We start from the raw sequence: 144,179 nt of genomic DNA, 5'->3' as shown, positions 1-144,179 counted from the left end.
GTCTGGAAGTTTTGCTTGTACCCACACATTTATACTCAGGATCATATATGTCCTTAAATCCATCTTTCCTATAGAATCTTTTCACTACGCAAACCCAGTTCTAAAGAACTTAAAAGTTCTTTTATCCAGTTTTGTGAATGTTGAATAGGGAATTTTGCTTTTTGTTGCAGTCAGCTGTTACCATCTTCAGTCAGAGGGGCTGACTCAAATAATTAAAATGAAGAATTCATTGTTCAACATTCACAAAACTAAAGTTACTATAAAATAAATGTAAATAATTAAACTTTCACGAGATCTTGAGGATAAGTCTGTAGCACTTATTTTTCTGAAGTTAGTGAAGCTTAAACTGCATAAAGACTTTTAGGACATGCTACACACACACACACACACACGCACCCTTTGACAAACCAATCTGGTATTTTCAAATCTACGAATAAAGTGTTTTCTCATTTTACTCCAATCTTCCATCTTTTGTTTTGACCCTACTTCTTCCTACTCTACCTAAAATACAGACAGTCCCTGACTAGGGGACATCAATTTTCTAACATGTGCACAAATCCCTGTCCTAGTCAGTTTGGGCTGCCGTAACAAAACACCATAGACTGGGTGCTTAAACAACAAACACGTATTTCTCATAGCCCTGGAGGCTGGGAAGTCCGAAATGAAGGCAACAGCAGATTCTGTGTCTGGTGAGACCTACTTCCTGGTTCGTCAACAGCTGTCTTCTCCCAGCAACCCTGCAGAAAAAGTGGGTGAGAGAGCTCTGTGAGGTCTCTTCTATAAGAGCATTAATTCCATTCATGAAGGCTCCACTGTTGTGACCTAATCACCTCCCAAAGGCCCCATCTCCTAATACTATGATATCATATTGGCCTTAGGGTTTCAACATATGAGTTTGGTAGGACACAAATATTCTGTCCATAACACTACCCAAAGGCTGTGCTAAGTCCTCTGGTGGCACGGTGGGACCCAGGAATGTCAAAGCCTTAGAGAAGAATCGAGTCTTGAGCAGCCTTACCTGATTATCCTTGTGGGCCCTGTAAATATCATCTTTTCTTAAGTGTGCCTTGCCACAAAGGTTGAGAAGCTCTGCTCTATATAATCATCCCCATAAATGTTTGAAAATCAACTACCTGCCATGCTTTTTTTCAGGCTCCTCTTGTCAGGTTTAAATAATCCCAGTATTTCCCTCCCCTCTTCCTACATCTTCCTTTCTAAACTCTTTATCTTCATGATAGCTGTTCTCTGAACTGTCTCCTAATTTCTCATGTCTTTCTTAAACTGTGATGCCCTTTATTTGACACCCATGGCCTAGCACAGTTACTTGATCTCCTGTGAAAGGGTTAGACAGCCTTCAAACCCACAGAGTCTTCTTTCAATTATGCAGGAACAGGTAACCTACCCTGAGGATAAAATCTGCCAAGAGGCACCACTTCCTCCTGACCTTGATATGCAGCCTCAGCCAAGTTTTCATTTAATAAATATTTCCTGCTGGAAACTAGGAGACACCAGTACCTGTAAGTCGCAGGCTCTGTCCTTAAGGACCTCATGGTGCAGTTTTAGGGGCAAGCCCTACACAGGTCAAGAGTTACATAACCGCACAGGAGAGGTCCCCCATGGCATTTGTGAATTGGCAAGTGATCTCTGGAATAGATCAGAGAAGGGACAGATGCTATGGGTGATAACTGCTCAGACATTTTATGCTCCTTAGGAAGGTATCCCTGCATGCCTCTCCAATTTTCTGATACAAATTAACGATCCTTGGAGAAGATGGTTATAGAAGAGCTTTTCTCTTTTAAAAGGGCACATGTTGGCTAGATATTCTTACATACATGTGTGTGCCTTGCGTGTAAAACTTACAAGAAGTTTCAATAAAAAGGCTTTTCCCAAAATGTTAATAAGATTCCTTTTCAGAGCCTGGTAGAGCTCCTTCAAAATTGAAAGAAACAAAGGACTAAATGTACAGCACTTTTCTTTGCTTTTTTTTTTCTTTTTGTACCAACCACAAATAAACTCCATTGGTATTTAGTAGCAGAAGTTCACAGCACTTATCCTTCCTAGACTAACATCAATGATAAATTATAAATTTATTTGTCTAATTTATAAAACATTTTGCTTTCAGCGATCTCAGTGCATTTTCACAAACATCCTGTGATGTAAACAGTACAGGTATTATTGTGCCCATTTTATCAGTAAATAAAACTGAAGTTCAGAGACGGAAAGAAACTTCCTTAGATTTGGTTCAGCAAGTAAGTAGTAGAGCCCTGCCTACTAAATTCCCCACATTCTCCATGCTACTATTTTAAACAATATAAATAAGTGACTTCTTAAAAAGTATGCCCTGGTACTAAAATTAAAGTGGTTATGTGATTGAGAATATTCACTTTATCCATTAAGTGAGGCCAAATTTGGGAAGTAAAGAAAAGCTATTTTTGGCATCCTATCACCTCTTAGGTAACTTTTCCTTTTCATTCTTAGCACCAGTATCTTGGTAAGTTTTCTCTATTGCCCTCTTAAAACCTACTTTCAAGAACTCTATTACATATGATTCTCAGTAAGGTATAAATGAATAATAAAAGCTTAAAATGTCATCCCTCCCAGGAACACATGTCACACATTTTACATATATCTAACCCCAGAGCCTTGTAATAAAGCTCTCACCAGAGCATTTCAGGCAGCCATCCTGAGGTGGCAGTGGTGGCTTTCAGTAGAGTGAGAGCTTCTCCTCTCCGCCCAATGACATCTTCCCAGTTGACCTTCATCACTACACAGAAGTCTGGTTCCAGATTTCAGGCTGCACATGGTTAGATTATCCCCAAGAAAGAGTATTTTCCAAAAGCTCTACTAGAATAGTACGCTGCCTATTGGAGGAGACTCAGTAGGGATAAGTTGTTCGTCTAGGATTGTCACATGTCCTCAGTGCTCTCGCTCACATCCTGGCCACGGTCCCAGGGATGAGCCACGTAGAGGGAGCTTTTTTTAGGTTACCAAAGAGCCTGAAGAACAACAGATTCTAGAGTAGAATCCTTTAAAACTGAACTGAACACTGCCGCTTTAAGATGTTCTTCGTTCATACACACACCACACTTTCATTGAACTCTACCATGTAGTATTTCTAGTAGAAATATCAAGAAAATAAGGCATTGCCTCTGCCCTCAGGCAGGTCATAGTTCAGTAAGTAAGGCCTGCAAACAAGTATAATAAAGTGATATGAACTATAAAAGAAGTAGGAATAAGAACACAATGAAAATACAGATGAAAGAGCAATTAATTCTTCCGCCAGGAGGGAGATGAGAGAGAGGCAGGGAAAATTTCAGACGTGGTGCCAACTGAGATGGGCCTTGTGAGGTCACCTCCTCCTCCTCTCCGTCCTTGCCCTGGCCATCTTCCTGTTCCTCACCCCCTTCCTCCTCACCCTCCTTTGCTTCTTTCTTTAGACTTTAATTTTTAGAGCAGTTTAAGGTTCACAACAAAACTGAGCAGAAAACACAGAGCTTCCATATGCCATCTGACCCCCCCCAACACCCCTCCACACACACACACAACCTCTCCCACTATCAACATCCAGCACCAGGACTTCCCTGGTGGTGCAGTGGTTACGCCTGCCAATGCAGGGGACATGGGTTCGATCCCTGGACCAAGAAGACCCTACATGCCACGGAGCAGCTAAGCCTGTGCACCACAACTACTGAGGCAGTGCTCTAGAGCCTGTGAGCCACAACTACTGAGCCCGCAAGCCATAACTACTGGAGCCCACACACCTAGAGCCCGTGCTCTGCAACAAGAGAAGCCACTGCAATGAGAAGCCCATGCACCGCAACCAAGGGTAGCCCCCGCTCACTGCAACTAGAGAAAGCCTGAGCGCAGCAAAGAAGACCCAACACAGCAGAAAGGAAGGAAAGGAAAGGAAAGGAAAGGAAAGGAAAGGAAAGGAAAGGAAAGGAAAGAAGGGAGGGAGGGAAGGAGGGAGAGAGGGAGGAAGGAAATTAAAAAAAAATGCAGCACCAGAGTGGGACATTTGTTACAATCATACCTACATGGACACATCATTATCACCCAGAGCCCATAGTTTACGTGAGTTAGACAAGTGTATAGTGACATGTCTCCACCATTGTAGTATCACACAGAGTAGTTTCACTGCCCTGGAAATCCTCTGTGCTCTGCCTCTTCACTGCATCCTCCACCCTAACCCCTGGCAACCACCAATCTTTTTACTGTCTCCAGTGTTTTGCCTTTTCCAGAATGTCATATAGTTGAAATGATACAGTGTGTAGGTAGCCTTTTCAGATTGGCTTCTTTCACTTAGTGATATGCATTTAAGGTTCCTGCATGTATTTTCATGGCTTAATAGCTCATTTTTTCAGTGCTGAATAAATACTATTCAGTTGTCTGGATGTACCACAGTTGATTTATCCATTCACCTTAGACATCTTCTTGCTTCCCAGTTTTGGCACCTATGAATAAAGCTCCTATAAACTCTTTTTCTTAAAAAAACACGTTGTTGAGGCATAATTCACATACCATATAATTCACCCATTAAAAGTGTACAGTTCAATGACTTTTAGTATATTCACAATGTTGTGCATCCATCACTACAATCAATTTGGGAACATTTTCATCACTCTAGAAAAGAAACTCTGTTCCCCCTAGCCTTCACCCTTCAATCTCATCACTCTCCCCAGCCCTAGCTTACCACAAATCGACTTTCTCTATAGATTTGTCAATTCCAGACATGCATATAAATGGAATTATACAATATGTGGCCTTTTATATCTGGCTTCTTTCACTTAGCATAATGTTTTCAAGGTTAGTCCATGTTGTTCCATGTATCAGCACTTCACTTCTTTTCATGGCAAGTAATATTTCATTTTATGGATATACCACATTTTGCTTATACACTGATCAGCTGATGAACATTTGGTTTGTTTCCACTTTCAGCTATTTTGAATAAAGCTGCTAGGAACATCTGTGTACACATTTTGCTGCAGACATATGTTTTCATTTCTTGCTTATTCATTTTTGCAATAACTTAAAGTCACACTTTGTCTAAGTTTGTTGTTTTCTGAGATTTGGGTAATATAACCATATCAGACTCCCTGTGAAATGAAAGCTTTGGAGTCTAAATGCAGTTTTTGTCAAATGTCTGGGTGCATCAATTTGCCCTCCTGCCAACACTCTCAAAATTAGCCCTTGAGTCAGCAGGAATGATGGTGATGCATAATGCTTAACATTTAAAAGTAATGAACACCTTATGTTCTCAAGTTCCTATTCTTAGAAAATCAGAGGAGGGTGTGGGAAGAGAAAGTGCAATCCAGCCAAAGTGAACATGAGCAAACCTATTACATATATAAAAGTGCATGTGTGGTCACACTAAAGCATTGGGCATGTGTCTGAGGATGAGAGTAGCCAAAAAAATGAGGCTGAGAAAGAAGGGGACTCAACTGTGAATGACTTTGAATGACAGTTTAAGAAGCCTGAACTCTGGACCAAGGGAGTGGGAAGCTAAGGTTTTCATAACCAGAAGAATGGCATTCCCAGATCTCTGTTTTGGAAAGATGACTGGCAGGGTGACTGAGAGTTAGGGGGAAACATGCAAATTATATGACATAGGACTCTTTCTCTTGCAGATGATAGAAAACCTAATGAATTCTAGCTTGAGCAAAATTTTTAATTTATTGGCTTCTATTTCTCTATAACACAGGAGCAGATTCAGTTTCTGACTTGCTACCTCTTGGTTCTGCTTTCTTGGTGTTGACTCATTCTCAAGCCACTTCTCTTATAGTCCCAAGGTGGCATCCAGCCAGGAAAAACAGAATTGTTGTCCCAGTTTCTCAACCAAAGTCCCAACATTCAAGTGACTGGGACCAGCTCAGGTCATAAGAACACCCATGAAATAATTACTGGGAACCAGAGAATACTACTGGCCTAGTCTAGGTCAGTGCTACTCAAAGTGTGGTCCGTGGACCAATGCCTGTTTCCACATGTTTGTTACCATCTACAACAAGATAGGTTTAGACAATCAGCCATAAAAATAAACGAAATTGAGTTCTTTGTAGTGAGGTGGGTGGACCTAGAGTCTGTCATACGGAGTGAAGTAAGTCAGAAAAACAAATACCATATGCTAACACATAGATATGGAATCTAAACAAACAAAAATGGTTCTGAAGAACCTAGGGGCAGGACAGGAATAAAGACACAGAGAATGGACTTGAGGACACGGGGAGGGGGAAGGGTAAGCTGGAATGAAGTGAGAGAGTGGCATGGACATATATACACCACCAAATGTAAAACAGAGAGCTAGTGGGAAACAGCCGCATAGCACAGGGAGATCGGCTCGGTGCTTTGCGGCCACCTAGAGGGTTGGGATAGGGAGGGTGGGAGGGAGATGCCAGAGGCAGGAGATATGGGGATATATGTATATGTATAGCTGATTCACTTTGTTATACAGCAGAAACTAACACGCCATTGTAAAGCAATTATACTCCAATAAAGATGTTAAAAAAAAAAGGTAAGTATAGAAACTGAGGATGGTTAGAAACTTGTACTGCAATTTGAGAGAGTCATTAAATTTAATAATAAAAACTGAGGCTTATATTTTGTATGTCATAGTTCGTGTGTCATTTTTCCAGTGATTCATTTTTACTATATTATATACAAGTACCAGTCCACAGTGGATGGGGGTGTGGGAGATGAAGCAAACTGGTCCTTCACCACAGATAGTCTGAGAAACCGTGGTCTCATATACATGGTCCACTGTGAAGCCTGCGGGTGAATCAACATTCTGGAAGCACACAGGGAGACTTTGGGGAGCTCTTCTCCCCTCGCCATGAAAGAAGGCAAAAATAAATGTCCACTATAATCGGGATCTTAGTTGGAGAGAGGAAGGACATTCGCAGACTTACTTTAGCTCTCTTATTTTCTCAAGCTTTTGTCCACGTTGATCTGCCCTTATTCAGAGTCCCTAGTAAGAATTTACTCTGCATAAGCTTTGGATATGGCCAGTTTAATAGGCTAAACATTACATGGGCATTCACCTGCCTTGCCCATTAAAACTTGTATTACTAGAATCAAAGCATTTGAATGGCTCTCTTAAGCCATTAAGAGAAAAACAACTTTGAGCTAGACTAACACAAGGTAATTACTAAGCTGAGCGAAATTCCTCTGCCATGCTCTTGGCACTGAGGTATGGAAACTCTACAGCCCTATAAGAAGTCTGAAGGAAAAAAAGGTTTTATACAAATTTCAGGGGTCTAAGTTTCTCATTAAAAGTACATTTTAGAAAGTTGTTTTAAGTTAACTTGCTAGGGCAGTTGTACGGCAAGCAGACGGATGTAGCAATTTGTCAAACTGCAGCTTTCATCTCTCTTTTAAAATAATATGGAAACAATAAAAACACAATTAAAACTAAAATTAAAAAAGCATAATCTGAAAGAGTATTTTGATTTTTTTCTAATTAAAGCTCTGCAATTAAAGTTTTGCTGGAGAACAACCTGTGTTTTTCATCTCACAAAGGGCTAATAAATGCACCGAATTTGAGATGTCTGCTAAAACTCAGAGCTGGAAGTGACCTTGGAGAACCTTCTAGTCTGGCCTTCTCATTTTACAAATTGGAAACTGAGGCCAGAGCAGGTTTATTTCTTTTTTCCTTAATCCTTTCTTTCATGTGTGTGCATGTGTGTGTTTTCTCTTGGTGTCTGCACATAATTTAGTCACTCAATATAGGACTTTCTTCTTTCCAGTATGAAGACAAGGACTCAACAAACACCAAAGTTTATGCAGTACTACCTCGAAATCTGCAATTTTTGCCTAAGTGAACTTCACAAACCATTGAGATAGTAATGCATTTTTGTGAAAACCAACTGGAAATACAGCATGTGCCTTCATGCCTTCTGCAATAAAATAAGCTGAATGTAACTTCAATATTCTTTGGTGACCCCAGCTTAGTCTAATAAACAGCTGTGATACTGCAGAGGAGCAGGTGTAGGCGGTCTGGGACATGGACACAAATGTGCATTGTCTCCAGCAGTGCCCCACAAACCTGCTATCATTTTAAAAATCCATCACCTGTATTTTAGGAGTTTACCTCTTTTTCATAAAAACACAACAATTGTTTGCCAAATGTACATATGCAGTGCAAAACTGACCTATGACAGAACTGCCTTTAGCAGGTCACGGGGCTACCCTAAAGAGTTAATGTAGTTTGGATCACTTTTATCCCCTCAGGGGGTGAGGGAACGACAGGAAGGAAATGGAATATAACAAATAATATAAGATTTGGTGGGTACTTAATTTGTGCCCCAAACTTTCACTCATTTCATTTCTTAACTATCTTGTGAGAGAAGAAATAGTTCTCTCACTCACAGATAACAAGACTGAGCCCCAGAAAGATTAAATAACTTGCCCAAGGCCATAAGTGCTAAAAAGTGAAAAAGTAAGGATTTGAACCAAGCTTGCTTTGGTCCCAGACGTGCATCTTCAGTCCACACACTACTGTCTCAGAGAGTAGAGTCACTGCGTCTTGATCACTGACTTCATTTTAACATGCCAGGAGCTATATTTTGCTGTATAACAAACCACCCAAAAAATTAGTGGCTTAAAACAATGAACATTTTATTTGCTCATAATTCTGCAATCTGGGTTGGGCTTGGCTGGGTGACCCTTCTGTTGATCTTACTGATGGCTACTCACGTGGATTCATCCAGCTGGCAGGTCAGCAGGGGCCTGGGCTTGACTGAGACACTGGGATGGCCAGGCTTGTCTCTCAGGGCCTCTCCCTCTTATGTGGCTTTTCTGACAGCCTCTCCACATAGCTGTAGCAGGCTAACCGAATTCTTATAAAGCAGATCATGGCTCTGAAGAGAACAAAAGCAGAACTTCTTAAGGCTTGGAACAAGAACTGATAGAGCATGACTCTGCCACTTCCAGTTAATTAAAATAAGTCATACTCCCAACTCAGGTTCTAAGAAAGAGGACTACACAGAGGCAAATACTGGGAGATCACGGGGGGCCAACAAGGTAACAGTGGTCGCTATACTCTTCTTGAACTGTGGCACAATCAACTGTAAAAGTTGCTGTTTCTTCTATACCTTCCATTTTTCTTATGTGCAGTTTTTCACTCTTTTCCTGTTTGTTTCTCCACTTTCTCCTACCATTTCTTAGCTTTTCTGCGTTGTAACTGGCCTTCCCTAGGCAGCCACAAATAAAGGATGCCTACCTCCTTCAGAGCAGTGAACTGACCAATCGCATCTTGTCAACCCTATTCTTCAGGTCATCAGTCTTTGTTAAAGTGTTCTACTGACAGAGGTTGCTTTGTCTAGGTTTTTGTTTCATCTTGTTTTGCTTTATAAACTGCGTTCAAAGCTGGAAGTCTAATGTAAAGGAAATAGGACATTACTGCCTCAAGAAGCAACTTAAGTGAGTACATTTAAAAGCTTCACCCTTATAAATAAAATTTAGAATCTATCATACTCCTCTTCAGTTTTACCTGCAAGAAGGCAAGATGTCCAGTTCAATGGCGAAGGCAAGAAATCAATGTTTATCATGTTTTACATGCTTTAACTTCCTTTAGCAGTCATTCACCAGGGCAGAGAAGGAAGAGAGGCCTGTAGGAATCAGATAACTTCCAGCATTACAATTCTAGTTCACAGCAGGTTGCTTCTTACACGTAGCTAAAATGAGATCCGATTAAATTTCCATTGAATCATTCAACCTGTCTGATCACTGCTTTCTGCTGTCAGGAGAGTTTCAAGAGTACTAAGAATTAGGGCCAGGAGAACTTGCTGTACAGATACCACAAGCATGAAGAGGGCAAAGGAAATAAGAGAAAAGAATTGTAAACACCCAAGGTGAAAATTCTTGCAGAAGGGGATCATGGGTTTCCATTTGAAATACTGACGAATTCAAATGAAAGTTAAAAGTTGAAACGTGAATTACCCTTCAAGTGTTTCCAAATCCATTCACTGACAATGTTGATCATTGTGTCTTTTATTCTGCACCCTGAGGCCAGTCACTGGATCCTTGATTGTTGCATTACATCTCCACCAGACATTTAGGTGCAAAAATGAAAGGGGATTAAATTTAATTTGGCTATGAATTGCTCAAGTGAAGGAGGCAACTGAGATAAAATGTCTTTGTTACTATTTTAGACTAATTCATTGACTCTAATCTGTGTTCTGTCGTCACAAACATCAAAAGTTGATTGAAAATGGGTGTAAATTCATACATAAATAATACACAAACTCATGACAACCCTCATAATGATTTACAAAGTCCAATAAATATTCTAAGAAAATTTGGAGAATCTGACTAGATTCTGATGTTCTCAGGAAGAAAAAATTGATAAGTTTATCAAAGAAATTTTTGAATGAAGAATATGAACGGCAGCCACACTAGATATTTAAGTACAGCATAAAGCTGAGCTGGAGGGAGTGGTGCCCACCAGCACCAGTGTCCACATGGTGGGGAGAGCGCCAACGGTGGCTGCCGCCAGTTGACTCTGTCCCCAGGGTGAACAGCAGTCGTCACCATCCCTCACCCCATGCCTCTCTGGGAAACTCTCCAAGACCAGTAAGCATTTTTTGTGAGAAGTCTCTTTTAAAACTGCTTTTGCTATATCCCATAAATTTTGGCATCAACATGTCTCATGGTCTGCCTGAAGGACAGGGCCTGGATCTGACCCCATCTCTTCATCCCAACCTCCAATTCTCCCCCTGGACCAGCCTTCACCACCCTCAGCCTCAAGTCACCTGTCATGGTCTCCCACACGAGCTCCACGCTTTTTACCCTTTTGCCCACATGTTAGCTTCTGCCCTTTTATATGGAAAATAAACACTCTATGGTGAAAAAAAATAAGGCTATGATAATTAAAATAAGACACTACAGAAAGAAGGAAAAATATAAAGATATAGAACACACACTGGACAGTCCAGAATTGATTTTTTTCCATACAAGAATTGGCTAGGAAACAAAAGTGACATCACCAGAAAGGAAGAACTATTCATTAACTTGTGCAGGAATAACTGGGTAGGAATTTAAGGGAAATAAAATTAATTTAGACCCATCTTTCATAGTGTATAACAAAATAAATCCCAGATATATTAAAAAGTTAAATATTTTTAAAACATCTTTTCCAAATGCCTGCTCCAACAAGGTATTAGATCTGTGAATTTAAAACCAAGGATGACTTCCTAAGCTTAAAATCCTTTTAAGAAATCATAAAACAAAAGGCCAACTGTTCAGACTACATAAAATTTGAAACTTCTATTTGTAAAAAAAAAAAAAAGAGTAGCAAAACCAACTTTTTAAAAAGAACAACAGCAGATTGAGAAAATGCATTATTTTACTATTAGAGCAAAAGAAAACATTTTCACATTTATTTTTGATTTTTAAAAAAAATGTTTGTTTATCTTTGGCTGCGTTGGGTCTCCATTGCTGCGTGCGGGCTTTTCTTTAGTTGCGGCGAGTGGGGGCTACTCTTCATTGTGGTACATGGGCTTCTCATTGTAGTGGCTTCTCTTGTTGCAGAGCACAGGCTCTAGGCGTGCGGGCTTCATTAGTTGCAGCACGCAGGCTCAGCAGTTGTGGCTCGCGGGCTCTAGAGTACAAGCTCAGCAGTTATGACACACGGGCTTAGTTGCTCCGTGGCATGTGGGATCTTCCTGGACCAGGGCTCGAGCCCATGTACCCTGCATTGGCAGGTGGATTCTTAAACACTGTGCCACCAGGGAAGTCCCAGAAGTTCATCTTCTTTAGCAATTTATTTTCATATATGGAAAGGAAAAGAAAAATGGTTAAAAAAACCTCTAGGTCCTTACTGCATAGTTAATTCATGAAACCCTGCTGCGCCTTACTGTACTCCTTGCTCCACAGTATTCCAGTCATTTTATTTTCACATTGTCTGAAGACAAGTGTATTTATGGAGCAGACTACTTGAAATAGGAACTGTCCACTAAACCTTGAAAACGTAGTCGCTGCGTCTATAGCTGACTTACCATTCTGGTGCTCTCTCTCAACCCTGAAGCTCTTAGAAGAGACCTTTTATCCACTTTATAAGTATCAGGCCCAACATGACATATAAGCATTTCACAAAATAGTTTGAATTTTGGAATAATTTTGATTCAAATACTTGGATGCAGAGATGGAGAAATGAAGGAGGCAAGAAGGTATTATTCCTCTGTTCAGCCCCTTGCACTAGGTTTGTGTCCCAAGGAAAGAGGAGCATCTCTGTGTTTCTACATGGAGCATGGCCCTAAGGAGAGTGAAAGGCGCACAGGGCTGCCCTGCCATCTTCAGGGTGTGAACCACTCTTCCAGGTTTCCTGGCAGACTAGAAAATATGGCTCTTTCATGGAGGGCACACAGCAGTGTCAGTGTGACAGAGCCATCCTCGGATACCTTAGCTGACACCTGACATTCCAGTGGCTGCCAAAGTGGAAGAACAAATGGAACATGTTTTTGAAACCCATGCAAACACCTCTGAGGATGCTCAGTGTGTGTGTACTTAGGGACCAAAATGCTACAACAAGACAGAACTATAAACCAGGAAATTTTTGCTTGATACCATTTCTCGAACTCTATTTACGCCCACAAATAGGTGAAACCCAAGGCAATTCAGGTCACACTGACAGATGCATTTGGCCAAGTTGGTACGTTGAATACCAACCGTTGAGTTTCTTGACCTCATCTGAACAGTTCTCTGATGTGTGTGGTCAAAGGAAGGTCACGGATCTCAGGAAAGCATCTCCCTACCACACCTGCTCTGTCTCTGTGTTCTTTGTTCCTGTAAGTCCCCAGTTTACTGCCATCTCGTGCCCCCGCTCTCCTTGCTGGCACAGGCTTTTTTGAATATGATGTGTCTCTTTCCTGGCTCATTCTTTGGCATTTCACTGAAACACCTGCTATCAGACCTCAGGAATAGGGAGAGTTATTTTTTGCCTGGTCAGGAATGAGCATTTGGTGGGAGTCATTTCTTTAGTGTGCAGTGCTCTGAACCCAGTGCTTTGGGTGTGGAGGTCCAAGGCATTTCCTTGGGGAATCTGGTCAGCTTCCTGGTATAGAAGACTTAAGTTAGCCACAATCCTTAAAGCAGTCCTATGAGAACATATAAAATACACTTCTATGTTAGAAATGTCCTAGCATTTTTGGAATTAGGTACTTTTGAGTGTTTTTATTCCATAGACATCACGGATGCCATATCTCAATTGCATTTCAATTACTGACTTATACTTCCGCAGTATAAACTTTGTAACTTCTTGACCACGAACTAGGCTGAGCACTGAGCTTGCTTCCATTCTTCCCCTCCCTCCCTCCCCCTTTCCCCTTCCTTCTTCACTCTTTCCCTCCTCTCCTTCCTCCTTCCTTCTTTCCTCCCTCCCTCCCTCCCTCCATCTCCCTCCTTCTCCTTCCTTCTCTCTCTCTCTCTCTCTCTCTCTCTTTCCCTCTCTGGCTTGGGTGATTGTTGATGCCATTCAGAAACAGAGAAGATGATCTGTTCAGTTTCTAATATGTCAAATTTGAATTATCTAAACAGGTAGAGATATCCTCTACCCAGTTATGTCATACATAGTAGAAACTTTATAAACACCTGTGATTAAATATATTTGGGGTCCAGTTCTGGAGCTCAGCAGAGAGGGCAGCCTGAAGATGTAAGTAGGGGTCTTCAACATACAGGGTGGACGACATGGGCGTCTTGGGTTTAGAAGATGTCCCTTGGGGAATCTGCACAATGGGAGAGTGAAGGACAAAGCTCTGGGGAAACAGACCAGGGGCCGGCAGAGGACCTGAGAAAGAGCAGTTAGAGAAAAGTGAAGATAACCAGGAAAGAGAGAGGTAATGGAAACTGAGGGAAGAGAAGATGCAAGAGAGGCTGTGTGACAAAGAAGAAAAGGCCTGCAGTGCCCTGAATCCTGCAGCCCCCAACCCTGGCACCTGGGGGCAGGGAGCAATCACTATATAGTCACAAAGTTTGTGGCTTTTTATAGAGAGGAAGGACTCATTCAGAACCAGAATGAGCAACATTGCCCCCTTTAAACATTATTTTTCATTAATAAACCTCCACAGAATTAACAGTATTTTATTTTTAAAAAATTTGTCTCTTCTTTTTTTTTTTAACCATTATTCATCATCTCTTTGATTACTTGCTCAAACCCAGTACACGTGTATAGGGGTATCAGAATTGAGAAGTGAGGGAAACCACTTTATTAACAAGAGAAGAGTGCTTATTCATATAGTTCCTTTAGTCCTCAGTCTTATAATGTCTACTCATTTTCAGATAAATTTCCCCCCTTTCCTTTAATGAAGTTATGTCATAGACCTGTAACACAGATTCTTTGCTTAAATGTAAAAACATTTAAAAATAAATGTGTACTCCCTTCACTCATTTCTCCTACCACCCCACCCCCTGCCTCTGGCAATCACTAATCTGTTTCCTGTATCTGAGCTTGTTTTGTGTTTTGTTTGTTTGTTTTAGGGTCCACATATAAGAGAGGTCAAATGGTATTTGTCATTCTCTTTCTGACTTATTTCACTTGGCATCATGCTGTCCACCCATGTTGTTGCAAATGGCAAGATTTTTTTTTTTTTTTTTGTGGTACGGGGGCCTCTCACCGTTGTGGCCTCTCCCGTTGCAGACCACAGGCTCCGGATGCACAGGCCCAGCAGCCGTGGCCCACGGGCCCAGCCGCTCTGCGGCATGTGGGATCTTCCCGGACCGGGGCACGAACCCATGTCCCCTGCATCGGCAGGCAGACTCTCAACCACTTCACCACCAGGGAAGCCCAAGATTTCATTCTTTTTATGGCTGAGTAATATTCCATCGTGTGTGTATGTGTGTGTGTGTATATATATAATGTATATAAAATTCTTCATTCATTCATCCATTGATAGACACTTCTGTTGTTTCCATATCTTGGCTATTGTAAAATAATGCTGTAGTGAATATGGGGGTGCATATGTATTTTTGAGTTAGTGTTTTTGTTTTCTTTGGATAAATACCCAGAAGTAGAATTACTGGGTCATATGGTAGTTATAGTTTTCATTTTTTGCAGAACCTCCATAATGTTTTCCACAGTGGCTGCACCAGTCTATATTCTTACCAACAGTGCACAAGGGTTCCCTTTTCTCCACATCCTCACCAATACTTGTTATTTCTTGGCTTGTTGATAATAGCCATCCTAACAGGTGTGAAGTGATATCACATTGTGGTTTTGATTTGCGTTTCCCTGACGACTAATGATGTTGACCTCCTTTTAGATTACTGATTCAGTCTTCTTACTAGTAATTGGTCTGTTCCTATTTTCTACTTAATCATGATTCTCTCTTCATAGTTGTATATTTCTTGGAATTTTTATTTCTTCTAGGTTGTCCAATTTCTTGGTGTATAATTTTTCATAGTAGTCTCTTATGATCCTTTGTATTTATGTTGTACCATTTGTGATATTTCCTCTTCTACTTCTGTTTTATTTATTTGAGTCCTCCCTTTTTTTCTTGGTAACTCTAGCTAAAGACTTGTCAATTTTGTTTATCGTTTCAAAGAACCAGCTCTAAGTTTCACTGAACTTCTGTATTGTCTTTTTGGTCTCTGTTTCTGCTGTAATCTTTGTGATTTCCTTACTTCTACTAACTTTGAGCTTCATTTGTTCTTCTTTTTCTACTTCCTTGAAGTGTAAAGTTTCTTGAGGTAGGTATTTATTGTTATGAACTTCTCTCTTACAACTGCTTTTACTGCATCCCCCAAATTTTGGCATATTTCCATTTTTGCTTGTCTCGAGGTATTTTTAAATTTCTCTCTTGATTTCTTCTTTGACCCATTGGTTGTTTTGTTCTTTTTTTCCCATGTTCACTCTTGTTTTAATTATATACAGCAGAGACCCTGACATTCAGAGTACCAAAAAAATCCCGTAACTACTGTTCCTACCCAATAGATATTTAACATATGATGCTTATTGAGAACCTACTGTGTACATGGGGCTCTGCTAAGTACGGGAGGGGTTGGTTACAAAGAAGTATAAGGCTTGCTCTCTGCCCTCAAAGAACTTACAACAAAAGGCTGATGAACTAAGGGACACGTGGGCAGGCAATATACAAGGTGTGATACATGTACAGGAAGGTGAGGCCGCTGTGATGTGATGGAGTTTGAAATCCAGACTTTGCTGCTTATTAGCTGTGTCAGCTTGAAAAGTTACTGAACCCCTCTGAGCTTCACTTTCCTCATTTGTAAAACGGACTACGAAGCCTACCTCGAAAGCTTATCATGATGTAAGGAGCTAAGGCACATGGAAATCTTAAGGTGTCGTTATTATGGTTTCTCTGTGCTAGATACTCAAGAACGGCTCCTGGATCTGTGGGATTTGGGTTTGGCTTTGAAGAATGGATAGGACTGAGAAAGCAGAGAGTTAGGGAAGGAAGCCATTCACCCAGAGCTCTCCGTAGGCAACAGCGTGACCTAAGTCGTGTTTGTCTTCCCGCTCTAGTATTTCATTACCACATCCTTACCCGAAAACCCCCTTTTCAGGATCCTGTTTTGCAGAGACACGTTGCTGCCACGACCGGAAACTTTCCTATGCGCCCCCCTCAGAGTCAGTCCCTCTGTGCCTTCCAAGGAAGCTGCTGTCTCGTCCAATAAGCCAGACAAAGTGGCAGTAGGTCTCAATTTACTGATCTGTACAGTGGGGGTAACATTACCTCCCTTCCCTTCCTTAAGGTTTACTGTGAGAAGCAAATGATATCACTGATGTGGAAGCACTTTGTAATTGTGAGCTTCTAACTCCACAGGATGTCGTTAGGATGACAAACTCGGCTGCTGATTGAATCCAATTCGACGCTACGTGGAAAGATAGGCCTGACACAATATCTGGTCTGTAGGCTCTTTCTTGAGAAATGTCAAAAGGTATATATGATTAAATCAAAAGAGTGAAAAGAGATCATCTTTAAGGTCTGTTGTTCTCTCTTAGGGGAAAGTTTTTAACGTTTAAAAATCTAGAATCCATGACGTGTGCTTTGTAATCAACCCCCCAAAATGACCGTTGAGAGAAACGGGGTTCAGTCAGGCCAAGCAGGAGGGAGGAGAAGCACCTTGCCTGCTGCGGGTGTTGGGGGAGAGACCTGTGGACTGATGGAGTCTGGTAGCACTTGCCCGACATCTCAGCTGGTGGCCTCCTCTCTCACTAGCACTAGGCTAGTTTTCGCAACTCTAAAAAGAGCCGATTTTTACAAGCGTTTCCCAGTAGGTGGATTTTTTAGTTGTCCTTCTCTTTTCTGTCTGTAATGCTGTCTCCTTTGGGCAGTTTCCCCAGCACCTCCACTGGGTTTTATGACTGGATGGACATTGAGACTTTTATTCCTGTGGGTGTTGGGTTTCATTTTTATTCCTAAACCTTTATGGTCTTCTGGTCCCTTGCAGGCTGAAGCATAAGGAGGGGCTGATTTTCCTAAAGCAGAGGCCGGTGGAGGCTCTTTGGGCTGAGCAGGAACTGGAGCTGAAGCGGGAGGCGGAGCCGGAGCCCCGACCCATTGGTGTTTTAGTAGCATGTTGTTTAATCGCCACATAGTTTTGAATTTTCCAGCTTCCTTCATGTAATTAATTTTGGTTTCATACCATTGTACCTGGAAAAAAGGTACTTGATATGATTCCAGTCCTCTTAAATTTATTAAGACGTGTTTTGGGGGTGCTTCCCTGGTGGCACAGTGGTTGAGAATCTGCCTGCCAATGCAGGGGACACGGGTTCGAGCCCTGCTCTGGGAAGATCCCATATGCCGCGGAGCAACTAGGCCCGTGAGCCACAACTACCGAGCCTGCGTGTCTGGAGCCTGTGCTCTGCAACAAGAGGGGCCGCGACAGTGAGAGGCCTGTGCACCGCGATGAAGAGTGGGCCCTGCTCGCCGCAACTAGAGAAAGCCCTCGCACAGAAACGAAGACCCAACACAGCCAAAAATAAATAAATAAATAAATAAAATAAAATAAATAAATTAAAAAAGACTTGTTTTTTGGCCTAACATATTCTCTATCCTGGAAAATGTTTCATGTGTACTTGAGAAGAGTGTGTATTTGTGTTGCTTTTGTATGGAATTTTCTATATATACCTGTTAAGTTCATTTGGTCTAATGTGTCATTTAAGGCTGATGTTCCCTTATCGATTTTCTGTGTGAATGATCTATCCATTGATGTAAGTGGGGTTTTAAAATTCCCTACTATGGTATTGCTGTCTGTTTCTCTCTTTAGGTCTGTTAATGTTTGCTTTATATATTTAAGTGCTTCTGTGTTGGGTGCATATATATTTACATATGTTATATCCTCTTGTTGGAGTGACTCCTTTATCGTTATAAAACTCCCCTCCACTCCGCCTTATGACACACCTGGCTCTCCTTTGTGGAAGCCAGAGGGCCCCCAGGAAAGCAGACCAGATGATACCTCAAGCTGGTCTCAAAGAAGTAGAAGTTTGATCGGGGTTTTTCATTGTCCCAGGATCCTCCCTTATAATCCTGTCCCAGGTCCAGTTCTCTCCCAGGACATTGACTACCCACATTCCAGATGGGGATAAAGAGGAAATTGTCAAGAAGGATGGTTCTTATCAGCTGGCCACTGTCACTTTCACCCCTTATTTGGAGATGCTTATCCTGTTGTTCTTCTCCTATTACCTCCATTTCATTAAGGCTTTTTTTTTTTTTCCTGAGGTTTTATCTTGTTCTTTCATTTGGAACATACACCTCTGTTTCTTCATTTTCTTGACCCTCTGTTTTGGTTTCTGTACAGTAGATGAAACAATCGCCTCTCTCAGCCTTGAAGGAGTGGCCTTGTGTAGGAGATGAAGCTTGTTGTTCAACCCTGCCCCAATGCTTTTTTGTCTCTCAAACCTTTGTGCTTACGCAAGCAGCCCATTACATTTTTAATAACTCCCAGTAATTGAGAATGTGCCAAGACCTGTCAGCATCCCTAATGGGAGGATCTCAGCCCCTAGATTCAGGCTGTTTAGAAGCCAGACCCTCAGGCAGTGGCTTTTTAAAGTATGAAAACGTACACAGATACATGTTTTGTAGGACCATAAGTGTAAGCTCTGCTGGCCAGGTGACCTGGCAGTCACAAAAATCAGGGCTCCAAACAAGTATATAAGCTCTTTCTGGGAGATACTGGTGAACTGGAACGAGGCAGAGGGAGAGTGCCAAGATGGCATCCACAGCCTGCATTCCTCATTCCGTAATTACGGAGAGCAGCTCCGTAATCCACTACATGTGTGCTGAACCTGAAGCCTGCCCCTCAGGCTGGAGCTCCAGGATAAGCCAAGCAGCCTCCTTCACAGATGACTGGGGTATGTGCATCAGTCTGCCTCCGGCTCAGTCCCTGGGCTGGCAGCCTGCCAAGAACCATCTCTCTGATTTGCTACAATCCCGTAGGATCCACAAATGCAAGTCCCCCTGTCCACCAGAGCCAGGCAATCAAGGGGCATCCCCTAGGCAGCAACTGCAAAAACTGGGGCGCCAGATACAAAAACCAAGGCAGTAGCCAAGTGTAAAGCTTCCTTCCAGGAGACACCGGCTCTCTGGAGGGCAGCAGAGGGAGAGCATGAAGACAGTGCCTGCCCACCAAGGCCTCTGAAAAGGATTACAGTCAACCCCTAGATGTGTGTTTAATTAGAAGCTTGCCCCTCAGGCCACAGCCATGATGATAAGCTAATAGGTCTTCTTCACAGAAAGATAGGCTTCTGGGTCTGTTGCCTCTTGCTGTGCCCCGGGGGTGGTAGCTGCTGAAGAATTCTTTCTCCTTTGGTTGTGTGAGACCCACAAGTGTAAGCGCCACTGCCTGCCAGAGCCAGGTGATGGAGATGTGTACTCTGGCATCAGCTGCAAAAATTGGGGTATGAGCTCCTTTCTGGGTGACACTGATTTTTACAGTCCCAGGGGACCAGGAATGCAAGCTCCACTTGCCTCCAGAGCTAGGTGGTCAAGAGGTATCCCCCGCCCCAGGTGGCAGCCACAGAGATCTGGGCACCAGGCACATGGAAAGAGCTCCTTCTGGGAGAAGATACTGGTGCTCTGGAGCACAGCAAAGGGAGAGTGCGAAGATGGCCCCACCAGTCTCCATCCCTGGAGACTGTTCCAGCAGGCTTCTAGAGGTGTGTGTTAAATTAGATGCCTGCCCCTCAGGTCAACACTAATATAAGCAGGTGAGCCTCCTTCACGTTAAATCAGGGCTTGATTGGCTGCCTCTGAACTGGGCCCGGGGGCGCGTACATCTGAGCACAGGGCCGCTTTAAGAGCTGGCTCTCAGATAGCTACAGCTCTGCGTCTGAAGATGTGAGCCCTGTTGGTTTTCCAAGTTAGGGCTTTTGGGGGCTCGTCTCTCAGGTGCAGGTCCTAAAAGGTGAGGTGTCCAATGTGGGGTTCAAACTCTTTCCTTCTTGGGGAGAAGCTCCGGGTTTTGAGTTTTCTCCTGGTTGTGGCTCACTGGGGTGAGCTGGGGGTGGCGTTTATATCGAGATTGTATGCCCGTTTCCATGTGGTTTCCTTCTTGTTTGCCAGATGTGTGGTGGTCATTCAGCCGGACTTGGACTTTAGGTTTTCTTTCTTTCTTTCTTTCTTTTTTTTTTGCGGTACACGGGCCTCTCACTGTTGTGGCCTCTCCCGTTGCGGAGCACAGGCTCCGGACGCGCAGGCTCAGCGGCCATGGCTCATGGGCCCAGCCGCTCCGCGGCATGTGGGATCCTCCCTCGCCGGGGCACAAACCCGCGTCCCCCGCATCGGCACGCGGACTCTCAACTGCGCCACCAGGGAAGCCCTAGGTTTTCTTAAGAGAAAAAGTTTCCGTATGTAGCTGTAGACTCTGTGTCTGTGGGAGGAGGTGAGTTCAGGATTTTCTTATGTTGCCATCTTGAACCGGAACTTTTCTAGACTGAATTTTAAACACTCTTCAAATCATGCGACAGCTTGCTGCCTACAGGTTTTTAGAGAAAGTCATAGGAAACGAACTTTTTTTTTTTTTTGCGGTACGCGGGCCTCTCACTGCCGCGGCTTCGCCGCCGCGGAGCACAGTCTCCGGACGCGCAGGCTCAGCGGCCATGGCTCACGGGCCCAGCCGCTCCGCGGCATGGGGGATCCTCCCGGACCGGGGCACAAACCCACGTCCTCTGCATCGGCAGGCGAACTCCCAACCACTGCGCCACCAGGGAAGCCCATGAAAGGAACTTTTTAAGTAGTATCAATGCTAAAAGAATTATCCTGGCGGCGTAAAACATTGTGAAGGTTTTCCAAAGTGCTCCTTGACACAGTAGGGCCTCCATGATTGAGATTTGAACTCCTGTGATCTGCTTAATACTGACAAGGTTATTCTAAGGGCTTTGTGCTCTCAAACATGAGCAGCATGTTATTACCCTCGATTTCAACGGAACTTCTGAAATGCCAAGAGTTTGCCTGCTGTTCCTAAGCTCGGAGAAATATAATCTGGTCCAGCAGGTCGGAGGACCTTACGTTTGGATGTGGCCCACCGTGAATGTGAAATGCTAAGTCTTCATAGCCAGATCATTTGAAATGGCCTTTCAGTTCTTAATTAGTAGATGCTTTCTCTACCACTGACTACCTGGGAGTGACGTGAAGGAGAATTTGCCTAGTTTGCAGGGGGGCGCCTGGGAGAGCCATTATCACTCACAGTGTGTTAGAAATGAAAGATTGAAGAAAAGCTGATTAAAGCCCCAGCAGCTGCCTTCACAAATGAACTTCAGGAGAAAAAGCAGTTTAGTGTAAACGTGGCAAGTCTTCATATTGGAGCTTGATGAAATTAAAGGCAATGCCAGGTAATATAAACCACTGTTGAATCTTTCTTTTATTAAAACTGGGTTAAAACAAGGAGTAGAAATTTGTCAGGTGCAGTAATTACTTTGGTACTTTACTGATGAAAGCTCTCTTGGGCAAAGCCCTCCTCATCTCTTTTCCATTTCCTCCTAAGTTAGACTTTCAGCTGCTAGAAGAGAATAAATATGAGCTAAGAAGAGGGTAACTTCAAAGCCTATCCATTTATGCATTAAATATTTCTAAGGGTAATACTGGTGATGTTTTCCCTCACTCAGTTGCCCTGAATTACTACCTTGAGAAAATTTCTAGATTATTTGGTCAATTATATTCTTAGGGGAACAGAGAAACATACATGTTGGTGACCATAGAAACAGGAAAAAAAAACTCTGATGAGACAACATCTGTTGCATGTGAAAATACTATAACCCAGCTGTTGCGGCTAAAGCAGGAGATGGAAGAAGGATACTGGGGCAGTAATAGTGGGATAAAAGAAACTGATAAAGAAGAGAAAAGTCTGTGAGGTCCTTGCTTGTAGTGTGGTCTTTGAAGCAGCATAAATGTCACCTGGAAGAAATCACCTGTTAGAAATGCAGAATCTCAGGCCTTACCCCAGAATACTGAGTCAGAGTCTGCCTTTTAACGTGATCTGCAGGTGATTCATATGAACATTCCAGTTTAAAAAACTCTTGATCTATGGGCAGCCCTATAGATGCCCATCTAAGTGCTATCAAAGCCAGGGAGACCTATACAATTCAGAGGATATCCACAGCTTCTCAGAAGGCATTTGCAGAGGGCATGCCAGTGGAAGGAATTACACATTCAGTGCTGGTGAAGATAGCAACAAATAGCTAGAGAAATAGAAATTCACAGGAAATCTTTAATTTTTAAAATTTTATTTAAGTGTAGTTGACTTACAATGTTGTGTTAATTTCTGCTGTACAGCAGTGACTCAGTTATACATATATCTATTCTTTTCCATTATGGTTTATCACAGGATTTTTTAAAATAAATTTTATTTTATTTAGTTTTTTTTAAATTTTTGGCTGCATTGAGTCTTCGTTGCTGTGTGCGGGCTTTCTCTAGTTGTGGTGAGCAGGGGCTACTCTTTGTTGCGGTGCATGGGCTTCTCATTGTGGTGGCTTGTTGTGGAGCACAGGCTCTAGGCACACAGGCTCAGTAGTTCTGGCTCGCGGGCTCTAGAGCACAGGCTCAGAAGTTGTGGTGCACGGGCTTAGTTGCCCCGCGGCATGTGGGATCTTCCTGGACCAGGGCTCGAACCCATGTCCCCTGCATTGAATCCCCCAGGCGGATTCTTAACCACTGTGCCACCGGGGAAGTCCCTATCACAGGATATAGAATATAGTTCCCTGTGCTATACAGTAGGACCTTGTTGTTTATCCATTCTGTATATACTAGTTTGTACCTGCTAATCCTAAACTCTCAATACTTCCCTCCCCTAACTCCACTCCCCTTTGGCAACCACAAGTCTGTTCTCTGTCTGTGAGTCTCTGTTTCATAGATATGTTCATTTGTGTCATGGACAAGAAATTTTTAGAGTTAAGGCAAGAAAGCTCTCTGATTTAAGGACTGAAATGGTGCAGTAGTAGAAAGGAGTTAAAACTCTTTGCAGTATATTTACTTGCTATGAAAAAAGGCACCGAATGATCCAAACAAGGGCAGCATGGCTGAGTGTGAGACGTGGAGCTACTGGAAGCAGAAGGGACACTCAGCACCAGGCAGCAAGACAGGGGTGTGGTCCAGGATAAAGATCTGCTTCTAATCAATTTTTGCTCATAGCTTTTGTAGTGAGGTGGAGTTAACAATAAACCCAGACCATGGTCATCCACGTTAATTCTTAGTAATTTACTGCATATCCATATCTATTCCCATGTGCACTTAAATTAACTCTTGAATAAACTCTACATAATTTGTTCGTAAATAGGTTTTGTTTCTTCACAAGTGTGGGTTCATTTCCCAGCTTTTATCTGCCGTGTGACTTTGACCACCTGTATCTTAGCCTCACTTGCCTGTTTCTTCAGCTTTAAAATGGGGATAACAGTAGTACTCACCTCAGAGGTTTGTTTGAGAGTTAAATGAATTAGTACATGTTATTTGCTTAAAAGAGCACCTGACATCTAGTTAGGGCTTAATAATTATTAGTTGTGATTATTATAAAGTTTTGAAATAAAAGTATCCATTCAGATACTTAAGGAGAGGCAGCTGAACCAGGAGGATTTAACCAGCACTGGCAATCACTCTGCTAGGACAGGTCACCTCAGTTAGACATACTATTTTTAGATGCTCCAGACCTTAAGTATGGATAATAACACAAAAATCAGATAGGATTTTGAGTAGTCATAACTTAAATGTATTCTTATATACCTAAGGAATGAACTCCCTGGAAATGGAAAATCCATTACTTACCTTTGCTTCCAGAAATCTCTTTCATTTTCTTGGGTCCTTTCTATCCTTACTCATAGAAAGTACATGGAAGGCCAAGTCCATACCAGTAGTTCTTGGATAAATAGTGATAGCTGAAGTATTGTGGCTGAATTTCACTCCTTTAAAAATTGACTGAGGAATTGAACTTAATTTGTAGCTGTATTATGCATCTTGATCCATGTGACAGGAATGCTAGAAAATGATGTAGTGAAATTGTAAAATGTTTAGGATCAGCTGGATCTCATTAAGAATGAGCTATTTGTGCTTAAAACCTACTTGAGTGAAAAAATGTTTTTCTCAAGTACTTTGCAGTAGTTTTTCACGTGCATTTGGAAGATTTTCCTCTTCCTGCTCCTTCTGCTTTCTTGAGGGGCATTTCTGCAAGGAAATGTCATTATAAACACCATTTGTCATAGGTGATGGCAAGAATCTCCAAAAGCAATGCATTTGAATAGCTCTCCTTGAAGAGGCAGGACAGTGATGGAAAGTAAATAAGTTTGACCCATGTTATAGACCGGATATCTGACAACTTTTCCTTCTGGTCGTGGTTCTGCTCTGACGTTGCTGTCAGCCCCCTTCTCGAAGCCTCTGTGTCCCATCTATGAAATCTGAACTAAAATATAAAATCACATATTCAACCAACTTAAAATTCTAGGCCTCTGTGATTAGGACCCTACACAAAGGAATTATGAAAAGCATTTCTAACCGATTAGTTAAATTTCCCCTGGTTTAGGAGAATTGGGGTCAGGGACCAACACGAGACTACCCTGGGGAGACATGCAGGTCTTTTCCTGAATATACTTTACTTGGGTAAATGTAATTTCTGAGAATAATTTCTTTTCTTGATTTTTTTCCTTCGGTCTGGGGCCATGTTGGTCAGCCTTTTTTTTTTTTTTTTTTTTTTTTGCGGTACGCGGGCCTCTCACTCTTGTGGCCTCTCCCGTTGCAGAGCACAGGCTCCGGACGCACAGGCTCAGCGACCATGGCTCACGGGCCTAGCCGCTCCGCGGCATGTGGGATCTTCCCGGACCGGGGCACGAACCAGTGTCCCCTGCATCGGCAGGCAGACTGTGCCGCTAGGGAAGCCCGGTCAGCCTTTTCGTAATATGAATTTTTATTTTCAAAATGGACTTTCTCACATCTCTCTCTGTACTACTGAAGCTGTTGACAATCTATACAAAACCAGGAGAAAGAGGTCTTTGGGACGCTAATGCATTACACTGTCTCTTTGCCCAGGTGGCCCAGGTTTGGTGAGGAGGACATGGCAAAGATGCAAGGAAGTCCTGAGCCAGCAGGGATTACTGTAATTGAATTCCTGGGCAGCCCCTTGCTGCCTTCCAGCCCAGGCACACGTCTTTGCCTTTTATCTATCTTCTGGCTTCCATAAATAATCCGCAAAGTGGACAGTTGGCGGCCAGAAAATCAATTGGCCCTTATATCTTCTCTAATTAATTTCTCATTGCCAAGCATTCACAAGGCATTTGTAGGGAATAAACTAACTCTTCTACCTGTTACGGTGCTTTTGATAGATGACAAGACATAGGTAGATTCAGGGTGGAACAAACAGGTAAAGTTCTATACCTGAGTACACTCTATCTGGACTTCCTTTTATCTTGTGTAACTGTAGAGGACGATGTTTTCCCAAATACCATATTATTAATATAAATAATAATTAATTTAAATATGTTATCTTTTTTTAACTCTACTTTTTTAAAACTACATTTGTGTTGTGTGACAGAAACTGTGGGTATTATAAGTAAATAGAAAATAGGGATGACAAAATGAAAAGTAAACTCATAAAGTACATGAACATTCCTAAGGCTTTGAAACATGCCTGTGAGGAGACCAGCAGACACATATATTGGGTGCTCAAGAAATATTTAATGGATGAATGGAATTTTCCAAAACAGTTATTTGTATTTCTTCCCACCGTCAGCTTAGGAGATAACCTATTTGTTTTATACTTGCCAATGTTGTTCAATTCTTTTCCTTTTTTTTAACAATCTAAGTGATATATTCTTACTACACACCTATGAGAATGGCTAAAATTAAAATATTAAAAATACCAAATGCTGGTGAGAATGTAGAGCAACAGGAACTGTCATCCATTGCTGGTGAGAATGCAAAATTGTACAGCAACACTAGAAAACGGCTTGACAGTTTCATATAAAGGTAAACAGATACTTATCATAAGACTCTGCAAGCACACTCCTAGGTATTTGCCCAAGAGGAATGAAGATTCGTGTTGATATAAAAACTCTACACAAATGCTTAGAGTAGCTCTGTTCATAATCACCCTAAACTAGAAACAGCCTAAATGTGGGCTTCAGTGGGCAAGTGAATAAACAGACTGCTGCATTCATGTGATGGAATTCTACTCAGCAGTATAAAGAACAAATTTTTGATGCACATAACAACTTGGATAATCTCAAAGGCACTATGCTGAGTGAAAGAAGCTAACCTCAAAAGACTACATAGAGCATGATTTTCTCAAGGAATCAGAACTACAGTTGACCCTTGAATAATATGGGAATTAGGAATGCCAACCCCCCACAAGTCAAAAATCAGAATATGACTTTAGAGTTAGCCTTCCTCATCCACGGTTTTGCATTGGCAGATTCAACCAACCTTGGATCGTGTAGTACTGTAGAATTTACCATTGAAACAAAAGTCCTATATAAGTGGACCTGCGCCATTCAAACCCATGTTGTTCAAGGGTCATCCGTATAGTGATGGGGAGTAGGTCAGTGGTTGCTAGGGGTTTGAGGCCAGGAGAGTGTGTGACTATAAAGTGAGAGCAATGGGGAGTTTTTTTGGGTGTAATGAAACTGCTCTGTATCCTGACTGTGCTGATGGTTACATGAACCCATACATGTGCTATAATTTATAAAAGTGTACCTCAAAAATGAGCCAATTTTATGGTATCATAATTTTTTTAACAAAATTTTTAATTAATTAATTGATTTATTTTTGCTGTGTTGGGTCTTCGTTTCTGTGCGAGGGCTTTCTCTAGTTGTGGCAAGCGGGGGCTACTTTTCATCGCGGTGCACGGGCCTCTCACTATCGCGGCCTCTCCTGTTGGGGAGCACAGGCTCCAGACGCGCAGGCTCAGTAGTTGTGGCTCACGGGCCTAGTTGCTCCGCGGCATGTGGGATCCTCCCAGACCAGGGCTCGAACCCGTGTCCCCTGCATTAGCAGGCAGATTCTCAACCACTGTGCCACCAGGGAAGCCCCGGTATGATAAGTTTTAAAACAAAGTGAAAAAAATATACATTCTTATTGAAGACTATTAAACAATAGGAAGCGTAAAAGTAAAATGGAGTCTTCACTCCTCACCTCCCTAACTCATACCAGGATGTGTATCCTTTCAGAGCTATCTATGCTGTTCTGACAGGCTGAGAGTTGCTGGGAAAGACATCAACTCAGGAGCCACATGGCCTTGATTTGTCCCAGCCCCACCACTTAATTGTAGCTTTGTGACTTTGGGCAAGTTACTTAACCTCTCTGTTTCTCATGTTTCTCTTTCTTATGTACAAAATGGTGCTTATAGCTTGTTTACATAACAAGCACTGTAAGCATTTGCCATTTTTACTATAGGAACATACGACATGCACACGTAAAATCGGTTTGTATTTGTATCGTTTTGACATCTTTTGTTCATTTGACATTACATAATTAATATCTTTCCATGTCAGTATATAAAGATCTTCCCTACTTCTGGGAATTCCAAAGGCTGCATAGTAGTAGTCTATTATATATATATGAATTAAAATATATTTAATATTACATATTATTTATAAATATATATTTAATACATTCATATTAAATTTAATATTATATATCCTATTTATAATATAATATATTTAATAATGTTCTTATTGATGAAGGCACCCTTTTTAACTTAAATTGGTTTTTTATTTTTGAAAAATTTTCTCTACCAATCGGATCCCAATGTGCTCGCAATCTTCCAGGATTTGTTCACAGTTCATAGTTCTCTGCTGGTACCCTTTTCTCCCTTCTCATCCTCTTCTTCCCCTTTCTCCTTCTTTTAAAAATCTTTTCCATAAGTTCCGTGGGCTTTTCGGGAGGCATTGGACGTGATGTGTGTCTTCAGTCCGTCATCTTGAATCAGAAGCTCTTACCCTCCTAACATCCTTTCTTAAACCCATGCTATGAGTCAGGGGAAGTATTGAGGCAGAAGATTGCAGTGCTTAGGGAGAAAACTGAACTTAAGCTGGGAAATTTGAGTGTGAATTCTGCTTAGCCATCCATTAGCTGGCTGAAGGTGGGCATTCACTTCACATTCTCTGGTTCTCAGTTTCAACTGTAAAATGATATGCTTAGACTAGATGAACTCTAAAATTCTGTTACCGGGCTTCCCTGGTGGCGCAGTGGTTGAGAGTCTGCCTGCCGATGCAGGGGACGCGGGTTCGTGCCCCGGTCTGGGAAGATCCCACATGCCGCGGAGCAGCTGGGCCCGTGAGACATGGCCGCTGAGCCTGCGCGTCCGGAGCCTGTGCTCCGCAACGGGAGAGGCCACAACACTGAGAGGCCCGCATACCGCAATAAAATAATAATAATAATAAAATAAAATTCTGTTACCTCCACTTACAAAATGGTGACACTAAGGCTCACAGAAATGATTTGCCAGTGGTCATCCAGGAAGTGAGATGTAGACTTGAGTCTTGAACACGTGTCTTAGGATTTCAAATCACAGGTGCACCAAGCCAACCTGAGCAATGCCACCTCAAGAACTGAGAGTGAAGGGGACACATCTCTCTGAGAGCCATTTCCTACCATGTGTGGACGTGGGCACGTGTGCCCCCACACAGAGGCTGTCCCAGGAGGTCGCCTCGTGGCTCTTATACGCCTGCCCTCCAGTGGACAGAGCTGTGTTCTAGAACGTTGCCTGCTCCTCCTCTCGTGGGGCGGGGGCGGGGGTGTAGCTCGGCTTTGGCCCAGCACTGAGAAGCAGCCCTGTACAGATGGTGGTGCGGCTGCGTGCACAGTGGTCGGGCCTCCCAGCACTGGAGAGCATGGCTGAGCTGGTTCCGAACTCGCTCTGACAACATTCCTCTCCTGGCAGCCATGTAATCTCTCCTCCAGCCTTGTGCAAGCAAATGGCTTTGCAGCGGCTCCCCTCAGTCCTGGTGTAAGCAAGGTACAAGCATCAGGGCTGTGCCTTTGTATACATTTCCCTTATTTGGATCTTTCCACAAGGCCTTCCCTAGATGTCAATTTCCTCCTTCCTTTCCATGGATTTTCCTTTGGGTTGTATGAACACGGTTTTTCTTTTTAGTCAATATTAGGATGACTTTTAAAAATTTGCAGCAAAACCCCTAACTCCTCTAAACACACAAACAAACAAGCCAACAGAAAATCAAACCAGCAAACAGACGCATCCTACAAATCCATTAAAAGTGCTTCTTCAACACAATCTCATCAGCCTCTAGTTAGGGGACGGTGTACTTGTTTCTTACACGGTTTAAGAATTGAGTGCTCGTCTGTCGCCCCACACCTTTAGCTTCTTTGGAACATGAGCTTCTGGAGTTCTGATCTGTCACTTCATTCTTTCTGGCCGCCTCCTTCCTTCTCCTTTACCTGGTTCTGTCCATTCCCTGAGTCTCATGCAATTATACCATCTGGCCGACCTTTTGGTTACTCCAGACCAGCTGTTCTGAACTCTGGCTGCACGTTAGAATCACTTGGGGGTTGAATTTGTCTTTGTTGGATTCTAGGTGTGCATATATTTAAACATACCTTAAGTGACCTGTACATAGAGGGGGTAAGAAATGGATAACATCTGTTAAATGGGATCAACTCCTTCCTTTTTCTACCTACCTAATCTAGCTTCTTTCTCTTTTGGTGATCCTCAGAGAGAAAATAGGGGGTTCCCTTGGGCGGTTGTTGGCTTTCAAGCCTTTGATCTGACAATGCATTCATAACTCTCTGGGAGTGTGGTACCCACCCTACAGGCTTATAGTCACTCTTAGAGGTCACAGGATGAACACGAGGTACAGCGTGATTTTTCGCTTGCTTTATAATTTTCTCTATATCACTCTTTCATTCATAGTTTAGAAACAGTAGATGAATTATGTAGGCTTTTTAGACTCCTCAATAAAAGGAGAAGGGGAAAGGGAGCTCTAGGTTGAAGAAATTTGCATAGAAAGAAAGTATGCCCCAGTCACTGCACATTTCAAGATATGTGATATCAGTATTTGAAATGTTTTTGAGTCTGGTTCTTTTTAAAATACTTAGGGGCATCCTGGCTGTAAAGACACAAGGCCTTTTGCACAGGTTGTATGTTTAAGCTCATGGGAAGAGAGTCATAAAGCACATCTTCCATATCCACCTTCTGTTGGGTATTGAGAAAACTCTTTTCTCTTCATCTAAGCACCTGTGTTGAATTTGGTAGCTGTGGTGTTTGGACTGATTCAGCAGTAATTACTCTCCAGGCTAATTATGAGCTCTGTTGTCATTTTGCTAGATGTAATTAAACTGCATAGCTGGAGAAAGTTGGGGAACTCTGGTTTCCAAGAAAACTCTTCCCTGTAACTTGGCAAGGAGCTCAAGAGTGTCAACATAATCAGCCAATTAAATATAAGCTGGAAGCCCGATGTCCTTCAGGATGAGTTTCCATGAAGACAAGTGTATGTTCACAAGAGGCACCTGCTGTTTTACTGCTGCCTTTTTGGAAAGAGCTTGGAGTATTCTAGAGGTTTTCTCTCATTAATCCTCTTGATAGCTTTATTAAACAGGAAGCAGAGCAAACATTTTAGTCCCTTTCAAACAGATGAGATGATTAACATCGTGATGGTCAACTGTCTTGTCAAAGAGCATAGTGACCACGGGTCAGAAGAAATTTCAGTAATGTATTTCCTTTAAAAATGTGATGATTGTCTACATAGATTTCTATAGCAACCATCAAATACATGATTATACTAGCATAAAGATATGAATTGGTGAATAAATTCTTTAAGTCTTTTGGGGCCAAGGTTCTGTTCCATTTTTTAGTCTAGGGTAAGGAGATACCCTAACAAACATGGGTGTTGCTGAATCACACTGGCCTTGGCCTTGCTCAGAAGGGCCACTTTGAAGAGATGAGGAAGAAGGTGCATCTGGTCCGTCTTTCCATAAAAATCAGCCCTGGTAACCTGTTTGGCAAATAAGTTGCAGGCTTCCAATGCCTGACATAGGTAGAAAGACATATCGTACTTTGTTATTTTAAACAGGTTTTAATGCTTTACTCTATCTCTGAGCAGACTCTTTGCCTTGGTGTGCACAGAATACATGGTCAAGGAGAAAGCATTTAAAGCATGGGACAGCTACTCTCGTTGCTGTGTTTCCAAAAGCATGTGTGGGTGTGTACATGGGCTCCACCAGTGATACTCAAGAACTCAGGATGATTTGGGGAGGTACATTGACTCATATAGGTAGAGTTTTATACTGTTGGATATTTTTCATAGTTTTATTTATGGCAAGGGATTTCCATTTGAAAGAGTAAGGAATAAGAATGTCCTGTTGAAAATAAATTTATCTAAGTAAAACTGTGACCCATATAATTGTTAAATAAATAATGATATGGGTAATGTGTGGGTAGAGGCACAATTATGAAGGTGGCACTCGAATGACTAAGGTTTAGGTCACAGGGGCCTCTATCCGTTCTCTCCTACTCCTGGTAAGAGATTTACCTTCTTGATTCCTTTGCCTCTACAGTAATTCCACTTTGTTAAAGATGGGTCAGATAAGAAAACTAATGTGTTGTACCATTAAGTCACAAATATGTATTCCGTTGCTATTGCAATAATGAAAAGATAAGGAAAACCACACTTAAACTCTGCCTTGAGTCTCCGAATTAATTTTAGTGCCCAGTCATTTGACTAACAAAAGTATGGGTCTTACAAACATATGACTTAGTGCCTATAATAACCACAGATTATGATTATTCCCTGAGAGTGTTTCTTCTTTCCCTGCTCTGCTGAAAACAAACAGCCATAGTAAAAACTCGGTTTCTTCCTAACCATGGACAAACTAAATGGCAAGAGATCCAGGCTTTGCATATTGACTTTGGCTTTGGAAAAATAAGGGAAACTCTAAAGGACAATATGCCAGTCCACATTTCCTGACACACACAACACGGATAATCTCACTTACCTTGTGCTAAGTGAAAGAAGCCAAACTCAAAATGTTACATACTTGTTGATTACATTTATATGACTTTCTGGACAAAGTCAAACTATGGGGACAGAAAACTTATTAGTGATTGTCAGGGGGCTACAGGTTGACTTCCAAGGGGCAGGGAAAAATTTTCAGGATGCTGGAACTATTCTCTCTCTTCATTATGGTGGAGGTTGTAAGACTATATCCATTTGTCAAAACTCTTAGAACTGTACGCTAGAAAGGGTGAATTTTACTGGCTGTAAATTATACCTCAATAAACCTGACCGAAGAACAAATAAATGTTCTTAGTGTTCCATAAGAAGAATTACAAGTAAAATATGAAATAATAGTCAAAGCAAAACGAAAAGCCACAAATACCTGCAAATCATTTCTTGAGGGTGGAGAAAATCAGTCTCAAATTTCAAATTGATTTACCTTGATAGACAGCCTCTTAATCTGTATGTCTAGAGTGAAAATATCAAGTGTATCCTTTTATACAAACTGTTTCCATTCAATCTTTTTTTTTGTTCACGACTAGATTCATTTCAGCCCTACTGCTCCTCATAGTTTGAACAATTTATCATGGCAAAGCGTGCTTTCTCTGGTCGGGTATTATATTAGTACATCGCTGTCAATGATTGCCCTGTAGCAGTTTTTTTCATATAAAACACACTCTACCTTTGGTACAATTAGGGAATGCCTAAGAGTGGAAATGATGGAGAAATTAGGAACATATAAACTTTTGGAGATAACGTACTCCGAATTAGTTCGGAATGGCCAACTTTTAAAATAGTGTGATCAGGTACAGATAAGGTTTGTAGCCCCTCTTACCTTGCATGTCCCCCTGTCCCCATGCTCATGAGATTGTATGGAAAATTTTGGCTCCCCTGGGTGTCTTCAGTCTGTGAGTTCCTTAGGAGCAAGAGACATATTCATTTTTGTATCCTATTTCCTAGCACAGTGCTTGTAGGAACTAAAAATTGCTTCTGAATGAATAAGTGAAAACTTATGGCTTTCTAATGATCTTAAATGAATCATTACCATGTAAAAACGGACTTTTGCAAGGAGTTGGGCAAGTGACATGAATTCTGACATGCCAAGATGGACACATGAGGCCATATGTCTGTGATACTGTAGGTGTAGCTTTTCTTGGAGGCATGTGGCTGGACTTGAAGTCTTCTTGAAACTTGTTCTAGTTGCTGGTTGGTTAAAGTAAGAACTACTCAAAGCTTTTAATGCATTCATTAAAATTTGTTTAAAGTAGTATAATAATGAAAATTAAGTCATTTAGGAAAAAAATGATGCATTTTTAAAGGTTCCTCTGCCTTGCAAATATAATGAATTATCAAAGGTTACACATATTTTATAGACACTGTTTTCTTTCTTTTTCTTTTTTTTTTTTTTTGCAGTATGCGGGCCTCTCACTGTTGTGGCCTCTCCCGTTGCGGAGCACAGGCTCCGGACGCGCAAGCTCAGTGGCCATGGCTCACGGGCCCAGCCGCTCCGCGGCATGTGGGATCTTCCCGGACCGGGACACGAACCCGTGTCCCCTGCACCGGCAGGCGGACTCCCAACCACTGCGCCACCAGGGAAGCCCTAGACACTGTTTTTATAGGACTAATTGACTTTCTTTTGAAGCACTGGTATATTGTTGCCAATTCAGATCATTCCATAGTTCAAATAAGAGGTCCCTTTTCCTCATGGCTTTTTAGGGAAGTCTTTTAAAGTAATACATGAAAATCTGATTAATATATAATCTAGTTTTCATAATTGTATCTGTTGTGATTCAAGGACTGATTTAAGATTTCTATTTCATTTTATTTTTCTTCTTTTGTGGCAATCACAGACAGTTAGCCATGTTCACCTTCTGATACCTATGACACAATTTTCATATCACAGAAGGCAGAACTCACCTTACCAAGCCCTCAGGATTGTTTACTGATTATAGACTCAGTTAATTCTTCTCAAACAGTGCAAACAGTCAAGGTCAGCTCCTTTTTGTTGATTTGTTTCCAAGAGGCCTCGTAGGATACTGCCCACCTCTGTAGCTCCATTTCACAATTGATCTTGGCTGTGTTTCCCTTCACACATTGTATTTATCATCATTTCACTTATCCCAGACTTACTAATCAATACATCAATTAACAAATATTTGCTGAGTTCTTTTTGTGGTGGCACATGATATTTATCTTGCCCAGGAGACATTGCCTTTCCTATGGTAACTACATTTAGGTTTCCCTTTGGGGCGTCTCTCCCTACATCTCTCAGTCATGTGCTTTGGAAGCAGCAGAGCTCCAGCAGTGGGCACATGACTCAGACTGGCCAATCAGTGTAGCCCATTTCTCTGGCCCCAGTGAATTGTGTGGTGATGGGCACACGACATGAAACAGTCCATTAGGAATGAATTCCATGACTTTGGACTAAAACTGTTGGGAAGAGAAGCTGTCTTTCTCCCAGGGTTACTAACCAGGTGCAGTATTTCTGGGGCTATCTTTAATCCCACTATTAGAGGATCTTTGAAGAAGGAAGCCAATATAGAGAAAACCAGACCCAAGGAATGGAGAAAGAAATTCTTATGTCCCTTTAAAAAGCCTGATCCGGGCTTCCCTGGTGGCGTAGTGGTTGAGAGTCTGCCTGCCGATGCAGGGGACATGGGTTCGTGCCCCGGTCTGGGAGGATTCCACATGCCGCGGAGCGGCTGGGCCCGTGAGCCATGGCCACTGAGCCCGTGCGTCCGGAGCCTGTGCTCCGCAACGGGAGAGGCCACAACAGTGAGAGGCCCGCGTAGCAAAAAAACAAAAAACAAAAAAGCCTGATCCAACTGTGTCTGAAGCTGATATCAGGCTACACGTGTACCTTAGAACATACACAATTTCTGTCCTTCACTAAAAAGGACTACTGATTAAAATACTCACATGTGCAAAGATTCTGAAAAATACAAATTTCTGGTTTCCAAGGGTTTACAATAGATCAGAAAGAATAAAATAGAATCATATCAAGTTAGCATTACTCTTCAAAAGTATGCTATTTTTTCTCTCTATCCCTGAAATTATTCAGGATTGTTTGCATATATTCCTTTCTTCAGAGATAGATTGCAGAGAAGAGAGCCTGGTCTTCTATTCACCTCCTTTTTCTTAATATCTAGCAAAGTGCTTGTACATGGAAAATAGTCGATAAATTTTTATTGAATTTACCTGAAAAGACAACTAATGGTACTCAGGGATTTATGGTAAATGCCAAATGAGTAGTTTAGATCATGACATCCTATTTTATTTTAAATCACATTTTTTGTCCTCTGGGCCAGGTCTTCATTCAGATTGCTACCACTAGATAATTTGTGTTTTGTTTTGCTTTCTTGAGCAAAGCCATGGCTCAATACTAGACAGAGGCAGCTTTGTGGGGATAGAAGAAGGGGAATTGAGAAAGCCTCCAGGGATTTATGTTTTACAAGGAATATGCTCCATTATCAAAATAATGTTAAATTATCTTGTTCACTTAACTTTAAATTGATAAACCATAAAATTTTAATGAGGAAAAGAGAGAGGAAGATTCACTCCCAATAATCAAAAGTATATGCAATAACAACATCTTGATCATAATCATTGTTTTTGACCTTTCCTAGCTCAAATAACTCAGCCACTTTTACATAGTTGCAGTGTAGAACCATTTTGTCACTAGTTAATTAGAACCAAATGCCCTGACAAGGTCTGATTCTTTCTTTATTCTCAGAGCTGTGAATCTTTTTTCTTCCTGGACCAAACTAAAGTGAACTTCGTTCCTGTCTGATATTTATCCAGCTTCAAAAGTGGAAGCACCTGAAGCTACTTTGTTCAAGGTAAGTGAACTAGATATCTGCAGTTAATATTTGTTTCTTTTAAATTTTAATCGATACAGGCATGTGTGGTCTTATATGAGGATGCGTATAAAACAATGCTCAAAACAATGCTTTTATTACAGTAGCTAAGATTCACAGAAGGAACTGAAAATGCATGAGTGATATTCAACACCTCTATCTTTTTCTCTTGGGTTATGTCATTCTATAGGATGAAATAATGATGGTTAAAGTTTAATTCGTTTCTATGTTTTTTTTAACAACTTTATTGGAGTATAATTGCTTCACAGTGGTGTGCTAGTTTCTGCTCTATAACAAAGTGAATCAGCTATACGTAAACATATATCCCCATATCTCCTCCCTCTTGCGTCTCCCTCCCACCCTCCCTTCCCCACCCCTCTAGGTGGTCACAAAGCACTGAGCTGATCTCCCTGTGCTATGCGGCTGCTTCCCACTAGCTCTCTATTTGACATTTGATAGTGTATATATGTCCATGCCACACTCTCACTTCACCCAGCTTACCCTTCTCCCTCCCTGTGTCCTCAAGTCCATTCTCTACGTCTGTGTCTTTATTCCTGTCCTGCTCCTAGGTTCTTCAGAACCTTTTTTTTTTTTTTAGATTCCATATATATGTGTTAGCATATGGTATTTGTTTTTCTCTTTCTGACTTACTTCACTCTGTATGACAGACTCTAGGTCCATCCACCTCACTACAAATAACTCAATTTCGTTTCTTTTTATGGCTGAGTAATATTCCATTGTATATATGTGCCACATCTTCTTTATCCACTCATCTGTCGATGGACACTTAGGTCACTTCCATGTCCTGGCTATTGTAAATAGAGCTGCAATGAACATTGTGGTACATGACTCTTTTTGAATTATGGTTTTCTCAGGGTATATGCCCAGTAGTGGGATTGCTGGGCCATATGGCAGTTCTATTTTTCGTTTTTTAAGGAATCTCCATACTGTTCTCCATAGTGGCTGTATCAATTTACATTCCCACCAACAGTGCAAGAAGATTCCCTTTTCTCCACACCCTCTCCAGCATTTCTTGTTTCTAGATTGTTTGATGATGGCCCCTCTGACTGGTGTGAGGTGATACGTCATTGTAGTTTGGATTTGCATTTCTCTAATGATTAGTGATGTTGAGCATCCTTTCATGTGTTTGTTGGCAATCTGTATATCTTCTTTGGAGAAATGTCTATTTAGGTCTTCTCATTTTTGGATGGGGTTGTTTTTTTGATATTGAGCTGCATGAGCTGCTTGTAAACTTTGGAGATTAATCCTTTGTCAGTTGCTTCAAATATTGGCAAATATTTTCTCCCATTCTGAGGGTTGTCTTTTCATCTTGTTTATGGTTTCCTTTGCTGTGCAAAAGCTTTTAAGTTTCATTAGGTCTCATTTGTTTATTTTTGTTTTTATTTCCATTTGTCTAGGAGGTGGGTCAGAAAGGTTCTTGCTGTGATTTATGTCATAGAGTGTTCTGCCTAGGTTTTCCTCCCTTTCTATGGTTTTATTAGATAACTAACATCATAGGTTTTTCATGAGACGGACCCCTGAAATAAGTTTGAATTTCAGCACCGCCATTTGTCAGAGCTGTTAATTGTAGACAAGTCACTTACCTTTGCCAGCCTGTTTTCTCATCTGTTCCTCATGGAGTTGCTGTGAGGACCAAGTATTCTAATGTACGTGAGGTCAAAGGACAATGGTAGTAGTAGCAAGAGCTACAGATTAGCTGGAGTAGTAATTCTGTACAAGCTTTCCCTATATCCTCCCTAGGAAACTTGATGTAAAGGCAATTCCATTTTTCCCCAATGTTGAATGGGCCATATGGCTGGCTAGGCCCCCTCTTTCTTCACATTCCGCCTGTGTCCCTCAGGGATGTGTATGCGGTTGAACTGGTATCCTTCCAGGATGGAGGGAAACTGTTCTTCAGTTCAGGGTACACCTCTAGGAAACATGAGAATGACAAATAATAAAAAAGAACCAGCCCCAAATGCTGTCAAATTGTGAGTACAAAACTAATGTTGGTTTTCATGTCGCTGAATTTTTTGTTAAAGGAATTAAATTCTAACAAAACTAGCTTTGGTCAAAGAAGTTGACCCAATTTCATACAAGAAATAAGGATGTTACTGGGAATTGAACAGTTTATTGCTAGAATAATAAAGACGACAAGAGGAAGAATTATGGTCTCTTTTGTTCTCTCTTGAATCCCAGCTAGTAAAGCTGTGCCTGGACTATAAGAGGTGCTCAGTATATAATTATTGAATAAATGAGTGAATGCTGCTAAAAAAAAATAACAGGTGGACTTGGGCTGATTTTTAAGCATGATAAGTGTGCCATGTAAAATAAACTAGATAGAAGCAACATAGTTAAGCCAGGAAGCTGAAATTCCTCTTCTCTGAAGATCTCTAAGAGCAGGTTCAACTCCCATTTCTCCAAGATCCTGTCAGTTTACCTTTTGAAAAGAGGATAGGCCAGATATATTCTGAGGTTGAAAGGCTCTAGAACTCTCATGGAAAGTTCCATATATGTGTGAAAGGTCTTTCGTCATCTTGGAACTTGGAGAGCTTTGCCAGGCACCACAAATATTTATCCACAGTTAGTCTTTTACCCCCAATCATGCCTTAAGACAGATTTTCCTGCTACAGATCCATTTTGCTTCTGACACTCTTTTGTTGCAAGCCACCAGTTACCTGTGTGTGCAGGTGATAATGACCCCAGTGATATTTATTCATAGTTCACTTTTCCTTCACAGAAAGCAGGAAACAGTTCCTCATTAGTATCTGGGCCATATGTAAATAGCTGAATGACATTGTTGCTTTCTGTCCGCAAAGGAGAGAAATTTTGCTCAGGGTTTCACAGATAATACTGATTTTTTTGTGTCCCAGATCATGTTCAGGATATCATCATACATTGTGGTTCTACTTTCCTTTTGAAAATAATGTAGTAGATCAAAGTACTTATTTCTTTTATGTGAATAATACCTTATTCATTTAAACTCCTAATATGAAACAAGAATATTTATTAAAAGATTTCATGGAAATTTGGGGTAGAAAACAGTGCTCGTTTTATAAGCAATTGGAAATCAAATGGTAATTATTTTGAGAAAGAACTTTCTTATTACCATGGTGGGCTACTGACAATTGTTTAGGATAAGGTAACTAATAATTAAGTGACTATATTTGTTGCCCAAATCTCTGAAAATGGACAGGTTTCATGTTAAATGGTCTAATGTATATGAAGCCAAAGCACAATTTTTGTTGTTTTTCTGGTTTGATTACTTAATAGATACAGTACCAGAAACAAACCACAGCCTAGAAGCCCCCATCATAGCTAGAATACGTCTCAGGAAGACATAATTGGAAGATAAGTTTGAACCAATGAAACCCACAGAGCAGAAAGATACCATTACTGATTTAAAGATCATATATCTTATACACTTTAAGATAAAGTTGATGAATCTGAAGGACCCAGATCAGTAAAACCAATTTAGTCACATTGCATATGTAAAGAAAAGACAATGGGTCTAGTGAAACTAAGATGACTAACATAGCAAAAGACTTCAGTGCTCTCTAGTTTGCTTTGAAGGTATAATTTATGAAGATGCTTTAAGGTCATATGTAACACAAATGACAGTATTTCTAGAGATATATTTGTGCTCTGTAGGATTCATGAGTAATAATGCCTGGAGCACTCCGACAAAGGTAGTTGCATGAATTAATGGAGCAATCTGGGCATCAGTCCAATAAAAATGTTGGCTGAATGCTTCCTTGGGGGGAAAAGATGCTGAGAACAGGATAGTTATAAGCAATTGATGCTGGTTAAATAGAACATCTTCCTTACTCTTTTCAGCTTGCTTCTGAACTAAGTCAGCTGTGTGTCTTTGAGAGAGGAAGAAGAAGACTTTAAGGGGCAAGTTTACTTTAATGCAAAGAGTCAATTTTCAAGTAACGTACTTCTTTTTGGGTAGACTGACCTGAGTATGAAAACCCAGGCTTACTAGCAAGCCCTTAGTTATAAAGTCTCTGCATTTAATGCTGATATCTCAGCTTTATGCTGCACACTTCCTATAAGATCAAAGTACAATATGTAATTCTCAATTTCAATGCAACTACATATTTGAATAAATTTATTTTGTGTTGGGAACAGTGGGAAGAAATGGAATCAGTTAACCAGGTCTAATAGGAAGAGTTCCCTTCTCTCTTGGCTTGAGGTCTTCCATGGGGACATAAAGAAATAAAAACTCTAGGCTCATAAGAACTTCTGTGTCCCACTTGCCAATCAAAAATAGAAGGCAACTGGTTGTCTTTAAGTGATTGGTAGTGGGCATGGAAGAAAGGAGCATGCTGTGGAATAGCTGGGCTGGGTGGAGTGTCACATGCTTTTTAGAATTGGTCTGAAGGTCACTCTCTCCATTTATAGCCATGGAATGGATGGAGACCAAATTCAGTGTCAGAATGTTTGAAATCCATCCTTATTCTATAACTTTCTAGCCATGTTACTCAGGGCAGGTGGCTTAACTTCTCTGAGGAGAAGTTTAACTTTTTAAATTTACACAATTGGAAAAATAAAACTCTCCTCTGTGTCTTACAATCATTTCCTGAGACGCTATTGAAATAATGTATGCAGATGTGTTTTGCTGGTTGAGGAGAACTATGCCATTGTGAAGTGTGGACATTATTATTCTGTCTAATGGAAAGCTCCCTGAGGGTTTATACCGTTCATAAACCTCTTCCAGCTGCCTACTTTATTCCCCAAACCCTCCTCCTTTGGCTCTTCTTGTTGTTCTAATTACATCCAGGAGGACAACTCCATTAGGAATTAATGAGCTTGAGTACCTTCATTTGCCATCTGCTCCCCTCCCCCTTTTAACAAATGAAGGTGTGTCTCAGCCTCAAGACCTTATGTTGACTGTAGCCAGGCAGATGTAGCCAGCGTGATTCAGATGAGAAAGATTCTTTATTCCATGGTACCAAGGTCACATTTGGATTTGGTGCTGCTTTTGGAAGCCAGATGGCGACTGGAAGGTGAGAAGAGCCTCTGTTTAGAGCCCTGCTATGGAACACACTGGCCCCACTGGCATTCATTTATTCAAGCAGGCATTTATTCATTCAATTAACATTTACTGTGTCTGTTATATGCCAGACACTGTGCTAGATGGCAAGGATATAAAGTTGAATGAGACGGACTCTTTTCCTTGAATTGCTCACAGCCTACTGGAGGAGATAAATACATGTATCCAGGTAACTATAGTGCAATATTTGATGTGCTCTAATAGTCCTATAGCACTGAGTCTAGGTTCAGATATAGGGAAAGTTAGAAGAGCTGAATTGCTCTCACAATTGGGGCTTTTCAGAGAAAGGACTGTCTTCTCAGTTGCCTCCATGTCTATTAGCAAAAGGAACTGGTTTGTGGACCAGTAAGTATCTAGTTGATAACCCCCAATTGCACATCTCTCTTTTCCTTTATTCCTGTGTCTGCTGTGTCCAGTTTGGGAATCACCTAGGACATAACTGCAATACTGGAAAGATTTGCAAATGTAGAGAATAATAATCTCCCCATCTCTATTTATAATAACTGTGTACCATCTATTGTTTAATGAAGAGGGTGGTAATTAGGGTCCTAATAGATAACAGATGGCACACAAAACTGTTACAAGGGTGTGAGTACAGCCCCATAGGAGGGATTGTGCAGGAATCTGGGGCTAGGAGCAGCTGAGCTGAGACAATCTCTATGTCCAAAGGGAAGAAGAGAGGGATCAGTTTCAGGACCCCAGCAGAAAAAGGACCCCTGGAGAATTGGTCTTCTTGAGAGGTACAGTAACCTTCAGTAAAAGGTCATAGTTAGCCCACTTGGAGGCTATCTAGCAGGGAGAAAGCCAGGGAAACAAATCCCCTGCCTTCACTTTCCTCCTCCCTCCCTCCCTCACATCTCTCTGATGCTCTCCATGGCCCAGACCCAGCTAGAAGTCTCAGGGGCTGGGATCCTGTCAACCTCACCCTTCCAGTTCACCAGAGAAGGGTGGAGAGGGGACCTGGGAGGGCAAACAGAAGATAACCACCCAGGAGAGATCAGGATCCTCACCTGTAACATGACTGTGTAAGAATGTAGACTTGCCTGCCCCCAAAAGTTATGTTAATTATGTATATATGCGTATATATATGTGTGTGTGTGTGTGTGTATATATATAACATAACTTTTTATGCACATTTTATTATGCCTATATATACACATATATATGCACATATATACATGTGTGTTTTCTTAAAATAATAGCACACAAGTTCTGTACAGTAAGTCCCCTACATACAGACCTTCAAGTTGTGAACTTTCAAAGATGCAAACATGCATTCGCATGTCCAATCACGTAAGTTCAAGTGTCTGGGGTAAATTGTCACGTGCATGCATCTTCTACGAGTGGTTGTGCTTTTGTGTAGTTTACAGAACTGTATAGAGGACAGTAGTACAGTATCTTTATTTCAAGCCCAGGCTGTCCAGAAGCAAGCGTAAAAGCATAGGTAAAGTAGCTGGTACTACTGTACTTTTCAGAGTACTGTACTGTAAGATTAAAAATGTTTTCTTTATTTTTTCTGTTTGTTTTGTATGTATTATTTGTGTGAAAAGTATTATAAACCTATTTCAGTCCCGTACTATATAGCCGAGTTGTTAGTTGGGTACCTAGGCTAACTTTGTTGGATTTGCAAACAATTTGGACTTAAGGAACGCGTTCTCGGAATGGAACTCATTTGTATGTAGGGGACTTATTGTTTAACTTTCTTACTTGAGATGCTTTACCAAACACTCTTTTTCTTTCCTTTTTTAAAATACTTTCTTAGTTATGGAAAATGTCAAACACACACATACATAATAAATCCCTAGATGCCCATTATTTTGCTTTAGTACTTATCAATTCATGACCAATCTTGTTTCATCATGCTCGCGTCCAATCTTCATAATCCTATGATTTTGAAATACATCCCATGTTTGGCTTTTTGTTAGGCCAAAGGCATGTTAAAGCTATTTTTTAAAATGAATCCCCTTTCTCAATCACAAATTAAGCATATATTTTTAAGAGCTGAATCATAGGCAGTAATTAATATATTTTAAAAGGTCAGTCAGCCTCTCTTAACCCTAGATTGTTTTAAAATGATAAATGATTGCAAAACACAATGAATAACATGATTTATATAACTGTTTACTGTGTTATAGTTTAAAAATACTGGCTTATACCTTTTTTTTTTACCTCTTTTTCTTTTCATTGTTTGGTAGTTAACTAAATTCCTAAATGACGATTTCTTCCGTTTTATTTATCCCCCACCCCTATATTGGGAACCTATCATGGGGTACCATTCAGTATATAGAACATTGTTCCCCTCTGATTTGTAATGTCCCATCTTCCATATATCAGATTTCAATACATGCATGGGCCTGTGTTGGGCAGCTCTTTTTATTCTGTTGGTTTATTATTTTTTTAAATCATTGTGCCAACATCATACTTTATAATATACTAAAAAGTATCACTTTATAATAATTCTTCATATCTGGCGTTTGGAGTCTTTGGACGTATCCTAGCCTTTCTTGGCCCGCTCTTCCATATAAATAGGTTCAGCTTGTCAAACTCCATGGGGAAAAAATCCTATTGGTCTATGGCAGTTGATTTCTAAAATGATCTGAACTACAAAACATATTTGTTGAGAACTTTGAAAGTTTTCTAGAAGTTTATGAACTGAAGGCTTCATGAGGCTTAAGACAAGCAGGAATAAAATATGATTTTCTCTTTGTGCATGTGAAGGCTTGATTAAAATAAAAAGAATATATTTTTGTAATATTTGTGTGTCAAGCATAGGATCCATATCTTTTTGTTTAATGTAGTTTTCTACTCACTTTAAGATCTTTCTTTGCAATATGGGCTCTCAGTGACTAAAAAGGCAAGGTTGAGAAGAAATGAGAAATGATTGACAGAAGATCTCAAGAGCTCAATGGTCTCAAAAAATATGCACCATGGACCCAAGGGGCAATGCATAGAAGGAATATATTAATTGGCTGGTGATTTGAAGATATTAATGATGAAGACCATGGCTGCAATACAGCTGAGTCACCAGTCATTTAAAAATGTAGGATCTGAATGCTTAGGAATTGTATTAGTTATCTGTTTGCTGAGTAACAAATGAGTGGCTTAAAACAACCCAGGTTTTATGGGTCCGGAGTCCAGGCACTGGGTCCTCTGCTTGGGGTCTCACCAGGCTCTGATAAACGTGTTGGGTGGACCACATTTTCATGTGGACATCAGCCTGGGGGGGAATGCACTTCCATGCTCATTCAGGTCGTTGGCAGAATTCATATCCTGGTTGCTCCAAGACTGGGGTCCCCAGCTTTTTGCTGATTGTCACTGGAGGCCACCCCAGATCCTAGAGGCAATGCAGTTCCTCCCTGTGGGCTGCTTCGGTGTGGCTGCTTGCTTCAGCCAGCAAGGAGGGTCTCTGGCCTGTAGAAGGCCCGGTGCCTCTTTTATGAGCTTTCACCTGATTAAGGCCACACAGGATAATCTCCTTTTTGATTTACCCTTTTGACTTGGGACCTTTATAACATCTGCCAAACCCCTTCACCTTTGCCATACTCAATTGTTTAGAAAAAAGTCACAGGTCCTGTCTATGCTCAGAGGGAGGTGGTGATCATACAAGGTGTCAACACCAGGCGAACAGAGTCATAGGGCCACGCTAGAGGCTCTTTGCATAGGGCTAAAATAAAATGGCAGAAAAATTGTCATCTGTGGTCACAGTTCTGGCCACCTGGTTCTTTGAAAGGAAAGGGCGTTTCTGGGATGAGACCTGCAGAGGCAGAGGTGTTAGGGTGATGTGGGTGCAGCCCGTTTTGCCTTGTGTTTGTGAGAAGCAGAAGGAACACACATTGGCCTCCCCGAGCTTTCAGGGTATCTGTGCTGTAGGGCTTGGGAGCTTGCTGTGGGCTGTCTCCCCTTCAGAGCAGTAGATGTGGGGACGCAGACACGTGGCTCTGACGGGCAGGCAACACGGATCTCCTTGCAGTCAGCAGCCCAGGAAAGAGTTAAGCCTTGGCTTTTGTTCCTGAGCTAGGAGATTTTGATTAGATGCTTAATTGCTATTGGAACCTCGTGTGTAGGGTACACGCTTAGCGACCTGAGACAGTCAGGGACCGAATTTAGTACCTACTCTTAGGCCTGCTCCCAAGGACGAGAAGAAAAGGAGTTTTGAGGTACATTGTTGGCACAAACGCTGGGTGAACAATCACCTTCCTGGCCCAGCAGCAGTTTCCTGGTGCAGGTGATTCTCTGGCATTTGTGCTGTACAGCTCCCTTCACCTTTCTGGCCCCAGCCTGTAAAAAAATTCTGGCACAGCAGGGAATTAGTGCCTAATGGCAAGAGAAAAGGAAATTAGCACTTCCTAACAGCTAACCAAACACAAAAGCGTCCCCCAGCCTTGCACGGAACACCTCTGACCATCCATCCCTCTATGGCCAAGCCCTGCACCTTACAATTTGTGCTTAATTATACAGGAAAAGAGAAATCTGTTTCTCTGGGAGAGCCTCTGAGAACCTGTTGGGGAAAGCTTTCAATTTTAATTACAGAAGAAATACTGGCTGAGGCAATGGTGAGAAGGAATTACCTTTCCTTTTCTTCTGATTTTGCAAAACAGCTGGCAGCAGACACTGGCACATAGAAGGTGTGTAGGAAATGTGGGTCCAATAACTGAATAAATATGTGAATGAAAAAACAAGTGTGAAACACTTACACAAGAATATTCTTCTTTCAAAAGAATAATGAAAAATAATTTCATTCAATAAGAGTCATTCTTAGTTACTGATACATGACTCAGTAGTTCCCATTCAATTTAAAATGTTCCATTTTTTTCTGATACTTAACAAGTCATTAATTGAATGTTGCTCACTTTTAAGGCCAATCTGTGAGACATTATTTATCCTGTCTACTCTAAAGTTCCAGCATCAACTCAGGCGGGGCTTCACCATGTACTGATCATGGGACCTTGGCCTCTCATTGCCTCAGTTTTCTCATTTGTAACATGGGTATAATAATAGGCTTATTTCATAGGCCTATGAGGAGGAAAACCTCATATATATTTGTGTGTGTCTATATATATGTATTTAAACAGTGTCTTAGAATAGTGTCTGGCACATGATAAGCATTACAGAGTATTGACTGCTGCTACTAGTACTGTTATTATGAGAACGAACTGTTGAGAATAATCCTTCATATACTGGTTTATTCCACTCAAGATAAAGGAAACTAATAGAATATTAGAAATCAGATTAAACACAGAAAGCCAGTAAAATATACCAAGACAGAAGATGATGAGAGTGTAAAAGCATAGAAGAAAAAAAAACGGTTTTTGTTTTTGTTTTTCTTTTTTAAAGAAGGAAAAAGCCTAGAAATAGGACAAAAACTATTCGTTGGCTATACTGACATGGAGATCGCTGGTGACCTCCATAAGTAAAATTTCAGGACAGTGGGCAAAGAGATTACGGTGAGAGAAGTCAGATGGATGTAACTTATAGAGTAAATGGGACGTGAGGAAATGGAAACAATATATGAAGATAACAATTTTGAAAAGCTCAGACATGAATTGGCTAAAGAAGATATGCAGGGATTAGGGGAGGAGGGAGGCTTTCATGTTGCACGTATAGTTTTTAACATTTTAAGTTGGAGTTACTAGTCTAGAATGAGGTTGAATTTTGGCAAGAATCATTCATAAGGAGTAGATGGGTTGTAGAAAATGCAGTGCTGTGAAGTACTTGAGAAGATGAGAGGAAATGAAATGCTATCTGTAGTGCACATGGACTTTTAACTTTAACTCCTGTAGTAAAAGGGAATACAAAGATCAATGCAAATGCTAATGGATTAATGGATTTGGCAGTGGACTATTTACTGACTTCTGTGTTCTTAATGAGTTATGAAGCACCTCACCGGCTCAGAATGAAGGAAGTAGAGAGGATGGAGGAACATTTGAGGAGGGCAGGTAAAGCTTCTCAGAAAATAGTCCTTAAGGAGAATTAGAAAGAACGTACTATAAGTCAGAGCACTATTTCCAGTCTTGAAAATCCATTTGAAGCTGGTGATTATTAATTTATTGGAATACCAATTTGCCCTGCCACATGATTTTTCTCCAGCTACCTGGATATAAGTTACACAGAGGCAGAAGAGAGTGAGAGATAACAATCGAGGGAAAATACAATTAGTATTTTTTTTACCTTTTTCTACTTCCCCGCTCCAACTCTGGGGAGCCTTCATGGACATGGCTGCCCTCCCAGCCTCCAGCAGCACTCTGTTATCAAAGAATTCAAAGAAATGGAACATAGGTTTCCCACTTATTAATTTAGCAAAATGAAAAATTTTATATAATGTCTTCTGTTGGCAAAGATGTTTGCAATATAATTTGGTTCCATCTTTTGACAAGTAATTTGGCAATGTCTAGCAAGATAAAAATGTTAATAGGTTTTTACACATTAATTCTAATTCTGGATGCTTATGCCAATAAATACTTTATAATCCAGAAAATTATTATATAAAGATGCTCATTGTCATGTCATTTGCAATAACAAAAAATTAGAAACACCTTTACTTGTTAACAGTAGGAAAACAGTTTAGGAAATTATATCCACTTAGTAGAAAATTACACAGTTACTATAGTATAATTACAAGATGATGGAGCAAAATAGAATAATGCTTAATAAAGAAAGAATGAAGAAAGCTGACCTAAAATTGTGTCTTCCTTATGACAGTAATTATGTAAACATATAAATATTTATTAAAACTTAAAACCAAAATAAGGTTTTAAAAGCTCTGTACCAGTAATGGGGATTTTATGTTTCTTTCAAAATATTTTTTAACATAACTCTTATAATTTTGTTTTTTCTACTCCTTTTCTTAAGAATTTCTGATTATTACCTCATTTTTCATTTCATAGTTTCAAATAAAGTCAGCAATTTTATCATCAGAGAAGATTAGACTTATTTGACAGTTCATAATTCCAAGTTATTTGGTTTAAAAAGACCATATACACTTGTAGGTGCTTTCAAAATAAAATTTCGAGAATTTTTTTTTTTTTTTGCTCAGTCTTTCCTAGTATGGAGATTAAGCAAACTACCTAAAATTGTTAGCCATTCTTTTTTCTTTTTTCGCATTTTATTCAGTTATTCACAGAAATGATAACCAATGAGTCTGCAGTTGCCTCTGCCAATTTCTTAAATCCTCTATTATCCACAATATGAAACCATACTAATATGAATGCTTCCAGTATTTTCAGAGCTCTTTAGTTATTATACTTGAGCATTCTGTATGAAGTATCTTATGTAAGTGTAAAATTTAGACTCAACTTCTGGAAGCTTTTCATTTCTTAGTTCAAAAGTGAGAGATGCTTAATCCAGCCATATGATTAACAATTACCTGTATAGTAAGAAGCTCCTAAATTATTGTTTTATGGATACCTGGCAGTTTTCTTGCCATTTCTCAGAAGTTCTCTATTAAACACATTCTCTCTCTCTCTCTCTCTCTCTCTCTCTCTCTCTCACACACACACACACACACACACACACACACACACACAGTGATTAAAAGCACAGACTTTGGCATTATGAAGTCTAAGGTTCAATTTCCAGTTCTGTAGTTTCTGGGCCACTTCACTTTAGGCAAGTAACCTAATGTCTCTGAACCTTGTTATTTTCATCTGTAAAATGGACATTATAATCATATCAGACAATCCTCAAAACATCCGTAATGATTTTAGAGTTTCAGAGTCAGGTACAAGCAGGCACTCAGTAAATGGCTAGTGCTTTTATCACTTTATTATTATTTAGGTCTTGATTTTCCTTGAGTCTGTGAGTCCCCATAATGAAACGTAATTTCCAGTAGATTAACACCTGTTTTCACCAAAAATTTTCACTGAGTTCATTACTTTCTGTGCAACCCAGATTAGTTTTCTGCCTTTTTTTCTGTGCCGTATGTAGGTGTTCAATAGATTTATTTAATAAATGTATGAATGCATGAATGCATAGATGAATTTTTAAATGCTTCGTTTTGAGAAGGTAGAACAAATGTGACACAGTAGAACAGATAAGAAAATAGTCCATGGAAAAAATGGCAAAGTCACATATGTGCCCAGGGCCAGCCTAAGAAGAATTGCGTTTTTTTTTTAAGGGAAAATGTGTTGAATAGCTTATTTTAATTATTTTTAAAAGTTAAGTACAGGGACTTCCCTGGCGGTCCAGTGGTTAAGACTTCGCCTTCCAATGCAGGGGGTGTGTGTTCAATCCCTAGTCGGGGAGCTATGATCCCACATGCCTCGCAGCCAAAATACCAAAACATAAAACTGAAGGAGTATTGTAACAAATTCAATAAAGACTTTAAAAAGTGGTCCACATCAAAAGAAAAGTTAAGTACAAAAATTTGCTGATGATTTACATATTTAGCACCAATAAAATAATGTGAGATTAGCTGTACTAAAACAGAATGTTGAGCTACATTCGAATTAAGTGACATTATATAGTCTAATTTTGTGGAAAACTTCTGAGATGGCTGATAAAAAGTAAGATGGTGAGTGACCTTTGAGCAGAAAAAGACAGAAAGAGAAATGGCCTTTTCTACATTCTATTGTGCCTCTAAGTAAAATGCTTGGTAATGTAGCTACAAAGCTATATGTCATTTGGCTATATGTCATTTGGCTTTAGGCACCTACTGTGATTTACCTTGTGAAGATCAGATTTTGCCATGGAGAGGCTTTGTAAAAGTATCACACATTCCAGTACCATTGGCAACCACAGCTACCAAAAACGCTAATTTAACTTGATGAACCTAATGTCAGACGATAGTATCATTTCTTGTGGGTGTTTTCGGAAAAGGTGGGTAGGAAATGTATACAAGTGAATACTTTGTTGACTGAAATAACAATTCATCATTTTGAAAACATTAAATACATTAAACTTGTTATAGCATCAGGCGTTAATATTTCACTGTACTTTAGACATTGCCTACAATCAACGTTTTCTGCCCTTTGAAACAGAATCATGCTTGTGGTATGCATTAATCATATAAAAGATTAAACACTGAAAAGAAATTCAGCCTTTAAAGACAATTTGCTTTGATTTATTCAGTGGGTTCTTCCAAAAAGTTAATACCAAGAATTATTGCTTGTTGAATTGGAGTTACAAATTCTTTCAGGGTTACTTAGTATTTTCTTTAATATGAGTATCAAGGAAGGTAAAGCAAATTTACATATTTTTTAGGAAATACAGGCACATACTCATAAAACAAGAAACACGATGTTTTTATAGACTTTATTTTTTAGAAATGTTTTAATTTTACAGAAAAATTGAGAAGATAGTATAAAGTGTTTCCATATACACTATACCCATTTCCCTCTATGATGATCCACTTCTATTAGTATGTTACATTGTTACAATCAATTAACTAATATTGATACATTATCATTTATTATAGCCCATCCATTAGTCCAGTTCCTTAGTTTTTACCTAATGTCCTTTTTCTATTCCAGGATTTCATCCAAAACATCACATTACCTTTAGTTGCCATGTTTCCTTAGGCTCCTCTTGGGTTTGATAGCTTCTCATAGTTTCCTTGGATGACCTTGACAATTTTGAGTAGTTAGTTTTTTGTAGGATACCCACTACTAGAATTTGTTTGATGCATTTTTCATGATAATATTGGGATTATGTGTTTTGGGGAGGAAGACCACAGAGTAGAAGGGTCGTTCTGTCAGATCACATCAAGTGTACAAAGTATCAATATGCATTATGAATGCTGAGGTCGACCTTGATCACCAGGCTGAGGTAGTGTTTTTCAGGTTTCTCCATCGTAAGATTACTGTTTTCCCATTTTCATGCTGTACTTTTTGGAAGGAAGTCAATATGCTCAGCCCACAACTAAGGAAAAGGGAGTTATGCTTCAGATGGGGTACTACATAAACTATTTGGAATTCTATTGCACTGGAGATTTATCTATTCTCCTGCATTTATTTATGTATCCAATTATTTATTTATATCAGAAGAACTCATGGATTTTTATTTTATACTTTGGGTTATAATCTAATTCTACTTTAGTAGAATTAGTTCCTCAAATTGCTCTAGTCCTGACCCTTGTGAACTCTTTTCAGTTGGCTCTTGTGCCACTCTGAGGTATCCCCATCCTGTATTTTTTTTTTTTTGGAACTTCCTTCCTTTCTGACACTATAAGATGGTCTTGTCTATAAATCTTGTATATTTACTGCCCTAGTCCTAGAATCAGCTATTTCTTCAAGGATAACTAGGTCTTTTTAGTGGAGAACGGTATTAGCCAGCAGGATCTGGGTGTGGGGTGTGCTAATTGCTGCTCGGATGTCATTGCTTCTAGATCTTCTCAGCTGACAGAGCAAAGAGATAATATGTGTGTACATGACCCACGTATAGGCACATATCTATAAGTATCTCTCTACATAACCATGTGTATTAAGGTAATATGAAGCAATATTAAGCTAAACATGAACGTATATTGATGTTTCCAACTTTAATCTGTTACCACATAGATCATCTTAGCCTCATCTCTTGCTTATCTTTAAATTTCAATTCCAGCAAAACACTTGGCTTTTAGAAGTATGAAAATCAAATTGTAGCAACTTTGGGAAGCCACATCATCTAGCAGAATAATTCTTAAAGGGCAAGGTGTATATCATCAAATTTTAACTTACAGTCAGCAGTACTTTTTAACATCAGTAGGCCTCCAGACCTCTGCTTCCAAGAAGATGATGTAGCCCATTTCTCCCAGGTTCTCCCACTTAAAACTAAAACCCTGAACATAACAACAAACAAACATAGGAAGACGCTGAAAGGTGGAAATGAGAAGGCAGACTTAACTAGGGACTTTGGGACTTGAGGAATAACATGGTGATGAGTCCCCTGTGTTTCCTGTTGCTTCCCATACATCCTGGAGAGGGTATTACAGGAACCCCCAATCAATAACCACCAACAGAACAACAGACAAAAAAGCTTCCGAAAAAAACACAAAACCCTGTTCCCCCTAGCCAAAGTATGAGGAAAGGGGTTGCTAAAGACAGAAGACCATTTGGACAATAATATACACACTACTCGAGCCAAGTGCCAGTGGAATATTGCACCCATCCCCTATGTCCTGTCGTTTCAGTTGGGCCAAGGTAGGATTTGATCTTCCTCACCACCCCACTCCTGCCCTCCAGAAGAGCCAGTGCTCTGATTCCCCACCAGGGTTGTTTCAGTGTGGTCCAGTGGTGAGCTGAGCCTCCACCCCTTTCCATTAGCAATCAGACTTTAAAAGGTGGTGCCTGGGCTTCCCTGGTGGCGCAGTGTTTTAGAATCTGCCTGCCAATGCAGAGGACACAGGTTCGATCCCTGGTCTGGGCAGATCCCACATGCCACGGAGCAGCTGAGCCCATGAGCCACAGCCACTGAGCCTGCGCTCCGCAAGAAGAGAGGCCGCAACAGTGAGAGGCCCGCACACCATGATGAAGAGTGGCACGCGCTCGCCGCAACGAGAGAAAGCCCTTGCACAGAAATGAAGACCCAACACAGCCAAATAAATAAATAAATTTACTTATTAAAAAAAAAAAAGGTGGTGCCTGACAGGCTTGTAAACACTGGGCTGCCCTCACACAGTCGTGGGGTCCAATGGTGGGACATAGCGTCCATCTCTCCCTGACATCAATAAGAATAGGATGTTACAGGTTGGAGGGAGTAGGCACCCCACTAACCCCCAACACATGATGTCAGTGAGACCCAGTGGGGTGCTGAATCCCCATAACCATCCTGAGGCAGGGCTAGTTGGCAGTTCTCTTCCTCTTACCTTGGTGTCAGTGGGGCCAGCACGTAGCTGACCCTCTACCCACACCCGGCATCAACAAGAAGGAATGAAGTGGGAGGAAGGACAGCAAACACTTCACTTCTCCCCTCCCCTATGTCAAGAAATCTACTGGGGAGGGCTTCCCTGGTGGCGCGGTGGTTGAGAGTCCGCCTGCCGATGCGGGGGACGCGGGTTCGTGCCCCGTTTCGGGAGGATCCCACATGCCGCGGAGCGGCTGGGCCCGTGAGCCATGGCCGCTGAACCTGCGCGTCCGCAGCCTGTGCTCCGCAGTGGGAGAGGCCACAACAGTGAGAGGCCCGCGTACTGCCAAAAAAAAAAAAAAAAAAAAAAAGAAATCTACTGGGGAGATGAACTTCCACTCCTACTAAAAGGCAACACAATGATACTAATGTTCCCACTTTTGGGGGGAAGGTGTCAGAAGGGCCAGTAGGATAGCTGCACTTCTACTTGATCTGTCTGCAGTGAGACAATGTAAGTGCCCACTTTTGCTGGGGTATCGTCAGTAGGGCCCAATGGAAATCTGTACGTAATCCCCCAGTCCTCATACTACGCCTCAAATAGGATGACTTCCTTCTAAAAAGTAATAATAAAATTAAATGGGTTACAGAGTCATATAATAACTCACAATGTTTAGAATACAATGGAAAAATACTTATGACACCAAGAACCAGGAAATCACAGAATAAATGAGAAAAGACAATAAACATACACCAACACTGAGATAAAACATCTATTCAAATGATCAGACAAGGATTTTAAATAAGCTGTCACATAAATGCTTCAATTAGCAATTATGTGTTCCTTGACAGAAATGGGAAAAATAGAAAATGTAAACAAAGAACTAGAAGCTATAACAATAAAAACAAATGAGAACAGTAGAACTAAAAAATACAACAATCAAAAAACTTTGCTCAAAAAAAAAAAAACGAAACTTTGCTCAAGAGTAGACTGGAGATTACAAAGCATAGAATCATGAACTTAGAAGAGATCAATACAATGTACCAAATGTACAGAGAAAAATAGACTGAGGGGTAAAGATGGGAGAAAGAACAGGATCTCAAGAACCTGTAAACAGTAACAAAAGCACTAACATTCATATCATCAAAGTTCCAGAATGAAAACAGAGGGCAAGTAGGACTGACAAAGTATTCAAAGAAATCATGGCTAAAAAGTTCCCAATTTTTTAGAACACATAAACACAAATTCAAGAATCTGAACAAACCCAAAGAGGAAAAACGCAAAGATATCCTTGCCAAGACGCGTTACAACGAAACTTCTGAAAAGTAGAGACAAAAAAAATCTCGAAAGTGGACAGGAAGAAACGATGCATTACTTATTGAGAAACACCAATTCCAATGACAGCATATTTCTTGTCTAAAACTTTTTGAAATAATGCAACATAGCTTTCACCATCCATGAATTTCTTGAATCATATTTATGTTTCTAAACTATTTCTTGTACCAGGTGTTCACTTTGTACCAAGTTCATTGTCCTAAAATGGCACATACCAAAGTATCAAGAGGTTCCCTTATTCCTGATAAGCTGTGATTGGATGAAGAAGACCTTGTTACCCTGCCTGTCTGATTTTTATTATAATCAGATGTTAATCTGTACCAGTCTCCATATTCAAAATTCACCTTCAAAATTATATGTTATTTACATGATGGTTGTCTTTATTTCATTTAGCTAGTATCATGACCTTATAAATGCAGTTTTGGTCATTTTCTACTAAAACCTCATATTTATCTGTGTGGAAAAACATCTCCTACTTGTTTGCCCTCTTATAAACTCTTCCTGTAATTTAATCCTCATGAGCTTTATTTCCCCTAATTGTAATTACTTAATATTTTGTAAAACATTTAAGAGATCACTGGTATGCTCTTTTTTTCAATCATCTATACATTTAAACAGTGTGTTGCAATAAGAAATAGTACTGGTAATCAGAATACCAGAGTCCTAGTTTTACCCATAAAAATGAACTATATGTGCATTTAAATAAGTTTTATATAAGGTTATATAAGGTTTATTCTGATTCTAAAATTGTTATGATTATTTAGAAAAGTATGTTTGAAATATGGCATTATTCAAAACCAATAGAGGTTTGAAATCTATTAAAAATCTACAAAGAATTCAACTATTTCACCTTTTTCCCTGATTTGATATTAAACTGTAATCCTTCATCTTTCACTTACAGCATGCTGTAGCTGCTGTTGACACAAAGACAAAATATAATGTCTAAATATTGTGTACTTGTTTTTTAAATGAATACTTTTGTTTAAAATTGTCTTTTACATAGATTCTTGATTCCCTTTTCACAACTTTTCCATTCCCCATGCTACTGCAATCAATCACTCATGATAGAAAATTATTCTCTTTTCTGTTTGCTAAAGCTCTTTTTAAAATACCAAGTTTCAAATGATCATCAATTCAAGAAACTTTGGGAAATGAACCTCATCATTTCCAGAATGAATATTTTGTTTCACTGGCTACCAGGACACCATCCTCTCCTAGATTTCTCCCCTCCTCACTCACCATTCCTTGGCAGTCTCCCTTGGTGATGCCTCCCATCCCTCAATGTCTTTTAGAATGCCCTAAGGCTCATTCCTGGCCCCCTTCACTCTCCATCTACCTTAACTACTCATGAGTTTTAATCTAGTCCCATTACTTGAATGGGAAGATGACTTATGATTCCCCAATTCGTACTTCTAGCCCTAAGCACTCACCTAACCTCCAGACTCCTAATTCCAATTTCCCACTAAATATCTCCAATCTATGCATAATAGACATTTCAAACTTAGCAAATAAAACTCAATATTTTGCTTTGATCCATCCATTGCACTCCCGTTTTCCCTGGCTCCATAACTCATCCAGTTGCTCAGGCCAAAAATGTTAGATTCATCCTTGAACTCCCACTTTCCCACAATTCCTGTGTCCAGTCCATCATAAATTCTTGCCAGTCTAACTTGAAAATACATCCTGAATCAACCTACCTCTCACCTTACTCTTGCCGTCTTTACTTACTCCAAGCCATCATTGCTTGCCTCATCTAATGCAATAGGCAGCCTCTTCCACAACCTCCTTGCTTCCTCCCCTCTTGCCCCAATCCTTATAGTCTATAACCAATACAATAGCCAGAATAATCACAAAAAAACCATGAATCATATCACATTATTTCCCAAAACCTGTTCCCATCACTTTAGAATAAAAATTAAACTTTTTACCTGTCCCACATGCTTTATTCAGTATTTCTTCTGCCCTACTCTCCAAGCTCGTTTACTACTACTCTTCTCTCACACACACATCCAGATTTTCTTTCTGCAGTGGCTTTCCCAACATCAGGGCCTTTGCACTTGCTATTCCCTAAAACCTGGAAGATTTAAAAAATCTGTAAGGTTCCTCCAAGCAAGATCTTAGAAGGTATTTACATTTCATTTTGTAGAGACATTTGGTAGAAGACATTTTTGCAAAAGATAGATACATTTTACTTTGGCGGCTATTCACACATCTGGCAATTTCCAAGTTGGTTAAATAACAAATGTGAATTGATGAAGCTAAAATAAAAGAACTGTAGTTGGTGAGACCTATGTGTTTTAAACCGTGAACTTTGAGGAATTGTAGACATACAAACTCCACCATGGTTTCAGTGTTAATGTGTGAGAATTAGCTAAGGTATTTTCCAAATACTCATTACTCTCTAAAGAGCTTCTGAGCAGGAAATCAGAACAGGGCCTGTGGACCTGAATTTTATCTAGTACCACAGTTGATTCTGTTGCAGGTGGTTTTCAGTCAGCCCTTTGAGAGACACCAAGCTGGGGTATTTGCCCAGATATGATTACCAATGGTCATGCAAGTCACCAATGAGATACAATCGAGAATCAACAAATGACTGAAAAGAGTGACAAAAGAAGAAGAGGATCCAGTAAGGATCAGTAGAGATGCTATCCCAAGCACTCTTGGCTAGGAGTTTTACACATCCATTCATATAAATGGATGATAGTTAACAGCCAAATGGCACTGCACATTTTTTTAAGTTGCTGAGTATTAAAGTGTATGGCTAAGCATCATAAGTTTTGTTAAATTATATTTTGGTTGCTATAAAATTAGGTGTACATTGTGTGTCATAGATGTAGGGATACAGATGTGTAAATATATGTCATTGTTTCAGTTCTTCAGCTGCTACTTCATAATGTCTTTGCAACTTCTAAATGAAGGGCCTCTTCAAATATTGTTTAGAAAGGAAAGATACCTGTTCATCCCTGTCCACCTCCCTTTCTTCATCCCCTTCCTTGTCCCTTCCCTTTTTTTTTATATCTTTATTGGAGTATAACTGCTTTATAGTGTTGTGATCCCTTCCCTTCTTGAACAAATTAGTCCATTAAGTGAGGTAAAATAACCCTTTGTCAGCATGGGGGAGGTGGGCATTCAAGGAACCAAATGACTTGGCATTGGGTCTCAGAGTCTGAGAAAGGGGAGAGGATGTCTGCATAAGGGAGCCTGGAGTTGACTGCTGAAGTCTGATTCGTGTGAAAGGGCATCCACATGAGGAAGTGGCCTTGGCAACCACTGTGTACAGATTGTCCTAACCCGTGCCAGGTGGAGAAAATGTGTGGATGGGAAAGTGGCAGCTACAAGAATTTACTTAAATACAGGAAGATTGATCAAATAATTAAGGATATTAAGAATATGGTAATCAGTGTTATTTTAATATCTGTGGAGGGAGTTAAAATATGAAAAGGGCAAAAACTAGAATGAAAGGGTGTTGAAAGGGAATGGAGGATGTTAATGTGAACACATGATTTTCAATATAGAGACATTATAGAAAAAACATAGACTATATGTATGCATATGTTTATGAATGTGTTTGTGAATATGTGTAAATGGTTATGAATATGTGTTTTCATATGTGTGTATGTATATATGTACATAAATCCCCTAGCTCTGCCTATTGAGAGTACCTGGGACCACTGCTTCCCAAGAGCAATGAATACACCTAGTGTCCAGATCTTGGTTTCTAAATACAGCTCTCCAACTGAAGGAACTAAAGGTCTTTGGAGAAATGGCTGATTCTAGAACCGCTACAGGGAAAATATAAGATGACCCTAGAACATATTATTGTTTCAAGAAGTAAGGGATCAGCCATAAAAAGAAGCGAAATTGAGTTATTTGTAGTGAGGTGGATGGACCTAGAGTCTGTCATACAGAGTGAAGTAAGTCAGAAAGAGAAAGACAAATACCGTATGCTAACACATATATATGGAATCTAAAAAAAAAAAAATGTCATGAAGAACCTAGGGGTAAGACGGGAATAAAGACACAGACCTACTAGAGAATGGACTTAAGGATATGGGGAGGGGGAAGGATAAGCTGTGACAAAGTGAGAGAGTGGCATGGACATATATACACTAGCAAACGAAAAATAGATAGCTAGTGGGAAGCAGCCGCATAGCACAGGGAGATCAGTTTGGTGCTTTGTGACCTAGAGGGGTGGGATTGGGATGGTGGGAAGGAGAGCGATGCAAGATGGAAGAGATATGAGGATACATGTATAACTGATTCACTTTGTTATAAAGCAGAAACTAACACACCATTGTAAAACAAGTATACTCCAATAAAGATGTTAAAAAAAAAAGAAGGGAGTTATCACAGAATAATTGGGAAACATCAAAGGATATAGAAGCCAAACTGAAGGGGTTTCCACTGGACAAATCTTGAACAATCTCAGCCTCAAAATAAATAATGGCAGAAATGTATTATACTCAATTGAATAAAATAGGAGTCTATGAGTTCATACTGATTTAAATAATTAAATTGAGTAAATTATGTTTGATGAGGAACAGGATATTTACATAATTACAAAGTGCCTTACCACAAAAATTATTAATAATGAAGGAGAAAAAAATAACTTTACAATGGAGAAGACTGGGTGATACACCTTAATCAAATGAGTCACATGATATTCCAGTAAGGTTACAGGTTAAAAGTTTGCCAAAATTGTTTGATAGGAAGCAGTGAGAAGAACAGAGCTTCACCACTGTGTTATTCCTGCCAACTACACATATCCTGAATAATCATGAGACAAATACAAACAGCTAAATCCTACAAAATAACTGATCCATATTCTTTAAAACTTTCTAGTTCATGAGATTCAAGGGAAGCCTGAGAAAATTTTCCAGATTAAAAAACTAAAGAGACAGGACAACTAGATGCAACATGTGACACTGGGCTGATCCTTTTATTATGAAGGACATGATGGGGATAATTGACAAAACTTGAAAGGGGTCTGAGGATTAGTAGCTCTGTGGTCATGTGTCAGTGTTAATTTCCTTATTTTCATGATTATATTTGGATATGTGTTTGTAGGAAATACTAGAGGATTTGGGGGAGACATTGCATTGTGTTAGCAACTACTCTCAAATGGTTTGGGAAATAAATTATTTTTATTGTCATTTCAATCTTTCTTTAATTTTCGAGATTGTTAAAAGAAGGCAAAAAAAAGAGGAGTAACCCTCCTTTTCCTGGTGACTGCCATAGTTAAAAGCTCAGTTTACAATGGTGGTCAGTTTTTCAGTCTATTTGTGCTAATTTCTGTTACTAACAACATAGCATCTTATTTTCTATTTGAGGTTTTTGGATTTTTCCGAATTATGCTTTTGCTTTTTATTCTATCAAATGTCTATGAATTTGATAAAGTCCTCGGTATTAACACAAAATCAGTAAGATTCATAAAAATAAAAATAAGTTCTTGGAGAAATTTATAAATTTCTACCTGCATTCAAATTGGAGTAAGTTGGCAAGAAATTTATAAGGGGAAAATACTATAAGGAGCACTCCCATTCAGAAACTCAAAATGGTTGCACGTGTTTATCTTGTAAGAGGTCTGTGATGAAACAGCAGGATGAAGGCTATATGTCCAAACTTAAATGCAATCTTTTAAATCGCCTTTCGTGTCAGGCCATGTAAGAACTGGGCAATTCAAGAAGTAAATTAGAACAATTCTTATTTTCAATAATTTCTTAGGTCAACACTTAGAATAATGAAAGACTTATCTTTAACTCCAAGAAATCTGGACAGTTATTAAAGCAAATGTGTTGTCCTACTGGCCTACACCTGGTTACAAACAGCAGTACGACTTCAGAAAACCCTGGACACTGAGTGGGCTTTCTAACTATAGCTTTTTCTTTCTATGAAGGTGTTTTACAAGAATGCTATCTTTTGTGAAAATGTGGCCTTTAGAAAGGGTACACTAAGGTCTGTGACTTTTAGACCTAGAAAAGATTTGAAATATTTTCTTAGCCTGGGAATCCACATTTGAGAGGCATAGAAAGAGAAACCCAATGAAATTAAATATTTTGCCCACCATCAAATGGCAAACAAGTAATAACGACAGCACTCAAGCCTCTGTCTTCTAAATCCATTGAATGCAGCATAAATAGATTTCAATAACTGCTGATTTTCATTGTCCTCAACACTACATTTCTTCTGTGCCTTATCCCTCTTCTTTTAAGAGGGATGACAACATTATCTGCAAACTTTATCTATAACTATTTTTTTTAATTTTGCTGTTTTGTAAACTTTTTGTTTCTATGTTGAAAACGTGTAAGGACATTTACCTTCTTTCTTGAAACACCTTTGCCTGCATTTATCACATTTTATTGTTGAACTATCGTGTAGCAATAAGTACAAAAGCGCCTCTAGTAGAGGAGATAATATCAGAGGCAACAAGGTGTGTGTATGGGGGGGCGGGGTTAGAGTTGACATACCTTAAGGGAGATGAGGAGAGAGGGAAGAGAATAGAAAGTTTATTTATTTGAAAAAATAGGGCAAGTTAGAGAATTTTGGCTAAACTTAATACAATATAGCTTTCCTTAACTTAAATTCCGGGTTAACTTCCACTCTTTACATTGCCACAGACTAGGGAATAAACAAAGCAAAAAGATTTTTGGTACCACCATTTTGTGTTAATTTCATAAAGATTTCTACAAGACTTTTAAAAAATAAATTGAAAAACGAAAGTCTTGTCTTTAGCTTATTTTCCCTGCATGCTTGCACTTTAATAAGTTGATAAATGGCATTTAAACTCAATAGTTATGATTAATTCTGTCCCACAATTTTTAAAAGCACTGGGGATTGTGTGCGTGTGCATGTGCCCACCTTTACAACCAGTAAAATAAAGTTCTTGATCCAGAAATTATTATCACTTAGACTATTGAATAAAATCAGATATGATAGAGGGGCCAGCTGTTGGTAGGTTTAAAAGTCACCCTAGGTGATTAATTCATGCAGCAGTGTTGCACGTCTCTCTTTAGATGAAGCACTTAGAAGTAGAACCAAGCATGGATCTAATTTCATATCTGAGATGTGTTTTATTTAGAGTTCTTTGGCAAGTGCTTGCTCTATGTGTTTTTATAGTCTTTGGTTGTGCTATAAAAATGTCAAAATTATGAATTAACAGATATGCAAAAGTGAAATCCTAGAAGATAGGATAAACATGAAGTCCTCTAATTATCACTCAAGTAAGTTTGGTTGACACAGAACTGGGAATCAGATAAAGACATTAATAATTCATAATGCTGAAGTTAAAATCTTCTAGTTACAGTACAAAAGAAATCCTAATTTGTACCACAAGGTAATGAATTCAGTACTTTTCATTTGTTAAACATTTGCTTATTACCCTGCACCGTGCATATAAAACTGTTCCCAAATTTGGAGGGCAAACAGGAAAAACAGACACTCTCTACCCTCAAGTTGTTTATACTGCAGTCAGTGAAATTTCTCTACTTTGAGATCTTTTAATTCCTCAGCTCATTGTAACATCTTCTTCAGATGAATTGTTTTTTATTTGTTAAAACCAATGTTTAGCACTTGAAATAGTTTCTTCAATGTTCCTGATAGTGAAATAGAGTCATCATGGTAATTTCCAATACTAATTATAGAGTTGATAGGAGAAATGCTCAAGATTGATAGTAAAGTGATTTCAATAATCTACAAAATGTCTTGAGGTTTCCCAGATAACAACTTGTCTCCCAGACAAAAATGCACTTATTATTTATCTTCCAAGCTTATAAAAATTTTTGTACTTTAATCATATAGAGATTTTACAACATCTTTTCATTCATATTTTAAGATATTTTGTTCAGTAGATTATCTCATTTAGAAACTATTGATTTATATATACATACTATGTAAATATTAGTATACATTTCCCAATGACTAGATTAGTGCTTTCTTAACTACTTAAATTTGTTTAATTCATATTGTTGTTCTTCAGCATTTCTTTTACTCACTGGAGCCTATCCTACTGACTTCAAAAAGCCTGAAAAATCTGAAAATCCCATTTAAAGTAACTGTATGGAAAATCTTTAAAATAACATATAATAATGGTAGAGAAGTGTATTGAACATTGTGCTGAGATTATTCCATTAATAAAGAGATTAATCAATAATTCTAATATTCAGACATATAATCAAAATGAAAAACAATCATAATACTGAGCAATGACATTTTCAATAAAGGGAGATATTAAATATTGTATAGGAAACTAGAATCTGCAAAGCAGACAAGTTGGCAATGATTATACATATATTTAAAATATGTTGAAACAGTCATAGACAGTTTTTCTTTTTGGCTGAAAAGAGGCCTATTGAAGTGTTTAAGCACTACTTCAACTGGAATAGATATTTAGACACTATACAGAAAACACGATTGCAGAAGAGCAGATATTAGCAGGTGTGTGAATGTGTATGTCTTTTTTGTGTGTGTGTGGTACGCGGGCTTCTCACTGCTGTGGCCTCTCCCGTTGCGAAGCACAGGCTCCGGATGCGCAGGCTCAGCGGCCATGGCGCACGGACCCAGCCGCTCCGCGGCATGTGGGATCTTCCCAAACCGGGGCACGAACCCGTGTCCCTTGCATCGGCAGGCGGACTCTCAACCACTGCGCCACCAGGGAAGCCCGTGTATGTCTTTAATTAATGTATTTTCATTCATTCAAAACGGGAAGAATGCCAAATTAACTTTAAAGGTGGCATTGTGATATGTTAAAGTTCCATTCTTAGACTTTTGCTGCTGTTGCTGTTCCTTTAGTATTCACCAAAGAGTACCGTCCTGTCATTTATCCAAGTTAGAAATCTAGGAGCAATCCTAGGATTCTCATTATAGGGTCCACTACCCTCATGCTCCCCCCTCAATAAGTAACACATTCTTGGCTCTCCTATATAGGAAAGCTCTCTCCAATGTACGCCTGCTCTGTCACTCTCCGGGTCCAGCATCTCTGCCTCAGCCTCCCATTGAAGTCACTTCTAGTTCATTCTGTGCAGGGCCATTTTTAAACCTTCCTCAGTCCTAGGCAATTGCCCTTTTAGAAGCTTTACCCTAAATGTTATCAAATGCATTAAAATGTGCCCAAGTCACATATCCAATATAATTTAGAGATAACTATATGAAAGCTGAGTAACATTGCTGTTGTAGTAATATTAGTTGAAAATATTAATTACACAAGTTTTGATCTCCATTTTGCAGATTTGTTTTCATATTCTGGAGCCCTTTTTTTCAGGTTCCAAACAATTTTCTAAGTCCTTCTCAAACTCCTAGTCCCTAGTGAGTGTGCTTTTACTGTCACAGGGTTGAACAGCCCAGACAGCAAGATGTCTGAAGATGAAGACCATCACAGGGATGAGTAAATCAGATACGTGGAAGTTGGAATGCAAAGTGTTTGTAGAAAAAAATATACAAATCAAGGAAGAAATTGCAGTGTCAATTAATATGATGTATATCAGATGATAGTATTAAAAAGCCAGGTGAAAATAAAATAACTTAATAATGTACCTATTTGTCTGATTGTTTACTAGTGATATACTGCTCAGTGTAAGGTGAGAACCACAGATATTATCTTCTGGAAAAAAACCCTTTAAGCCCTAACAGTTTCAGTTTATAAATTTCCTCTCTAATAAATGAGGAATAAAATAATTTACAATAAATTAATTATTTCCTCTTCTGAAGGTACCAATACCACAAATTCAGTCAGAAGATGGATCAAGTTTTTCATACATTTCTCTCATTTCACATTTTTTAAATAAATGAGACTATATTTTGTCTAATGACTACCAGAACAACTATCTGGAAACTGTGACTTCATTATATGTGAGAGAGTATTTTAGGAGATACAGACGTATATTTAGATGGAGATATAAATACATAGCATATATACACAATATTTAATCAGACACAGGAAATGTCGGATAGCTCCAGAGTGGTACACCCTATGTTCTGAGCTGCTCCGAAATGCAGTTCCTTTTTTTTTTTTTTAACATCTTTATTGGAGTATACTTGCTTTACAGTGGTGTGTTAGTTTCTGCTTTATAACAAAGTGAATCAGTTATACATATACACATGTTCCCATATCACTTCCCTCTTGCGTCTCCCTCCCTCCCACCCTCCCTATCCCACCCCGCTAGGCGGTCACAAAGCACCCAGCTGATCTCCCTGTGCTATGTGGCTGCTTCCCACTAGCTATCTGTTCTAATGGGAGTTCTCTGGGCACAAAGGGCACTATTTTCTGTAATGAGATTAGAAGAAAGGATTTGCTAATAATTGCTTCTATAGCAACTAAAAATCTTGGAATCCCACCTTTCAGCATTTTGAAAATCTTAAAGGGGATGTTGTCAGTAACAAAAAAATTGAAGACTGATTATGTATTTAAATTAATGATTCTTTAAATTCATCTGCCCATTCATCTTTTAAATTGATTCATGCTTCTCAGAAAATAAAATATGCTAATCCGTATATCCTTTTTCCACTGCGTAGGGCAACTATATCTAAAAACAAAAATACTATCATTTTACTTTCCTTTACTATATTCCTCCACAACTTTTGTTGTACTTTCATATTTTCTTTTCATTCTGCTAGTGAGATATATATCCATATATGTATGTATACATATATGTTTATATACACATAATATTTAGATTTTAGATATTTGCATTATGCAGGGCAATCCATAAAATGGATAGATGCTTAATTTTAACACCATTGAATACAATTTTCATAATTTTATACTTTAATTATTTTTGGAAGCACAAACCAGAAAGGGTAAAGCAAACTTGAAATGGAAAAAGAAGACCAAGCTGGCATTTTGCACTTCAGACTTTATATTTGGACTACTCAGTGGGACAGATTATAATAACAAACTTTTGCTTTTGCAGGGAGGTCAATCTTTGCTTCTGCATTACCTCATCTCTTTTAATCCCATCCAGTTTATTTTTCATCTCAGAAACTATATTTTTCATCTCTAGGAACTCAATTTGGGTTATTTTTATATCCTCTGTATGTCTATTTAAGATGTTGACGCTTTCCTTTAAACTTTTTGAACCTATGAAAATTAGTTATAATAACTGTTTGAATGTCTTTGTTTACTGATTGTACCCTTTTTCAGTCTGTTTTCATTAATTAATTTTTCTCCTTGTTATGGGTTATATTTTCCTTCGTCTTTGCATCCCTAGTAATTCTAGATTGCATGTCAGATATTGTGAATTTTACTTTACTGGTTGCAGGGCGTATTTGTATTTTTGTAAATATTTGTAACTTTGCTCAAAGAGGTAGTTAAGAAATAGTTTGATCATTTTGAGGCTTCCTTGTAAGCCTTATTAGGCTGCAAGTGAAACAATTTAGTCTAGGGCTAATTTGGTCCCACTACTAAGCCTATACCCATTGAATACTCTGTGTACTGAATACTCTAGTTGATGCTGCATGTATTAAATTATATCAAAACATATTTGTATAATCTTAAAGCAATAAATGCAACACATAAAAATATAAAAAATTTTAAAAATTAACTTTTATTAAATAAAACAAAAATGTTTTCTTCTAGTAATTGTAGTATTTTAACATATTTAAATACTGCATCCCTATGAAATTCATTTTGTTAATAAATATGAAAAGAGAATCCACCTTTATTTTTCACAGGTGACCAGGGACTTGTTCAAACACCAACATTTAACTGTATTACACAAAACATTATGCCACTGGTTTTTATGGGTTGTCATTATAATTAACAGCTTTATACAACCGTTGTCTTGTGCTGTTTGTTGTTCAATGTCTAAAAGTATTGTTTAATATATATATTTTTTTACTTTTAGCAGTTTAAGCCAGGAGAGTAAATCCAGTTCCTGTTACTCCATCCTGTCCAGAAGCACAGGTCTTAAGTGAAATTTAATACCAAAGGAACAGTTCCAAATTTTACAACGGATCTATCACTGGTTGTTAGCATATCTTCCCACACCCAAGACACCAAGATACCTTCTACTCACTGTTAAAGTTTATGATGAGCAAAACTTCCACCACTGTGCTTCCTTAGCATGTGAGTATATTTTTAACTTACTGGTTATATATATTCTCTAATTATCCATTATTTTGTCCTTCTTTTTGATTAGATATTGATATCCACATTTTTTTTTCTAATAGCTCACAGAAATTTCTCTCATTAACAACACCAATAGAAATAACAATAAAAATCGCCTTGGGGGACCAAATTTATATCACATTATCAAGTTTTTATTTTGCTCCCATAAAACTTCTGCAAAATACAGCAACTGTCTATCATCAGTATCATTAGAACGAAACCAAGTCATTCTAATCTCAAAAGCACAATATTTTATTTAACTTAATAAATTTCACATTATAAAAATTTTCTCATAGCATCATCCTTAATTCCTCAGTATTCACTAATATTGGGGGATTTTTCTTTCAGTTATTTGAGACTAAGGATGATTTTATTCATCTCTACAACCTGGTATATATATGTACAATGTTTGTCAAAAGGTGGATATTCAAAAACATTCTTGACTAAATTATGGTAATTCATGTGATCAGTTCTGCAGTTCTTAAAACTTTAAATTACTTGTTAATTCTAAGAGAAAGTCAGATAATTTTTAGAAGGATTTCCAAACCATGCTAAAGTGTCAGCCTTCATTTCCTTGTGTGAGGGAAACAGGAGAGAAATAGATGGTTTTAAAGTTCTCCAAGCTTCTGTGTCCTTTATACATCCACAATTTTAATCCTTATCATTTTCAAGATTTGCTAAATTATTTGAGGTGATCCATTCTCTTATTAAAGTTACATATTTTATGTCACATACTGAGCATATTAACAAATAACTTACTGATAAATGACAATGCCCATAACATCAGGTTAATCTGATTTCCATGAAATGAGCTATAACTTCAAGAATATTAATTCATCTAATAAGGGTGATGATTTACATAATGTTGCCTAAAATATTTCTCTTGATTATTTAAGAGAGTTTTCCTAGGGGAAAATAGCTGGGAAGTCTATAGAAAAAAAAAATAACAACCATGATTAATTTAATTCCAGTCTAAAGGACTCCATATATAATGTATTTAAGAAAACCAAGTCACTATTATAGATTCCGATAAATGGTTGTATATATGAGATATTTTTAATGTAACCCAAATTATAAGAAATAGTTTTTTGGTATAGAAGCAACCACTCTTTTACCTAAAGGAAAATATAAAATCTGAGTTCATTGAAAATTTGCCTCATTGCCCTCTGTTAGTTTGTGTCTGCCCCATCCTTAGGGGCCCAGTTAAGGACTATTCTATCATCCATACATCAGAAGAGAATGTCTGTGTTCTATGTTGATAGTCAGTCTAAACAAATATTTATACAGTTGAGATCAGAGATATAAAATGTCAGTTCCAAATCCACCCATGATGGCACATATACCAGACAGATGACAAAGGTTATAAAGGCCTGTGAAATACTTGAATCATATTTTGCAACCCTTGAAAGAATTCAAGTTGGAGATTAGCAGAAACCAGGCTCAGTTCTGTCCATAATCCCCTTTATCTGTCTTCTAGCCAACAATATGAAAACCTGAAGCCAAGCTGACAAATAGAGTGTGAAGGGCCTTCTACTGCATTTAAGAAAAAACTGAGACTTGCTATAGGTAGAAATTATCTTTTCTATTACTATTATTGTTGATGTTGTTGTTATTCATAGAAATAATGAAAAAAAACCCTAAGTAACATTATTCTGCTGGATTCTTTACTATATGCAACACAATAAATTAACTCGCTTCATATTACACTGGGCATATAACATGAAAACATGTGCAGAGAACAGAAATCAGTATCTGTACAGACAAATGCCCCTGTGATAGAGAAATCTATTATTTTAAGTCCAGACAATTAGATCTACTAAGGTGTAAGAGTGTTTCAGTACAGTCCTGCTAAAAGTAAACCTTAAAAGTAAATCGAAAAAAAAAAGGAAAACTGATGCCAGTTAGATACAAAATATAAGATTATGCTATGTATATGGGACAGGATAGAACTCTGAATGCACTCACATGTAGGGAAAGCAATATTAGTGACAAATCAACTAATGTCCTTATTGAGCATAGACGTTCCAAGAAGGGTGAAGAGTACTGTATATTAGATGTAAGACTCATAATATTCAAGTTAGTTGTAAAAGAAACAAGGTAAATGCTTTCAGTCAATAGGATAGGCTGAACTGATATTGAGAATCCTTTCTTGCTATCTGAACACACAGTTTGTTATACTTGTGTTTTCTTTTATATGTTGCTTTTACATGTAGCAACACATAAAAAGAAAATGAACAAGCTTACAAAAAATGGGGGGGGATCCCCAGTCTCAGGATTTAAGGAGAAAAAACAAATTCAACATTAGAATAGTGAGGAGGAGTTGAAACCAAGAAATTCAAGGGGGCCCTGGAAATAATAAGCCTTGTTTTTGAGGGCTGGCTTTAAATATCTGTTGTCTTATCAGAAAACAGGTAGATGCTGTTGTCTTATCAGAAAACAGGTAGATGCTGGAAAACAATAGAATAATATCTTCAAAGTACTGAGCACATATAGCTGTCCAAATTAAAATTCTACACCTCATTTTAAAAAACTACTCAAGAACAAGAAGTAAAGAAATTTTCATTCATAGACAAAGAGGAATTACCACCCACAAACTGTAACAACAACAACAACAAAATGACTAAAGCAGTAGCAGCAGCTATTGGAATTGTCTGAAGGCATTAAAAAATATTCTGATGCCTGAAGCCAATACTTGGAGATTTATTTTTTTTTAACCAGTGATCTAGGCGGTGTTTCAATAATGGGAGCTTTAAAAAGTTCTCACATAATTCTCATGTGTTTTAGGCAAGATTGGAGACCATTGTACAAAGAATGTTCTTCAGTAAGAAAGAAAATAAGCATAATAAAAAGAAGTAGGAAGGTGCACTGAACAGTGACCAGCAAAGAAATTTGTAATGTTGGAATGAATCTGAATAACGGTTGAGTGTAAAAAATAATAGCCAATGGGGGTATGTACAAAGTAAAACTAAAACACTAGATAATATACTGAAATACTGGAGATCAGATTTAAAATTTGAGGGGTCCATGAACCGCTTAGGAGGAAGATGAGATAATTAGTTTTAGACTTTTTCAAGTTAGAAATATATGTCAAATTTTTCAGAAAACACTAAAAATGAAGACTTCATATATGATTCATAAAAAGGTAGACCATAAAAAGAGAATGAAAAATGTGTTTAAACGAAGTTAGTACCGGGAGGGATGAAACATGGAAAAATAAAGGAGAAATAGATCAATAATCACAATACATTTGATCACAGAGACAATAAAAATAAATTAAAAAATTCCAGTTTATGCTGCTTACAAAAGACATATATAAACTATTTTTAAGATGCAATGCAATACTTCACTCGAAATAATTAATTATATACATGATAAATGATTTTTAAGATTACATATTTGGCATGATGACATGTCTACAAATTTTTAAAACTCAAAGCAATCATGTGTTTTTCATGGATTCATTTGCATATAGTAAAAAGTTCAAGCATGGATTCAAAGTATTTATATTCAATTCATGATACCAGTTATCTAAGAAGAGGAAAAATGGGACTGAAATGAGAATAGAGAGGAGAGAAAAGAAATGTGTGTGTATCTGTGTGTTTGTGTGTGTGTGTGTGAACACACGTACAACAAATGTGTGCTTCTTTCACAGCATGATTCACTGTATTCCATCACAATATTAAGAAGATTTCACACAATATGGGCATCTCTGCAGAAATTAAAATTGTCCCATGCTTATGTGTATTGGGCAATGAGCTCACCTTACTATTTCCATCCATTCTTCAATTAAAATCTAGAAATGTGAATGGGCTGGTAGAATTTAGTTAGTGAGCCAATTATCTTTACAGAACATGCTAGTTATGCACAGCTTTTCCTTGGCTTAACTATGTTTTAAAATAGCAGGCATTCATTTTACGTCTTTAATTGATGGCTATCACACACAATTAGTTTGAAATTTCTTATCAATATGCTTGAAATATACTTGGTTGAATCATTGGAGTAATCTTTTTTGAACTTACCCAAAAGTATGTGTTTAGCCTTCCTAAACACAGTGGCACATTTCCAAGTACAAAGTAGTTGCATTAGAATTATTCCTAATATGAAGACATTCAATATTTGTGGCAACAAATTTTCTCTTGAAAACTTAGCTTCCAGATGGAAGAAAAATAAGGGTAGAAATGTATTTAAAGGCAAATTTGAAGATGAGAAATCAAAATTCACATTCCATAGTGAAAGAAAAAGGGTTAGTAATTACAGAGAGAAAGGCAAATACAATGCAAAAATTATTGGAACATATTTTGCTCAATTACAAACAAACTTACATGGTAAGTTGTAGCTTCCATTATTGCACCAATTTGTAGCATATTTTAATATTTTCATTTTGAAAGGAAAATTTTAAAAAGTCATCTATTGTTTTTTTAGAAAGTATCTAGAGTGGTTGAAGTGAAATAACTTTCAGAAAATGTGTTAAAATGGGGCTACAAAAGACTTAGGAGGACATAAGCTTGGTTCTTATTATGGACAGTTTGCAGATCAGCCATGGGGATACACATTATTTCCAATTTAAAATGAATGATGATTCTATACACATATATATGCATCTTATCATATTGATTATAAACCAAGTAAAATCTCATGAAATCTAAGTATGTTTGAAAAACTTAAACCTATTTTTATGTTTTTCCAAACACTAGAAAATGAAAGCAATTTCTGTTGTTTGTCATTTTCTTTTGGACTCTCTTGGCTTCCTGAAAATGATTATGCCAAGATATTGGAGAAATATTCATAGGAAGCAACAGAGGCCATGAGAATAGAGACCTACACTGCTTCCTCATTAGAAAAAATAAAATAAAAATTCCTGTCTATCCATTTCAAATTACACTCAGGGATGCTTATAATATAGAATTTGAAAGTTGAATACATACTAGTTGTCAAGTAGTCAGCCCCGTTGATTATTCATGCATTCCCTCCTAAGTATGTTGTTCTTAGAATTCAGAGGGGTCCTTTAATCACACCCCCCATCTTGACCACTCACATCTCCAGATTTTCCTACTTCACGGCATATTGGTGTTTAACTTATTAAACAAATATTTGTTGAACAATTACTATGCATGCTAAGCAAAGGGGATCAAAGATGAATGAATATTCATTTGTCTTTAAGGAGACACAGTCTACTGGAGAGAGGCAGAACTGTGAACAGATGACTGCATAAAGAGGCAAAGTCAAGTCTTATTTATTCAGAGGAAGAAGTCCCCGTGATCAAGCAACAAGTAAAATCATTTCAGTGTGCAAGACATGGATTTGTGATTGAAAATGCACAAGCATATTTATTATCCATCATAGATGATCACCTATTATAATCAGGGAGATTTCTTAATGGCACAGCATCTAGAGGAGGACGTCATGCATGAACCTGTCATATTCAGAAAGTAAGGAAGTGGCACAGTGGGAACAATTCAGGAAAGTAAATAAACATGACAGTAGGTTTTAAATCTACTTTACCTGTTCTTACTATTATTAATCTATTTGGGCAAGTAGTAGTTTTCATTGATGTTAGCATTTTTTCATCCACGACTTGAAATCAGACATTAAATATTAATATTATAAAAATATTACAAATGGAATTCATTCACAAATTTATAAAAATAGATCAGCACCAGAGACCTATTTATTGGAAACAAAGTAGGTAGAACAATGAAACTCATTTATAGTTCCTCCTCAACCAAAGTGGACAGAAGTTTTATATGTAGAGGTCAATCCTGGGCCAGAGGCTATTTAATATTTTCATCAAGTCTAGGATGATAGAAAAGCATGTGGATTTAGTCATTTACAGTTCTCTTTAGTTGATAAGACTGATTAATACTTTGTCAAGATCAAAATTCAACATGACCGTAATATGACCTTGACAAATTGGAGAAGTGGTTTAAAACAATGCAATTTAATAAGTCTAAGGGTCAGGTATGGGCTTTAGAGGGATTGGGAAGGAAATGGAAATTATAATGTAGGTGATACCATGCCAGTGAGAATGCATTTGTGTGTGTAATATAATATGTAACAAATAATATTGAGTATGACTTGAGTCAAGAATATAGCAATAGCTTTTATTTTTTTTCTCTCTCTCACCATGGCATAGTGCTTACTCACTCACAAATATTTCTAATACATTTCCTCAAAATTTCATCATTAAATCCTGTATCCCTGCTGATAAAAGTAATTCTAAGATATATAAATGAAGAGAAGGGTATAAAGGTACAAATAAGTGGGTGAATATTCATGAAATTACTTTGTATTGTGCTTTACAAATACGATTTATGCATTTATCTTGTTACTAACACATTCATTCATTCATTCATTCAGCAATCATTACATATTTATAGAACTTCTACTAGGTCCCAGACACTGCATTAGGTGCTGGTAATACAAGGTGTGGAAAAGCAAGCATTGTCCATATTTCTTAGAGCCTGCAGTCTAAAGAAGAATTACTAATTGTAGTAAATATAGACAGGGTACTGTGAGCCATGGAACAGGGAGCCTTTCTCACCTGGAAGGATGAGGAAAGGCATCCCTTGTGAAATGTCTTCTTAACTGAAGTATGACGTAGGTAGCCTAAGGGGACAAGGGAGTAAAGGAGTAAGTATTTCTTGCAAAGGGGAAAGCAAGTGTTAAGAATTTGAGCTTCAAAAAAGGAATGCTTCACGTTGATATTACAGTCTCAACAAATATAATTAAATTTCTGGTTGTTAATACATTGCATAAAAGTGGAGGAGTGGATTTCTGCCCAAATTAGGGCATACAGTTAGGATTAGAAATGTGCTCTGTGATATCAGTGACTTTAACATTGCAGTGAGACTGGGAGAAAAAAACGTACAAAGAGGCTATCCTCTGGACCCAATGGCACTGATGTACATCAAGGCTTTTGCTGAAGTAGAAAACCTGCTATTGATATTGAGATGCTCTTGAATGAAACAATGACTTCAAATAAGAGTTCCAAACTGAAACTCAGAAAGACCACCAATCTGACATGACTTAAATTTGAACTGCTTCTCAGATAGGCAATTTATACTTTGGGGTAAATGGAAACTGGGCTTGGTTTCACTCATGATATCAATGACATTTTGCTATTAAATTTGGTTTAATACTTTCATTTTACAAATCCCTAACTTCAGAAACTCTCTAAGGGAAAGTAAGGGGAAAAGGATAGGACTAACTTGTTTAGTTACATTACCTTGAATTTTACATTTAAATTGAGCCTCGCTATCTCCACCAATGCTTGACTAGAAGCCTGCACAGTGAGTAGTTGTAATGGAGGAGATTGGCTCATTTTAATGGCCACATCTGATGGATCTCAAAGAAATTCAGGTAAAACAACTCTCTGCATAGTTCATAGTCAATTATTTATACTTACAGAAAAATGCCAAAGCCTAGAAAACTTTAAATGGTGGATAATCGGCAACATTCACATTTTTCCTTGAGGTTTTCAGGATCGTACAAACACATTTAGGCTTTGAAAGACACGTTTTGGAACTTTACTGGAGGTATTCTAAGAAATACCTTCATGTTAAAACAATCTCCAAATATTTTAGGAATAACTAGTATCTCTCCGTAAATAATTCATGCCTTAATTAATTATTATCATTGTTAGAAATTAATACTGAAGTATTTCAGAAAAAGATGACATATTAAGAATGTGACACTGCTTCCATGTCATATAAGAGCATGAGGATATCTCTATTATGAAACTTACTGCATTTTGCTACAACATTTTTGTCTATCTTCTCTTCCAGATTACAAGCTTCTTAAAAAATAGACTGTGCACAGATCTAACTTTCTGGCCTACATTTGCAGCACTGGAGACTACTATTGAAATATTAATTCAAAGGATATTTTAGAAAACATTATAGACAGAACTCTACCATAAAAGAGCATATATAAATATAGCATATTTTCTGATGTTATTGAATCATCTTAAATATTGGTTAATGCAAATTTCAATCTCTAAGGCACTTCTACAACATACCTGAAAAATGATTGTCATCTTGTACTTGAATGTCCTCACTGAGAAAGAAATTGCCAACTCAAAATCAGTTTGTTTCATTTTTAGGAAGCTCGAATTGTTAGAAAACTCACTCTTAAAATAAGTTAAAATCTCTCTTCCTCAACTTCTATGCATTTTCTTGGTTTTTAAATTAGGGGCAACTTGATCTTTTTTTGATTTGACAGCTCTAACATAGCTAAAGCTGGCGTTCAGGTCCTTTGCCCACTTACCTACTCTTCATAATTATTTTATTAAAAGAAATATATTGTGGTATAATATAAAAAATATACTAACTTGAATGTCCACTTTAATGAATTTTGACAAATGTAAATATTTTGTAACTCTGTTTCCATCAAGGTAGACAATTTTCCTATTACCCCCCTTTGCAGTTTTCCCTTTCCTCTTTGCAGTCACTCTCTACTCCATATTTGATACAGGCAACTGCTGATATGTTTTCTGTCACCATAGATTCATTTTTCCTTTTCTAGAAAGTCATATAAACAGAAACATAAAGTACATACTCTTGTGTGTCTAGCTTTTTTCTCAGCATAGTGTTTCTGAGATTCATCCTTGTTGCATTCCTCATAATTCTATCCTTCTACTGCTGTATGATATGACATTGTATGGATAGACCACAACTGGTTCACCCATATAAATCTTGTTGGAGATTTTCTGATGATGGCCATTCTGACCGGTGTGAGGTGATACCTCAATGTAGTTTTGATTTGCATTTCTCTAATGATTAGTGATGTTGAGCATCCTTTCATGTGTTTGCTGGCAATCTGTATATCTTCTTTGGAGAAATGTCCATTTAGGTCTTTTGCCCATTTTTAGCTTGGGTTGTTTGTTTCTTTGATATTGAGCTGCATGAGCTGCTTCTAAATTTGGGAGATAAATCCTTTGTCAGTTGCTTCATTTGCAAATATTTTCTCCCATTCTGAGGGTTGTCTTTTCGTCTTGTTTATGGTTTCCTTTGCTGTGCAAAAGCTTTTAAGTTTCATTAGGTTGCATTTGTTTATTTTTGTTTTTATTTCTCTAGGAGGTGGGTCCAAAAGGATCTTGCTGTGATTTATGTCATAGAGTGTTCTGCATATGTTTTCCTCTAGGAGTTTGATAGTGTCTGGCTTTACATTTAGGACTTTAATCCATTTTGAGTTTATTTTTGTGTATGGTGTCAGGGAGTGTTCTAATTTCATACTTTTACATGTACCTGTCCAGTTTTCCCAGCACCACTTATTGAAGAGGCTGTCTTTTCTCCACTGTATATTCTTGCCTCCTTTATCAAAGATAAGGTGACCATATGTGTGTGGGGTTATCTCTGGGCTTTCTGTCCTGTTCCATTGATCTATATTTCTGTTTTTGTGCCAGTACCATATAAATGCTGGAGAGGGTGTGGAGAAAAGGGAACCCTATTGCACTGTTGGTGGGGATGTAAATTGATACAGCCACCATGGAGAACTGTATGGAGGTTCCTTGAAAAACTAAAAATAGAACTACCATACGACCCCGCAATCCCAGTACTGGGCCTATACCCTGAGAAAACCATAATTCAAAAAGAGTCATGTACCAAAATGTTCACTGCAGCTCTATTTACAATGGCCAGGACATGGAAGCAACGTAAGTGTCCATCATCGGATGAATGGATAAAGAAGATGTGGCACATATATACAATGGAATATTACTCAGCCATAAAAAGAAACAAAATTGATGTATTTGTAGTGAGGTGGATGGACCTAGAGTCATACAGAGTGAAGTAAGTCAGAAAGAGAAAAACAAATACCGTATGCTAACACATATATATGGAATCTAAGAAAAAAAAAAAAAAGGTCATGAAGAACCTAGAGGTAAGATGGGAATAAAGACACAGACCTACTAGAGAATGGACTTGAGGATATGGGGAGGGGGAAGGGTAAGCTGTGACAAAGTGAGAGAGTGACATGGACATATATACACTAGCAAACGTTAAATAGATAGCTAGTGGGAAGCAGCCGCATAGCACAGGAAAATCAGCTCGGTGCTTTGTGACCACCTAGAGGGGCGGGATAGGGAGGGTGGGAGGGAGGGAGACGCAAGAGGGATGAGATATGGGAACATATGTATATGTATAACTGATTCACTTTGTTATAAAGCAGAAACTAACACACCACTGTAAAGCAATTATACTCCAATAAAGATGTTTAAAAAAAAATCTTGGATATTGTGGTCATATCCAGTTTTACCTATTATGAATAATGGTGTTACACATTTTTGTGAACAAATTTGTGTGACCTAAGACTTCATATCTCTTGGATAAGTATGAACTATTAGGTAATTGCTTGGTCATATGTAAATGTATATTTAACTTTAAAGCTTTCATGCTACAAGCCCATTAACAATGTATTCATGTTTCTCTAGGTCCACACCAAAACTTGATATTAACAGTTTTTTAAATTTTAGACATTATAGTGGTACGTAGTGGTATCTCATCATAATTATAATTTGTACGTCTTTGATGGAGCAATCTCTAATATATATAAATAATGTATAGTTAATATATATGTTGTATACAATATATGTAAATATTTTAATTAATTTTTTGGAGTATAGTTGATTTACAATGTTGTGTTAGTTTCTGCTGTACAGCAAAGTGAGTCTGTTATACATATATCCACTCTTTTTTAGTTTCTATTCCCATATAGGTCATTACAGAGTACTGAATAGAGTTCCCTGTGCTATACAGTAGGTTCTTATTAGTTACCTATTTTATATGTAATAGTGTGTGTATATATATATAAAATGTAATTAGGCACTTAAAAATAAAAGGAAGACATGCAAATAGCCAATAGGCATATATTCATGGATACATATACTTTACATTTATATATATAAAACATATCCATAAATATATTTTTGCCATTTTCTCCCATTGGATTGTCTTTTTATTTTTGAAGTGTAAAAATTCTTTAATCTGTATATGAGTTCTTTGCCAGATATTGATATTGCAAACCTTTTCCAAGTTTGATCTTTCCTGTTGATTTTCTTAATTTTGATTTTTATTCAGCAGAAGTTTCCCTTTCCTCTGTGGCTGTCACTGCCTTGTCAGGGTTGGGTTCTGATCCCTAGTCGTTGGAGCAGAGGCCCTCAGGTCTGTTTCTTAGCTGTGTTTCTGATCTGCGGTGTGAGGTAGGGAGGACTGGAGCACCCCCACTGGGATAGAAGCCATTGAGTATTCCTCCTCTGGAGGTGTTCACCTGTGGGTATGCTCTGTTTTGTCTCCTTTCTGCCCATTGTGTAGGCTTACAAAGTACACTGCTGTTGGTACTGCTCTCAGTCCCACCTTAACCGTGGTTATGGCGGCAACTGGCCCTGGTGACTCAGGCATCATTTTCACCAGGCCACTGGCCCAGATCCACTGAGGTCAGGTCCCAGGACTGCAGTAATTATGTACCTGGACCCACTATGTGAGATACGGAGGCAGCTCAGACTCTGGCCTGGCCAAACCCCAGCATGTATGTGCCCACAAAACCCACAGCTGCTAAAGCCAGACCTGTCTCAGCTGCAGGAGCACTTGTCCATTGGGATGTTCCCAGGTGCTGAATTTAGGAAGCCATCAGAGGAAGTGTAATGCCATGATTTGCACAGCCATGAGGAGAGATTTCAGCTCTTCTTCCTTAGTTGCATGTTCCCTGGAACTCAGCTGTGGCTTCAGCCCCATCTCTGCATGTGGGCCACCCACTGGCGTCTGCTCCCAAGGCTGCTGGAGCACACGAGCTTGTCAGGCAGGAGGATGTAGAAGCGGCAATCAGGGCAGGCAGGCTGCCCAGGTGAGAGGGTGCTGGGTGGCTATGGGATGTACGAGCCTGTCAGGCAGGAGGGAGTCAAGGTGGCAAGCTGGGCAAATGGGCCACCCAAGCAGGAGAGTGCTGAGGTGATGATGGCTGGGGGCCCGTGAGCCACTCTGGCAGGAGCCCTTCCTAGTGCCTGTGGAGGCAGGGGCCAGTGCGTGAGGAGAGAGGCTGCAATGGGGGCCCCGCCCTTTGTGCATCACGCAGCAGTGGCACTTTGCTTCTCTGCTGGTCTGGGCTTCCTCCAGGAGCATTCCTTGTTGTGGAGCTCCTCACTCCTATCCCCTTGAGCTGTCTCCTCACAGCCAACATCATTCCCCTTCCTGGGTCTGCTCTTCAAACCCCACATTCCAACACTCAGCCCCCGTGTGCACCAGTGGTCCCCAGTGGCCGGGGCATGCAGAGCTGTGGCCAGACCACTTGTGTAGGCCTCACTCTCTCCTGCCTGCCACAGACTGGTTGCTGCACTGTTCTCTGAGCCACCAAATTTCTCCTTCTGCCCCAGCTTCTCTCCCCGCTGCTTCCCCAGATGCGGGGAACCTCTTCTCACCTTCAGCTCCGCTCCCCCGCCCAGGGTCACAGGTCACGTCCCACTTCATCTGCTCTTCCTTTTCCCTTCTTCTTTCTTTCGTCCTACCTGCTTACGTGGGGATCTTTCTTGTCCTTTTAGGTGCCTGAGGTCCTCTGCTAGTGTTTATCAGGTGCTCTGGGAGAATTGTTCCATTTGTAGATGTATTCTTGATGCATTTGTGGGGAGATATGAACTCCACATCTTCCTACTCCTCCGTCTTCTTGACTGACTAATCAGCAGTTTGAGTTTTAAAAGGCCACTTTTTCCCCTTTTTTAACCTTGGTTTCAGGTTCTACCTAATTTAGCTAATTAGGCTCAGTCTCAGGTCATTGTGGTCTGTATTTACATTTCTGATTTGTACCGATTTGCGAGACAAAGACAGTTGCTTTTAATTCCCCAAAGAACTGGCCTGTCACCTAAATAATATTAAAAGATTGATTTGCCCAACTACGTTTTCTTTAACTTGCTTTTCTGTATCAGTGAGAAGATTTCCAACTAGACTGAAATTTCAGAATTCTATAGTCTAGAACTTTATGGTGTAATTGATCATACCTTCTAACCTTGCATAAGGCATTCAACAAAGACCCTCTTTCTGAGTGCACAGGTTAGACCCAGAGTAAAGTCTCCATTATTTATTTTTATTATCCCTTAAATATTAGCTGTCAGTTCTTACTTTATATTGTATAGGCTCAGGTAATCCCACTGGTTTCCTTTAGTATGTTTAATTAATATTTCCTTCATATGCCGTCTTATAATATCAGGCAGGGGAAGAATTCCCCAGTGAAACATGTCTATCCCTCACAATATAATTAGGCAAAAGAGAGGTAATTATCTTACACAATGCCCATTTAAACATCCCAATTTTTATAAAGACTCTGGGGTCCCCAGAGAGTGGTTGAACCAAGGGACTCAGGCACTTTTGTCAATCTTTTAACTTGATTAATTGGTCTAACTTTTGCCCCAAGTAATTGTTGGTCAGGTATCTCAGTGTAATTTTACGTGTATAAAATTTACATGTAATAAAATATACGTACTTTAAACTGGGGTAAATAGGGCAGACTTGTTTGGGTCTGGCCCTTTAATGTTGATGACAAGTAGGAGATCCCTTTGGCCCATCCAATCTTAGGTAGTATTGTATCCAATCTTTGATTTATCTCATTAATGTCTGTTTTATTTATCCCACTTTAAAATAACCATCTAAAGATTTCTTATTCATTTAGGAGAAGTCCCTTTAAAATTTCCACCTTGTTGGGAAAAAGTTTTTAGGCTTTTTCCTTCAGTTTTTTTCCCTGTTACTTAACCTAATTAACAATAATTATTCTAATGTTTTTATTAGCATCTGTAAGACCCATTTAGGGGAAGCAGAGACCACAAATAAGGTTTCCCAAACCAATTTTTTGGGTTTGTTTGAAACTAAAGGAGTTTTTAGGTTAACCATTATATGACTAATTTCCAGCATTTCCGCCCCCCCATAGGAACCAATGAAACAGCTGTTTATAATGAGAGCTCTCTAAAAATTTACCAATTTAGAAGTTTCTCCAATTTGAAGGATCCATCATCTGGCCATAAATGAGGTATACCTTAATAGTGACTCAAACCAATAAGACGCAAGAGGCTTCCCCACAAAAGAGTGTAAAGGATGCTGTCTAAATAAGATGCAGAAAGTTTACTCCCAAAAGTAGTTTAAGAAAGTAATGGTCTTTGTTGTACAGGCTGACACAATGAAGGTTAAGATGGCAAAAAGCCCCTGAGAGTTGTACAGTCAGACAAAAGACTGCTCAGAATCCCAGTCTATTTGACTGGCTGCCAAATGTACACCATATAAGTACTTTTGGATGGTAGTGACCAAGTTCTCAAAACACACACACACACACACACACACACACACACACACAGAAGAATATCAGAACACTTACATTTCAAAGACACAGGAAGAGAAATGCAAGTTTCCCCTAGAAAGCCTTTTGTTTTTTTGAAGTCAGAATTCTGAAAAGATGTTTTTATCGAGCCAGCTTTTTCTAACTTAACTGCATATGCAATAAAAGAGTCCTATCTTAGTCATTTTTAGGGCAAGATTTTCTTTAAGTCCCAAGTAAGTAAGCACTTGTAAATGTAAATTTTGTATGGACATAAACCTGGCCAGGACATCCGATGGAGGCTGGAAATCTGTTGTTCCCTTTTCTTTTGTATTGAAAGCTAAGTTCCCCATTCTGAGTTCAATTTGTGAAGATCACTTTTATTTTGACAAACTCTATTAAAGTAGCCAATTCAAGGAAGACAGGTTAGTCTTCCACCTAATTACCCAGTCCAACTTTTACTCAGTGTCTTTCACCTGAGCAAAGTCTCCCCAGTCTTTCAGCTGAGGATAAACCACAGTGTCTACACTGAGCAAGATCTTCCCAGTGTCTTTTAAGTGAGGCTAACCCACTTGAGCAAAAGTCTTCCCAGTGTTTTTCTACTGAGGATAAGCTCTCAGTGTTTAAACTGAGTAAAAATCTTCCCAGTGTCTTTCACTGAGGATGACCCAAGTACTTCTTCTTGAAACCAAGTTTCAAGGATAACCTACTACTCAAGAGAAGAGTTGAACACCACTGAATAAAACTTAGGATCATCAACCAAAACTGGAGATCCAAGAACCAGGAGATACTCACCCAAATTCGTCTGGACTCTCTGAGAAAGCGGACAGGCCCAAGAAGCCTCTGCTGGTGCCAGGACTCTGGATCCTCATAGAGTTCAGGCAAAGAAGAAAAGTCTGCTCTGGGCCCCTTCATTGGTTGCCAAGACTGCTGACTGAAAACTATGCACAACCCAAAAGGAGAATTATGTTTTATTTGGCAGATTTTCTGAGGACTTAAGCCCAGAACACAGCCTGTCAGATCACTCTGAGGAACTGCTCAGAAGACCTAAGGGAGGAGTCAACCAAAACCAGGTAGTCAGAACATCAAAAGGTTACTATTAATTAAAGAAAACTAGACATCTCCAGTTAAGGACTGTAGCACTTTTCTATGTATGAGAAGATGAAAGAATCTGGGCTCCGTGAAATCATTCCTTTGATATGCACCTTAACTCTAGAATCAGTACCCTGTTTTTCTCCATCCCGAATCCCCTCAAGGTGCACAGTTGAGGGTTCCTGCTTTGACATCTGACTTGATGGCTGCAACATCCTTTGTCTACTGATATGGCAGGGAACATTTTTCATCCACGGGTAAGAAATTGAGGAGAAAATTAACATAATTCAAGATATAAAACCATTACAATATTAAAAATTCCCAAATGTCAAACAAACATAAGTACCCTTGACCTGTAAAATGGAAGATGCCAAAGAAGGGAAAAAAAGAAACAATAAAGAAAATGTAGAAAATAAAGCATAAAATAAGATGGCAGAAATCAATAACAGTAGAACAATAATTAAAGAAATCAAGGTAAATGTTATCATAAGATTTTTAAATTTCCAAAAAAAAACCCCATCAAACAAAACATATTGAAAATAAAGTAATAGAGAAAATTTAGGGAGCAAATATGAATGCAAAGAAGACCTGTTAGGTAGTTAGTCAGACATTAGCAGCAAGGAGGTGACGGTGGTGAGAAAGACAAGAAGAAGAAATTGAGTCACACGCAGCCGTCTGGGGACTCTCCCTTGACTCCACCCAGAACGGGAGAGACTGTGGTCTGGTGGTGGGCAGCTTATCCTGATAAAGAGAGGCACAGTAACACAAGGGGACTTCTCCAGGCTGTGCATGCCCAGACCAGACAGGCGTATACCCTATAGTAAATCCAAACTCATTATACCATAATTACAATAAATTACATGTGGTTTTGCCCCTCCCCCCACCCAGTAGGCATTTCTTGGGGATTCAAGGATGAGAGCATGCGCAGCAGGAAACTTGTTACATAGCTCAGGACTGTCAGTCAAATAATGATCCTTGTCACTCACCCCCGCCTCTCTGCAAAATGCTCCTTAAAAGCGCTCGTAAGGGGCTTCCCTGGTGGCGCAGTGGTTGAGAATCTGCCTGCTAATGCAGGGGACACGGGTTCGAGCCCTGGTCTGGGAGGATCCCACATGCCGCGGAGCAACTAGGCCCGTGAGCCACGACTACTGAGCCTGCGCGTCTGGAGCCTGTGCTCCGCAACAAGAGGCCGCGATAGTGAGAGGCCCGCGCACCGCGATGAAGAGTGGCCCCCGCTTGCCACAACTAGAGAAAGCCCTCACACAGAAATGAAGACGCAACACAGCAAAAATAAATAAATTAATTAATAAAAACTCCTACCCCCAACATCTTCTTTAAAAAAAAGAAAAGTGCTCGTAAGCCTTTATAGGAATGCTGCTTTCAATTTGCAGAAACAGTACACCCATCCCCCCCGCCATCCCGAGAGTGTACCTTTGCTTCGATATACTTTGCTTTGGGCTTGCTTCACTTCGCTGAAATAGCCTGTTCTCAGAAACAGCCTGCTCTTTCTCTCTCCTTCTCTCTCTCCCTCTCTGAGAGTGTACCTATGCTTAAATCAACTTCGCTTTGTGCTTAAGCTTAACCTGGTAGTTTGTGATCCTTTGCTTACTATCATGGAACCAAGATAGCTGGTCCAGGCCTTCCACTGACCTCCTCGGTTGAAGCTATTTTGTTACAAAGCATGTCCACATGGTGACAGACCTAAGTCTAAATTTTGATAAAAGGTTGAATTAAGGTGAGAATATCATATGGGAGGAAAAGACTGTAGGAAAAATAGTAGATGTAGGAGATATGTTTGTGAAAGTGCACATTCATGGCAATATAGCCAAATAACCTCACATGCCCACGTTCCCACTAAAACTGTATAAAATTATGACCAACAAGCAGAGAATACACATTATTTTAAAGCCCTCATGGGGCATTAAGACATATTTACCATGTGAATCCTTCAGTGAATCTTGTGTTACTGCTAAGGGATGTCATAAGGGGATTTTGTGTAAGACTCAAAGCTCCCTTTCTATATGGTTCAGGCTGGACTTGAAGCTTCAGGGGCCTGGGAGGATGGGGCAGGAAAGGCAAGGCACACTCAGAAAAGAGAATACATCCATAACACACTAGGAATATCTGAAGAGGCTGCTCAAGACCTGGCTCAGCCCCAAGGGTTGACCCCTAGTCCTACTCTTCACCCTACAGCCCTTTAGGGTCAGGACCTTGGCTCACCCTAACCCATTCCTAGCTTCCGGGTATAGAATGAGTGCACATGTCTGAATGTTAATGTTCTCTCAAAATTTACATGTTGAAATCCTACCTCTTAAAGATAGGAGGCGGGGCCGTGCAAAAGTGCTTATGAGCTTTCATGAATGGGATTAGTGCCTTATAAAAGAGACTCCAGAGATATCTCTAGCCTCCTCCCATCATATGAGGATACAGAGAGAAGGCTCCAGCTGTGAACCAGGAAGAGAGCTCTCACTACGAGGTGGCCATACTGGTGACTTGATCTTGGGCTTCCCAGCCTCCAGAACTGTGGTAATAAATGTCTGTTGTTTGTAATCTACCCAGTCTATGGTATATTGTTATAGCAGCCCTAATGGATTAAGACCACATATTTCAAAATTTATCTGGAGAGTGGGGACTGTCTTATCATTGCAAACTAAGAAGTTGGGTTGAGACAACATATGAAAGATATTTTTTTAAGTAGAAAAGTATGGATTATTGGATTTGAAAGTACTAGATTGGCTAAGGAAAATGAGTACGTGTGTGTGTGCGTGTTTGCAGTGTGTCCCAAAAGTTTTTGTGCAGTTTAAAGATTTACTAACTCCAGAATTATAAACACTACAAACTTACAAAAACATCATTTGAAGGTTTAACTGTTACCAGATGCAAGTCTGTGTGCCTGATGCACAGTGAGGCTAAATACTGAAACATCAGAGTTTGAAGCAGAGAAAGGTTTACACAGTGCCATGCAAGAAGACATGTGGCTCATGCCCAGGAAAAACCCCAAACTCCCTGAAGGCTTTCAGCAAAGCCTTTTTAAAGGCAAGGTGAGGGAGGGGCATGACTAATTGTTGCAAATATCTTGGTGTTGGATCCTTTGTTCTAGAGGCTGGCCAGATGGGTCAGATCCTGGTCAGGTCATGTGTTCCTGTAAACCTCCAAGAAAACAATTATTATTCTCTGTTCTGCAACTTTTTATCTCCATGAATGGGCTCTTAAAAGTCAGAGCCTTAGAAATAGTCTATCCTGTATATTTCAGGCTCTAGGCAACATTGTTTTACAAAAAGTGCAGAGCCAGCCTGGATCACAGGGATGGACAGAGTTAGCTCAGGCAACAAAGCATAAAGATTAAAGTAAAAAAGATCTCATGTGGAGGCAGATTTGTTCTTCCCTATTACATAGCTATTTATAATTCTTTCATACTTATGAATTTTGAAAAATAAATTATTTTAATTTTTGTGTGTAGTTCCCTCTGATAGAAAATGAGGCAAAACATACACTATTCAAAATTCACAAAACTAAATAAGTGTAAAAGAAATTCAAGTTCTATCCCTGGGTTTACACAAGACACAAACATGATGCGGGAAAGTTGGAGCTGAGGACAAAGGAAATCCTGAGTAAAAATGTCTGTGAAACAGCTAGTCTTCCAGGGTCAGCTTAAGATGTTCAAGAGTTATCAAGTTGGTGGGCCTCAAGTAAAGGTCTCTAATGGATGAAGGAGCCAGGTTCCAGATGGAATGAAGAGAAAATTGGCTAAGGTCTCTCTGACAGGATGAGAGTAGTTGGAAGGAGGGATCTGGAAGCCCCAGGAGGGTGCAGGTGTCTGTGGGTCTGGATGGGAAGGAGGGGCAGTGATTCAGCCTATTTCTCTTATTGCCCCTCCCCCACACTCAGGAGCCCTTTGTGACAAGGCCACAGCTCTGTGATGCAGGCCTGGGGTTCTGCCATCAAGCAAACTCCCAGTGCTCTGTTGCCTGAGGGCAGCAATGCAGTTCAGAAGATGGAGAATCTCTTTTCTTTGAAAAACATTGTTGCCATCTGGCTGAGATCCAGCCCAACTTCCTGGGTGATTGATATCATCCTTGGGTTCCTGTGTGGACTGGGGCTCTTCCTAATGTTACTCCACTGCTTCCAGAGTAATGTATTCTTAGCACCACCTAGGAAACATAGAAACATCAGGAAGGTAAGAAACCTTTGGCTTAATCCCAGCAGAGATTCTCTCTTTTTTTCTTATTCTTATTTCCACTTTTCTAAACCACGTAGAGAGACTCCTGAGATGGGAACTCTCAGAAAAGTATAGAACATCATCCTTCTAGGGAAAAGCCAGGCCAGAGAGGGGTTAGAGTGGGCATGAGGATTTCTAGCCTAAGATCTTAGACCAGGAGTTCAGGTATGGTAGAGGGCTCCAGGGCAAGTCCCAAATGCAGTGACTAATGGTTAAGGACTGGATTACGAAGAGTTCAATCTCTGCAGGAAGGCTGACCCCTGAGCCCTGGTTCACCAGCCACCTTCCCACAGCGGGTGTCTCAAGTGAGACCTTCCTCTGTGTTGGGGCTGAGCCCCTGAGAGCCTGAGAGAAGAGGCTGGACTAGAGGTCTGGCCTTGGGAAGCAGAATCCTATCTGACAAAGCTCACGTGGGCATTTAGGTCTGAGAATGTGTGTGTTTCTTGATCAGAGGAACAGTGACAGAAGAAATCTATGGTGATTAAAACTTAAAAAATCCTTCTTGGGCTTCCCTGGTGGTGCAGTGGTTGAGAGTCCCCCTGCCAATGCAGGGGACGCAGGTTCGTGTCCCGGTCCGCGATGATCCCACGTGCCACGGAGTGGCTGGGCCTGTGAGCCATGGCTGCTGGGCCTGTGCGTCCGGAGCCTGTGCTCCACAATGGGAGAGGCCACAACAGTGAGAGGCCCGAATACCCCCCTGCCCAAAAAAAAAAAAAAAAAAAAAAAAAAAACCTTCTTTGCACTCTTCAAAGAAGAAAAACTGAAAAGATTGTTATCCACTTTAAAAATAAGTAAAAGGGGAAAAAAACCAACAGAGTTTTAGTTAAATGTAGAAAGTCATGTTGTTCATGAACACAGCTTGCCTAGATAGAGGACAGTGAGAGTTGGGTGTTAGCCCCTCACTTTTTCTTATCTCTCAGCATCAAGTAAAGCTGAAGGGGAGGAGCAGGAGTAGGAAGAAAAGTGGATCTTTGAAAGGTAAGCCTTTGCCATTCAGCCCTGCGTGACCCAAGAGTTAGCTTCCATCTCTCCTAGTCCTGAGGCCCCAGCTTCACGGTCTCTGAGAATGCCAGTGGCAGAGCTTATTCCTCAGGAAACAGAGCCTGAGCCTAATTAACAGAGCCTAATGAACGTGGAAGCACTTTGCAAAGGACAAACCCTTTTCAAGTGAGACTTACCATCACTGTCAGGGACATGTGGCCTTGGACACTGATACTTGGGCTCCAGAGTCTAATCCTCCAAAGATTTCCCTTAAAGGGCCATTGCACTCAGCCTCCTGAAAGGCTCTTAGGCCTCTGCCTTCACCACCATGACCCAGTCTCCTGATTTCCAGCTTTCAGAGATTGCCTGGAAGAACTGGAGGGGACTCACGACCTGGTTTCACTTCTGCAAAGGTAAAGAATCTTTCCCCTTCTCTCCTGGGTCGTCCTTCCTCCCCGAGCCTCTAATGTGACCCCAGCCCTGGAAGGGGGAGCCATGGGAGGGCGTGGCTAAAGCCCTAGGGTGAAGGAGAGCAGGGGCATTATGAAGTCAGTGTGGGGGCAGAGGAGGGTTCTTGGGCTGCAGGTGCCCACCCCTGCCTGTCCTGTCCAGCCATCCTGGCCCCATCTGCTCTCCTACAGCTGCCTGGGGAGGCTTCCTGGCAAGGGCAACTTTCATCAGCTCTCATGTCCAGACCCTCCTGGTGAGACGTGCAAAGCAGTGCCTGCTGGAGCCTGTGGAAGATACTGCTTGAAGGGTTGGGAACCCTGCATGAACACCTCCTGTAGGGTTTCCTTCCCTGATCCAGACACTCGAGAGGTACTGGAAGCACATATTAAAAGGTTTTGGGTAAAGCACAGGTGGACCCGACCCCTCAAGGTCCTCAAGCCCATAAATCTCTTTAAGTCGAAAAAGTTCCAACCCTCCACCATTCTACAGTTTGCCACTTCCCCTTCAGCCACCTGTGTATCTGGGTCCCACTCAAAAGTCAAGTGTGCTGAGTTCCTGGAGAAACCTCCTCAGGCTCATTCAGGAGAGAAGGTGATAACAGAAGAGTCAGTTCCTACCGTGAAGAGGCCTCTCCTTGCCCCCTCAGCTGTGTGTAAGGAAATCCAGAGTGCCCTGGGAGCGATTCCATCTGCTGACTACCATGGGCCCTCAAAGGCTTCTCTGACTGGACAGGAGGACAGGCCACCTTCTCAGTCCCTCACACTCAGCCTTGTGGGCAGAACCTGGAAGAGTGAGAGTGTGGAAGGGGTCAAGAGGGACAGCCTAGAGCCAGGTCCAATTTCAGCAATGGTCAGGAATGAGCCAAGAGAGGAGAGTGGTGGTCAGGCCTCACGAGACCCCTGCCATAGGGTAACAGTGATGGAGGTGAACTTAGGATCCCCATCTTTGAGAGGTGAAGAGGCCAGGGAGGCTGTGGAGGCCAAGGAGTCTCCTGCTCTTCAACCACAGTCTAGTGTTATCTTGGAAACCAAAGTGTTGACAAAATCCCAAACCACAAATGTACATATGAGGAGTTTAGAGGTGCCAGGGGCCAGTAGAAGTTTCCTACTACCTAGACTGTCTGTTTTCCAACATCCAGGTGAGCCATGCCTTAACATGGAGGTTGCTAGTGAGCTTAACTCCAAAGTAAAGGTACAGTCAGACAACCAGCTTCAGGACTTTCCCAAACACAGGTTCCTTGCTGCAGACAACTTGGCTTCTCAGGTGCCTCAGTGCCATCCCCAGAGAGTCCCCACCAGAGACAGGTTAGCTTCCCAGGAGCCAAGTGGCCTTATGGAAGCCCAAAGGAGCCACCTAGGGCAGCAGGAGCCCAAAACTTCAAAACTCCAAGACTCATGGAAGAGCCAGAGCAAGATGATTGCCCCTACTTACAAAAGAGAGGACTGTAGGAGGCATAAACCAGGAGAGCATGAAGAAAGGTTTAAAGAATTAGGGACCTCTCAAGCTGGAAGTATGAGCCGCCCTGCCCAGGTCAGGGGAATAACAGACTCTATTGGGAGCAGATGTCTCCAGCTCATGCCAGAGAAGAAACATAACCCTACAGAAAGCCTCTTCAGAAAAAGGATGAGGCTATTTTTAAAGTGGATTTTCCCCAAGAAAAAAGTCAATGGTCGAGATGCTCTGCCAAAAAAAAAAAAGCCCATATCAGCCACTGCCCAGAGTCACGGATCAGTCAAAAGCAGATCAACCTTGAAGAGTGAGACTGCTGAGGGTCAGGCACGCATGAGAGCTGTTGGACAGATCCCAGAAGAAAAAAGAGCAATTCACCATGGACTTCATGCCACAAAGTTAAATGAACACAAACTGGAATTCCAAGTCCCAGTATGTGGGTGCTTCTGCTACCATAGGCTTACCTCCTACCCAGAGCAAGGGAGAATGATGGGTTCTACAGCCTGTGGTCATAAAGCCACCTCCAAGGGCCAGAGTTGTTCTATCAGGGAAAGGGAAGTCAAACACCAACATAGTTTGAAAAGTGTAAGGTTCGACGATGAGCAGCTGGGCCTAAGGTGCCTCCCATCCTTGCCCCCCAAGAAGAGTTTGTTTCCAGTTAGTACCTGCCAGTATGGGCCAAAGAGTCCAGGTGCCCCAGCCCGCCATCAACACTGTCCAAGGCATTGTCATCTTTGGGGAGGTGTCTTGCCTGGTCGACAGTAAAATCCTTCTTTAGTCTTCCCTTTAGTAGGAAAACATATCTCCAAGTAAAAATTCAGTCCATGTAGAGAAAATGATTTTCTCATTAGCACATCCAAGATATTTAATGTTCCCCAATACATATATATATATATATATATATACATATTTTTTTTCTAATAAAAACATAGTGTAATGGCTGCTGTCTGTGCTGTGCACTTTGTCTTCTAGAAGGGAGGGGCATGGAGGGAGGTGGACAGTAGCAGCACAAGCTTGGTCCTTGTCTCGTGTCCCTTCATTGCACCTTATGATACTGTCATTACACAAACCAAAATTACTCTAACAATGAGATGGGAAAAACCTATGAAACCCACACCCAAGGACCTGGTTCAACCAGTCTTTCTCCTTCTTCTATGCTACTTTGAACTTTATGCAACTGTAGTGGATAGGTTTACACGATAGGGCCAGACATTGCAATTCAGGCTCCAGGAAGTGTCAGAGCCAAGTGGATGGAAGTTTGGGGGGAATAGAGTATGGGCTCTGAGTTCAGAAACAGGAGAAATCTTGCCCCTGGATCTCTTGGTAGGGAATATACAACATCTGCTCTTAAGAGTTCCTTCTCTCTCTGATGAAGGCTGGGATTGAGATATGCCCTATGAACCCCTTTTAGCTTAGGCATAATAAAATGTACAGCATCACCCTCCCCCACCTCTGTTTTTCCTAGACTTTAGAGCAGCAACAAGGATGGCATTTCCAGCTCTGTGTGTGTAGGTGGGGGGAGTATCAGGGAGGCTGCTGAGGGCTGTGTTGAGTCCAGTCCCATATAAATGAATGGCTATGTTCATGGGTCACCTACCTTCCACTCTATGTTAACCCCAGAGAAGGAGTTTTGGATGAATGGAATAGGGGTGTGACTGTGGGTAGTAACTATCTGATGGTCAAACACTGTGAATTTAGGGTGGGATGTAGGTGTAGAAAAATCCCTGGATCGAAGGAAGGAGGCAAAGTGGTACCAGATTCCCATAAATGTGCAGTTGTGAAAGAGCAGCCCCCTGACATACAAGCACCATCTAAAGGCCTAAAGGGGAGGAAAAGTTAAGGGTCCAGTAGCTCATCATGGCCCCACCCCAGGGTCTCTACCCTATTCCAACTCTAAGATCACAGACCTAGAGAAACCACCTTTAGGTCAAAACAGAAGGTCAAACTTATAGAAGTAAAGCAAATCAGGGAAGGTTAATCTCTTAATACTATATTTAATAAGCTTACACATCCTCACCTCTTGACTTTTAGGAAGGATAAGTTAACAATAGGTGTAAAAGCCAGGACTAGGGAACTTGGGATGTGACTCCTAGTCTGGTGACCTTCACATAAACACATGGCCCAAGGACTGCTCCAGGGGAGAGGTGGGGACTGGCCTGTGATTGTGTAGTAAGCCTTGCCTGTCTCCCAGTCCTTGATCACCCCAGAGCCTGGCAGGTGAAGAAGCAATCAGACAGGATTTGTGGTGGTGTGGAGGTGACCTGTGCAAAGTGGATGGGGCAGGGTGCAATCCAGGGGTGTTCCACTGATCTGCTTCTAGCACAGCTTTTCTTGTCTCCTGACCCCCATCCATATGGAAAAGCAGGGAGACGAGGAAGAATTTCTCTAGAGTGATTTGGTGCTTCCTGCCATGTGCAAGGCTCATGGTGGACACAGCTCCAGGTGGTGTCTTTCTCATTGTGGAGATTTCTGTTCTAGCTGATGCCCCTGATCCAGATGACAACAGAAATGGACCCCATCCCCCATCCCTGTCAGGCCCCTCAACACGTGGAATTGCTGTGACCTGGGGTGGAGGGGGCAGAGTGAGCACAGGACTGCTCACACCCCTGGTTTCTCCCTGGAGCCAGGCCCTACCTCTGGGCCCCAATTCCCAAGGCAGCCTCCAGAATAGGCAGAGCAGTGAGAGTGGAGCCAGGACTTGTGGGAGGGGTCGGTACCCAGAGGAAAGAGATGACAGGGCTGGGACCTGAGCCTGGCTGCTGCTGGGTGCTCTCAGGGGCACCCAGAAGTGAGTTCTGGGAATATGGGGAAGCTGGACTTGGACCCCCCTGGCTCCTGCTGGGAGGGTGCCACAGACAGGTGATGCTGATGGAACAGCAAGAAAACAGAAAGCAGCAAGTCCCTTTGCCCTTCTCTTGCTGCTCCGTCTTCCATAAGGTACAGTAAGACAAGAAATTGAGAGACCAAAAGAAAAAAAGAAATGGAGAGACCCAGAGACAATACACAAAGACTTCACAGACACACCTCCCAAGAGAGACTTCTCACGCAAACACCTTTCTCAGAGATCACATACCGACACCTCACACAGGGACCTCATGTTGCTTCACAGACCCTCAGACAGAAATCTAGCCCAGATTTAACAGATTTCCCAGAGATACCTTCCAAAGGGACCGCATACAGAGACTTCACACAGAGATCTCACCCAGAGACAACACACAGAGACTTGGCACAAAGACCTCACAGAGACCTCACATCTATTCTTCAGTATCCATTGACAAGTCTTTCTTAGTGAATATGAAACCACTTAGCAAACTGGCAGCATGATAAATATATTATCAGTTGTGCCCCTCTGAGATCCACCAGACACTCACTGTCAGCATTACTCTAAATGGGGAAATGTTTGAGAAGTTTTGTTCTTTTGTAATGTCACTGCCTCTGAACAAAGGAATTATACATTCCAAATGTAGATTTTCAAATTTCATTCTTAGGTGTTCATTAGCTTGAAAATCACATATTACATTATTTTATTTTTATTTATTTTAGAAGAATGAAGAAAATAATGTTTATTTCTTAGAAATGCATGTAGTACTCTATTTTTTTATTTTAAAAGATTTTTAGTGGAGTATAGTTGAGTTACAAATTTGTGTTAGTTTCAGGTGTACAGCAAAGAGAGCCAGTTATACATATACATATGTCCACTTTTTTAAAAGATTCTTTTCCCATAGAGGCCATTACAGAGTATTGAGTAGAGCTCCCCGTGCTATACAGTAGGTTATTATTATCTATTTTGTATATAGTCGTGTGTATATGTCAATCCCAATCTCCCAATTTATCCTTCCCCCCTTATCTCCTGGTAACCATAAGTTTTCATTTGTACCCTTTTTTTAGGAGAATCACAAATGTTAAGCACAACTAAAACACTGTCTGTCTCCAGTGAGAGAAAATATTTGTCCAGTTTTAGTTATCATCCAGTCAAATGGTATCTGGCACATTTTTTACTTTATTGAGGACAAAGCTTAAACTTGAGATGGCTTACTTGTTTCCTTTGGGAACATAAGAAAAAACTGCAACAAAGGTACTCTAGGAATGAAATAAACCAAGAAAGAAGCATCCGGACTCACATTCACTTCCCAGAGGGCTGTGTAACTAGCACATTATTTTGCACATAATAGCTTGCATTAGGTTTGTGAGGTTTGCTTTATTATTTAACAGGCCAATAATCATGTGAGGATTTTTCACAAGTCAAATTTCTGCTTTTAAATTTTACATTCTGGCAAAATTATGCTTCTGAATATTATTTTATTTCTTAAAATGTGGTAATGCCCTAAAATGATATCACACAATCATAACGTTCAGCTAACATACTTAAAAAGATGGGCTATTAAGGATTCATTCTTAAATAATTCTATGAAATGCACATTTTCTAAGACATGCAGTTAGGATCCATTTTATATTCATTATAGGGTTAACACATTGCTTAAAAAATTTTTGAAAGATTATAAAATATATGACTTAGCCTATGGTTGACATTCTACATGTTACCTCATAAAATTACTGAGGGAAGGATATCTTAATATCTGAATTGAAGGTAGTGTACATTTAATCTACATCTGGCTTATAACAATGAATAATGAAAGGCTTTCATTTATTATCTAGCTCACACTTTCCAAAGGGTACACTTCGAAAAGACTACTGATTTCTCACTGCTAATAAGCAACCTATTGCCCTTGCCTTGGTAAAATCTATCTTAATGACAGCTGGTTGTCTCCCAGATTATCCATTGGTATTACAGCGTCACGGTCTTTTAAGAGGAACAGGGCTGACACGAGGACTCTTTGGGCTTATTTCTACAAGAAATTTAGTTTTTCTATTCTCCTAATTAAACAATGTATAATTATTAATTTTTCCCTTTACTCCTTTATGTCGTTGAATCAGAAAGCAATGGACTCTGGTCCCGTATGTCACCTAAGACTCTATCAGATCACTTTTTTTTCAATAGTGCAGCTTACTCAGGTAAGTTTACTGATCAGAACCAAATGGAAGCAATTAGGGAAAACTTCATACAGGAAAATATCCTTTTCAAAGTTGACTATTTTAACACAGTTAAATAAGCCATTATTTTTTAATCCTTTGAGTTAAAGTTGTTCAGGGTGGCCAAGGAAGTCTGGAAACATGAAAAATGTCCATAAAAGCACTTTATTACTATAATACGTTGAATGTGTTGCTCCTCATTATTAATTCACAGTTCATTAAGCTGGGCAAAATTACAATGAACAATGTGCATTAAAGCAAAATTCCCATCAACCATTTTCCATCTGTCGTACATTGTGTCAGATGATTTGTGTGTCTAATTTTCATGGAAAAACTTGTACCTTTACTCCAGAATAAGAAATCAAGGGGGATCAATCTATTAAAAAGATATTAATATTCCCAGACTCTGTGGCCTTCCGTATTTTCTTTTTAAGAAGATTCACCTAGTGCAAATCTTATAAATATTTTTACCATTTAATATGCCCAGACAAAATGGATACAAAAATTAGATCAAAGAGAAAACAACAAAAACAGATCCCCTTTGTTTTCAAAACATTTGATGTTTACATCAAAATATTTTGTTGAAAATGAAGTGATTTTTAATCTAGAGTTAAAAGACACTACAATGATATTTAGAACATATTACAGATCTGGATTTTTACAAATAGATTTTTATTTAAAACAGGTCTCACACTGATATCAAGAAACCAGGCACTCTAGAACAAAATGTGGAGAGATGGCAATTATGCGATGACTTCTTAATACTCCAAGGGAAAAAGATTGTTTCCAAAGTAGTCCATCTACAATATTAACCCTTAAGATCTACTCCCCTTGATAGGTTTCAATATTATTTTCTCTTTTATACACATTTACTTTATAATTAACTCCTACAGGAGGACATTTCTGGAAATGTTCCCAGATATCTACAGCCACACTTTCTGTCATGATCACACCATGGAAAAAGTAGGGAACATCCAGATCCTGATGATACAGGGGTTTCATAATTACCCCTTTGAGGTCAGTCAGAATCATAATCATTCCCAGAACAGGGTCAGTCTTTACATTTGTGCCCCTAGACATGCAGATTGTAACACTACCCACCCAAAGGCAAGTTGTCTTCCTTACTCAGGTTTGCAGGGGCACCACTCACTGTGGTAGCTAGAAAAGTCCGTTGCCCCCAGCCCGGACCTGCATTCTCTACTCTCCACAGACACATCGTACTACAGATATACCAGTGGTGCTGATGAAACTTCCAGAAAGCTATAAAATAATGCATGCCAGGCACGGTAGATGAGGATTTAGAAAATGCTAACATCTTCTCTAGGAAATAAAGGTGACATACCTATGTGGCTTTAAGCATTTTTGTGCATTAGCTGGCGCCCTGGATCTGGGAAAAAGCATCTGATTTTAAAGTTTCTCAGCCTCATTCTCTGCAATGAAATCTGAAGCTCTTCCTTCCTTCTCTGAGTCCAGAAGCTGGAATTGATACAGTCTGCTCTCTGTGATTTGTCTCTACCATTTGTTTCCAGTGACCACTTCAACTCAGATATCTCTCAATTCAGGGATCACTCCTAAACTTCAGGACGAAGGTCACTGCCCTTTTTATTCCCACCACAATTTTATGCTAGTAACCCTTTACAGTGTCAATAAATTTATTTTGTAGAATGTGCCCCCTGGACTCCACCAGCTAAATCTGTTTTGTGGGCAAATCATTTGTTACTTAGCTAAACAAATTTTATAAAATCATATTTCATAAAATTGTATTTTATAAAATGTTACTTTCTTATTTTATAAAATTGGTAAATCCAGGGATTTAGGCTTAATTCTTATTTTTAAAAATGTTGGTACTCATTTTGCCAATTTTTCTCTTTTTACATGTATCAGAAAATATGTTAAGAACTCAACTGTGAAGATACCACTATTTTTATTTTTTCTCACTTTTTGTACTTAACTTTTATAACAAACCTTTATTATTGCACAGGAAACAAGAAAGTTTGTTCCTTGGAAAACATCAGTCCTAAGAACGTACTAAGTTAAAGCTTAGCATGTTAGATCTGCGAGTAGCCTTGCCTTTTTTTTTTTTTTTTTTTTTGGTACGCTGGCCTCTCACTGTTGTGGCCTCTCCCGTTGCAGAGCACAGGCTCCGGACACGCCAGCTCAGCGGTCATGGCTCACGGGTCCAGCCGCTCCACGGCATGTGGGATCTTCCCGGACCGGGGCACGAACCCGTGTCCCCTGCATCGGCAGGCAGACTCTCAACCACTGCGCCACCAGGGAAGCCCAACCTTGTCTTTTTTTTAATGATGCTTTTTTCTGAATTGGTTAAAAAAAAAAAAAAAGCCTTAAGGCTTAGGAACAGAAGCAAATTGAGAATTAAAATCCAAATCATTCAAATGAAGTTTGTCAGAACAGTTTGTGTGTGGAGAGGACAGCTTCTGGGCACTTCAGAGAAACCAGCAGGACAGAATTGAGAATAGCCAGCACCTTACAGGGCTTCCCACAGAAATGCTTTAATGCAAAGAGGTGACTAGATTTCACAGGGAGACCAGGGAGAGGATGCAGAGATAATCAAATCACATTCAAGCACCTGTTTACCTGGGAGGTAAGTTCCTTCATATTGTGGTCAGATGCTGTTTAGGGGGACACTGGTGCAGGGGAGGTGTTGGGAGGATGAACTCTTTTCTGAGTGATTTTGCAAGTGTGAAAATTCATCCAACAGAGATGCTAGAAAAGTTTGCTCCTAGTAGCGAGCGTCCAACATGATATTTTGGGACAAAAATGTGTATTTGGAAGAATTTTTCACAAAAGAACAGTGATGGGAGGAAAAGATTCATATGGGCCTGGCTAGTAATATTCTTCCTTCACAATTTTCTTGTGGGTTCCTGAGGCCTGTTGTGACTGCTTGGAGACCTGGACCCCAAGCAATGGCCCTCTTTGTCATACTCAGGGCAACCCAGGAAGTTGCTTGTCTGAAGCAGAAAAGGTTCTCCCTTCCACTCATGTCCTCTTGCTGATCAGATGAACACATGGCATCATCTACAGCTGAGAGGTGTTTGTTAACTTCCTTTGTTTCATAGGACACAACTCATATATACTCTACAGTAATGTTTATCACTGTCTTTTATAATCTCAAGGTAAGAAGTAATCAGTGTTAAAATCATTCTACTGGAATAACAAAGCACATGATTTTTTTTTTTTTCCCTAATAGTGATTGTATTTGTTTGCTAGGGCTGCCATAACAAAATACCGCACTGGCTACTAGGTGGCTTAAACAACAAAAACATATTTTCTCATAGCTCTAGAGGCTAGAAGTCCAAGATCAAAGTATCAAGTTTAGTTTCTTTGAGGTCTCTCTCCTTTGATGGCTACCTTCTCGCTGTGTCCTCACATTGTTGCCCCTCAGTCTGTGCATGTCTGTGTTCTAATATTCCCTCCTTATAAAGATACAAGTCCTATTGGATTAGAGTCCATCCATATGATCATTTTACCTTAATTTTCTCTTCCAAAGCAGTATTTCCAAGTAGAAGTTAAGCTTACTGTACAAGCAATCAGGTATTTAAAAGGAGGCATTGTGGGCCTCCCTGGTGGCGCAGTGGTTGAGAGTCCGCCTGCCGATGCAGGGGATACGGGTTCGTGCCCCGGTCTGGGAGGATCCCATATGCCGCGGAGCGGCTGGGCCCGTGAGCCATGGCCGCTGGGCCTGCGCGTCCGGAGCCTGTGCTCCGCAACGGGAGAGGCCACAGCAGTGAGAGGCCCGCATACCGCAAAAAGATTAAAAAAATAAATAAATAAATAAATAAATAAAATAAAAAGAGGCATTGCTATGGAGACAAAAAAACAATGGTTAATAATTGAGGCAAATTTCATATCAGTTTTTGAGTTCTGAGGGTAGACAGTTGAGAAGATCTCTAAATGTCAGGGTTAAAGCATCTTTTGTAGTTTGAATGTCCATCAGATGTTCAGGTAAGCTTTCTGAGTTGTCCATATAGCAACAGGAACGAAGAAGACTGTCTAAACATGAGCTGCTGTGGAGATTTCTCTGAAGTTTATATTAAGATATCTACCTTCAGTATGCAGGACTTCAGAAAAAAAGGCAGTTTTAGTTTCAATGGTTCCAAGTCAAAAGGGTGGGAGAAAATTTAGAAACACTAGTTTGGAGAGTTGTAGTCAGGTAGTGGAGGAAACTAGAAAAATTCAGGATACAGTCCAGTTTTCAGGTAATTAACAAAACTTCAAGGAAAATTAATAGCACTAGAGTCTAATATCCACAATACGTATTTTGGTTTCTATCGAAAGATAATTTTTCTCTCTAAAATCACCCTCATTTCTATCAAAGATAGCCAAATTAAGACAAATTTGTTTGCAAAATAAGTCTAGATTCAATACAATTGGTCTTATTTATATAAGTATAGCAAGGATCATGATTGACCATATAGGCTTGTTTTTTATTTTTATTTTGTGCTTTTATTAAGAGAATTTATTGCCTCTCTCTCCTCCCAATAGCTCAAACATGAAGAAGCAACATCAGAGGAAGACAGACAGAAAATGGCTCTTTGAGTTTGTCCTTCTTGGCATTGGTGAAGGAAGAGGCAGCTTTCTCAAAGTTTTTATCTGCTTAATAGGATGTAGTGGAGAAAGGGAACAAGGAAAGTCAGAGGATAAGTGAACAGGCTCTGCACCTACCAAGGATGTGTTATCCTCCTAATCGTCCCAGTAGGAATATTCCATTCATGTTCTTTGATCTGATCCTTGCATTGGAAGACACTTCTTTTTTTAATCTCTTTTTTTAATTTAATTTTTATTTTATATTGAAGTATAGTTGATTTACAATGTTGAATTAGTTTCAGGTGTACAGCAAAATGATTCAGTGATACATATACATATATCCATTCATTTTCAGATTCTTTTGCCGTATAGGTTATTACAGAATATTGAGTAGAGTTCCCTTTGCTATACAGTAGGGTCTTGTTGATTATCTATTTTATATATAGTAGTGTGTATATGTGAATCCAAACTCCTAATTTATCCCTCCCCATACCTTTTCCCTTTAGTAACCATAAGTTTGTATTTTAAGTCTGTGAGTTTGTTTCTCTTTTGTAATTAAGTTCATTTGTATCATTTTTTCAGATTCCACAGATAAGTGATATCATATGATATTTGTCTTTCTCTGAGTTACTTCACTTAGTATGATAATCTCTACGTCAATTCATGTTACTGCAAATGGCATTACTTCACTCATTTTTATGGCTGAGTAATATTCCATTGTATATATGTACCACATCTTCTTTATCCATCCATCTGTCAATGGACATTTAAATTGCTTTCATATCCTGGTTATTGTGAATAGTGCTGCACTGAACACTGGGGTGCATGTATCTTTTGGAAGTATAATTTTCTCCAGATACATGCCTAAGAGTAGGATTGATGGATCATATGGTAGTTCTATTTTTAGTTTTTTAAGGAATCCCATAATATTCTCCATAGTGGTTGCACCAATTTACATTCCCACCAACAGTGTAGGAGGACTCCTTTTCTCCACACCCTCTCCAACATTTTTGTAGTCTACACTTTGTAGACTTTTTGATGATGGTTACTCTGACTGGTGTGAGGTGATACCTCATTGTAGTTTTGATTTGCATGTCTCTAATAATTAGCGATGTTGAGCAGATTTTCATGTGCTTTTTGCCCATCAGTATGTCTTCTTTGGAGAAATGTCTATTTAGATCTTCTGTCCATTTTTTTGATTGGGTTGTTTGCTTTTTTGATATTGAGCTGCATGAGCTATTTGTATACTTTGGAGATTATTCCATTGTCAGTCTCATCATTTGCAAGTATTTTCTCCCATTCTGTAGGTTGTCTTTTTGTTTTGTTTATGGTTTCCTTTGCTGTGCAAAAGCTTTGAAGTTTGATTAGGTCCCATTGGTTTATTTTAGTTTTTGTTTTCTTTCCTCTAGGAGGTGGATCCAAAAAGATATTGCTGCTGTGAAAGAGTGTTCTGCCTGGATTTTCCTCTAAGAGTTTTATAATATCCAGTCTTACATTTAGGTCTTTAATGCATTTTGAGTTTATTTTTGTCTGTGATGTTAGAAAATTGTTCTAATTTCATTTTTTTACATGTAGCTGTCCAGTTTTCCCAGCACCACTTATAGAAGAGACTGTCTTTTCTCCTTTGTATATTCCTGCCTCCTTTGTCATAGATTAATTGACCATAGTTGTGTGGGTTTATTTCTGGGCTTTCTATTCTGTTCCGTTGATCTATATTTCTGTTTTTGTGCAAGTACCATACTGATTACTGTAGCTTTGTAATATAGTCTGAAGACAGTGAGCCTGATTCCTCCAGCTCCATTTTGCTTTCATAGTATGCTTTGGCTATTTGGGGGTTTGTGTTTCTATACACATTTTAAAATGTTCTGTTCTAGTTCTGTGAAAAATGCCATTGGTGGGGGCTTCCCTGGTGGTCCGGTGGTTGGGACTTCACCTTCCAATGAGGAGGATGCAGGTTCGATCCCTGGTCAGGGAGTTGGGATCCCACATGCCATGCAACCAAAAAAACACACAAAAAAACAAAAACCGAAACATAAAACAGAAGCAATATTGTAACAAATTCAATAAAGACTTTAAAAATGGTCCACATGAAAAAAATCTAAAAAAAAAAAAATTCCACTGGTAATTTAATAGGGATTGCATTGAATCTGTAGATTACCTTAAGTAGTATACTCATTTTGACAGTATTGATTCTTCCAATCCAAGCACGTGGTATATCTCTCCATCTGTTTGTGTCACTTTCGATTTCTTTCATCAGCATCTTAGAGTTTTCAGAGTACAGGTCTTTTGTCTCCTTAGGTAGATTTATTCATAGGTATTTATTCTTTTTGATGTGATGGTAAATGGGACTCCTTCCATAATTTCTCTTTCTGATCTTTTGTTTTTAGTGTATAGGAATGAAAGAGATTTCTGTGTATTAATTTTGTATTCTGTGACTTTACTGTATTCATTGATGTGGTGTATCACACTGATTGATATGTGGAGATTGAAAAATCCTTGCATCCTTCGGGTAAATCCCACTTGATCATGGTGTCTGAGCCTTTTAATGTGTTGTTTGATGCACTTTGCTAGTATTTTGTAAATGAGTTTTGAGTCTATGCTCATCAGTGATATTGACTTATGTTTTCTTTTTCTGTAGTACCTTTGTTTGGTTTTGGTATCAGGGTGATTATGGCCTCATAGGATGAGTTTGGGAATGTTTCTTCTGAAATTTTATGGAATAGTTTCAGAAGAACAGGTGTTTAGTGTTCTCTAAAGGCTTGATAGAATTCACCTGTGAAGCCATCTGATCTTGGACTTTTGTTTGTTGGGAGTTTCTTTTTTTTAAAATAAATTTTAATAATTTTTTTAAATAAATTTATTTATTTATTTTATTTTTGGCTGCATTGGGTGTTTGTTGCTGTATGTAGGCTTTCTTTTTTTAGTTGTGGCAAGCGGGGGCTACTCTTCATTGTGGTGCATGGGCTACTCATTGTGGTGGCTTCTCTTGTTGCAGAGCATGGGATCTAGGCACGTGAGCTTCAGTAGTTGTGGCATGCAGGCTCAGCAGCTGTGGTTCGTGGGCTCTAGAGAGCAGGCTTAGTAGTTGTGACCCACGGGCTTAGTTGCTCTGTGACATGTGGGATCTTCCTGGACCAGGGTTCGAACCTGTGTCCCCTGCCTTGGCAGGTGGTTTCTTAACAACTGCGCCACCAGGGATGCCCTGTTGGAGTTTCTTCATCACAGTTTCAATTTCAGGACTTGTGATTTGTCTGTTCATATTTTCTATTTCTTCCTGGTTCAGTCTTCGAAGGTTGTACCTTTCTAAGAAATTGTCCATTTCTTCTAGGTTGTGCATTTTACAGGCATATAGTTTCTTGTAGTAGTCTCTTATGAGCTTTTGTATATCTGTGGTGTCCATTGTAATCTCTTTTGTATTTCCAATTTTATTGCTTTGAGCTCTCCCCATTTTTTTCTTGATGATGCTGGCTAATGGTTTATCAATTTTGTTTATCTTTTCAAAGAACCAGCTTCTAGTTTCATTGATCTTTCGTACTGTTTTTTCTCTCATTTATTTCTGCTCTGATCTGTATGATTTCTCTTTCTACTAAATTTGGGTTTTGTTTGTTCTCCTTTGTCTAGTTGCTTTACGTATAAGGTTAGGTTGTTTATTTGAGATTTTTCTTGTTTCCTGAGGTAAGATTTTATCACTATAAACTTCCCTCTTAGAAATGCTTCTGCTGCATCCCATAGGTTTTGGATCTTCATGTTTTTGTTTTCATTTGTAGGTATTTTTTAATTTTTGTTTTGATTTCTTCAGTGATACATTGGTTGCTTATAGCATATTGTTTAGCCTCCATGTATTTGTGTTTTTTACAGTTTTTTTCTTGTAGTTGATCTCTAATCTCATAGCATTGTGTTTGGAATAGGTGTTTCATATGATTTCAATTTTCTTAAATTGACCAAGGCTCACTTTGTGGCCCAGCGTGTGATCTATCCTGGAGAATGTTTCGTGTGCACTTGAGGAGAGTGTGTATTCTGCTGCTTTCAGATGGAATGCTCTCTAAATATCAATTAAGTCCTTCTGGCCTAATGTGTCATTCAAGGCCTGTGTTTTCATATTGATTTTCTGTCTGGATGATCTGTCCATTGATGAAAGTGGGGTGTTAACATCCCCCAATACTACTGTGTTACTGTCAATTTCTCCTTTTATGGCTATTAGCATTTGCCTTATATATTGAGGCGTTCCTATGTTGGGTGAATATATATTTACAATTGTTGTATCTTCTTCTTGGATTGATTCCTTGATCATTATGCAGTGTCCTTCTTGGTCCTTGTTACAGTCTTTATTTTAGAGTCTATTTTGTCTGATATGACTATTGCTACTCTGGCTTTCCTTTGATTTCCATTTGTATGGAATACCTTTCTTTTACCCTCTCACTTTCAGTCTGTGTGGGTGTCTAGATCTAAAGTGAGTTTCTAGTAGGCAGCATATATATGGTTCTTGCTTTTGTATCTATTCAGCCAGTCTATGTCTTTTGGTTGGAGCATTTAGTCTATTTACATTTAATGTAATTATCAATATGTATGTTCTTATTGTCATTTTGTTCATTGTTTTGGGTTTGTTTTTGTAGCTCTTTTTTCTTCCCTTCCTCTTTTGTTCTCTTCCCTTGTGGTTTGATGACCATCTTTAGTGTTGCATTTGGGTTGCTTTTTCTTTGTGTATCTATTGTCGATTTCTGGTTTGCATTTCCCATGAGGTTTTGATATAGCAGAGTGTATATATATATATGAAAAGTTGTTTTAAGTTGCTGGCCTCTTAATTTCAAATGCATTTCCAATATCCTGCATTTGTACTCTCCTCTTCTCATGATTGCTTGTTTTGATATCATATTTGTGAGTGGATGATTTCCTACCTTTACTGTATGTTTGCCTTTAATGGTGAGCTTTCCCATTCATAATTGTCTTTTTTTCTAGTTGTGGCATTTTCTTTTTCATCTAGAGGATTTCCTTTAGCATTTGTTGTAAAGCTGGTTTGATGGTGCTGAATTCTCTTAGCTTTTGTTTGTCTATAAAGCTTTTGATTTCTCTGTCAGGTCTGAATAAGAGCCTTGCTGGGTAGAATAATTTTGGTCATAGGTTTTTGCCTTTCATCACTGTAAATATATTGGGCCACTCCCTTCTGGCCTGCAGAGTTTCTGCTGAAAAAAATCAGCTGATAACCTTACTGGGGTTTCCTTGTATGCTATTTGTTGTTTTTCTCTTGTTGCTTTTAATGTTTTCTTTGTCTTTAATTTTTGTCAATTTGATTCATGTGTGTTGGCATGTTCCTCTTTGGGTTTGTCCTGTAGTTGACTCTCTGTGCTTCCTGGACTTGAGTGACTGTTCCTTTTCCATGTTAGGGAAGTTTTTGGCTATTATCTCTTCAAATATTTTTTCAGCCCCTCTGTCTCTCTCTTCTCCTGGGACCCCTATAATGTGAATATTGGCACATTTAATGTTGTCCCAGAGGTCTCTTAGACTGTCCTCATTTGTTTTCATGTTTTTTCTTTATTCGGTTCCAAAGCAGTGATTCTCACCAATCTGTCTACCAGCTCACTTATTTATTCTTCTGCCTCATTTATTCTGCTATTGATTACTTGTAGAGTATTTTTCATTTCAGTTATTGTTTATCTCTCTTTGTTTTTTGAAACTTCTAGCTCTTTGTTAAAAATTTCATCTATGTTCTTGGTCTGTGCCTCCATTCTTTTTCCAGTTACTTGTATCATCTTTACTATCATTACTCTGAATTCTTTTTCAGGAAGATTGTCTATCTCCACTTCACTTAGTTGTTCTTCTGGAGTTTGATGATGTTCCTTCATCTGGAACACATTTCTCTGCCTTCTGTGTTTGTAGCCTCCTTTCCTCAGGCTGTAGGATCATGGCTCCTCTCACTTCTGGTGCCTGCCCCCTGATGGGTGAGGTTGGTCCAGGAGCTTGTGCAGTCTTCCTGGTGGTAGGGACTGGTGCCTGCCCACTGGTGGGTGGAGCTGTGTCTTCTCCCCCTGGTGGGCAGGGTTGTGTCAAGTGTTGTTTAGAGGTGGCTGTGGGATCAGAATAACTTTAGGCAGCCTGTCTGCTCATGGGAGGGTCTGTGTTCCCACCCTGTTGGTTGTTTGCCCTGAGGCATCCCAGAAAGGAGACTGCAGGCTATTGGGTGGGGCCAGGTCTCAGTGCCCAAATGGTGACCTCCAGGAGAGCTCACACCAAAAAATATTCCCTGGGTTCTCTGCCACCAGTGTCCTTGCCCCCACAGTGAGCCACAGCCAACTTCTTCCTCCCCAGGAGACCCTCCAAGACCCTCAGGTAGGTCTGACCCAGGCTTTTATGGAGTTACTGCTTTGCCCTGGGTCCCAGTACACATGAAACCTTGTGTGCACCCTCCTAAAGTGGAGTCTCTTTCCCCCAATCCTGTGGAGCTCCTGCCCTCAAGTCTCACTGGCCTTCAAGATCAAATGCTCTGGGATCTCCTCCTCTCATTGCCATGTCCCCAGGCTGAGGAGCCTCACGTGGGTCTCAGAGCTCTCACTCCTGTGGGAGAACCTCTGTGATATGATGATTATTTTCCACTATCTGGGTCGCCCACCCAGCAGGTATGAGATTTGACTATATCATGAAAGCATCCCTCCTACTATCTAGTTGTACTTTCTTCTTTGTCTTTGGATGTAGAGTGTCTTTTTTGTATGTTCAAGTCTTTTTTGTTGATGGTTGTTCAGCAGTTCGTTGTGATTTGGGTGGTTTCATGAGAGGAGGTGAGCTCACGTCCTTCTACTCTGCCATCTTTGTCTCTACCCTCTCTCCTGAATATTACTGTGAGGAGTCCTGGCTTCTTAAAGTTCAATTTTGATTGAAATTCATGAAGGACTTCAGGTTTTACCTCTGGTCAACCACTATCTCTGCAGAATATCTCCAGGGTTAGAGGGAAATCTCCCATATAGGCTCTTTTAAATCTGCTTTGCTGGAACTTTTTATAAGGAATCTCCAGATTAAACTTTTAATAGTCCCTTGAGACTAAGAAGCCAAGCCAATCATTTGACATCTATAGATTTGGGTGAATTCTTCTCCTCAATGTCCCCCAAATATTCTGAGGTTCTTGCATTTGCCAGAAAGTGACCTTCCTCACTCAACTAGTAAGGCTGCTGCGAACTCTAAGCAAGGTACCACACTATTTTACCAAGGGGCTTTATTGGCTCCATGAAGTCAACCTTAGTTTCTTAAAGCGGTTTGGTCAAACCTAAGTTTATGTATATCTCTCTCAAATATGACATTCTAGGCAAAAGTTTAGTAATATAATCAATGTTTGCAATTATGTGCTATTATAAGAACAGATTCTATTGAAATTATGCAAATAACTATATTGCCAAGAAAACAAGAATGTTCAATGAAAGCTTCTGAATTCTGGAGGAATCGGGTAGGGAGAAAAAGACAAATGATTCAATTTTGCTTACAAGGGTATAATTTACCAAACTGCTCTAAGCTTAAGAGAGAAAAACAAATTTTCCTACATTTGGAGAAAGAAAACTTAAAAAAAATAAAACCAGCAATGTTTCAAATTTAAAAATCATAGGGCTTCCCTGGTGGTGCAGTGGTTGAGAGTCTGCCTGTGATGCAGAGGACACGGGTTCATGCCCCGGTCTGGGAGGATCCCACATGCCGTGGAGCGGCTGGGCCTGTGAACCATGGCTGCTGAGCCTGTGTGACCGGAGCCTGTGCTCCACAACGGGAGAGGACACAACAGTGAGAGGCCCGCGTAACATGAAAAAAAATCATAAAATGGGGCTTTCCTGGTGGCACAGTGTTTAAGAATCTGCCTGCCAGTGCAGGGGACATGGGTTCAAACCCTGGTCCAGGAAGATCCCACATGCCGCAGAGCAACTAAGCCCACATGCCACAACTACTGAGCCTGTATTCTAGAGCCCATGAGCCACAACTACTAAAGCCCACGAGCCACAACTACTGAAGCCCATGCACCTAGAGCCCATGCTCTACAACAAGAGAAGCCACTGCAATGAGAAGCCCACGCACCACAACGAAGAGTAGCTGCCATTCGCTGCAACTAGAGAAAGCCCACACACAGCAACAAAGACCCAATGCAGCCAAAAATAAATAAACTAAATAAATTTATTTTTAAAATCATAAAATATTATAACCATCTTCTTCAGTTTACTTAGTCCCATGGAATTAATTCTTGTTTTGTTTGATCTTTTGTTAGAAGTTTTATGAAACCGTCAATTTCTCCATTAGGGTTTTGTAAATTCTTACTCAGTTCAGTGTAATGATTTGAAATTCATCAGAAACTTGTGTTCTAGAATACTTGTTAGATCCTTTTCCATGAATTTCTCTGAACATGAAACACATTTTCAGGAAGCTTTTGTAAAAGCATCTGAGTAAAACGATTGTCTAAGTAATAAAAGACAAATAGCCATTACTAAAAATTGGATTCATTCTAATGGAATTGACAAGAAAATTTATCTCTGTGACACAAAACATTTAAGATAATAACTAGAATTATGACTGATAACATTATACTAGGACATATCCAATTTTAGGAATTTCATATACTTTCGAGAACATTTATATTAATAACATTCACCCTTATGATATAACCTAGAGTTGATGATCATTTATTTAGCAATGCTTCCCATATAGGTAACATACCAAATAAGCCTAATGAGTTTCATAGCTCTCTTTTCTAATAAGATGAAACAAGTCTTTGAGGGTGTTCCAAGGGGCCTCTGGAAAACCTGAACCTTATTTCCAGGTCCATAAGACTTCATTTAGAATTTGACTTGGGGGAAAATCTACTTTTTCAAAAATAAAAATGTTTTAAAACACTTTGTCAAATATGATCATATGTCACTGTGAATTAATATTTAGTTATCAATTTAATCAAAGTGACAAAGATTCACATGTAAATACAGATAGTTAAATAGTGTAAAAAGACTTAGCTCTTTTAATATTGAAAGCACTCAGTTTTTCTTCAAAATTATCAAAGACTCATCAAGACAAAATGTACAATATTTGTTTTGCTAGACAGATTACATTAAATGTAAAAAAAAGTCTTTGTTTACAATTTCTCATTAAGAGCAGACCAATAATTAAGAAAATTTTGCAAAAAGAGAGAAAAAACAAATTTTAATTTTCTACCAGCTTACTTTGGATATTAAAACTCAATCACTTTATTAAATTCATTCCAATCTTAGACCTGACTACACATAAAATTCCTTTCTAAAGATTCCTTTTTAACAAACCTCTCACAACTTTCTCTGCCCATTTTGATTTGTCCCTTGTTCTCTTTCCCATTTAGAAGTTACCAGCTTTAGGACAAAAATCACTTAACAAAGTTTTTACATGAACAAAAACATCTCCATAGCTTACACTTTTTCTTACCCCCAAACATATTCTAATTTCCTTATAATTCCTAGTAGCTTTAACCACATATATTATTTACAATTCTTAATCCTTTGAAGCTTTAATTTTTTTGTAAAGATAAAGTTAAAAATTATTAACTGTGTAAGTATTTTGTGGCTTGGCAGACTTATAAATACATTTCATAATTTCTAGAAACATATTCTACTTCATAGTACAAGCTTTTAATGAAGCACAACACATGTTTACTAATAGAACCAAACATATTTAGTGTGTAATAAGAGGTCAAAGGTAGGTAAACTTAGACTCGTGCAGCAATTAATATTTCAGTATTTTGTCTCAGTTGGAAATGATCTAGACATTCAATTCATTTAATTTAACTTAGCAAAACTCTAAGGGTACAATTTATCAAAGACATTTAGAAAACTATTTAAGTTGACATAGCAAAAACAATTATTGCTAAAAAAAGTTTACCTAAAAGAATTCTTATCTTAGGTCTATTTAATTAATTTGTTCTTAACAATCACTCAGATTACTCATGACATATTCATAAGATGTTAAAGTAGTGTTAGCCATCATCTTAAATTATTATTATTATTACTGTTTTCTGAGAAATTTTGTAAAAGAGATAACATGAGCTTATTTGACTTTTAGTAAAACTACATAGCATAAAGCTATTATACTTAATGCTGATAACTCTTAAGATATGTCTGTATTAATTAAACCATTAAACCTGAACTAGATTTTACTTACCAAAAATTATCCAAGATCATGTGAATTTGAAAAATATTTATATTCGTTTTTGTTATATTTTTGAGAATTTTTAGATTGCTTGTTGGAATAAATTAAGTTTACTCACTCAGATAGCTACAGTCTTTTATTAGTTATGGAGAAGACTTTTAAGTCTTCTTGCCCTTTAAGTGTACTTGCCCTTGATAAACAATTTTAAGGAGACTGTGATTTAGAGTTTGAGCAAGAGAGGGTTTTTTTTGGTGGTTTTTGTTTAAAAAAAACACCTCTTTCCTTTTTTTTCTTTAAATTTTAGTTTCAGGTTCTAACAATTGAGATAATCTGGGCTCAGTCTCAGGCAATGTGGCTGTGTTTACATTTCAAAAACATGGTAAGATTTATAACTTTAAGGGACAGAGAAAAAAATGTAAATTTTCTTCTGTGAGTTTTGGAGTGTATTTTTCTATTATCATAAGTCTCAGGGTAATTATTATTTTAAAAACTTTTTCTTCTTAAGTACAGGACAATTTTGCTCCAATTATCCTCAACTTTTATAATATCTACAAGAATTTGAGAGGAATAGGTTTCAGGATTGGTGAAGGTAAATGGGCCTTGACTTGTTCCTAAGTTGCATTTCTGGTTTTGTAGAGATTTGGAAGACAAAGATAATTGTTTCTATTAGCTCTTGAATATTGGCTTCCAACTGATCTTTTCCTAAGTATTTGTAGGAGGGCCTAAGGAATTGCTGAGGAGATGGGGCAATTTTTAAAATTTTTCTTAAAAAGGGGAATTCACGTTGGATCTTTATTTTAAGTCTAATTTCTCTTATTTCATCTTAATAACGATTCCCTGAGGCTAGCTGTTATACATTATTTTTCGTTTCAATTTGATCCTTCCATAAATACCAATATGACAGCTGTTTATGATGAGAGCTCTCAATCTTTTAATCTTTAATCTTTTAAATACAGCAAATTTAAAGGAGCCATCATCTGGCCATTGAGGAGTAAGACCTTTCATTAATTTCAAATAGTGACTCAAATCAGTAAGGCTTTTTATGGAACGACCCAGAGGTAACTTTTCAGGCTTAGAATAAATCGTTACCATGGATGAAATAAGCATACTTTCAGATGGAGAAGGCACGGATGGTATAGCCCCTATAATGTGAAAATTCATTTCCAAGGATAATCTAAGAAAGCAAAGGCCTTCATTGCACAGGCAGTAAGGGTGGTACAATGCAAACTGTGTCCCTGGTCTCTCCTGGGAATTTGAGGCACCTCTGATCCCAAACCTACTAATCTGTGACACCAGGCATATGCTGCTGGAATGGGACTTTTCCAACACTTACAAGGTAATGAAGGTTGAAACAACAAAGGCCCCTTATGGACTGGGTCCCCTTAGGACAAACTCCTCTGACAGCTGGCACAACAAGACTAGAGTGTGCTGCTTATGACTTTGCGTCTCAGAACCCCAGTCAATTCAACTGGTTACCAGATGCACCCCAGTAAATACACCATCCAGATGGTGGAGACCAGAGAGAATATTCTCACTGGACAAAAAGCCAAACTCTCAGGACATCGAAAAATGCAGAAGGAAAAATCTCATCCAGTTTTTATATAGAGGACTGACAGCAAAGTTTGTCTTAATAGGCACTGGACTGGAGAGAACTGTTAACTCACCAGTCTGTGAGGCTGTCTCCAACAGCAGGCTTATAGGGCCTATGCCTGTACTCTGCCCTATGGTTCTTTCTTCTTATGAAACATGACTCAGGAGACAGAGACAAAGAAAAACAGTGACTCTCTCTGGGAGGAAAGGATTAAGAAAAACTGAGACAAGATTACTCATTTCCAAAAACCAGATTTTCTATGTCACAAGGATCTTGCTCCATAAGTATTTTCTTCTGCTAATCTAAATTTAGAGAGAGAGAAAAGGAGACTCTTAAGCACTTTCCCGCCCACCAGACCTTACAGGCCTGGGAAGTTGAGGAGCTAAGAAATTTTACCTTCTGCTGGCCTTTGTCATGTGTCCTAGGATCTCTCAGCTGCAGCAGTCTTGTGGTGGGAAGCAGGGTTTAGCCAGCCTCCTGGTTGTCTTGTCAGCTGTTGAGGAGGAAGAAATGTCCCTGCCAACCTTCTTGAGTTAAAGAAGTAACAAGGTTTATACAGCCATCTTGACCCTGCATTCCCTATCTCTGGTGCTAATGATGTCTTTCTACCTCCTGGTAGAGGGAGGGCACCAGTCACATGAGATATTAATTTCCTGCTTTCATGGAGACAGATAGGAAGGTCAGTGTGTCTCTCTTGCATCAGTCATTTCTTCAGTAACTTTAATTCAAAGTAATATTCCACTGAGGCATATTTTGGAGCATCCTGCCCTGGGCACCAACAAAGTCAAATGGTTTAGAGAGAAAGCAAGTCCCTTTGTCAGCAGTGACCTGTGCTCATGGTGATTGTTATTCCATCTCCACAATACCGTTGGGCTGGGTGCTCAAGAAACAGAGCTGTGAAAACATGGCTCCTGTCTCTTATAATTTATAGTACCAATGTTTCAAAGAAAAACTTTTATTTAGTGCCTCCTTTGTGTTAGACAATAATGCTGGTATATTTTCAAGATATACAAATAATAGAAAGAGACATGTATGGTACTTGAATTGTAGTGAGACATTAAAAATTTTCCCCCCAAAGAATCTTTTTCTTTATACTTATAAGGAAAAAAAATGTAGATTCATTTTGGATAAGATAAAGAAAATTTATGAAGGGATAAATCTAACCTGAGAAAGTAGAAAAGAACACAGTACACAGGCTCTGAGCATTCTACTCACAGAAAATATTGTCCTGTTCTTTTGCAATATGGACTTGTTCCCCTGTCCCTATGGCTGTCTCTTCCCCCTCTCTGTTTCTGCCCCTCTTCTCTCTCTCCCTCACACATACACACATTCACTCCCCTACAAAAAAACCCATTGACTAAATGCTAATTGGCAGGCACTGTGCTCAAACTGAGGCTACAATGGTGAGTTAAAAACAGAGATCATTTTTCCATCCTCATCAAACGTATATTCCAAGATGGAGAAAGTGAATACTAACCAAAGAGTCACACAACCATAATATTGCAACCACAACTAACAAGCATAACCACGGAGTTAAGCTAGGCAAGCCACTATTGTCAGCTTTCTCTCAACCCTCAGTAGAGTGTGTTCCACTTAAAGGCCTTGAGTAAGTCAATATTCTGTTGAGAAAATCCAGGAAATTTCTCAGTCTTCCACATCTGAAATTATGCAGTTTCGAATGTTAGGAACAAGAGTGAGGGGAAAGGTCATTCAGAACTGCAACTAACCAGTTTCTCTCTTTCTGACTGCTGCAATAACCTCCTAGTCTATCCTGTGTTTACTCCCGTTCCTCTGGCCTGTTCACAGAGCTGCCAAAGTGGTCCCTTAAAATTTAAGCCTGATTGTGCCACTCTAGACTCAAAATCATCCAGTGAATTCAATTTAATTACAATAAATCCAAAGTTCTCACCAAGGCCTCAAAGTCCTTTTTGATCTCTTCTCCCCTTCTCCCATGTCTCTCTTGGCCTCATTCCTACCACTCTCTCCCTTGTTTTCTGTAATCCAGCCAAACTGGCTTCTTCTCCAGCTTTTACTAAAACACTACTTAGTAGACAAACAATTTAATTTAAATTGGGCCAAAAATTTAATAAGACACTTAACCAAAGAAGACACATGAATGGTAAATAAGCAACATTTTAAAATGTTCAGCATTATTAGTCATCAAAGAAAAATTAAAACCACAATGCAAATAACTTCACATCTGCTAGAATGACTAAAATTAAAAAGATTGGTAGCATCAAATGTTAGTAAGGATGGAGAACAACCAGAAGTCTCATACATTCCTGAAGAAAATGTGAAATGATGTACTACTTTGGAAAACAGTTAGGCATTAATACAACCCCCTAATTTCACCCCCTAGGAATTTAAATGAGAAAAATATGTCCACACAAAATTTGTACATGAACGTTCATAGAAACAACTTTATTCATGATTGTGAAACTGAGTAGGATCCTGTGGGGCCTTCCCAGTGACAGACTCCCAGTGTTCCCTGCTTCTTGTTTGTAGAACAAAGCTTTAGTCTCCTAGGCCTCCCTTGATTTCCAAAGAGCAGTTAATGATTATAGAACTGACCAAATTCAGAAACAAAGGAAAAGCAGTCAAGCAAGAAAAGTAACAAGAGATTGAAAAACAGTGTTGTCTCTATCCCTTTCTCCTCAAGGGATATAGATAACAGTCTGACACATATCCTTGATGTGGTGCTCCAAGGACAATGGTGCTTCAAGGACAAAGGACAACCCTCTCTGAAAAAGTGTCAGCGTTACACCCCTTATCAGACCCTTAATTGCCCTCCCCACCATGTTGTGATGGTTATGAAATTCCTGAGCCCAGCTGGGCGATGAGACCTGTCCCAAATAAGAAAAGGCACCTTCCCTGTCCCACTGCCACCCTATAAAAGGAAAGTATATGTGCCTCGACCAATCAGTAAATGAAATTTTCAACTTGGAGCATTCCTTTGTTTTCTGGGTATAAAAACTGATCAATAGCACATGTTTGGGGTCGACTCCCCCAGACTACTAGGAAGTCAGCCTGCTGTTCTGGCAGAGACACTTTCCTCTAATAAATTTTATCTTCTTTACGTTCTGCCTTGTGTCTGGAAATTCTTTTCCAACCCACGTATGGACCACGACACTTGAGCGTTTTCTGTAGACGCTAAGGCTCTCCACCTGATGGAGGATTTGACTACATGCTGATCACAAGCATGTAGGTCCCAGACTGGCTGGAACAAGAAGGCTGATGAATAAGGTTCCCAAAACATCACCCTGTCACCTCTCCACCAACTAATCAAAAGAATGTCCATGAACTGATAATTCACCCTGAGACCCTCACTCCTAATGTTGTCTTTAGAAACACTTGCCCAAAAGTCTTCAGGGAGTTTGGGTCTTTTGAGCATTAGCTGCTTGTTATCCTTGCTTCGCATCCTGCAAATAAACACTGTACTTTCCTTCACCACAACTGGTATCAGTAGATTGGCTTTGCTCTGCATTGAGTGAGTGAATCTGTGTTTGGTTTGGCAATAATTTGGGCAACCATGAAAGGGCCACCATCCCTAGTGGGCATCTCAACCATAGCACACTGGCCCCTGACCAGTGGCAGCTCATGGATACGACTCAGCAGCTGCTTGAACACCTTTGTCTCAGAGATGGCCCTGAACACTTGCCACTGAGCAGGCATCATTGGCCCATGGCACTTTTGATTTCTGTGGTAAAGGGAAAAAGACACATGCTTTGCTGGTTGAGATTTCTCTAGTAAGTAGTGGAACTTGTGTGTGATAATACCAGGGTATTCATTCTCTTAGCCATTTGGGTCTGTCAGTGGCTAAACATTTGTTGGGATTTTCCCTTTTGGGCTTAGGAGTTTGAAACCCTGAGAGACTACATTTGTTTGTTTGTTTGAGATTTTAAGATTACCAGCCATAAACAACTGAGAAGGGGTAATCAGAGCTCTGTTTCATCTTATATTCCCTATGGTGTATTTTGCAGAATTGGGAAATTCTTGGCTCTTAGTTTCACGGGCTCATACCCATGAAAAGGAGAAGGTGATATTTTTCTAAAATCATGTGGTCACAGTATTCTTTAGGCTCTGGAGAATAATGCCCCAGATGGGGCACTTTTTGACATTCTAAAACTTGTTTTTGCATATGAAAAAGCTGGCTTGTTAAAAGTATCTCTTCACTATTCTGACCAGAAGGAAACAAATCTTACTAGGAGGAACTTACATTTTTCTCCCTGTGACTTTGAAATGTAAATGTTCTACCCTGGGCTCTAATGTACTCTCACTCACTCTTGTCTATACCATCGCCAATTCCTGAGACTGAGGGGGGAAAAAAAGGGAGAAGAGTCCTTTTTAAACTCAGGCAGGAAAACTGTGAGATCTCGTTTGTCTGGAATGTATGTATGTCCATGTGTACATTATAAATATATCTCTTTTCCCTTGGATGGTATTATCAAAGTTAGTTTGTAAATGAGCTCTATTTAATTGACTTAAAGGAAATTAAGCACTTACAGAAATGCTCAGAAATATAAAAGAAACTAAGTTGAATGAATTTCAGATTCATGTGATCTGAAAAATATTCAATATTAAGTTTGGGATAATGGCTGACTTGGTCTAATGTCTCATAAAGTTTTCTTGGGTAATCTAAACATAATTTTTGAGAACAAGTGAATAAAATAGAGGTAAATGAGACAAGAGTTTTTAGGTGAACTCTGGGAATAATTATGTTTTAGGAATGTCTACTTAAAAATAGCTTTTCTGGAAGTTTTAGTAACTTGAAATTTTAGAGTTTAACTAAATTAAGCTAACTGATGAGAATTCATTGAATATCGAGGTCTTTTCCAAATAAAATAATATACTGAAATATTAATTACTAAACATTGGCTTCCTTTTACAGAGAAAGTAAAGATATTTAAGACTATTAATAAATATGTTTGGTGTCACACTGAGACATTTTCCATAAGAAAGTACATATTTTTAGAAATTATAAATAGCATTTATTTATAAATTTGCCAATCTACAGAATGCTAATGTAAAGAACAGCTCATAATTGCTTACTTCTTAATTTTCACTAGGAATTTAGGTTTTTAAGACTTGAGAATTCTAATTAAATATGTAATTAAAGCCACTAGAAATAATGAGAACATTTTCGTATACAGGGTAATAGGAGGTGTGTTTTCATTAAAAGAAGGTATGAAGAATAGGAATTTATTTTGTTAAAGAAAAAGGAAGTAATTTTGTCTGAAAGCTGGTTATTTCTAAAGAGGAAATAAAATAAAGGGCAAGTTAATATGAATATAGAAAGTTGTAGATTTCTGGGGAAAAAGTAATCTTTAGAAAGAAATTCTATGTGTTGTCAGGACTCACTAAGATTAGAATGAATTTAATTGAGTAAATGAATTTTAAGATTAAAAGTAAAGTGGTACAAAAACTTAAAATTTTTTTCTCTCTCTGTTAAGAGAAAAAAGTTTTCTTGGAATATTGATTTGCTTTTGATTAAGATTGTAAATTTTCTTTACCTTTTAAATAATCTGTTATAACTTTCTGTACTTGCTTTTAAAATCTTTCATTGTAACTTTGCTTAAATGCATAAGCATTGTTTCACAGTGATCTGTAATCCTATTTGACCAAGTGTCTTGAAACTTTTTAACATTTTGGATAAACTTCTCAAGGATAGAATCCTAATGAAAGATATTTTGACCTCTAGATAACTTTGGGATGTTTCAGAGGACCCCTAAGTCATCTCAAAGAGAGATATTAAACTAATTAGGATGATTTGGTATGTTATGGGAGGCACTGTCAATTGATTAGAGATAAATGTATCTACAACCTTCTTAGGTTATCCATTTAGATTATACTAAATATCATTAATATAGATATTCTTATGTTATATGAAATTAAATAAAATTTCTAAAATTTGAATATGTCAAATTTGTATGTTACAGAAGTAAACAAATTTTTTTTGTCAATTGCATTTTAACCAGCTCTTTAACTGTGTCTTTTTAAGTCTTTTTATCATTCATAGATGCTTTTGCAAAAATGCTTCATCTTCAGGAAGATTCATACTAAAGACTTTCTGACAAGTGCAGGTTTCTGATAACTTTCAAATCATACTGTTGAATTGGGTAAGAAATTAAAGAATTCTAATGGAAATCCCGATGGTTTCATAAAGGTTAAGGCTGCAAACTGTAAACAGCTCAAATGTTCATCATCAAGTGAATGAGTAATTCACATCAGCAATAAAGGGGAATGAAATCTTAATATACATAACATGGATGAATCTCAAAACATGCTGAGTGAAAGAAAACAGGAACCAAAGACACACTGTTAGATTCTATTTATGGAAATTTGAGAATGGGAAAACTATAGTCACTGAAAGCAAATCATCATATCACTTTTTTAGGAAGGTGAGGATTGACCACAAAGGAGCCTAAGGAAACTTTCTGGGTAATGGAAATTTTCTGTATCATGATTGTGGTAGTGATTACACAACTGTACATATTTGTCAAAATTTATCTAACTGTGCTATACACTTAACATGAGTGCTATTAGTTGTATGTAAATTGTACCCCAATAGGGGTGATTAAAAGGAAATATATATTATGTATGACATATAAATATATCTTTACATATATTACCCATATATCATGACAATAGAATAAAATATGTTCTTAGTGATGAAATTGCCATTTAGCCAACATCCAGAATGCCAAACATCCTTATTTTTTTCTTGTTTTTCCTTTCTCTAACCTTTCAAAAAGCATCATTTTTAAGAGTCACATCAACATTGCTGATTAGATTTGCAGTAATTTGAAAACACAGAAGACATTCCTTTTAAAAATATAAACAAAAGCTTCTTTCATCTGCTCTCTAGATCTTTTTATTCTTATGCCACATTCTTTACACCAGTTGACCAATTGAGTTAGGCACTCATTTCCTTTTTCACAAATCTTTGTTGTGTTTCTGCTAGCTCTGCATTAGGGACTATTAAGGAGGAAAACCACTGACACAAAATGGTTTCATTTGTGCTGAAGCCCACGATACCACGCATATATTTAATACCTAACCTACTTGCAATTTCGACCTTCACCAGAAATGTTATCTTAATTCTGAAATCTGGAATTTTCTGGTTGGCACCAATATGGTAATCTATCACAGGGGCCCTCTCCATCTCCCCCAAACCAAGAAGAAGAGGCAATCTGCATGATAAACTCAAGGCTTCCCTTCCCTACAAAGAGAAGATAGTACTGGTCCCAAATAACCTTTTTTTTTCTTTTGCTAATGACTTTCTTGCCCACCCTCCTTTCTATAAAAACCTTCCACTCTGTAAAACTTCTCAAAGTGCCCTTCTATTTACTAGATGAGATGCTGCCCAATTCATAAAGCATCAAATAAGGCCAATCAGATTTTCAAATTTACTCAGTTGAACTTTGTTTTTTAACAAGACATGATCTTAAACAAGATAAACATTGCCCCTGTTTTCATCTCAGGTGGCCTCAGCCTGCAGCTGCTTGAAGCAGGAGTTTGGTTCCTGGCCAGAGATTGAAGTCAGGCCGGGGCAGTGAAAGCACTAAATCCTAGCCACTAGACCACCAGGGACTAGTGGCCAGTGACAAGTTCCTGGCCTGTGTGCTGTGTAGAAATGAATTTCCACAGAGATGGAAAGTAGTGAAACAAGTAAAGTGTTTATTAGGAGGACAAAGAATACATGGGGCTAGACACATGGGCGGGCTCAGAGAGAGTTGCGCTCACTTGGTAGTTTGAATCACTTTTATGGGGAATTTCTTCCAGGTTTCCTTTGACCAATCATCTTGCTTTGCCTGGTTCTGAGTCCATATTTGGTATACCTCAGGGTCCTCCCGTGTTCATGTACATCTCTTAGCCAAGATGGATGTGTGGTAGTGGTGATATGGGTTTGTATCCTCATTACAGGCATAATGAAGTATTTAGAGGTGAAGTATAATATCCTCAGGCTAATATCAGATTGTTTGATAAAAGAGACATAGGTGTGTGTGAGTGTGTGTGTGTGTGTGTGTCTGTGTTTGGAGAGTGAGAGAGAGAGAGAAAACTGGCATTGTGGTACATTAATAGTTGATATATTTATTCATTATACTGGTCTTTCAACTTTTCTTTGAGTTTGATACTTTTCTCACAAAAATGCAAAAAATAAAATATGAATTAAAAGTTTGGTTTAACTGCTTATAGACATTATCAACTGTATGTGTATTTATGCGATTTTATAGATTTTAATATTTCATCTTTTTTCCATAAATAATTGCATACCAAAAATCTATGGAACGTCAATTTGAAGGAAACACTCTAAGTATGAATACCAAAAGTGTTGCGTGTAGTGAGTATCAGCTCATGTTTTTTTGTTATGTATATAGATGATTGTCAATGAATCTATCTGTGGACTCAAGGGACATTCTGATATCAGCATTCAGTTCTCTCCTTGAGTCCATAGAATAAATGTACAAAAATCATAGTTGACTATGAAAGAGAGTTTGACTTAGAATAGATTTTCAAGAAAGGTTCACAGTATTTTTAAAGAACAGTAGTAAAATTAATGCTAGAGTAGATTAACGTCTGTGAATTTGGATTTTTTTTCAAGTCTTGAGATATTTCTCTCCAATTAATTTCACGGAATTATTGTATAATGTGTCACCCAAGTAGAACTAACTGTAACATATGGATGTTCATACATTATTTCAATTCTGTTTTGTTCTTTTTATACTATGCAATCTCATTATGAGGACACTGCATAATGATAGGTTTTACTCAATCTCACGGTAAGCTTAATATTCTCTTTTCATATTGTGTGAAATATTGCGGTTTGGGGGGGAATACATATTACTTTTAGAAATCATAACCAAATCGGGTGTATAGAATGGATTGAAATGGGAATTAAATGATCGGGTTAAAAGTATTCTAGCAAGACCTAGTAACTGGAAAGAAAATATTTTTAATAAAAACGATTATTTTGTAGTTTCATTTTCATTGCTAAAGCATATATTTCACATTTTTATGTTCAAAAAGCTAAAATTTCCATTGTTCTTTCTTTCACCTTCCACACTTGAGAAACCTATTTTTCTGTACCTGCGAGTGTCCTACTTTATAATAGTAACGCAAGTGCAATTCTGATAGCATTTATGCTCTCATAAAAATTGGCCTTCTGGGCTTCCCTGGTGGCGCAGTGGTCGAGAATCTGCCTGCCAATGCAGGGGACACGGGTTCGAGCCCTGGTCTGGGAGGATCCCACATGCCGCGGAGCGGCTAAGCCCGCGAGCCACAACTACTGAGCCTGTGCGTCTGGAGCCTGTGCTCCACAACAGGAGAGGTCGCAGCAGTGAGAGGCCCACGCACCGCGATGAAGAGTGGCCCCCGCTTGCCACAACTAGAGAAAGCCCTCGCACAGAAACGAAGACCCAACACAGCCAAAAATAAATAAATAAATAAATTTATAAAAAAAAATTGGCCTTCTACTCTCACCTCTCTTAAAAATTATACTCTTAGATTAATAGATTACCTTCGCATGCTAGATATTTAATAGTCTCCCACCAAAGTTATATATAATTGTGCACCAGTAATTGTGCTCTTTAGTCATAAAAGCTTTGGTTCCACCAGTGTTATATGATGTCACTTTCTCTACAGAAACTTTTATTTGCAAAAATAGGTCTACAGGATTCACGTCAGAATCATATTTAGAAAATTCCTCAGTCTACAATTTTCTGTAGTCTAGCAGTTTTCTGGAAAGACATCTAACAAAGCAATTTTTACCTAATATACTGATGCTGGTTAATTGTTTCTTTGGTTTTTAATGCTCTTTAAGATAGCTTTCTAATTATGGTACATATTTTCACATTTACTAATGTTGAGGCACTCTGTAGCACATAACAGAGTTTATTATAGTGGTTCACTTCTTGGAAGACAATTGTGCTATTTTGTGAGGAGTTTATGTTTATGATAATGGCTTTAGTTTGCAAAGCTCATTCATGTGAATTATTCATGTCAACACATGTTTAATGTGTACTTACTATGTTCCATTTACAAGGTTATGTACTAGAGATAAAAGGAAAAGGAGGAAGAGAGAAGGACTGGTCCAAGGAGGAGGAGAAAGCATGATCTAAGACTCAGGACTTAGTAAAGGACATTGATCCATTACAGTTTTTTTTTAACTTTTACTGTTTATAACTATTTAAACTTAATAAAACAGCACAGAATCACTAGTATATCCAAAACTCAGAGTCAAGATGTGATTTTTCCCTATTTGATTGGTACCTTGTTTTAGAATAAAATATTAGTGATACACATGAGAGCTCTCAAAGTCCATGGCATTTTCCTTGCTGCTTAGTTACACACTGTCTAAAGTTTGACTATACTCTAGCATCCATATTTTTGTAAATCAAGAATTTGTTTATAGTTAGAAATCCTATTCTACTCTTTTATAATTTGAACTTGCATAAATAATATATTTCCTTTTGTAACTTGCATTTTTCATTCAATGTTATGTTTTTCCCCTCAACAGATTTGGAGTTTATCTATTCTAATTCTAGATTTTTTAATAATTAAAGGTCTAACATTCCTACTTGAGTGATCACAGTCTTATATTTAATAGCTCTAACCCTTACAGAAAGCAAAATTGATGAGTTTCAAAGCATTGGTTCTGATTGTATTTTATATCATCTCCATGTAATGATCATCTCTATTTTAATTGTACTTATTTATTATTATTATTATTTTAGTTTCTAATTTCTTTTTTTTTAACATTTATATTGGAGTATAATTGCTTTACAATGGTGAGTTAATTTCTGCTTTATAACAAAGTGAATCAGTTATACATATACATATGTTCCCATATCTCTTCCCTCTTGCGTCTCCCTCCCTCCCACCCTCCCTATCCCACCCCTCTAGGTGGTCACAAACCACCTAGCTGATCTCCCTGTGCTATGCGGCTACTTCCCACTAGCTATCTATGTTACGTTTGGTAGTGTATATATGTCCATGCCACTCTCTCACTTTGTCACAGCTTACCCTTCCCCCTCCCCATATCCTCAAGTCCATGCTCTAGTAGGTCTGTGTCTTTATTCCCATCTTACCACTAGGTTCTTCATGACCTTTCTTTTTTTCTTAGATTCCATATATATGTGTTAGCATATGGTATTTGTTTTTCTCTTTCTGACTTACTTCACTCTGTATGACAGACTCTAGGTCCATCCACCTCACTACAAATAACTCAATTTCGTTTCTTTTTAAGGCTGAGTAATATTCCATTGAATTGCACTTTATTTTTGACTTGGCCCCCAAATTAGTCACACAATTACACAGTGTTTAACAGTTAAACTTCTTGGATTTATCTACATGTATATCACTTTCTTTGCTCAGTTTGTTCTTTAATCCCACTTCTTCACGGTGAGTTTAATTCCCTTCAGTAAGAAACCTATTCCTTGGAAGTTTTAGTATTGAAGATCTATAGGTAGAAATTTCTCTCTTTGTCTGAAAATGTCATCTCTTTCATTTTTTAATATGGTTAGTTAAATGTTCTATTCTAGGTTAAGAGTGATTTTTCCATTAGTACTTTAAGGATAGTGCTTTCAGTTATCTTCTGGCATCTATTGTTACTGATGAGAAGATTGCTACTAGTCTCATTGCTCTTTTTATTTGATATTCTTTCTTTCTTCCAAGTTGCTTTGTAGACTTTCCTCTTTGCCATTATGTGATGTGGTTTACCAGCTGTTTTTTAGCCTTGGTTCCCCAGAAAGCAGAGCCTCAGGCCAAGAGTTTATGTGCTATTATTTAATTAGAGAATACAATGCAAGTGAACCGGATTGCAGGGCAAAAGCAGGGAAGCAGGGAAGGCTGGCGATTCAATATGAGAATGCACGATCAAGCTGGGATTTGACCTCTGGAAGTTCTGTAAACTGGATCTCAAAATTATGGGGAGGGAATGTGAAGAAAGGAGAAAGAATTCATCCATGGGTTTAGCCTGTGGGAGAACTGAAAGGGTTGCTTTAGGAATATTCTCACCTGCTGGAGTAAGGAGAGAGGTGGAGGATAGATTTGTTGGAATCATGAACACAGTGAGACACTGTCAGATTGTATATATAAGTAGTCTGCCAGTGTTGCACATTCTTTTAATGTGGAACAAAGGAAGGATCAGGCTGAGGTGAGGTATACGATACAGGATATAGTCATATATTTGTTTTCATTTCTTTTACTGGTGACTCCATGCACTTCTTTTATCGGAGGATTTATTTCTAACTTAATCTCTGAGAAGTACTATTTCTTCAAATACTTGTTAAATTCACTCTAATCTCACCTTCTAAAAATATTATTAGATGAATGTGGGTCTTCCATTTTATCCTTTATTCCTTTATCATTCACATTTTCATTTAATCTCATCATTTTTTCGGGCTTATTTTCAACTTATAAAATTCAAATTCAGTTTTATCAAATATGTTATTTAAACTTTCTATGGAGTTTTGAACTCCAATGAACATATTTTTTCTGCCTTTTCTGCATCAGTTGAGATGATCATCTGGTTTTTCTGTCCTCCATTCTGTTAATGTGGTGTATCACATTGATTGATTATCGTATGTTGAACCATCCTTGCATTTTACAAATAAATCCCACTTGGCCATGATGTATAATCCTTTTAATATGGTGTTCAGTTCATTTTTCTAGTTGGATTATAGCTTATCTTTGAAGGTTCCAGCTTATCCTTGATCTTCTAACTTCAGATCATCTCTCATTCCTGACATCCAGCCCTACTGACTTCAGGACTGGCACCAAGAGGCAGGGACAGTGGATTTACATAGACTGCTTAACAAAGCCCCACTATCATGTAAGGTTTAATCTCTATAATAAAGTCCTTCTAGTGGTTCTACTTGTCCCACCAAACCTTAATATAGAGTTTATCGAATGTCATTTGATATTCTGATCAAGGAAAAAGGGAGAAAGCCAAGGTATAAAGTATAGGAACAGAAAGAAAACTAACACAAAGGGAAATATATTAAATTTAGGATGATGCACTGAACATAAATATGCTGTAAAAATCTAAAAACTGGATGAAATTGATTATTTCCTAGTAAAATATATACCACCAGAATTGATTCCAGAAGAGTGTGAAAAACAAAAGAGAACCCTTACAAGACCTTCATTGCTACTTTTGGTGAATTTGTCCACATTTCCATCTGGTTTGGCTTGGAGATCCCACCTCCATATTCTCGTGCTGGGCATGTGACCAAGACCTGGCCAGTTAGAATTCCCTGAACTTGAGGTTTTAACAGAAATCCCAAGCTGAGTCAGTCTTTTGTATAAAGGCTGTCTCTTTGCCTGGGTTCAGTAAATTGGTAATATACAAAAATAGAGTTGCGTTTGGTCATTTTTCTTGCCACGCCTTGGAGAAAGGTTTCCCCAAAATAATACAAAACAAAACAAAACAAAACAAACAAAACAAACTGCAGAGGGAAGAATATCCAAGTCAGAGAAACATTTTCTATTTATATCCTTTGGGCCCCCACACTTACCTGTGTCTGAAAGTATCGGCACTTTCAAACTTTGGTGTATTGTGAGTCAATAAATTCCTTTCTAGCCTTTAAACTAATTTGTAAGTGTTCTCTAAAATTACAACTTAAAATTAATACAATGACCATGGCAGCAATTGCATAAGGTTTCAAGAAGCTAATTTTCTTGCAAAAATGAAGTTATGGGTATATACTCTTTCAAGTCCAAATACTCTGAAACCCTTTCCCTCTTGCTGAATTTTTAAATTCCTTTATATTGGATTTCAAAATACAAAAGAAAATGGGCTCTGCTTCAAGATGTTTGTGAATGTAAGCATACGTAGCCATTACCTTTGCCTCTCAAAAACCTATCATAATAACGGTGAAATCTGAAAGAAAGGGAAGCCCACTACTATAATATGCAAGGAGAGGGCTTCAGCTTCTGAGATATATATGTGCCCAGCAGAACTCCTGAGTAACTCAGGATGGCAAGAGGGAGACGTAGACTGAGAATCTATGTGGGGCAGTTACTTCACCTACACCTTTTTCTCCAAACAAAAAGCCTGACAGAAAGGCATTTAACCACCCTCTTACCAATTCTTTCTTTTAAAAAGGAGCCTTTTAAAAAAGATATGTAAAGACTGTTTCCAGGTGATCTATAATGGCCAGTGTGTTTGTTACAGTTCCTGCCAAAGACTTATGCTTTCAACATTTGTATGTGTTTAGAATAGTGGCAGGTCTCCATCTGCTCATGGTAAAACTAAGCCTTTCAGGTTCTTTCCTAGTCCATGAATTATTCCTATTTCTCCCAGGACTTATTTTGCTATTTTTAATATTTATCTTATTCTCTCTTATGTCATGCCTATCTCAAATATCTCAACAAATATTTATGGAACATCGACTTTGGGCAAGGCCGTGTTTTGGGTGCTATGACTATTGTAGTGAAAATTACAAAACCCTTGCTTTCCTAGAAGTTTGCATTCTTCTTAACATCTAGAGATATTTTGTTTTCTCTTCATATTTAAGAATGAAGACCATGAGCTCTGTGTTTATGATTATCTTTACACCTCTCATTTTTCTGCCTTGATTATCTTTGCTAGCTTCTTTATGTCTGTCTACTTTATAATTGCTCCTGTTCCAAAGGATTCCATCCATCTCCCTCCACTACTACCATGGAACACACTTCCACAGGCAATACCTCATACTTCTTTGACTTCAGTCTGGCATCTTTATCCTAATTTTAGAAGCATACTTGATATTCCGTGATAGCTAGATGAACATTGCCACTAAAATATCACTCTGACATCTCAAATCTCAGAGATTCCAGCTGAATTGTCATCTATTCCTCTACTATGACAAACAAGTTATATTACATTTCTTATATCAGTGGAACTTCTCACCATCTACTCAGTCACCTAAACCAGAAACTTAAGGTCATCTTTAAATTATCCAAGCAGCCACCAAATTTTATTGTGTTTCTTTAATACTACTTGAATCTATATGCATCCATATCTCAACTGTCTCACCATTATATCAGGACTTTATACTTTTTTCTTCCAGTTAATGCCGTAACTCCGTAAGTGGGACAATCTAAATTTTGACAATCTGTTCATATCCCTGCTAGTATGACCATTCTAAAAATTGAAAAATTTTATTCCTATTAGAAAAATTGTCTTGATTGTGCATTGCTTAGAAGATCTAGTTCAACTCTTCAGCCTGATACACAATACCACTTGTTGCCTCTTTGGCCTCATCTCTTCATTTCTTGCTAATGTACTTACATCTCTTCCTATTCTACCCCAGAGCATGATGACTCATACTTACTGTTTACTGAGCCCTAAATTTTCAATGCATCTTTACTGTTGCATGAAGTGTTTATTTTGCTTAGAATAAAATTAATGACTTCATTTCATTGGCTAATTGCTACTAGTCCTGTAAGATACAACTCAGATATAACCCAACTTTAAGGACGTTTGAATTATTAGTGTAGATTTCTCCTCCTAGATCATTCCATTTTATCCTGTATCTGAATCTGTGTCAGGGCATCCCTGACATAGAGTGTTCCTGTATGTTTATTCAGCTGCCTTCTTTAAAATGTAATACATTTCTTCATGATAAGTGCTGTACTTTGTAACTATAACCCTAGCACCCAGCATTGGGCATGGCACATTCTTGGTCAGCATTGAATGCCTGGAATAGTGATTTAGAAAAGGGTTGGCAGATATTATAACTTAATAGGCAAGAAACCCTATACAAATATGTTAAGTAAGTGAGAGAGATCTAGGTTGAAATACATCAAATCCAGGATGGTAGGTAACAGTATTAAAATAGGTTTTCTTTGGAGAATAAAGGGTGAAAAATAAGTCTGGGATGCTCACAGTGGCCAAAAATTCTGAAGCAGTGTGTGTGTGTGAGTGTGTGTGTGTGTATATGCCAGTAACTGTTCTAGTTTTTAGAAATGTAGTAGTAATTTAAAAAAAAAGAAAGATCTTTTGGAGCTTCTATTTTGGGATAGGAATGGGGAAGAAAACAAGCACAAGATAAATAAAAAATGTTTTAGATAGTCACAAGTCATACTAAAGAAAAAAAAAATACACTTCCAGAATAGAAGATGACAAGGCCAGGGGTGGTAGATAACTGTGTTGTGACTAGTGATGTGAGAATGGAGAACCCAGAGCCCAGAGTTGGCTTATAATTAGTGTCTGTCCTCTACGAATGGTGGATGAGAGAAAAAGGATTTTCCCCAACATGCTTTTCCAAATCTCCACATTTTTGCAGTGATGTTAAAGATGCTGGCTTGATGCTTAAAAATGGAGAATTTTGAATATCACACAAAGGAGAGCCTCTTATTTCATAGGGAGAAAGCCTGAGTTAGGATGGTAAAGAATTTTCAAATCTTAAATGAAGTCACAGAAAAGAAATGCAGTTCAGTTTCCATTCGAAATTCTCATACCAGGAACTTCTCATTGAAGGGAGTATACATTCACCTCTCAAATAATGAAAAGACATGAAATGTTTGGTTAATTGTAGTAAAGAAGATACTGAAGATCTCAAAGTATTGCATATGGATAACAAGTAATATGACTTAACAGAAACGTCACATTTCTTTGTGAACTTTCCAGTACATGCAGTGTTTTGATGTTCATGTTGTTCGATGCTCAGGCTTGTTTGCATTTACAACAGAATCTTTATACTTAATTCTTCATGGAATATTGAGAGCACAACTTATTTTCAGGGTTAGCCAAAAAAGATAGACTTTATATTGCTATCAAAAACTTATCCACAGGCTATAACTACTTTCAAAAAGAATTTGTTATTCAGATAAGGGGTTTTTTTTGGAATTAGGCCAAAATAAACAAATGATTTAAAAACTACCAAGAAAATACAGAGAAAATTCTTAAGATGGAAATATTTATGCTCACAACCACAGTGATGCTGTGTATTTAAACTGATATACTGTAATGTAAAAAACGTATCAGGTTGAGCTCAGAAGATTCAGGTACAAATCTTCTCCATTTCTGATTTGTCAGGGCAGACAGAGAGGAATATGATTTGGAAGAGCAATATAATACTCAGCAATCGCTTTGAGAGAAAAATAAGTGGCTCTATAGTTTCAAAGTCAGAGTGTTAAATTGGGTTTATGATATAAGCAGCATACACTGGTAGAATGAGACAGGATGATGTGAAGTAAAGTTAGAGCGATACGATATTGGTGGTTGTTCAAACAGGAAGGATACTGTCTTCTAGCAGCTTCAGTAGCAGGAATTAGGGATTCCATTTTTGGGAAAAATGGTAGAATATAATGTTATAGTGGGCCTAGAACCAAGACATTAAGCCATTTACTTGTCTAGGACTCATTCTAATCATTTTCTAGGTACAGGATGGATCCTAGCTGAGAAGTTGTATTAGTTGTCTGTTGCTGCATAAGAAATTAGTACAAATGTAATGGCTTAAAACAGCATCCCTTTATTAGCTCACAGTCCTATAGGTGGGGATACTGGCATGGAGTGACTAGGTTCTGTGTTCGAGGTCTTAAAGGTCTGAAATCAGCATTTTTAAACCCTTGTCAGATAATTCTAACATCTAATTCATCTCTGTTGGCATCATCTGTCCCATGTTATTCAAGCTGTCATGTATCTGGTTCTTGGTATAAGTTGTGATATTTTATTGTCTTTTGGACATTTTGGCTATTATGTTAGGATACTTTGGTCCCTATTTAAAGTGTTTTGTTTTTTTTAATTTTTAGCAGGCATTCACTCTTTATAGGTTTGGCACACATTTCCTGTACTTTTATGGACGGTGGTTCCATGATAACCTAATTTTCTGACCCTTTGTGGTACTCTTATGGTCTGTTTCTCTTGTGCAGGTGGGGTTACCTCTGGTCCCTTCTCATGCTGCTTATGGGGTCTGAAGTAGCTTCCCCAGGATACGGCACTTGGTGCTTCTGGTGAGGGAAGGGCACCTCTGGAACACGTGATGAAGAGTCCTTCCTGGGCCAGGCACTTGTGACAGAGTCTCCCTGGACTGTAAGGAGTGGAGGGTGCTTACCAGGTTGAGAGCTTTCTGTGGAGGGATCTCCATTGCCGGTACCAGCAAGTTGCCTGATGTTTCTGGGGAGGGGAGAGGAGTCTCAGGCCCATCTGAGGAGAGCATTGTCCAGGCGGGAGCTTTTTGTGGTAGGAGCACTTTTGCTGGGACCCTTAGCCACTGACGTGTCTGGGTGGTGAAGGGGGATCTCAGGCCCAGTGGGGAAGGAAAGCACTTTCCCTGGTCACTTAGTGTCATCAGGGCTTCCAATTGTTCGTCCTTGCAGGTTCTGCAAGGCTCGCCTGGTGTTTGGGGGATTTCCATTTGATGTGATGGAGGAAGAGCCTCTTTGAGCCACTTCCTGTTACTAAGTTGGGAGTTAGGAAATGCTGGGCCTGGATCACATTTTTTTGTTGGTAGAGGGTCATAAGGTGCCCTGCCATGAGGCTGTTCATCCATTCTGAGGGTCCCTAGGCAATTCACCTTCTCTAGACCTTTCAGAGATCTCCTTTGGTTGTCTCATATTATTTCCAGGATATATAGTTGTGCGTATAAAGGGGGAGCAGGGAGAGGGGAGTATAAACCATCTTATCTGGATTAGAAGTCCTCTCTGTGCCTTTTAAGTGCTCCCCTGATTAGGTCAGGCTCACTCTGGATAATCTCCCAATCAACTGTGCTATATATCATAATCTAATAATGGGAATTATATTCCATCACATTCACAGGTCTCATACTCAAGGGGAGGGGCTCCTACAAAGATCATTGGGCATCATCTTAGAATTCTGTCGACCACAGAATGTGCATGTGAATGTACTGAAGCATTAATTAAGCAATTATCATCCTTTGGAAGGTTTTAATCTGTTAGGATAGTATGAAAACCAAGTACTGTTATAATTATTCTACTCACTTTAAGTGAAGTATATCTGATATCAAAAATACTTCCTAAAAATCAGACTATTCAAACAACTTTCAGAAGTTAATGTAAATTTCAGAGGTTTGAGCCAAGCCTTCATTTCTGGCCATGCAGATATCTTCTGTGTGAAAAATATGCTACCTCAAAGATGTTTTCAAAAACTTCACCACCACTCCCCATTTATACGTTGTAGTTATGTGCAAATACTGTGGCTGCCAGCAATTCACAGAGAAAAGAAAGGTCAGTGATGTTGCTGACTTTAACTTTTTAGAGAAGGTGTATACTTAACACTGCCTACATTTGTATAGGTTGCACATTGCACAAAATTTCTGATTACTGCTTTAGGTTATAATACAATGTACTCTCACCTATACCAGGATTGAAAAATTTAAGCAAAATTTTCTGGACTGGCCAATACAAACCCCCAAAAACAGCCTTCAGGCTGAATTAGGAGAAAAATCCTTCACTATGTTTAGGTTGGAAGGAAGCATGACCTAAATTTTGATTTCAAATACTCGGGGTTTTGGGTGATGGGTTTTACTGGGGACAATTAGAATTGAACTATGTAGACATGTTTCTTGAAGCCAAGTTTTACCTTTAAGGCTTTCATATTGCAGCTTGTGAGGCTCCAAGCAGCAATTGGCTACTTTGGGTCATTCACACAAGGATTCAGAGTCATATATAAACCATAAAACCCTTTATAAGAAATCAGAATCTGTTTTAAAAACTAATTATATGAACTAAACATATATAGAAAGAAATTGAAGCTTGAATATATTGAAGCAGCAAAAATTAAAGACATACCTATAACTGCCCTTTATCCTTAGTTGTTTACAATCACAGCAAATCAAAGTGTGACATGTTTAAGAGAAAGGTAATTAAGTTCTAAGGCTTTGTCATCTTATCACTTTTAAAAATACAAGATCTGAGTAAATGAAAGGAAAATAGAGAGGGTTGTTAAAGAGCTGAGTCATAGAGTGGAATAGAGAACAAGTGGAAGCGGAAGAGGCAAGAAAGCGTACACAGGCTGGGTTTGAAGAGAGTTGGGAATGCTGGTTGTGGTAGATGGTCTCTGATTTGCTTACCGGATCTACTCGCCATCCTTCTTAACCCTGCTTCGTGATTCCAGGAGGCTGATCTTTATCAGCTTCATGGACCAGTCTCTCTGTGTCTTCAGGTTGGGTTGGGTTAATATGACCTACTGATAAGTGATTAGAAGTCAGGAGGAAAGAAGGCAAGGGTATTTATTTCCATGATCTGCCCCCTTCCAAACTTTAGGTTGGCAGTGGATGCCATTTTCTAAGGTTACATCTCTTGTTGGGTGGGCTTCTCCTATAACTCGAAGACATTCTGGGTTGCAGGAACTGCTATCTCTCTATGCCCCCTCAAACCTCGTGGTTATAATACTGGTTTCTCACAGCTGCTAGCCTCAGGGCACTTCATCATCTCTTGGTTTCCCTTCATTCCTTACACACTTTAGTCTCTTCATTAAATGCTATTCCATCACTCTTTTAAAGTGTGCCATCAGTTTTTAGCTAGAACTGACTGATACATTGGTAGTGGGGAATAGGCGAAACGTTAAGGTAGTGTTAGGGAGGTGGGATAAACTGCTGTGGAGAGAGATAGGAAGAGAAGGGTTTCAAAGCTTTTTATGGCATTCTAGGAATGTAACATGACTTCTTTATGTGAATGACTCTAATGTAGTCTTAAATGGCTTCTTAATTATTGATATTTGGTTGGGTTTCTGTTTCTCTGCATGCACAACCAGGATTGAACAGGGCTAAGAGATGTCTGGGATTTACATGACGAGATAATACTACTAGGATCTATCTAGATTCATTATATCATATTAAGACATTTCTCCCATGGAATCAGGAACATCCCAACCCAGTGCACATGCTAAGTTTTTATTGAAATTCAGTGAACTGCTATGGTGTGAAATTAATTTTTATTGTCAGTCCCCTGCGTCGGCAGGCCGACTCTCAAGCCCTGCGCCACCAGGGAAGCCCTATAACACTTTATATAGCTGAGAACTCATCGATCAGGATTTTCACTCTCATTGGAATCCACTACTTGCCTACGACAAATCGGACACGTAGAGTTCTCAGACAGCCAGCGATCAATGCAGTGAATGTGATATTCATGGGAGCAAGGTAGTATGCGAAGCTTGCTGTTTTCTGTGTACTCTGTAAGGCAAATGCTACAGGCTTTTAGTGCATCATTTTCACCAAAAGATCTTACAGCCAAGCTGTCAATCTGTGCTTTGGTGAGTCCTGTAGTTTGCAGATCATGGGAGGACCCAGAGTCACTTTCATCATATATTATTAGGCTAATTTGTCTACCCACTTGCCTGGTCTCTGATGATAAGTCTGCTGCTAAGTTTGTTTCTTCACTGCCTTCAAACATCAGTGATCTAATTCCTGAATTTTCATCACTTGAGCTGGAACCAGAAATAGGACTAGAACTGGAACTAGACGTACAATTGGGGCTTGAATGACAACTCAGTGTGGAACTTGAATGGGTATCATAGCTAGCATTTGAATCAGAACCAAATGTACCACTACTACTACCATTAGGTGACTCTAGCCATTCCATGTTTGGACTTGGAGGTGAGACACTATGCTCTAAATTACTGTCACTGTCCATAAGGTTATTTGAGTTACTAAATTCTGTCACTGTCTGCCTTAACGTGCTCTGAATTGGAACAGATGTTGTATCATTTAAGCTAGTATTGAACATTCTGCAAACGGGATTTCTAATGGTATTGACATAAGCTCTCACACCTGCCCGCTCAGAATGTGAATACATATGCCTCAGTCCTCGTTCACTTTCAGAAGTGACAGTGTTGTTTGGTGTCTCAGATGTTAACTGAGTTCTACTAGCTCTGCTGTCTCTCTGAGAATATGCTCCAGAATGAACTAGTCCTACTTCAAGATTGAAGGGTATGGTTGGATATATTTCCCTCATTCCCCAAGATTCACCACTGTTGGTTGTATCTGGAGAATTTTCTCCATGAACGGCATTCCTTGTTCTAGAAGTTTCAATAAGACCGCTATTTTGCAACTCAAATCCAGTCATTTGCTGTGTCAGTATTTCTTGGTGCTCAGTTCTAGAAAATCTCACATTCTCACTTAGCAGAGGCTGCTCAAAATTCTGAGAGGGTATACTATGATTAAGTCTTTGTACAATTTCCCTAAGTGAACATGGAGGCGACCAACTTTCAATTCTTGCTCTGGTTCTCCGATACTCTGGGCTCCTACTTCTTGCTCGTCTCTGACTTGTGGTAGGTGGGAATTTCATTAATGTTTCAGTTGTATCTTGTTCAGACATAGATGGTCTTGTAAATATTGATTCAGATTGTGGACTTTCCACTTGCCTTTGGCTGTCTTCCATATTTTCTCTTCTGGGAAGTCTTGCAGACGCTACATATTCATTCTCTGGATTTGGACTCCCATGATCAAGGTTAGCATTTATTTCTAAACTGAATATGAACTGATCACTTTTAGGATTAATTTGGCTCTCTTCTCTCCAAGATTGGTTTTCTCTTTGTCCACTTGTCATATTTTCAGTTTGTCCAGAACAGTTAAGCCAGTCTATTAGAGAGTCACCACTAGACACGTCATCTGAAGAGTCTCCTCTGTCTGTTAACAAAAAAAAATGGGGAGGGTGCATAAAAGAACTACCAAAATTAGAACCATCATAAAATAGCACTCTGAAACTTTGTTTCAAAAACAAACAAAAAATGAGAACTTAAATACTCAGGTGTTTTCAACTGATTTCACATTTATAGAGTTAATATTTTATAAACTGCACTGTGTAGATTTATAAGTAAAGGTAGAAAAGTTTCGATTCCATCCAAAAAGAGTGAGCTAATCCTAGATAAACTTAGAGAATTTTTTAAAAAGGGAATCCGGAGGAAGCCTATGTTTCAGTATTTCATCATATACACAGCCCTGTGTACCACTGTCAGAGGAATGTCAAGAGACTTTTTTTTCAGTCCACTGTCAAAACACTAATGCAATTAAACAAGGTAAACACCAGTTAAGGTACAATGCTAGTAGTTTAGTTCAATTTACATTATTGTCTAATTTTCATTAGTCTCCAACATGACTACTTCTAGGCTTTTCACTTATGTGCTTTTGATAATAGATAAGCTGTTTTAAAATATAAGGTTATTGCCCAAACATAAACAAGTTTTATAGGTTTAAAAGTGTTTGCATTTTGAATACTTCTTAATGTTACCAAGATTTTTAATTGACATTAAATTGAAGGTCAGATCAAATGAATAGACTGAACCTAGCATGGTACCTATAAGACCATGTTCAAGAGCCAAAGTATTATAGTATCCTCTTCATTAGACAGCAAAATCCTCTGCTTCACACTGGAAGGGAAGGCACCAGACCTGAGGTCCGAGCAGGGTTTCTCAGCCTTAGCACTATTGACATTTTGGTGCTGGACAATTCTTTGTTTTGGGGAGCTATCCTGTGCATTGTGGGATATTTGGCAGCATCCCTGGCCTCTGCCCACTAGATGCTAGTAACACCCATGCCTCCCCTGTGACAACCAAAAATATCTCTAGCCATTGTCAAATGTCCCCAGGTGTTGAAGAGAGCACAATTGTCCCCAGTGGAGACTATTTCTGTTTGCTTTTTTTACATGTCTATGTAGAAAAAATAATTCAGGAAGTAGGAGGGACTTTCAGTTGAGGTAGAAAACCAAGAAAAATACAAATAGGCTACTTTGCACTGTTTCCCAATTAAAACAACCCAAATGTGAATCAGGAAAACAAACAAACAGACCTTGACATGCTCACCAAAAATCAAGTAAATGCCAGTTCTTTTTATGAGAAGTTACTTACCAAATGAATGTAAGTCACTTCTGTATAATTTACTATTTCCTATTATGAAGTTACTATTTCCTATTATGAAGTTCCTTATTCATCCCATGCTATTCCCTCCAAAAGCAGAATATACCTGTATTTTCATCTGAGTCTTGTGGTGCGTTTTCTTTAATTAGCTGAAGTCTTCTCAGCAACTCTTCTTCCGTACTTTCACCTGGAATGCCTAGAAGATTGTTGTCTTTCATAAGTTCGTAATCTTCTTCACTCAGATTATTTACGAACCTGGAGAAATCTTCTTCCCGAACCAATCGGTCCGTTTGACTTATGTGTTGGGCCGAAACTCCATCTCCTTCATCGTTGGAATCCGAGTTTTCCATCTTAATAAACAAGTGGAAAATTATCTGAAATTCACGACGTGCTGTTGAAATTCACCAATGGTCGTTTCGTTTTCTTCGCTTTCTACTTCCTGCCAGAGTGTCCGGTTCCGACTCAGTCGGATGACCCTCCGCACAGATTCCTCCCTTCTCCCTTCCCGACTCAGTTCTGTGGCCCCTGGTGACGCAACAGTTGGGAGCCGCCTCGAGCCCAGAACTTGCTAGACGTTGCCTAGGCACCCATTATCTTCCCCGCTGTTACCGAGTAGGGACTGGATTCAGGTTAGGTTTCATTTCATTCAAAACCAGCCAATGTTACTGAGGCTTTATAGTGTACCAAGCACCGTGCTTCACCTCGTTTCACCCACATGAGCCTATTCTCAGGTTTTCAGGCTCTGATATGCTCTATTTATTCGTTACATTCCATAGGACTGCCTTCTTCAAAATGCCATGCCAAAGTCAGCCTAGTTCAATGCAGCAATTCTCATTTTCAGGTGCCCAGGGACCTCCGCCTTTTCTCCTCATGAATTTCTCAAATCCTAGACTCTCACTAAGAAAGCCCACAGTTTTGGATAATTTACCAGGGCCCTGGCTGAGTCTCTTTAGTGTGTCCTCTCCCTTTTAACTGTTAATGGCTTCATCTTGCATTATATGGTCCTTCAGTCTTGTTTCAAACAAACAAGAAACACCAAAACTTTGGCAGGCTTTTCTGCTCAGCCAGGGAATTCCTTCTCCACAAAAGCATCACGTTCATTTTTGTCCTCCTTTCTCATAAATATTATAAATAGTCCTTAAGCAAAACTAGCCAGAACATCACAGGAACTTTTAGGACAGATACATAATAGTTACTTTGTCTGCCACAGTGAGTACTGACCCTGCTGATTTTGTCGCATGTATCACCTGAAAGGCTTGGTGAAAATAAAATAACGCTCATTTGCAATGCTATCTGGAGGAGACCTCTAATTCACTCTCAGTACACAGCTTAGAAGTTTAAGGAGCTGTGTAAATTCACAGTTGTTGTTTTGTTCACGGTCCACAGCAGGCTTTCTTGTTTGTTCTCAAGGAGATGGAAGGATGGTAACTTTACTGGTGTGACAGTGAAGAATCTAAGTCTATGTCCTGCTTTTGACATTTGTTCCATGCCTCGTTTAACTTAAGCTAGAAAAATCAATCTTTCCCCTCTGAATCAAATCTCAGCAAGTCTTTGGATGAGAACAGAATCCCCTAGACCACCCTGCCTCCTTTATGGACTTCTGAGTGTATTTGTTATCTTTTACTGAAGTTATTCTTTTCACAGGGGAAATCCGTTGTAAACTTGTTTGCTGTGCCTCAATCAAAACTAGCAGTATTATGAAAATTCAGCGTGATTTGTACTCTTGATGCAGGAAACCCTAACAATCGTTAGTGTTCTTGAGAGTGATTGATTCAGTTTAATTCAATTCAATCAATTCAAGTGTCAAGTATGTTCAGCGTTTGTTAAATGTCAGTCATATTATCGGATATTAAGATACAAAGAAGAGTATATTTAAGAATCTGTTGTCATTAGAGTATAACAAACAATTGAGCTACACAGAGTTAAAAGTACAGTTTTGAGGAGAAAGTGGTTTGAGTGAGAGAGAAAATCGGTTTCACTGCATTTGGGTTTGAAAGGATGAATAGGAGTTTTCTAAGTGAATGAAAGCGGGAAATATTTTCAAAAGTGAGAACAGCCACTGCTGACACTCGTAAAACAACAAGGATAGTAGATTTTAATTACTAAAAAAAGACATTAGTGGGGCTTCCCTGGTGGCGCAGTGGTTGAGAGTCCGCCTGCCGATGCAGGGGACGCAGGTTCGTGCCCCGGTCTGGGAGGATCCCACATGCCGCGGAGCGGCTGGGCCCGTGAGCCATGGCCACTGGGCCTGTGCGTCCGGAGCCTGTGCTCTGCAATGGGAGAGGCCACAGCAGTGAGAGGCCCGCGTACCACAAAAAAAAAAAAAAAAAAAAAAAAAAAAAAAAAAAGACATTAGTTAAATTGGCAGAGCAAGGCCAAAAAATGGAGACCTTTATGACATGTTTAGAAGTTGGACTTTATCATTAGTGCAATGGAAAGATGTTGAAGTCTTTAGACAGTTGATGGTCAAATTTGCAATGTAGAAATAATATTGATAGTAGTGTTGAGGATGAATATGAAGGGCAACAGTTCAGGTGGGAGGGTCAGAAATAGATAGAGGGCAGCCTAGGCTAGTGATGACAAGGATCTGAATCAGGGCAAAGGAATATGATTAAAATGAAGGACTTTAACAGATCTCTAGGCAGCAGAACTGATTAAACCTAGTAATATATGGGAAAGAGGGAAAAGTGGGGAGGGGGAATATGAGGGAAAGGCAGGGGTCAGGATTACTTCTGTATTTCTGTCTTTGCTTAGTGGACAGTGGTACCAATAAGAAGTAACACCTGATTCTGAAGTTGTATGGTTTAGCTTAAGAGGGAGCATGACTGCTTTTGATTAGAATAGTATGCAAGTTACCTGAAGATTCAGAAAGTCTTACAGTCTTTCCAAATTTAGGTACAGAAGCACATGAACTAATAGCCCCGGATGTTTGGTGTTCCCTGTAGTTGGCTCTCAGTGTCAATGACTCTAGCTTCCTGAACTATTTGTTCCTGGTTATGTCCCAATTCTGGTGCAAGTAACAGGGTATAGGGATCATCATCCCAGAGACCTCCTTATTGACCTTGATTATTTAAATAGAAGCCACCAATACAGCTGTGCTTTACACTTAGTTCTCTCATGTCTTGACTTTCCTTCTGAATATTGCAGTGTAGGTTCAGTAGTTTTTCTTCTGGATGGCAATATTGCTGCTTTGGCCTTTGTTCTATCCCTTGTCTTGATATCAGAAGTCTTCTGAAGATGTTTTTTCTTCACTTCTCATTTCAGAGATGGGAGGTGCATCAGGAAGTCCGGAGGTTGACTAGAGCATCACTCTAGGTTGAGTTGGAGGGGAAGAGGTTGAAGATGGAAAGTTGCTTACTTTCAATCAGAGTCAAGCACTTAAAAATTTGGCCAATCCATTGTTTATGATGTGGTGAAAAAACGGGGTGTGTGTGAGCAGATTTGGCTGTTCTTTTATCCTGGTTGTAATGATGGAGTTTTGTAATCAAGAGTTTTATTTTACTGACTCTGTCCAAGGAAGCTTCTGAACAGATTCTATGACTCAAAGGGAGACTGAAAATAAGCAAGAGATAGCATTCTCCCTGAATATGGGTAAAAGGAGTTCTGTGGCTTTAGAACTGTAAGAAATGATCAAGACATATATTCCACATAACTATTGCAGTATAACAAACCAGTCCAAAACGCAGTGGTAGATACAATAGAAACCATGTTGTTATAGTCAGGACTTTGTGAGCTAAGAATAAAGATAAAGAATACTGGGGATGGTTCATTTCTGCTCCATCATGACTGGGCCTCAGCTGTGGTGGCTTGAATGATTGGAGATAGATTAGACAACTTGACTGGTGTCATATGTCTGGGGCCTTGGTTCTGGCTAAGTTTTCTTTGAGTCACATCTTTTGGTGCTGAAATGTCCAACCAAGATGGCATCTTCATTCACAAATCTGGGACTTGAGTTGGGCTGCACAGGCTGAAAAATCTGGGGCTGGTTTTCTCTCTGTCTCTGTCTTTCTCCATGAAATTTCTCGGTGTAGTTTTGGAGTCTTAGCAACCTGGATATCTCAAAATAGTTGAATTCTTACATAGTGAGTGGCTTTACCCAAAGTAAACATTTCAAGAGACTTGGCTGGAATCTGTAAGGCTTCCTATGACTTAACCTCACAAGTGCAAGCACACCTTTTCTCTTGCATTCTGTTGATTGAATAAGCCACTGGATCAGCCCATATTCAAGAAGAGGGACACCCCATTCTACCTTTCAATAGAGAGGTAAAAAAGATTTTATGGTTATATTTAATGTACTATAGCACATGATGAAAAAACTCTTATAATGATGACTTTTCAGTTGAAGTGGAAATTAATCTCTCCCTCTGTTTTCTGAATTGCATTATTCTCTGGGTAAAAATAAAAAAAGGGAGGACATAAAATCTGAAGTTCTTTGCATTCAGCCTGATTTTAAAGATACCCGATTAAGGATCTTTTTATTATGTAATAGTTTTCCCACATCAGAGACCATTGGTAATATTAAGAGCTATTTACTGAGCAACTGTAATTGCTAGACACTCTGCTTGTGTTTTAATTTATTTGATCTCAAGCCCCATGCAAGATAGGTATTACTATTCTCAGAGATAAAGGCATGGAGGCTGATGCAAATTAAGTGATTTTCTCAAAGTTACAGTAATAGATAATATGTTCAGATTCATACAAGGTCTATAGGATGACTCTCCCTGTTTCGCTCTAGTCTGCTATGTTTAATGAAAACACAATATCAGACATCATTACACAAATGTAGTAAAATCTCAGTTAAATGAGATGCTTGAATCATGTTTGATCATTTTCGTGTGCCATTTCAATTCTGCTTTGGAGTTAGTCTAGAATATCTTCGTTTTAACTTAATAAAGAGTAATTTTAAATCAAGCAGTAAACATAATTAAAGCTTGATAAGATATTTCATATATTTATGTCTTTTTCTTTCCCACCAGAAGGATGGGTTAAAAGCGTGAAAGCATTGATGCAGAAAAATGAATCTAAATATGCATGTCTCATGGAATCTACTGGAATTGGTTCTTTGACACAAATACTTGTTTTGAATCTAAACATGAAATTCTTGTTAATTGAAATCACACCCTTTCCACTTACATAGGCTTGACACTAGGAATTAGTTTCATCTCTTCCTTATGCTTACCTCTATTTATGGAAATAAAAATATATTTATTTAGCAAGGTCTCATCCCTCTTATGATTTCCTTTCTTCCCAGTTCTGCTCGGATTTAGACTTTTGATAGCTTTTCTATTAGTGCCGTGTCAGTGGATAGTTTGCTTCTATGCTTTCTCTAGTTTTGAGCCATTTTACACACTTTCTCTGAGGCATGCTCCAGGTCTGGTATTCACAAGCAAGTTAGTTCATATTTCCGCACATTTGTTTATCTGTAAAGTCTTACGTCCTAGATTATTGTAATAAATAAATAAACTTACATATACATAAATAATATTCTGTTTGTTACCGATATAGATATATTTAAAGATGAATTTTACGGTTCCAAGGATGAAACGGATATCAGGTTTGTTTCTCAAAACAAATGAACACAGAGAACACAAAATGAATAAGCAACACAAAAGCTCACAATATATGAGTAAAACCAAATTAAGCAGGCCTGTCGTATACACATTCACAGGTTGTGCACTCTAAAATTCCCAGGGGGCACCATTCATGTAAAGAAGAAAGTGAACGACACTCCTATAAATATGCAGTGCACCACCTGTACAACTGAACATGCAGACCCTGAAAATGAGCTTTAATGTTATCTTCTGCCTTCCTTCGACCCAGTAGGGAGAAGAGAAGAGGATAATGAACTCAGGGGAGAGTACATAGTTACTTTATTACTTGTTCTTCTCCAGGCCTAGAATTTTATATGCTCCTATTGAAGGGAGGTTGGTGATTTTGTTCAGTAGCCTGCAGTCACAGGGAGGTGCACTGCCTCTTTCACCAAGTATTTACACCAGTAGGTGTAACCACAATGGCAGCGTGTGGTGTGGGTAAAAATGGTCACCTAACATCTCTGTCATGTCGACTCTCCCTTTTATGGTGCTAATTGGGTGTTGTAGTCGCTCTTATGGAGAGTCACTGAATGGTCAGTCTGGGTTGCCTATTCAAAGAAACTCACCACATTTTCAAATTACATTACAAAAAGGCCCCTACATTTCAGGCATACCATTTTGCTTAAATTCAAACTACTGTACTATAATCAAGTTGCCTCTCTTGCTTAAGTCTTAATATCCACAAACCTCAACAAATTCAATGGACAGTAGGTTGACCAATGGGTGAAAGTTCTTTAAAAAGTAGCATTTGTATTGGGAGCAGAGTTTGGGTTTCCTTATGGTCGGATTTCCTGGGGCCTCTTTAATATTCAGGCTAAATGCAAGCTCTTATCCACACTATTAGAATGCATCCTCTATCTTCAAACACATTTGACAACTTATTGCATATAGAATAAAGTAAAATGTGTAGTAAGTCCTTACAAAAATCACTCTAGATTTGCCAACATTACTACATTTTCATCTTTCAAACTTCAGTTTAAATGTCACTTCCATGGAAAGGTCTTCCTGACCAGTTTATCTAAAATAAAATTGTGCATGTCATGCTTTGTCACAGACGCTTATCTCTTCCTCCAATAAACTGTATATTATAAAAATAGTGATCTTTATAGCTCAAACTGTGTTTTCCATCTATTCAGTTCCTTAAAGTAGATACTAAATGAATATGCGTTGGAGAGTGAAAAAAGTAAAGTAAGGAAGAAAGGCCAGAGGGAGGAAGGGAGGAAGGAAGGGCCTCTGGCAAAGATTCTCTCTCTATCTTTTTTTCATTCTGGCTGCTGTAACAAAATGCCACAGACTGGGTAGCTTATAAAAAACAGAACTTTATTTTGTAATGTTATGGAGGCCTGAAGTCCAAGATCAAGATAGCAGCATGGTCTCATTCTGATGAAAGCCCTCTTCCTGATTCATAGCCAGAACCTTCTTGCTGTGTCCTCACATGGTGGAAGGGGGCTAGTGAGCTCTCTGGAGCCTCTTTTCAAAGACATTGATCCCATTCATGAAGGAGTTTGTGGAATCTAAATAACACAACCAACAAGTGAATATAACGAGACAGAAACAGACTTATAGATGTGGTGAACAAACTGGTGGTTACCTGTGGGGAGAGGGAAGGGGAGAGGGTAGGGGATTAAGAGGTACAAACTATTATGTATAAAATAAGCTACAAGGATATACTGTACAGCACAGGGACTATAGCTAATATTTTATGATAACTATAAATGGAGTATAACCTTTAAAAATTGCAAATGACTATATTGTACAGCTGTAGCTTATATTGTATACCAACTATATTTCAATGAAAATAATAATAATAGTCACAAAAAATCTGAAATAAAAGGCATTAATCCCATTCATGAGGGTGGCACCCTCATGACCTAATCACCTTCCAAGGGCTCCACCTCCTAATACCACCAATTTGGGGGGTTAGGATTTCAACATATACATTTTGAGGGAACATAAATATTCAGACCATAGCACTCTTCTTTGACCAAACTTGAGTCAGGCTTCTCTGAGTCCTCTTTCTAACTAGTCCCTGACCTTAGGCTCTGTCCTTGGCCCATTTAGACTAGTATTAGCATGAATTCTGGGGGGTCAGCTTAGCAAAAATCCTCTACCCTTGATATATGATCAAACTCTTTATCCCTCACCCTTCATGTCTTATCACCCTAGCCTGACTACAGAAAAAAGTTCTGTCAAGTTGGTTTAGCCAGAATTCTCCTTACCCCTGATGTTTCCTCTTAGTAATTTTCTATCCACTGACCCCCACCCTGCTCCTTGCCTTTATATCTCTACTTGTTCTTATTATATTAGGAGTTGAGCCCCATCTCCCTCTCCTACTACACAGCCCCTCTGTAGTAGTCTCCCTGACTTATCCTTGCTACCTTTAACAAGTATCATGTATACTTGTTTTCTTCAATACCTTCCAGGCTTTCCTTACCTACATCTCTCTGCATGTGCTGTCACTTGTTCCATGCCTTTGTTCACATTGTAATCTGTGCCTGCGATGCCCTACCCTTTATGCCCTAGTTCATATCAAACCTCTCTGTAATATCTGTACCCTTCTAGTCCTGTATTAAATACACTGCCCTTCAAGATGGCCTGTAAAACTCCTGTTTGCATAAATATTTGCCATTTTTCACCTTCCTGTTTCCTCTTAGACTCTTAAATAGAACAATGTGTGCACTTGCCTTCTACTAGATTGTAAACTGTAGTGATGCAAGAAGTAGGCATCATTATGTGCCCCTCTAATGCCTAACACCAAATGTTATGCACAGTTAGAAACTCAATAAATACCTGATTAGTTGAACTATGGTCCTACTATATAGTGAAAAATTCAAAGGCTATTGAATTGGATTCTGATCTCCCCCGCTCATGAGCTGTGTGACATTGGGTAAGTTATTTAATCTCTCAGTTTTAGTTTCATTATTTGTAAAAGGCAATGATAACTAAATGGGTTGTGGTAAACTTTAGTGACATTCTATGTAAAATAAAGTAAATGTGATACTATATGTAAAGGTGTCTCCTGCTTGAGGTCAGGAATCCATTTGTAAAAATCAAGCCGTTTTTGTTCAAATGTAACCAGGAAACGATTTCCTATTATTTTAATGGAAACCTTTAATATGTTTTATATGTTAGCCCAACAACCCCAACAAATTTCCTGAAACGCAATGAAACAACAGAAACAAAAAATTGTTATAATATAGATATTTAAAATCATCATATCCTAATCACTTAATAATTAATATGGTTTTAACAAACATTGCTTTGCAGTAACATGGCCTCTCTTAACCCCAGTAACATCAGAGTTGCACATCCTCTTCTGTGACACTTTGCAGGCTTTTCAAAATGTCTACACAGGAGTCTGAAGTTTTACCCAATGTATTTGGAATGTAACTCAAGATTTTCTCCAACCACTGTGTTCTTATAAAAGTTACCTTGAGTTTGCAGATGCAAATATGTTTTATTGCTGTATAATCACTGGCTGAAGAATATTTGATTGAGAACTAATTAAATTCTCTGTAGTGTAAGTATTAAAGCAAAGAGCTCTTCTAACAGGGAAGTAATAGGAGATATTTTGTGTGTTATATCTTCATATAGGATTGCTAAACAGTGTTGTTCTTAATAAATGTTATTTTCTAACTTCCTTCCATTATGAATCAAATTAATTCTAAACCCAAGATTTAAGTTAGACTTCATTTCTCAAATTCAGCTAAAACATTCATTTTTGGGGTTTTAAGAATTTAATTCAGTTATGCAAAAATATATCTAGAGTTTTATTTTATTTTTTAGTTTTAATATAATTTAATTTTTTTCTTGAAGTATAGTTGATTTACAATATTGTATACGTTTCTGGTGTACAGCAAAGTGATTCAGTTATGTATGTATATATATATATACACATATATATAAATATATATTCTTTTTCAGATTCTTTACCCTTATAGGTTATTACAAAATATTGAATATAGTTCCCTATGCTATACAGGAAGTCCTTGTTGGTTATTGATTTTATATGTAGTCGTGTTTATATGTTAATCCCAAACTCCTAATTTATCCCTCACCCCCTTCCCCTTTGTTAACCATAAGTTTGTTTTCTATGTCTGTGGGTCTTTTTCTGTTTCATATATAAGTTCATTTGTATAATTTTTTTTAGATTCCACATATAAGTGATATCATATTATATTTGTCTTTCTGGGTCTGGCTTACTTCACTTAGTATGATAGGTCCATACATGTTGCTGCAAATGGCATTATTTCATTCTTCTTTATGGCTGAGTAATATTCCATTGTGTGTATGTGTGTGTGTGTGTATGTGTGTGTGTGTGTGTATGTGTGTATATATATATATATATATATATATATATATATATATATATATGGAACACATCTTCTTTATCCATTCATCTGTTGGTGGGCATTTAGGTTGCTTCCATGTCTTGGCTATTGTAAATAGTGCTACAGTGAACTTTGGGGTACATGTATCTTTTCAAATTATGATTTTCTCCTAGGGCTTTATTGATAATGACATACACTCTAG

General features: G+C 38.9%; 2 protein-coding genes and 1 long non-coding RNA gene across 5 annotated transcripts; 2 read left to right on the top strand and 1 right to left on the bottom strand.

Annotated features, from left to right (window-relative positions):
* The first annotated feature begins 36,037 nt into the window (after window positions 1–36,037).
* LOC308610531 lies at window positions 36,038–72,873 on the top strand. Of its 3 annotated transcripts, XR_014014572.1 has the most exons (4): window positions 36,038–36,213; window positions 66,221–66,441; window positions 67,961–68,049; window positions 71,645–72,873. It is a non-coding gene; the product is annotated as an uncharacterized lncRNA (long non-coding RNA). The 3 variants fall into 3 exon arrangements; XR_014014571.1 differs by lacking the exon at window positions 67,961–68,049; XR_014014573.1 differs by lacking the exon at window positions 71,645–72,873 and having other exon boundaries at window positions 67,961–68,109.
* A 14,107-nt stretch (window positions 72,874–86,980) lies between these two features.
* Window positions 86,981–128,075, top strand: LOC308610532 (putative spermatogenesis-associated protein 31C2; the record flags this gene model as incomplete). Its single annotated transcript, XM_081259629.1, has 4 exons — window positions 86,981–87,058; window positions 87,414–87,474; window positions 87,703–88,702; window positions 127,995–128,075. Exons 3-4 carry the CDS (start codon window positions 87,833–87,835, stop codon window positions 128,073–128,075), a joined length of 951 nt encoding a protein of 316 aa, XP_081115755.1. The 5' UTR covers window positions 86,981–87,058; window positions 87,414–87,474; window positions 87,703–87,832.
* Window positions 128,076–128,120: 45 nt separating this feature from the next.
* Window positions 128,121–134,405, bottom strand: LOC308610530 (E3 ubiquitin-protein ligase RLIM-like; the record flags this gene model as incomplete). Its single annotated transcript, XM_081259628.1, has 4 exons — window positions 128,121–128,358; window positions 131,266–131,461; window positions 132,170–132,829; window positions 134,162–134,405. 4 exons carry the CDS (start codon window positions 134,403–134,405, stop codon window positions 128,121–128,123), a joined length of 1,338 nt encoding a protein of 445 aa, XP_081115754.1.
* Between the last annotated feature and the right edge of the window lie 9,774 nt (window positions 134,406–144,179).

Source organism: Mesoplodon bidens (genome assembly GCF_964165515.1).
Source record: "Mesoplodon bidens genome assembly, contig: HAP1_SCAFFOLD_619, whole genome shotgun sequence".
Lineage (NCBI taxonomy): Eukaryota > Metazoa > Chordata > Mammalia > Artiodactyla > Ziphiidae > Mesoplodon > Mesoplodon bidens.
Note: the sequence above shows the minus strand (reverse complement) of the source record. Positions and strands in the feature narration are given on the sequence as shown.